The sequence below is a fragment of the Lissotriton vulgaris genome, chromosome 4_1 (genome assembly GCF_964263255.1).
Source record: "Lissotriton vulgaris chromosome 4_1, aLisVul1.2, whole genome shotgun sequence".
NCBI lineage: Eukaryota > Metazoa > Chordata > Amphibia > Caudata > Salamandridae > Lissotriton > Lissotriton vulgaris.
The window spans coordinates 1,779,025,770-1,779,169,948 of record NC_141691.1 but is presented as its reverse complement, the minus strand read 5'-3'; positions in this window follow the sequence as shown (position 1 = coordinate 1,779,169,948).

Sequence of the window (144,179 nt, the reverse complement as noted above, 5' to 3'; positions counted from 1 at the left end):
AGTTCCTGTGTCTAGGAGCTTCTTTCTCCTCATCTGCTTCTCTGATCGGTCTAAGACCTTTAATACACACAAGAGGCATGTGAACTAGCATAGAAGCTGCGCTCTTTGTACCTGCCCGCACACTAGTGGTGTGCACCGTTTTCCCGCCCTCACCCACTATGATGGACAACTCTATCAAGGGACCCAGGCGCTGGGCAGGTGTGCTTTCTCCCCATATCTACTGCCGAAAATTAGCTGTGATGCTGGATAGAGGCCTCTGCATCCTTCACTTTCACGAGCGCAATCCCCGATCAGTTCCTGTGTCCAGGAGCTTGTTTCTCCTCATCTGCTGCTCTGATCATACACACAAGAAGCATGTGAACTTTCATAGAAGTCCCGCCCGTCTGGTCCCTCCCACACACTAGCGGTGTGCACTGTCTTCCCGCCATTTACCCACTATGATGGACTGCTCACTCAAGAGACCCCTGCACCCTTTGGCGCGATGGCATAGTAACACACACACGGTCTTTGGAGACAACTCTTCTGGCCCTTTCGCAGCTGCAGTGTTGGAAAGGGCCTATACGTTTACCCAACGAGCTAGTACTTACTGTCAGCCCGTAGAAACACTAATTTGTGTAAATCCGCAAGTTCGCAGATTTTTTGCGAACTCGCAGATTTTTGGGGGAATTTCGTGCAAATTTGCGGACCGCATATCCTCAAAATTCGCCCATACTTAATTGAGCCATGGCTTAGCCACATCGCTGCTGTGGTTATTTTTCCCCTGTGCTGGAAATTGCCATTTTGCTGGTGTCATGACGAGCTCAGCTCGTCATCAGCACAGCTCAACTGTGCCTCATGACGAGCTGAGCTCGTCATGAGCATGGAAGGGGTTAAGAAAAGCTTTGTAGCCTGGTGGACATGCCAGCCCCAGCTCGACATCTGAGACAGGGTGTGTCCATGTTTCTATCAAAAATACTACATCCAAGATGTACAACTTTAACAGTAGATATATCTCCTGGTGATGTTTCACCAGGGATCTGACATAAATTAGACCACATTTAAGGTTATCTACTTCTCTTTTCTCAGGGACTATTCTCACTTCTCTGTGTTGTATACTTAGGAGCCACACTCCCCTCACTCATCTATCGACAGGAGCTGTTCCCACGTATATCGGTAGTTGGTTTTCCTTGTAGTATAGAGTCCCAAACTGGCAGCAAGGCTGGTACTGTGTGCAGCCGGTGCGTAGACGGCTTGCCTTTGGCTTAGATAACAAGCACTCCCACAGGAAAGATGAGATAGAACCGATACCTGGATTCTCAGCACTTGCTAGGGATGGTCAACAAAACGTGAATGTGTTTTAACAACTTTAGATCCCAGAAGCAGGTTTTGGCTACTCGAGTCACCTGCTGCTCTAGAAATAACTTGCAGTCAGTTTAAATCCACATATTAAGTGCATGCTTGACTAGTGGAGGGGTTGGCCCATAATCTCTGGCCATGGCACGGAGTCCAGTTTGTGGTGTCATTTTTAGTAACTAGAAGTTTAGTTTTGACAAGGTCCAACTTTAAAACATTAGTTTACATCCACTACCATACTTCCTTAGGGAAATTGGCTAAATTGAGCAGTGAGACTAAGCCACACAAGCCAAATAACTTTTGCTGGTGCAGGTTACATATGAGCTACATATTATCAGTATACATAAATATTTGCACTTTAAATCCACCAAATATCTCTTCCAACCATGAAAAGTAGATGTCCAAAAGAAACTGCAATAAAATAGGTCCATTGGAATTCCCTAAGAGAGTAGCCTTAGGTTCCACCATGAAGGGGGGCATGCATTTAGCTTGGGCTTGTCCAGAAAGAAAGGAATGGAATCATTGTCATCAGGGATGTCCTAAAGTATTTCTAGCAAGATATCCTGCGAGAGGCACGTCATGAGCCAGACCCATTAGGAAGTTCCTGAAGTGCCCGGCTACCACCAGCACATGGCTGCACCGGGCTCAGCAAAATTAGGCTCTCTATTAAGCAAATCATCTTCCCAGTAAATGAAATGATCCTTGGACCCGAGACCTGCTGCCTGGTCTGCGGCCTGTTGCCGCATACCAATGAGAGAAGGGCACTCCTTCTGCACCTTGCAGAACTCCTCCCTGGAGGGGCCACCCTCTTGCTGCCAATGGGTCAGCTCAGGCAGTTCCCCCAGTACGGCCACTTGTTCCCCAGTAGGCTCCAAGGCATCCCCCTCAGGTTCTGTTTCCTCCTGGGCCATGGGAACCGCGGGGCGGGTTTCCCGTGCACCCTTCCTCCTTTGTTCTTGGCAGATCTCTGGGCCACTGTTTCAGGCTCCAGTTATGCTGAATCATCCCTATTGGCTGCCATAGCAGTCATGGTCAAACGGATCCATGCACGCAAACCATACCTCTCCAGATTGGTTCGGTGCTCTACATCCTTCCATGGAGAACTCTCCACGTCATTCCCTAGCAGACAATCTACAGGCAAGGCATCATTGACAACAACTTCCAAGAGACCAGAGACTCCTCCCTACTCAAAGGGAACACGCGCCACGTTGCAGACATACACTGAGCTATCAGCTGCAACTACTTGGCGGAGTACATTGGGGATACACTGCTCTTCAGTCACCCACTGACACCTCACGGATGTCACAATGGCTCCTGTGTCTCTCAAAGCCTCTATCTCCCTCCCATTGATGATCACCTTCTGCCTATATTTTTTAGTGTTAGGGGGCAGTAAGGTTTCTTGGACCCCCTCTCGGTCTCCTAAAGAGACAAGGGTCATAACTGCTAGCTTCCCTTCCCCACTGGAAATCAAATCCCCTCCCAAAGCTTCACTTGCTAACCCTTGGAAGGGAGCACCAGTGGGTGCTGGGTTTTTCTTGGGACACCTGGATGAAAAGTGGCTCACCTCGTTGCAGTGATAGCATGCAGGGGGACATTGGTTATCCCTTCTGCCCCTAGGGGGCCATGGCTGTCTAGGTCTGGGGGGTTGGGGCTCCTTTCCCTGGGTACTATTTTGGGGCCCTTGAGAGAACTCCTTTTGGTTACCCTTGTGCCCCCCACTCTTCTACTGGGGACCCTGCCCACCTTTGGTTGTGGTACCCACAATTCCTCTGTGGACCCTGGTACTGGTCCAGCGGTCCACCTCCTTAGCAAGATCAATGGGGTCTGTCAGCTTGCTGTTTAAAGATGCTGCTGCAGCTCTGGAACACAAATACTACTCAAGTGCTCCCAACTGATTAAATGCAATAACCCCTTAAAACCAGTTACCTTGCTGCCCTTCATCCAACCTTCCAGTGCACTGGAGTACAAATTCACACATTCCATCCAAGTCTCAGACTCTCTCTTCTTGGGGTTTCTAAACTACAGTCTGTACTGCTCTGGAGTAAGTCCATACCTGAGACATAGTGCCTCCTTCATATTGGGGTAGGTCATGGCTCCGGCTAACTCTAAGGGTTCTAGAGCACTCCTCCCAGAAGCCTCAATATGTTTCCACAGGCCCTCCCCCTAATGCTGTTCAGGCACACAATTCATTCTTAATGCAATTTCATAAGAAGTAAACCAGGCATAAATATCCTCACTCTTGTTATAATTCTGTACCAGGTCCTTGGGAATATAAACTTTACCCCCCTGCACTGGCTGTACACTGCCACCATTTGAACTGGAATCCACCTGCTTGGCCTTGATATCCAGTTCTCTCATGCTCAACTCATAACCCAAAAGCAATTTCTTTTACTCCAGGGCATGGGCCTTTTTACTCTCCTCCACCGCCCTGTCTCTCTCCGCTCTTTCTCTTTCTTTTTCTATTTCCATTTTTAATTTCAGGACCTCCAAGTCATGATCCCTTGCTCTCTGATATTCTTGTAACTCTTCTGGGGTGAGGCCCCTACTGGAATGGTTGCTGCCAGGCCTTGAGCCTGTTCTGCTCACAGGCAGATCTGTGGGTTGAAAACCATTCCCTCCATTTACATTGTTTCCCTCTTGGGCCTCCCAATGGGCCTTCAAGATTTTCTGCAACACCTCCTTCCGGTAGCCGCTCTTGAAGGGGCACTCAAATTGGTCGCAGAATTGCCTAAGCTGTGCAACTTTGTAGGAATACAAATCTTCAATGCAAAACTCCAATTCTGCCTCCTCCACACTGGGTGCCTTCCTACTCACAGACATGATGCTTTGAAGAGTTACTCAAAAATAGAATCAAAATTCAAAATGTAGTATGCGGTAGCGTAGTGGTCTGCACTCACTAGTAATGTACACCAATCACTGTGGGTCTAGTACAAATACAAGTTCAAAATCATACCGCTGACCAACAATGTTAGAACTGGGGGTCTCTAGTTGGCAGAGGTACTGTCCAAATAGGGACCCTTGCTTCTAGTCAGGATACGGAGGAACCACTCTCTAGATAACCTCTGCTCACCCCCTTGATAGCTTGGCACAAGCAGTCAGGCTTATCCAAAGGCAATGCGTAAAGTATTTGTACCAACACTCACAGTAACACAGAGAAAACACCACAAACTGACTCCACAACAGTTTAGAAAAATAAAGGTATTTAATCTAAACTACACAAGACCAAAATGACAAAAATCCAACATACACAGTTCAAGAATATGGTTGTAAAAGAGTTCTTAAAGTTGCGATAAAAATAATCCACAGTTGCGTGAAAAGTTCACAGTTGCGTCACGTTTTGCCAACAGTACCTTTTAAATGTGACAAAGTTCCAAAGCAGAAGCTGGTGCGGTGGAAAACAAGCGATGCGTTGCTCCTGGGACCATGGGGAGGCGTTGGCGACAGCCCCGCTGCAGCAGCGGGTGTGTTGCACCCAATCCGGTCTGTATGGGGAGGAAGGCAATGACTTGTATGGATTCCGGTGCGTAGGTTCAGTAGGATGTTGATTCTTGCAAAGGCACAATGCGATGATCCGTAGGGGCTGCGACGATCTCCAGGGCAACGATGCGGGATCTCGCAGCTCCTTGATGGGATGGCTCTGCGACAATGTACGCAGCGACGTGATGCGGTCCGCAAGCAAGCGGTGTGGCGATCTCACCCAGCGATGACAGGCTCTGCGACTATACTCGCAGCGATGGTGATCTTCCCGCAAACGAAGGATGCAACGTCTCTGGCAGCGTCAACAGGCGCTGTGACGATCTCGCCCTTCGTAGCGGCGGGAATTTCCTTGAGCTGTCAGGAATACGCCCCATAAGCGAGCAATGCAATAATTTTTCTGTAGCAAAGTCTCTCAAATCTTGGTTTCCAGCTTCCCACACAAGCCCCAAGCACTCTAGGAAGGACAGAGCTCTCTCAGCAGAGCTCAGGGATTCTGGGGGTGAAGTCCTTTTGTTCCTGGGACTTCAAAATAGGGAGCCAGCTCACAACAGGCCCTTGGAGATTCCTTCAAGTACCGACCGGTATTTGAAGATGGAGATGTAGGGGCATGTTAAAATACAGATTCAGTAATTTTACAGAATCGGTAATTTTACCAATTCTGTAAAATACAGAATCGGTAAAATTACTGATTCTGTATTTTGACATGTAGGTAGCACTGCAATCAGTGCTACAGGGTTTTAAGAATTCGCTATTTACCACCAACTAGAAGTTGGTGGTAAATAATGAAAACCCTTTAAAACAGTGCCATATTGCAGACATACATGCCCTAAGGGCATGTATATCTGCAACATGTGCACCTAAGCACAATTGAGGGGTGCAACAGGGTGTCAAAGTGACACCCTGTCACCCTTCAATGTTTCCCCCAATTACCAAATCGGTATTTACCGATTCAGTAATTGCCATTCCTATGGGCATTCCTATGGGCATTCCTATGGGCATTCCTATGGGCCTCCAGGCCCATAGGACTGAATGGCAATTACCGAATCGGTAAATACCGATTCAGTAATTACCGAATCATACCGATTCGGTAATGAAATCGGTAAAATTACCTAAATCCCGATTGCCAGTTCTTAAATACCGAATCGGTATGATTCGGTATTTAAGTATCGGTAATCTGGGATTACCTACATCTGGCCTTTAGGGCCAGATGTAGGTAAATCTTATTTACCGACTCTAAAATACCGAATTTTACCGATTCGGTATTTTAGATTTGGTAAATAAGATGTAGGTAATTTTTCGGTAATTTTTACCAAATCTGAATGATTCGGTAATTACACAATCGGTATTTACCGATTTGGCAATTGCCATTGATTCCTATGGCAGTTACCGAATCGGTAAATACCGATTCGGTAAAATTACCGAATTGACAAGGGGGACAGGGTGTCACTTTGACACCCTGTTGCAACCCTGATTCAGGCTTGTGTTGCATGTGACACACATACATGCCCTTGGGGCATGTCTGTGTACACATGGCACAGGTGTACATGCACAGATGTGCATGTGCACAGGAATTCGTTATTTACCTCCCTTTCTGTGCTAAGATCATAGAAAAGGTGGCCAATCTCCAACTCATGGAGTTTTTGGAGAAAGAATCTCTCCTCCACCCTTCCCAATCAGGGTTTAGAGCAGGCCATTCAACGGAATCAGCCGTTCTGTTCTCCACCGAACAGATTCGAAAACTGGTGGATGAGGGAGAGACAGCAGCGTTGGTCCTATTGGACTTAAGTGCAGCATTTGACACCGTGCTGCACAGCACGCTGCTGTCTCGGCTCTCAGACATGGGAGTTAAAGACTCTGCTCTCAATTGGTTCAAATCATACCTCTCTGATAGAACTTTCCAACTTCACTGCCCACCCTTCAAGTCATCACCTCGCAATGTTAGCCATGGGGTTCCACAGGGCTCAAGCCTGAGCCCTACCTTATTTAACATCTACATGGAACCCCTGGCACACATTGTAGAGGAATTTGGGGTGGGCATTGTCAGCTATGCTGACGACACCCAGTTGGTGTTCAAAATAACGCCAGACAGTAGAGACCTAGCCTCCAACTTCTCAAACTGTATGCTATAGATAGCGTCATGGATGAACGCCAACTGCCTCCGTTTAAACGGAGATAAAACAGAGGTACTGATTGTAGGGAAGAATCCCTCCGTCTGGTCACACGCCTGGTGGCCTAGCGAATTGGGAGAACTACCTGTCCCTGCAGAGAAGGTGAAGAACCTCGGAGTCATGCTTGACCCAGACCTCTCGAGTAGAGCCCAGGTAAACAAAGTGACAGGTAAATGCTACAGCACCCTTAAAGTGCTGCGCAAAGTACTTGACCTGCTGCCAATTGAAGCAAGAAAAACCATAGTCCATGCCCTAATATCTCCCCATCTGGACTATGGTAATGTTCTTTTACTGGGTCTCAATCAAAAGAGCCTGCACCAGTTACAATGCATACAAAATTCTGCAGCGCGACTGGTGCTCGGTCTCCCTCGCAGAGCATCGACAAAAAATGCGCTTGCCAAGCTTCACTGGCTCCCTGTCAAAGAAAGAATAATATTTAAAACTCTCTGCTACACACATCGCATTGCCCAAAATAAAGGCCCTAGCTATCTAAGAGGCCTCATGACCATCCACAGGCCGATCAAAAATCTCAGATCAGCAGGCACGATGCTGTTTCAAATCCCTCGCATCATCAAAGCTAAGATGGGAGGAAAATCCTTCCGTTATTTAGCCACTAAGTTCTGGAATGCCTTGCCAATTCAGCTACGTATGGAGCCATCTGAAACAAGATTCAGAGCCAGACTCAAAACCCACCTATTTCCCTAAAAATAATCCCCGTTCGCCTGATCTCTTCCTCTAGATGGTTTGCATTTGCAGTCAGCGCGGGGACACACAGTTTTGTTCAGCCAGGCGCTTAATAAATGCTTATTATTATTATTATTATTCATCCAATAGTATTACATGGTAAATGACGAATTCTTAGGTGCCTGTGGCACTGTTTGCAGTGCCACCTACATATAGATTTACCGATTCGGTAAAGTTACCGAATCAGTATTTTACAGAATCGGTAAATTTACTGTAAAATCTGCAAATCTGTAAAATCTGTAAATCTGTAAAATTTAGGCCCCCTACATCTCAATCACCAAATACCGGTCGGTAACGGATGAAATCGGCCGTTACCGACCGGTATTTAGTGACCTATATCTGGCCCAAAGTCCTTCCCCTCTCCTAGGCGGCAAAGCAACTGCAGGTCAGTCCAGCATCACACAGCAGGGCAGTCCTTCGTCTTCAGTCTTCCAGCTTTCTCCTTGGCAGAGGTTCCTTCTTGTTTCCAGGATGATCTACTTTTCTGTAGTCAGGGGTCCTGTACTTATACCCCTAAAAGTCCTTGATCCCTTTGTGTAGGAGGGCTCTGAGCCTGGTCTGAACCAGTTCTGGGTGTTCCTTGAGCACTTTGTTTTCCTGGCCTCTCCTTTCCTTTCAGAGAGAGGGGCAGGGTCGCTAGCCGCCCAGCAGGCGGTGGAGCCAGCATTGTGAAAGGCAGGCACAGCCCTATTCAGGCCCAGGTGCTACCCCCTCCCACCACTCTAGATGCAGATGGAGCTATTCAGCCAAGGGATGGCCCACTCAGACTCTGGGAGCCACCCATCCCCTGTCACTCACCAACCAGATTGTCAATTCACAAACAGTCCAAGGTAAACAGAAGGGTCAGACAAGAGAACAGCAGCTTTCTAAAAGTGCTGTTCTCAAACACAGGATTTAAAAACAACCTTTCCTAAAAGATGTGTTAATAAATTCTGATTTCAGTGATACCAGACTTGTATGTCCCATCTTGCTCCTATGGGAAGATATGCTGGTAGCCACTGTAGCCAGCATTCCCCATGATAGCCTATGGGGCAAGATAGCCTTACAATAGTGAAAAACTAAAAATTCTGTAATTCACTACCAGAGCATGTCACCTGCACAAGCACATGATCTACCTTTCACATACAGTGCACCCTGCCCAAGGGGTTACCTTCCACCTTCCATAGGGGTGATCAATGTGTACAGCAAGGGAAGGGTTAGGCCTGGCCAGTGGGGACATTGACCAGGAGGACATGGCAGTTCACAGACTGCACATAGGCACTGCGGTGGCAGGCCTGAGACACTATTTTAGGGCTACTCATGTGGGTGACACAATCATTGCTGCAGGCCCACTAGTAGCATTTGTTATCATCAGCCCTGGCACACTCAGTGCACTTTACTAGGGACTTCTTGGTGACACAAATATGTCAATCATGTATAACCAATCATAATTCTTCTGTACCTGAGCATAGGGATGGTACTTGTCACTGACACTCACCATCGCGCAGGGACACGCCGGTGTGCGTAACCAGGTGCTCTATAAGCTTCCATATTATTATTATTAATATTATTAATAACAATATACACAGGGAACACTTGCACTTTGACACTGAACAGCAGTGGCAAAGTGCCCAAAGCATCTAAACCAGCAAAGACAAAATCCAGCACAGCATCAAAAATACAGGAGGTAGAGGCAAAAAGATAGGGGGAAACCACGCCAAAGATGCCAGGTCTAACAGCTACCAACAATAAGTGACCTCCATTCCCATTGTCCAGAAGATCTATGAATAATAGTGGGTGATTTTAACGCCAACCTAATAAAATCCGATCTAAATTACTCTCTGTTGGCTCTAGACAACTCCAACTGGTCTATTCCAGATATAAGCTGCCAGTACCAACAAAAAGACAATCATGGTCTCTAATTGTCACATTTCTTTAATCACCTGTGCCTCTGAATCCTGAAGATCAGCCGCTGACTCTCCAGCATTTTACACTCATTCCTCAAACTTTAGACAGGCTACACTGGATTATATCTGGATTTCGATTTGCCTATTTTCATGCAACTCAAGTCTTTGTAGTAATATCAACTGTGGAAAGTGATCATGCAATCATCGCCTGCGATATCATATCTCCACAATGCCACCAGCCAAAAATCAAACCGATCGATGAGGAGGAAAAATTGCAGCCAATAAATAAAGATGTGAGGCAACAGAATATCAAGGCAAAATTAATACAGAAGTCGAAGCTCGCTTGAATAAAGTAACCCAGGATAATGGCGAATTATCCACAATAAAATCTTGGTAAATCCTCTTAGAAGAAATAAGAGAAAAATTAACCACTGAGATAAAGCCAAGACTGAACCAATCTTCCCCCAAAAATGATCACCTCACAAAACAAAAACAACTAATAGTGACAATAAAGCGCAAATTAAATATTATCATGTGCAAAACCACCTGCGACATACCTTAATATAGATCTTTATAGGCAAAGGTCACAGTATTCCTCTTGGAATACAGGAAAGCAAGATTCTCCCACACGAGAATGATTGAAGAAAACTATTGAGGTAAAACACACAAAATAATATAGCATGGGAAAACCACATAGAAGCCCTCTATGTGGAGACATCCAGTGGTAATGTCACAAACCCTAATATGAGGGACAGTGACAATGCGATAAGAATCAGGGAGCCACAAAATCGCAAAGAGATAACACCTGATGAAATTATGCACCTCCTCAAAAGAATACGACCTGGAGGGGCACCTGGGCCCAATGGAATCCCACCTATGGTGTATAAAGGGACGGCACGGAAATGGGCAATAATCATGGTGCCTTTTTTCTGGGAGTACAGGTTGAGAAGAAGCATCCATGAGTCATGGAGGGGATCCCGTCTCGTCCCAATACACAAAAAATCTTTTTGATCGCAGTACTTTACATCGCGGATTTTACAATGCAAGTCGTTAGAACGACTTGCGTTGGAGGGCGCGGATTGAGGATTATTATAATTTTCTATTCTAACACCAGTCCATGTAACAGTAGGGAAGGTGTTGGAATAGAAAATTACAATATTCCTTAGCCAACAGCGCCATCCAGTGCAAGTCATAGTAACGGCTTGCGTTGTAATGGCAGCGTGGTAAAGGTTGTGCGTTGTAAACACTGCGTTGTAAACGACGTTTCCAAAAAAAGGTAGGGCTCTCTATCTTGCATACATTGACTTCCAAACTGACTTCAATAGTGTGTCCCGCCTGAGATTGTGGATGAAATTAAAAATTTGGGGTATTGACAACACTCTTTTAAAAACATTGGTTGCTCTATATTCTGAAACCTGGGTCAAGATTAGAGTCACTTCTGTCTGGTCTACCACCAAAAAAATTCAAATCAACAAAGGTTTGAAGCAAGGATGCATATTGGCCCCAATGCTTTTTAATCTGTACATGGCAGAATTACCAGACTGTTTGGAGTAATACCAGGCTTTCCCTCCCAAACGAGCCGGAAGTAAAATCTAATCTCTACAATATGCGGATGATACAATATTGCTCGACTAAACTCCGATCGGATTACAGAGGCTACTAACTGCATTATCCCTAAACTAAACAGTAAACAACTTAAAAATAAACACGGTAAAAACAAAGGCAATGGTAATTTCCAGACAAATAAAGAGGGGAGTTTCATAGTACATTGAAGGTAAACCTATTGAGATAGTCACTGCATACAAGTATTTAGGAGTGTTGATCAATCCCAGAGTACGACAGTCCGCTCATATCACTGCAATGCAAGGTACGGCACAATTGTTAGAAGGGGCTTTTATAGAGCAAGGAAAGCCATAAGCTCACCAGATGTCACTCCCTTATTCAGAGTAATGGGGGCAAAATATCTACAGTCAGTAGCCCATGGTACAATAGCTTTCAAAGATAAAATGACAACATGGTTGGATTTAGCTCAGTCAGCTTGTTTCTGCAGAGTTTTTTTTTACCGACTTCTACCTCCCACGTGCAAATGCATAGGGAATGTAATCTGTCATCACAAAAGTGGATCCTAAAAGCCAGGTTCATAGCCTATTGCCTGAAAGCCAAACAAGCTCGGGACAACACGCTAAAGAAACACATCTGGTCAATGATAAACCACCAAGGGTGTGAATTTTTTGCACACTGTGCTGAAGTATTGGAAGTTCAGGAGTTATGGTCTGCCCCTATACCACCACCTCTTAAGACTCTTAACAAAACAAGCGCAGATAAAGTCAGCCAATAGTGTTGCACAATTTCTAAAAAATCTAAGTCATGGAAGCTGGGCATCAAAACTTTACAACAGTGGGGCCTTGCCACATTACCTGTCCTTTCCCTTAAAACCAATAATGAAGTGTCAACTAATGAAATTACGTTTCGGCTTGATTCCACTTTTGGTTTGAAAGTATGGACGAGGGTACAAAGAGACTGCAGCCACTCAGTGTGGAGCATGTGGGGAAGAAGAGGAATCACTCAGTCACATATTGTGCACCTGTGAGAAACTACATACTTTGAGAATAGACTGGCTTTGCCACATCTGGCATATTTTAAATATTCGGACATGTCAAACTGCCCTGGTAGAGTGCCTGAATGGTGAATCAGTGTGCAGCTGGTGGTCCACAGTAAAAGCTGTCCTGGATTTTGATACAGAACTATAATCCATTGTGCAGTGCCAATTGTTTTAATCCCAATGTTTAAAGTTGCCTAAATGGTGTCTACATTATTTTAATCTTGAGAACAACAGGGTTATAAACTTTCACATTTTCTTTTATTACACTGGACTTTACACACTTCATATTGATTTTTATATGGCTTGATTACATTTACTTTAATTAATTGTGCAATAAAAATTATCTATCCAGCTGAGCGGAGATGTATGGTGGGTTTCTGGAAGTGGGTTCTATTGTTCAGATATGAGGTATGCTGGACCTTTGTTGTATAGCGCTATAAAGGTGTGCATAAGAAGTTTGAACAAAGCTTGTTTGTTTATGGGAAGCCAATAGAGTTCCCTGAGATGAGGGGCGATGTGTGCATGGCAAGGTAGGTTAAGTGTGTTCTGTATGGCATGGAGTTGTCTGGTCTGTTGCATGTTGATTCCAGCATAAAGGGTGTTCCCATAACCCATTTATCTGGTGGTGAGGTCTTGGGTGATGGGTCTTCAGGTTCTGTTGGCAGTCAGGGAGAAGGCATATACTTCAGTGGCCATGCAAAGTTTCTTTTCAATTATTATCCCGGGGTTCTTGGCATGGGTGGTGAAGGTGGGTGGGCGTGTGAGTTCCTCTGGCCACCAGGGGGAGTTCCATGGTAAGGACTGTTTGCTGAAGATCACGACTTATGTCTTGTTGATGTTTTATTGAACTATAGGCATCCAGGTTATACATTCGGAGCCACATGCTTTCCGTTTGAGTTCCTTATGCTTATTAGAGTACTACGGATTGGCTCTCTGGGCAAAAAATACCTGTTTTTCGTCTATTTTTATGTAATGGAAAAATCTTATCCACTGTTTTCATTAGTTTAGAGTTAAAAGCCCTAAAAAAAAATAGCACTGGGCTTAACCTCTCCTTAGGGGCAGACTCCTCCTGCACCCACTCTCACCCCCTATTACACACACTTTCTGTAGTGTCTTGTGCAGAGATGAACAGTGACTCCTGAACATTCATCAAAAAGACTGACAATTCTCTAATAGTGTTGGGGGCATATTACCAAGCAATAGCGATAATTATCGCTATTGCTTGGTTAGCGGGAAAAAAATATCGCCGAGCACCGAGGATTTTTACCGCTGAGATACCCTGATATTATCAAGGTTTATCTCAAAAGCGGTAAAAATCCTGCAAAATGCATGAATATTGCTGAAAAATCTGCGATATTCATACATTATCCTGACAATGCTCTTAGCCATGTTATCCACCTTCCATTGGATAACATGGCTAAGAACTGCTTTTAGCAGGCGTTAGCTTTTGGAGATATTCGCGCTTAGCGCGAATATTTCCAAAAGTTGTTAATAGGAGTTAGAGATGTTAGCGACTGTTTTCAGTCGCTAACATCTTGGCACGCCCACTTTGCATGTCATTAGCGATAATTATCACTGACATGCAAAGTGGGCCCCTAAATGCCCGCTATCGCCTACAAGCTGTCGCTAACTGGTGTTTGCGACAGTTTGGTAATAGGGCGATAAAATAATCGCCTCATTAGCGGGAAAAAGTCCCGCTAATGGTCTTTCTGAATCTTGGAGTGGAGTTGATGCTTTAGAAATTGCTGGCTGTGTATGCCAGTAATGAACTGAACGTACATGGAGGGAATTAGTTTGTTCAGCTATTTTTGTTTCTGTCAAACACATACTATGACAATACTATGACACATACTATGACTAATGACAATTGAACTGATGCACAGCGAACCAAGACATTAATGAAGATATTTTCAGTTCCGAGATGAGTCATAAATAGTTGTTCATGCAGAACAACATCGATGGCTTCTTGACAAGTGTGGGTTTGCAAAGTGCTACATATTTGCATATTTGGATTTGGAGTTAGCGTGTAACTGATTCAGAATCTTTAAAATAAATATAAATACGCATAGGGAGTGCACATTATTTATTAGATAAAGCTCAGTGTTACATTTTGTGTATTCTCATAGACATATGCCGCATCGCTTATTTGCCTGATCTGTGGACACACAAGTCAATGACCTGGGGCACAAGTGCTTGGTTCGAAAAACTTACTTGAAGTCTCAGCACTCAGCCATACTTGCTGTGACAGATGGGTGGAGGCCGTGTATGCTGTAGTGTAGTTCCTAGTTTCCCACTAGGCCCTGCGCATTGGAATAACATAAACAGTAGTATCGACGTGGAACTGCGGATATTCCAGGCCTCCACTGACTATGCTAAACTTAATTGGGTGTGTTACCAACTAGCTCAGAGGTCACTGGAAACTTTCTTCTCTGCATAGGAGGTGATCAGCTTCCTTGGCACAGACAAAAGGGGATTCAGTTTTCCAACAACCGTGCAACATGACAACTTTGCTCCTCAGATCAAGAGTCAATCTCTAGGGTCGTGTGAAACAATAGACATGTATTTCACTCAGTCAGTCTAGTGCAGTTTACTTTCACGAGATGTAGAGAATAGAGAGACGGGCGTTTGTCAATAAAGGGTTAACATTTATTGAACAGTCTTTCTTCTCGTACAAGAGAAATGTATTGCCACAATTGCAAGACTTGTTATTATAAAAAGTACGTACAGTAAGATAAGGATTGCGAAATAGAACTGTAAAAGCATTGATATGGTTTCTTAGCCATACAATGGTTTAAAAGTAATAAAACATATATACAGTCATATATACATTAGGCTAAAATACTCAACTGGTGCTTCTAACTAAGCCTACCCCAGTGTGCCTGACCTAAGCCTAACACGTGGAAGGGGAGTAAGTAAGTAGCTTTAAGTTAAGTTGGTTTTGCCAAGGTTTGCTCCAAGAATTCTCGTCTAAGGGTTTAGTCAACATTGGTCGCAAAGGAAGTGGCAGAGAGTTATGCTGGAATGTGGCTCTGTTCGTGTGAGGCCAGAGATGACATTTCTGAAAATCGCACTTGAACGGTTATGCCAATATAGGGAATAAATGGATTTATAGCTGAATAGGGGCATAAGGTCACAGTATCGATCAGGAACCTAGATAAACACATAACACCCACTCCACGTATTCATGTCCATCAAAATTACTAAAACTAAAGCAATTAGATGCATGTGTAACATTGCCCACCCCAAAATACATAAATGCATTCGAAATAGGCGTATTTGTCATACGTGAAATTTAGGTACTGTACGTTTTTTGAAGCATCGAAATCATTCAAAAAATTATTGCATATGAAATCAATGAACGATTATGCAAAAGAATTACACATGAAGTATCTCTGACAGAAGAAAGGCAAGATAAATCATCACATATAAATGCATTGCAATAACATGTGCTAGAGGCTGATGTAATGTTGTTATGTCTCTAGATGTGTTTAGAAATAGAAGTGTGAAGCTTCTGTTCTCTAAGAATAGTTTTTACGTTAAGCAAAGAATTGTTCGTGCCAAAAAAAAGGGTGAATATTAAAAATGTCCAATTCAAAAGAATTAATGCTTGAACGGGGAAATAGAGTTCCAAAGCTTTTTGCAGTTTTTGTTGATCAAAACTGAAGGCCGAATTCAGAGTTCATGGGAACGCTGTGTGTCGGAAAGCTTCTCCAAAAGTTATTGTTTCTGTATGGGTGAAAACATCATATTAGATAGGCTCTCAAAGAATTGGTCTACAAAATCAGGTGATAGTTCAACCAAATTAGATAGCGCTGTAACTTGGCAGGTGTGAGAATGATTGCTGTCATCATAGTCGGGAGCAGCAATGCTCACAGAACGTTGTACCTGGATGATGTTGCTTTTGTCACTCGCTCCACTGTTACCACTTGGCTGTAGCACAGGAGTCTCCACGAATGCTGTCATCAGGATTGGTAGTCGCTGGGGACAACACAATGCGTGAGCCGTTATTGAACTGAGCAAAGTATCGACATCCATTGGTACTGCTGATGGAAGTGAAAGACAGATGTCCAACACGCATTCATCGCCGCAAAGCATACACCGTAGCACAGGTAAAATGCAATTTTGCCATATAGGTCTGAATGAAAGGAACCAGGCCATGTTTAGATCTCTCAGCCTGGCCAATCCAAGGACGTTAGTTATCCTGTCCCGGTAGCGCATTGCTAGGATTGTCTCTTCCATTCCCATGGGAGCTATGTCTGAGTTTCGGCTTGCCATAACGAAGCAGGAGGGTCAAAAATAAAATCCCTGCTACAAGTCCCAAAAATAATGGTATCCCGCCAAAAACAGAGTGTACAAAATTAGGAACGATTCCCAAAATTGCCTGGAAGGGTGTTAGCAGTCCCGTAAAGACTGTCTTAAATATGCCTGGGATGCTTGTTGCACTAGACATGTTAAGGAGTTGGCTCAACATTTCTACGAAATGCACGGGGCAATTTATTGATAAAAGGTCATGAACTTCAGTAGCTGTTCTTGCAACTAGAAGATCATACGTCTCTTTTGATGACGTTATAGGCACTGTTGTCTGTAAAAGTACAGATTTCCCATTTTGCTTAAAGTATCAATTCGTGTAGAATAGAGATTCAGACGAGGCCAGATGGGAGTAACTGTGTCTGCAGGCCCACTCGGAAACAATGCTTGCATACAGCATTTGACCATGGATGTTACTTTCACTAGATAACTTTTCCCTGGCACGAGGCCACAGCATCTGTGATCCGTTCTAAGAATGTAACTCCCGTTCGAAAGTTGCATAAAGAAGGGCTCTATCTGAGTTGCAGGTGTGACTAGCTGGTGGCATGAAAGGTTGTTTGAATTTCCATCACATGCTCCGTGTAAATTAATACCCTGACACAAAAGTATACCGCTTAGTGAATGTTTACAGTTCTCACCACTAAGAAATACATTTTTGTCGCTGTCACTATAGCAAGAATGAGTGTATGGTAATTTCCATTCAGATTTTACATATCCTTTACCCAATTGTTCATACTGGCCAGTAGGTATGTATTCAAGGCACTTTTTAAATCGGAAAGTTGTTATCGGAATTGTGATAATTCCGTGTATTATCCATTCAATGACAGGACTCTCTGACATTGTCAATGGTAATCTCTCGAGTTTTTCGATGCTCAGGATTGTATAGTCTGCTCCTTTCTGTGCCAAACTGATCTGTTTATCAGTAAGGTTAAAAATGGAAAATAATGACGTTGTGTTGATTAAACGCCAAGGCACATAGCCTGAACGAAGATTTTGCAGCGTCCAGCCTAATTCTATAATAGAACGCAATTGCGACTGGCCATGTTGTAACATTAGCAAGTCTATGTCTATCACATCAAAGGCAGAGGATACAATATTGTCCAACGAATATATTCTGGAAGACAGAGTCATTAACCCATTGTCTACTACAGAAAGTGATTTCTCCAAATTAATACGATCAATTTCTCGTATTTTTTCAGCAGTTTCAATTTGTTTGACTTTCCAAGCCTCGTTGTAAGCAGCATAGATACTGGTCGCTATGAAACGCTTTTGACGCTGTTTGCGTGGTCCAAGAATGAAATCGCGCAAATCAGCACCATCTTTTAGTAAAGACAAGTGTTGCTTAATTTCAGCCAGTGTGGATGTTGTTAGCAATTCAAGGCAGAGTTTCCCTACACTGTATGTTGTTATTATCCCTGGATGTTGTCTCTGGGAGTATCTCGAGTCTAATCTGGTCATTTTTAACCCCTGTGTTTTATTCAGGAATCTATCTTGACAGCTGTTTGTGTCTGTAGGCCAGATTAACCACTTTTTCCAAACAGGATGTGTTCTGTTCAAATGTAGAATTTGTGACACGTCTAACTCAATATCTGCAGTTGCATTTTCAGGTATTGGCTTTGGTATAGACGGTGTTTTAAGGTCTTTGATCTTAGCTAGGCCAAGACAAGATGTTTGGTGTATTGTGTCATTTAAAAACAACATTTGTTCTGGTATCATGCAGGTTCTAAATAGTGCTTCAATGCCTTGCACCTGCCAATCTTTTGTACCCCAAATTGTTTCCGTTTCAATATTATTTTTCCAATAATCAAAACCAAATGTCATCATTTTATCATAAAATGCTTCTGAATATATCAATTTAGAATTTGTCAGCATTGTTTTCATTCCTGTTTTATCTAACAGTTTGTAATAAAACGTTTCTGCATTGCTGGTGTTAAACCCTGAGAAGTATTTGAATTTCTCAAAAAATGCTTTAGAACTGCTTTTAGGTGGTGTAGAACAATGTTCCCATTGATTATACATAAAAACATTTCTAGGCTGTGCAGATTTATGCAAGTAATGATCCCCATAGTGGGTGTAACAGAATAACTGCTCATAACTAGATGAACCTTGTAAATAATCATGATCTGTGAATCTAGCTGACATTACTAAATCAGACATCATGTCATTAATACTGTTAAAGTCCCAATCATCAGAGAATGTACTATGTTTTACAAAGTCACTTAAGGAAACCTTCAGTTGATGAGGATACTTCAGGATTTCGACCGGACCATAGATCTCATAGTCTGTTTTCTCCCATACTACCCCACCAGGTATCGTAATTGCTGTGACATTTACTGTTGACAGTTCTCTTTTCTTCACGTGGGATGATCTGTGTGGTTTCAGGACTAGGTTGATGTTCTGACTTGCTGTGTCCATTGTAATATTTTTTCCCTCAATGAATCTTCCCAAACACAGTACCATGATGAGCCAAAGCAGGTGGAAAAATACACCTAGACCGAACCAGAACTCTAGCCAAGGGGAAACAAGGTAGATTTCTTTTAGTTGATGAAAGAGTTCTGTTGCTTTTTCTTTAAAAGTCTTTTTTGTTTCTGGCATCACTTCGGGGTCGTTTTGATCTTCAGAGAAGTTGTCGAAGTTGATGAAATAACCAGAGGCAGTTCTGTCAATTGATGGCATTGTTCTTTCAATCTGTCTCTCGGTAGCATTTTCTGATGCCACATTATTGTAGACTGGTGTTGTTTCTTGATGAACTGTTTCAATCTGTGTTTCAAGAGGCACGAGTTCCATGGCATTATTGCATAGTCCTTCATTGTGCACTGCAGGCTGATCGAATGTGATTAGTCTTTCAGTTTGAACCTCTTGGATTGTTGCAAGTTTGGGTATTCTGTTGTTTCTTCGGAGTCCACTGGGCCTACTGTTGATTATAGGCCACATGCTTGTGTTTTTACCAGATCGATAGACACGACTCTGTTCTCCTTTTTACCAGCAAGGGGCGGTAGCACAACTGATCTTGTTCCGGTGACTGCCAAGACAGGTACTGCTTTTCTGTAAGAAGGCCCAAATTCCTTCTTTACCGCGATCTTTTCTCTGACTAGATCCCCAATCTTCGGAATCCAGACAGGCCGTGCTGGGGCTGTTGCGGGTGGTGCCTCGTCAGTGGTACTCGGCTGTTGCTTTAACTTTATGTTGCGTAAGGATTTTCTTGTTTCATTCAGTTCCTGTAAAACAGCCAAACGATCTTTGATGTCAAAGTTTGTTGTTTTTTCTTGTACCACTGACATCTGACTATCGAGGTCCTGAATACGCATTCTAATTCCGAACAATAGTTCGTATGGGCTGAAACCTTTTAGAGAATTTCTTGGCATGTTGTTAAGACTAGTCTGGACACTTATTAAATGTTTGACCCACCCAGCGCCTGAACCTAATACCTTCGCTGTTATAGATTGCTTTATGTCCCGGTTTTTTCTTTCTACCACACTGTTCCCTTCGGGGTGCGACGGACAAGAATACCGCAACCCAATTCCCATGCTAGCCATGGCCTCCTTATAGGCTCGAGAGCTGAAAGCAGGACCCTGGTCAAATGGAACGTGTATAATTGCGTATGTGCCGATATGGACTCGCAAATCTTTTATAACCATTCTAGCGTCAGCCGAGCACTGGAGGCCTCATTTTTTAAGTGTGTTTAGCCTTAACTGTTAATAGGACGCAGGATTGGGTGTAGGCAGCGTTACGCTCTTTCTGATCGGTAGCCGGTAGCATGGTTCACTACTGCGATCCCTATTGCAGTTTTCACAGTTGTTTGCATATATTTGGTGTTCTACACTCATTCCCGGCCACCAGTATACTGATTGTAATTCAGTCAGAGAGTCCCTGATTGTTTGGTGTCTCAGACCCAATCCCATGTGTGCGTCTGCTATTAAAAATATTCTCCTGTTCATGTTTGGAATTACTCTGTCCCCCACTCCAGGGATTCGAGCAAAAGGAACGGAGTTTGCATCTATTATGTATGCATAATTGAGTGGATAGTTTACGGGTAGTGCTGCACAGTCGCCTTTTACGGTCATTTTTACTGCCAGCATGGTTTCCCCGTCTATGTATTTATCTGTACGCTTTTTTGTGGCTACGGAAGCCGGTTTAGTTGCTTCCGCTGTGGCTGTATTAGCCAATGAATTCCCTGCAACGTGAACGCCATCACGTCGAAGACTCTGTGCGTGAATCACGTGAGTCTTTTGTAGTTCTTTGTGTAAAAGAGCTACTTGTTTCCAGAGCATTTTATGCTTTATTGTGGCACCTGTGTCATCTTTGTAGTCATTTTCGATCCAACTCTGCAGTTTATTGTTGTAAGAGTTGACGCAAAAATGAGAATCGCACACTATAAGTGTCGGGAATTCACGTTCTGCATTTTCGAGCGCCATCTTTAAACATCTGATTTCAGTTCTCTGAACCGAACAGTTTCTTACAGATTCAGTTTTTTTTACTTTCGGTCTGAATTTACCGCACAGCCAACGACCTTTAATGATCGCACATGCTGCATCGTAGGAATTTCTCTCTACGTTGAAATACTGTACAAAGCTATCTGTATAGATTATACATGCGTATTGTGGGAGAGGCAGAATTTCGATTGGCAGAGGATATTCTTCTTCATATTCTAAATCATTCAGTTCTTCGAATTGCGGGACGAAATAGTATTTCACATCTTCCGCTCCTAGAGAATCTATGCACTGTATCCATTTCGGATCCAGTGCCACTGTAGGCAGGTTTACTGGGCTGAATAGCGCTTCGAAGGCGGATTCCGCTGTAAGGATATTAATCCGTTTGCCGTGTGCTAGTTCTCGTTCATTTGCTAATGCGATTTGTACTGCTTTCACAGTTCTTTCTGTGTGACTGAATGTTCTCTCTGCTTGTGTGTACAAGTGAGATTTAATTGAAATTGGTACCTTTTCTCCCTCATTAGAGGTTAGGTATGTAAATCTGCATCTTCCTGGGATGACTCGGATTACAAGATCACGTGTGTTGTCACGTGTATCTAAATTTGTTTTTGCTAACATGTCTGTTTGCAGTGATCTCAAAATTTCTGTGTGTTTTTGAGTCCAGTTGATTTGTTTAAAATCAGGTTTAATTAGTTCGTAGAGAGGTTTAACCCTCTCTGCGTAATTTAGTATGTAAGTTCTTCCGAAATTCAGAAAACCTAGTATGGATTGTAAATTCTTCAGCGTTTTTGGAGCTTGGAGTACAGCGCACTTCTCTAAGAAGTTGTCCGCTAGGCTTTTCCCTTCACTTGATAATTCGTACCCTAAGAATAGTACTGTCAGATGGGCAATTCGAGACTTTTTAAAGTTGAATTTGTAACCCTCTGCTGCGAACCCAAGTATAATGGTGTTCACTCTTTTCAAGTGAGTATCCAAGTCGTCGTCTGTGAGATAGATATCATCCATGTAAGATAATGCCTCATCATCATAGATTTGTAGTAACTCTGTTACCCTAGCTGAGAATAGTCCTGGGCTGTTCTTGAACCCCTGTGGGAGTCGACAGAATTTTTTCTGCGACCCAAATGCGGAGAAAGCGGTCAAATATCTGCTTTCCGGTGCAATGTTTTGACAAAAGAAACCATTAGATATGTCTAATGTCATTTTATATTTTTTCCTAACTATGTTATTCATTAGGGCTGCACTATGCGAGTTTTGTACTGCAAAAGTTTTGCAACATGTATTAAGGTGTCTGTAGTCCAAAACTAGACGATATGAATTGTCTGGCTTGGAGACAGGAAACAAAGGATTGTTCATTTGAGAGGTGCATGTTTCAATCACCCCCTGGTACTCAAGTTGCTCTAAGATCTCCCTGACCTGTTTTTTAGCTTCTTGCTTTATGGGATACTGCCGTTGGGCAGTTGGTTCACTTTTTAATTGGATTTTGTGAGGAGGAGAATCCTCATCCCATCCTACATGATTTTTATACAATGCTGGAGCCTGGGCTACTGCCCATTTCCTTGCATATGTATATTTTTTGTGAATCGGAATGTGATTCGAGAAGGCAGGCATAATCACTTCTTCGCCACGAGGGCACTCCCTGACAAACTCTGGGGGCCAATCTTTTTCAGCTAACAGAATATCATAGCCTTTTGAGAGCTTATCCCAAAATAGACCCTTAATTTTCCTAGTCTTATCACCCTCTATACGCAATGTTATTTCGTATATTTTATGGGGCTCGCTAAGTCTGGCGTCGGCAGTTTCAACCTGAATGTATTCATTCGTGTCCACTGTCTCCAGATGACTCATCAAGATCTTGCGCGCTATACTGATTTCTGCTGCACTGTCCAACATTGTCAATGCCCACTCCCCGTTTTTCAACTGTGTCCTCAGTATCCTCGGTATGGTTGATTACTCTAATACTGGCTACCTTCTTTTTCTGAAATTGAGATTTTTTATTCTGAGCAGGTTCCTTGTCTTTGGACTTGGTGTGCTCTCCTGGGTCTGACCGTCCTCTTCTTTCCGAATTCTGTGGAAGAGATCGAGAGGGACGTGTATCAATACTTTGATATCTATCAGGTTTTTTCAGATTATCTCTATTTCTAAGGTTATATCTTTTCTCAGAGGGCTCCCTCTGGGGAGACTGGCGTTCTCGAGTCGGAGTTCTTTCCCTCCGTCGAGGAGACCTTCCTCTGGACTGGAAAACTTTTTCCTTGGGTGTGGATTGTTTATTTCCATCCCAGCTCTTTTTAGGAGTGTTTAAATTATTTTTAATAAATAATTTTTCTGGATTTTCGAGCAGTTGGGGCTTTACCGGTTTCCCACCCAAGCTGTCTCTACCTAATTCTTCATAGCACTTTTCTATGATTTTTGCAAGCTCAACAGGATCTTTTATATCTGTTTCCTTCAACTTCTGGCGGATCGCCACAGATGCTGCTTCTCCTTTTATGTTGGCTAATAATATAGCTGAGACCTGCTTGAAGTCTTTCAGTAATTTCATACCTAGATTTAAAGCTGGCTCTGGACCAAATTCATTTTGAATCTGTTTTAGCACTTCTGGTACTACCGCCATAGACGGAACACCGTGTGTTTTTGTGTAAATGGAAGCAAAGACTGTACCCCAAGTGTCGCAGTCCTCCACGTGTGGTGCGATTCCCATAGGAAGGCAGATGGTCAAGATTCTGTGTTTCTCAATAGGGGTAGTATCAGGAAATACTGCCTCTATTTGAGTGATTTTCTGTGCTAAACAGAAAGGAATTTGTTCCCGTTTTACGGGTGTTTTACGAAGACATGACTGTATGTTCTGTGGTATAATTTTATTAGTGTTCCCCTGATGAGGGGTCAGCTGTGGTACATTAACAGCTGGCTGGACTGTTGCAGTCCACATTACATATTGGACTAATTGCCTATGTATTTTTATTAATGTGTTTAGCTGTACTAACAGCTCCTCTCTTGACATTTTTACGATGTCAGGATGTGGTGTGTAGCTGGCTAGAACCGGCCACGTGGCTCCTGGTCTACCTAGTGGACCGAGCCTAGTTATGTGATCATTGTGTTTTAGGGCGCCATTAAACCAGAGCAGGTGCTCTTGAAATTTAAGTGGAATTTCAATCTCCTCGAAAGGAGCGTACTCTTCCGGAGGTTTCTCTATTTTGTAATAGTGAAACTCTTTTGTTATAGCGTTTACCGCTGGAAAGTTTATCCATGAGTAGAATACCTCTGTCTGCCGATACTCGTGAGCCTCTATCACGAAAATTACTGTACCACCTTGTGGTGTCAGTCCGTTCTCTATAAGTTTTAAAGTTATAGATCTTCTTAAGTGGACCGGGATGATTATAGCATCCGGGTCTGTGTGTTCGGGACCTTGCTGAGTCGGATCTGCTGCGGCCCCAGTGGTTCCCTTATTTTCTGGCATTGTTAAAATGCAAGGTTTGCAGAGTAGGTCTCCAAGGAGACAAAGATTAGGTGCACAATATTTTGGAACACTGTATCCTTCAACGTTGAATAAACCGGAGCTTTACATAGGAATCTCTTCCTACTAAGGTCGGGCGGATTTTAACCTTTCACCCACTCCAGACGTCTATTGGAGTATTTACGGGAGAAAGAGGTCTGTGTGAAATATGCACGACTGAGTTACTCTAACTGTCTTGCGTTAGTTTATCGCCTTGCCAAACGTTGGGCGCCATGTAGTGTAGTTCCTAGTTTCCCACTAGGCCCTGCGCATTGGAATAACATAAACAGTAGTATCGACGTGGAACTGCGGATATTCCAAGCCTCCACTGACTATGCTAAACTTAATTGGGTGTGTTACCAACTAGCTCAGATGTCACTGGAAACTTTCTTCTCTGCATAGGAGGTGATCAGCTTCCTTGGCACAGACAAGAAGGGATTCAGTTTTCCAACAACCGTGCAACATGACAACTTTGCTCCTCAGATCAAGAGTCAATCTCTAGGGTCGTGTGAAACAATAGACATGTATTTCACTCAGTCAGTCTAGTGCAGTTTACTTTCATGAGATGTAGAGAATAGAGAGACGGGTGTTTGTCAATAAAGGGTTAACATTTATTGAACAGTCTTTCTTCTCGTACAAGAGAAATGTATTGCCACAATTGCAAGACTTGTTATTATAAAAAGTATGTACAGTAAGATAAGGATTGCGAAATAGAACTGTAAAAGCATTGATATGGTTTCTTAGCCATACAATGGTTTAAAAGTAATAAAACATATATACAGTCATATATACATTAGGCTACACCATACCTCTGAATAGAATGATGGAGGATTGGTATCTCCTTCAGGGGTCACTCTCAATATCCCAGTCACCCGCAAGGGTAGACCGGAAACGCTGGAGCTGGATTTCTCTGCACGAGAAAGGCAGCGGCTCTCTTCAGCGCGTCGAGGAAGGAGGGGGGACAGCGTCCGCGGGCAGCTGGAATCTGCTGGATGTCTTCGCAGAGGGACGGCTGTTCAGCTCCTAAGCGTACTGCACCATCGTTTGCGCTTTAGCAGAGATAATGGTATCAGCAGCTTCACCACCACAGGGACAGCAGGCTGCAGCGACAGGGTGCTAGCATCACCAACACGGGGTCTTGCAGGCAGCTAGTATCAGCAACAGTAGCTCATTGCTTAAGGCAACGTTGGTAATATTTATACCTGACAGGTGCCGGGTTTGACGCAAGTTTGCTGGACATAAGACGTCAATTAAAGATGTCACTAGGAAGTGATAGTTATCAGTTGCTCATTAGAGTTCCATTACTAATCAAAACACAGCAAGCGGGGATTTCCAGGTTTGCTGAGTTTTTATCTTGTTGAAGAACTCGGAGTGTTAATCTAGGAATATCAGATAGTGACTTCTGCTCTGTCATTGCACTAATTGGTCGCAAAGGAAGTGGCAGAGAGTTATGCTGGAATGTGGCTCTGTTCGTGTGAGGCCAGAGATGACATTGACATGAAAATCGCACTTGAACGGTTATGCCAATATAGGGAATAAATGGATTTATAGCCGAATAGGGGCATAAGGTCACAGTATCGATCAGGAACCTAGATAAACACATAACAATGTTGCTCTTTGGCTGGGGTAAGATGCTGAAAGGGTGAGGCTGAGGAGGTCTGCTTCACTCACAGCCTCAGGAAGTTTAATTTGCTGTCCCACACTGAAAGGTCTGTGTCACTTAATTTGTCGGGTGGGTTCTGATATGAGTGCACTATAGGGTGTTTGAAAAGCTGTTCTCTGAGTGTTTCTGAGTTCTGCCTGCTACTCAGAATTACTCTGCTGCCAAATCATGCACCAGACGGCCTGGGACAAGGCCCATGCCTAATTTGTAAACAGAAAAACAAATCAATATAAAATACATGCAGATGCCCAAATGCATGACTGCTGCCAATGTAATCACTCATTAGGACATGCGAAGTAGGGCTGCATGCCCACCTTCTCGTTTAAAAAAAAGAAAGCACAGGTGGATTGGGTTGCCGGGGCCTATAGTTGCACTTTGGGAGGGCAGTGTATGCGCCATTTATATGTAACTTTTGGTCCCTGATGATAGGGTCCCCTGGATCAGGCCCATGGAAGGGGACTATGAGCACCCTCCCCTTAATTTAAAACAAAGGCCCTGGGGCTGGGCTTCCCAGAGCCCTAATTGACTCAGGGGGAGGGGCTGTGTGCTCTCCTCCCATTGAAGAAAAATAAACCTCCTAAGGGGTTCAATGACATACCTGGTTCTCTTAAACCAACAAAGAAGAGATTGGCTAAGAAGATGTAATATAAAGAAAACAGGTTTATTAACTGGGAGCTCCGGGTAGCTCACCCAGTCGACCCCAGCCGACTGGCTCTGTTCGAACCTTGGGAGCCCTGGGCGTGGGAGCTCCGGTGGGTCTGCCCAGTCGACCCCAGACGGGTGGTGATGACCTGTGTCTGTGAGCTCCGGGCAGCCCATCCAGTTGACCCCAGCTCAATGCCCCTGACCTTTGTTTGGGAGCTCCGGTTACCCCCCCAGTCGACCCCAACTAAGGTTTTTTCCTTCCCCTTCCTTCGAGGAATTTTGTAAGGTGGCACATACAGTGTCCTCGGGGTCCCCGCTCGACCCACTGCCCCCAAATTCTGGAAGGCTTTCCATGCAGATCTTTTTTTGCCTTTGTTCTCGATCTGTCTCCAATCTTTGGAGTCGGCATCGGTGCCAGATTGCTGGAAATTAGCAGTAGTGTCACCTCTGCTTAAAAAGCCCACTTTGGACCCTGCCTGTCTCTCCAACTACAGGCCCATATCCTTGCTCCCTTTTCCAATCAAGATTCTGGAAAAATGGGTGACTCGTTCACTCTCAGGTTTCCTGGAAAACATCGGCTGGTTCGATGAGGACCAGTTTGGCTTCCGCCCCGGTCACGGGACGGAGTCCGCGCTGGTGACCGCGTTGGACAATCTTCGTTTGCGTGTCGACAGTGGTCGGGCAGCCTTTTTAGTGCTGCTCGACATGTCGGCCGCGTTCGACACGGTCTGCCATCGGACCCTTGTCAGGAGATTGGAGGAGTGCGGGGTCACTGAGGGGGCAAGAGACTGGCTGACATCCTATATTGATGGCAGGCAACAGTTGGTTTCACTTCCACCATTCACCTCTGAGCAAGGAGTGTAGGACAGGGGGTCCCACAGGGCTCGGCCATCAGCCCTATACTTTTTAATTTGTACCTCCGTCCCTTAGTCCAGCTAATAAAATCTTTTGGTGTCTCGGCATTCAATTATGCCGATGACACCCAGCTGGTCTTTTCACTGGAAGGGAATAAAGCGGTCTCGCTGGATACCTTCCATCGCTGCATGGCAGCCACAGCAGACTGGTTATGAGCTAACTCTCTACAATTTAATAGCTCCAAGACGGAGGTACTCCATTGTTCCATCGACAGGATTCCGCGGGCACTCCCAGACAACTTTTGGCCTAGTACCTTTCTTGAGCCAGTACTGGCGGCGGAATCAGCCCGTAATCTGGGGGTGATTTTTGGCCCTAACCTACAGCTTGACATACACGTCAATAATACCACTTCTACGTGTATGATGCTGCTGCGCATGTTGCGCAAGGTTTTGCCCCTTCTCCCCGCTCAAGCAAGGCCGGAAGTAGTTCGTGGGACCATATTAAGTCGCCTCGACTACTGCAATGGGCTTCTTCTGGAGGCCCCAAAAAATCTGACCGGTAAGCTACAGCGGGTGCAAAACATAGCCGCCAAGCTGGCTCTCTCCCGCCCTAGGTCCAGTTCCTCCACTCTTGCCTTAAGAGACCTACACTGGCTCCCGGTTCATCTGCGGGTACAATACAAAGCTGCGTGCCTTGTGTTTAAAGCTGTTCACCAACAGGGCCCCATCCCCTTGCAAAAGATGTTTGCATGGTACTCTGCATCGCGACCCCTCCGCTCTTCCGGCGCATCTTCTTGTAGTTCCGAGGTTTCACAGAGTGAGGATGGGTGGCCACTCCTTTAGTGTTGCAGCGGCCAAACTTTGGAACTCTCTCTGAGAAGCCACAAGTACTACCTTCCCTTTAGGAAAGCGCTAAAAACCCACCTATTTCCATAAATGGCCTGAGCTGTTAAGTCTATGGTTCTTGATCAAAGCGCCAGGATGCCCTTTGCGTGACAGGTTTTGCACTCTACAAATACACTAAATATAAAATAAAAATAAAAAAAATAAAAAAATTAACCTCAGATGAGGGAGACTCTGTCACACAGTACCCTCCGGTCACTGTAGGAGGCATTCTAAGGAGTACAGAGAACAGGGGCCTTATATATGCATAGGTTACATAGTCAGCATAAAACCAAGGGGAGGTCCTGGCACATACCAGCATGCTTACTGACTAATATGGCTATACAAAATTTGCATGCTCAACAAAGTGGGAGGAGAGACATTTCTCCTTACATCAACAAGATAGTTCTACACTAGGAGCAGGTGTATTCTAATAGTTAGGCCTTTCTGAGCATGTGCAATGCTCTGGAAGAGGGAAAAAGCACATGGCAAGCACATGGCTAACTAAGATGGCTGCCAAGTGCAAAATGGCTTTAAGATCATGCTAACAGCGATCCCTGTAATCTTTAACAGATGGTCCTTTTAGCATGAGCTAAACACATTCCTATGATCTAGTAGGAACAAAGAAAATATTTTGCACATTTATTTTCATATATTTATCAGTATCCTAATTTATTGCTAGGTGGACGTTTTTCATTCTAAACATTTCATTAAGCGGGTATATATAAGATATAAGCAGGAGTACAAAGGGAACAAAGCATTGGGTCATAATTAACATACAGATAGCAGGAGAGAGTAATGACTATTATTACAAACATAATTATAAATTTCTTCCGGCCCTAAGTAAAAAGCAAATCCTAGAATCATCTAGTCCAATTCTACGTAAAGAACATTTTCAGGGCTCCTATCATTTCAGTGACCATCCATTTCAATTTCAGACAGCACATATCTAATCAAAACATTTTCAATTGACTTTTGCAGTGTTCCTTTTCTGAGAATAGAGTATAAATTAATATATTCAAAAATAATCCTTGCTCCAGGGAACCAGGTGGACTACACAGGGTCATAGGAATTAGGATGAGGAGCCCCAAAGGGCGCTCCTCCTCAAAAATGGGATGTCCAAAAGGGTACATTACTAACAAAAAAGAAGTTCTTGGGGAAATTGAAGCCTCAGTACAACCAGCCAGAGGGGAGTCTTCTCCCTTTGTCTGTTTGAGCCTCACAGGCAGGCTCTTGTTGTTTCCACGGTGGAGCTGCACAACTTGCAAATCAGGAATCACGGCCCAGTTTAAGAAGGAAAAGAAGTCTTTCAACGATCCTGTCCAGTGTCAGTGCACAAGTTTTCTTCACTTCAATCTAACAGGCACCAAGGGCACAGCACCTGTACCCTAACTCAAATCCTTCCCTAACTCCTATATATCTCTGCTGGCGCACTGCTCTTTTGTTGGGCCCACACATTTTCCAGTGTGCCCAGGTATCTCTTGATCAACAAACAAAGGTGCAAATTTGCATTTACATTTGTGGCCAGGATTCAGAGGCCTGATGCTAGGATCTCTGAAGCAACCCTTGTTTCAAAAGGGGTCACCTCAAGCAAAAAAAAACTCCTCGCCGTTCTGGTTGGTCTCTGACTCTCAGCTGGGCATCAAAAACTTGATCCAGGATTTCTCCTTTCTGATTTGTGACCCCGTCTTTCGCCCAAGACAGTGGCAGGGTTACACACTTCACATCCCAGTGCTTCTGCCTTCACTGAGGTCCTAGTTGCCAGCAACGCCTGTACTGGTTACCATCACCTTGGCTTCATGCTGGACTGGTGCTGACTCCCCAGGCTGGATCTGATGTCCGGGCCCCTCTGACAATGGTTGTAAGGCAGCAAATATCTATTGGTGGACAGAACAAAAGGTCTTTAGACAAAGCACAGAAATAATCTATCAACGTGGAGGATAGTCTCTGAAGATTTCCTAGTCTTGGGACGCCCCTTATACTAGCAAGGCATCCAAGAACCACTTCATCTATCTGAGAGTAAAAAACCCTGGACCCATTACTCTATTTGAAGCAACTAAGGAAGTCTGTGTTCATTTACTAAATTCTGAGAAAAAGAGAAAAATAAATAATGCAGACATACCCTAAATCCTTACATCTGTGTATTCCTATATATCACTAATCTGAAGACCCTCAAGAAAAAAGGAAACGTTCTACACTTTTACTCAAAGACTTTGCATTACTTGTACAGGACTGCAGACACTTCTAAAATGATTGCTCTTAATAAAAATACCTACATTGTATGCTTAGGACCATGCTCTCATGTTATCGGTGCAGCAGGAAAATCTAAAACTGCTAATTTGACAGGGATTTGTATTACATAAATAACTAAAAAAAAGTCAACATAGTGGATATAGAAATGTCTCTGGTAGAACATGTTGTGACAAACAAACTCCTATAAAACAATATTTTCTTCAAAAATGTTTGCTAAGGATCACATGGGCGTCTTTCCTGCATTCTACTTTTTTATGATCCAAACTATGCAACATCAGCACTAATAAGGACTGTCAGTTTATTTACATAGACTAGCTAATAATAATGGTGTTATCACCTGAGAATTGTAGAACAAAAAATACCCACATCTAGTTCCCCTTAAAGGTCGAATAAGGGAACAGCAATCTAGACTACTTATCCTTTCATAAATTCATCAGACAGGATGGGCAGTAAAATAGCATATATATTTTATTCATTTTATTAATGCTAACAATTTTTAAAACAGTATTACTGAATAGTCAATCAAATGTCTCATGGCTGTTTCCTGGGCAGTTTAGACAGGCTAAAATAAAAGTGAGAAAAAGAGAGAGAAAACATAAATGTGCCTACCATTAATTTGTAGAGGAGCTAACCACCTTCCCCCATTTCGACAATAGGAAAATCTGAAACAGGTTGTACTTCTGTCCACACTATCCACTTCTATTTGTGGCAGCTGGCCACAAATACACTTGTAGGACGTAAATAGCACATGTAGCTAGCTAGAAAACATTAATAGCCAACCACCAATCTCTGTAGCAAGTATACTAGTTGTAATATGAGGGTGAATGAATTCAAACTAAATCCCACTGCCTTATTATCTCAGCCATTGCACAGTAATCTTCAAACTGAAAGCATTAATGATATATACTTGGCAGAGCTATCTCTTAATCAGAGCCCACATATACCATTATATGTCCTTCTGTTCATATGAGTGCACAAATCCTTGCTTTTGTCAAAAATAATAAGCAAAACTTTTCTTTCTCTCCCTGTGCTGTATAAAAAAAGTTTCAAATGTCGAAGTGTCAAAGCAAACCTTGCTCTGAGCCCTGCTAGGCTTCTAAATGCAGAACTCGACCTTTAACGCTTACCAGCTGTCCTATTTGTGTGCAAGGCTTTCCATGCGGCTTTCAGATTTCAAAGTGACCCTGGAGACTGATAGCTGAAAAGTAGTCCTATTCCATTCCTGTTTGCCAGTAATTTAGAGGTAAGAAAATGACTTCTGCTGGGATTTTATTTATTTACATTTGTAAGCAGTGTGTGGTGTGCTTTTCTAGCAATATAGAGGTCAGCTATTTGTGTTATACTCAAATGTGTGCATTTACTGAAGCCTAAGAGCAGTTTTCAAACTGCTTTGAGTGGCAGAACTTCTTTTAAACAGTGAATTTTGCCCATTTTCGACTTTGGTGTTTGGGGCACTTAAAAATGAATATGCTACAATGTTTTGGCGTATTAGTCATCCCCAGAATGTCCTCTACATATCCCAGAGATGGGAGATCAGAAATGTATAAGGTACACCCTTATAAAAATGAGTTTTGCACACCTGGGTGAAGTGATATTTCCCATTTTAGTTCCCACCATTGCGGTACAACGCTGCTTAAATTCAACTTTAATGCTAGGAGTTCACAGTATGATTATTAGGCATTATAAAGATTAATAAACGAATTTTATGCACTTATTTTTAATACATTTATTATATAATCAAAATTCCCCTTTTTTATTTTTATTTTTTAAATAACACCAACCCTTTTGATGGTTGCACATATAAAAAGCAAACTTCATTCCTTTCCTATCACATTTAAATGCATTCATTTATAACCCTAAGCACAGAAGCCTTACATAAAACATGAACATTTTGCACCACTTTTTAAAGGACAGTTATTATTTAAAATCAGAACCACGGGTGTGCTTAAGTAAAAAGGCATTAAGATAGGAAATCCCTTCTAATCTTTTCTCTGTTATCCAAAATATTGAAACTGTCTTTTGTAACTTTTTAAAAGCAACAGTCCTGTAATGCAGGCTTTTATATCAGGTTTACACTAACTTAAAATCTAGTTGACTCAGCAGTTTTATTGTGGCTTGCGGTCAGGAATAGCCATGTGCTATTGACGCAGCTGTTGCTTAACCTGCAGGCGTCGAATTCTGCACCTTCCTCAGGAGAAAAAACTCCTGTTTCTTTATTTGTAATGCCTTGACAGAGTTTAATCCCCATTTGTTGTGTCAGACAGCTTCTTCTCAGTGAAACAGTTTAAACACAGCTGTTGGAAAGCTTTTTTTTTCTCTGGTGCTGAAAGTAAGCACGTCACAGTCTATTTAAAAACTGAGGCATTTCAAGGCGGTCAAAATCTACTGTTCTATTATGTTGTGTTTAGTTCAGCATCTACCAATTTACTCAGATGATGTTATTGCCTTTTAATATCTAATACAGCGTATCTAAGGAAAATGCTGTAACATTTTGTATTTTAGTCATCAGAAACCCACCACGCACCACCGCACCCAACAGATGCCTCACTGCTGCAGGAGCAAAGTCACCGAAGACCAGCTAACCACCACCATCGCCCAGAGCCCACCCGCCGACCATACCTACCCCGACACTGCAGCCCGCAACCTCAGACAGTGGATCAACGACTGCGCCAACACCCTCACCCCGGTCAAGAAACCCTCCAACAATCACACCAACAAGAAAGCCAGCTGGTTCACTGAAGACCTCCGAGCCTACAAGCAAACCTGCCGAAAGCTGGAGAAGATCTGGTTCCATGAACGAACACCGGACAGCCACGCCGCCCACAAGAATGCCACCCGCAGACACCATCACTAGACCTGCCAAAAGGGCCTCCTTCAAAGATCGCCTAGAAAACAACGCGCACAACAGCAAACATCTCCTCAACATCGTGAAGGAACTCTCCAACCCCAGTTCTAACACCAACGACGTCCCACCCTCGCAAGACCTGTGCGACTCACTGGCCACCATCTTCAACCGCAATATCACAGACTTCCACGATAGTTTTAACACCTCTACCGCCCCGACAACCACTGAGACCTCCACCACCACGACCACCATCCACACCAACCACCTGCTCTACTGGACCAACATCAACGATAATGACACCATCAAGATCATGAACACCATCCACTCCGGATCTCCGTCAGATCCATGCCCATACCACATCTTCAACAAAGCCAGCACATCCATTGCACTCCATCTCGGGAAAGTCATCAACACCTCCTTCGAGACAGCAACCTTCCCGGAGAGCTGGAAACATGCCCAGATCAACGCCTTACTCAAGAAACCCAAGGCGGACCCCAAGGACCTCAAGACCCATCTCCCTGCTCCCGTTCCCGGCAAAAGGTCATCAAGAAGACCGTCAACGAACAACTGACCCGCTACCTCGAGGAGAACAACATCCTGGACCGTTCCCAGTCTGGGTTTCGCAGCAACCACAGCACCGAGACTGCCCTCATTGCCACCACCGATGACATCAAGTCCTGGCTGGACAATGGAAAAACGGCGGCCCTCATCCTCCTGGACCTGTCAGCCGCCTTCGACACGGTCTGTCACCACACACTATGAACACGCCTCCACAACGCTGGGATCAAAGAGAAAGCCCTGGACTGGACCACCTCCTTCCTCTCTGGCAGAACACAGAGCGTCCGCCTTCCCCCCTTTTGCTCCGAAGCCACCAAGATCATCTGCGGCGTACCCCAGGGCTCATCCCTCAGCCCAACTCTGTTTAAGATCTACATGGCACCGCTCGCCCAAGTCGCCCGTCGGCATGACCTCAACATCCTCTCCTACGCCGATGACACCCAGCTGATATTCTCCCTCACTAAGGACCCCCACACCGCCAAAACCAACCTTCACGAAGGAATGAAGGCCGTTGCTGAATGGATGAGGAACAGCCAACTGAAGCTGAACTCGGACAAGATGGAGGTCCTCACCCTCGGATCCAACCCTTTGGCCTGGGATGACTCCTGGTGGCCGACCGCACTGGGAACCGCTCCAACACCCACCAACTACGCATGCAATCTAGAGATCATCCTCGACTCCACCCTCTCCATGACTAAACAGGTCAAAGCTGTCTCCTCCTCCAGCTTCAACACCCTCCACATGCTCCGAAGGATCTACAAGTGGATCCCCACTGAAACAAGAAGAACAGTCACCTAGGCCCCTGTCAGCAGCCGGTTGGACTATGGAAACGCCCTCTACGCAGGAGCCTCGGCAAAACTCCTGACACGGCTCCAACGCATTCAGAACACCTCTGAACGCCTGATCCTCGACAACCCTCGCCGCAGCCACATTACACCCCACCTGAGAGACCTGCACTGGCTCCCGGTCAACAAGAGGATAACCTTCAAGCTCCTCACCCACACACACAAGGCACTCCACACCACCGGACCAACGTACCTCAATAGACGACTCAGCTTCTACACCCCCACCCACCAGCTCGGCTCCGTTGACCTCACCCTCGCTACAGTCCTCTGCTTCCGAAGAGCGACCTCAGGCGGCAGATCTTTCTCCCACCTCGCCGCCAAGACATGGAACACCCTCCCCATCCACCTACGGCAGACACAAGACCTGCTGACCTTCAGAAAACTCCTCAAGACCTGGCTTTTCGAGCAGTAGCAGCATTCCCCACCACAGCGCCTTGAGACCCTCATGGGTGAGTAGTGTGCTTTACAAATGATATGATTGATTGATTGATTGATTTATTACAAAGTAAACAATTTCGTTTTTGAGGCCTATTTTATTCCTATTGAATGTGCATTCTAATTTTATCTTTAGCATTGTGGCAATTTGCACACATGTATACTGTCTTACTCTGTCAATTTAATAGTAACACGCAGCTATTTAGCATATGTTATATAATTCATTTCAGAATTTTTTATTTAATATGGAATTAATTAAATGACATTTTGCATAACAGCATGATGACAAAAAACACATTGAGCTCATTCCAGACATTTACAGAAGGAGGGTCATACACTCAGAACACACAATAGAGCGCGCATAAGGCTATCCATTCTTCCACACAGAGCGCAATCTCTGTTTACTCACACAATTACCACCGATGTCAAATCACAAACCACATAGACATTTAAACACACATTTATCACACAAATCAACACTTAGGACACAAACAAAAGACAGCCCACAGACTGTACTTAAACCAAACAGTTTGTAAATACAAATTGTAAGTCATATTTACAAGAAAAGATTCTCAAAAGTAGTTAAAAAAAACTGCACCAAAACAGCCCAAAGACTGTTCCATTTTCACAAAGCCAAAATACATGAAATTTGCCAGTTTTGCCTGGCAGAACACTCAGAAAGCGCTCTGCATATCACTACTTATTAAAGTGAAACTGCACAAATCAGGATCCTTTTTTTAATGTAGATATTTTAATTCCATGGGGTACTGATTCACCAAGGAAGAAATATGTTTTTTATACCGCAACCTATTTAGGTATCCCCTCTAGGGGAGCTGGCTGAGTCCGTTCAAATCCCATTACGGTACTTCCAAAAAAAGCAACTCATTCTTCGATGTGCGCTTGAAACAGGCATGCAAAAAATATTGCGGCATATACAATATTATACAGCAGTGGCACTTAACACCATATGTGCTGTGCATTACCTGCCTACACAAACTGAAATTTATATATTTCTAAATTCCAAATATTTACCAATTTCCTTACAATTCCAAAAACAAAAAAGCGTCCCAACAAACAACCTTACCAAGCACAAATTTCCAACCTCTCACTGCTTCAAGTTCTGAGTGACCTAACGGTCGTTTTAGAATACTCACTCCCAAAGGGTTCAAAGTCAGGAGTGGTAAACATTTGAAGGATCAAATTAGAAAGACCAGAAATATACTGGGCTGCAGAGACAGAGAATCTCAGTGCGCAGGCTACCTCCTTAGTAGAGTCCTATCCTGTTCTCAGTAGATTCCTGTCTCCTGTCAAGACCACTCCCTTAGATAGCCGCTTCTCTGATGAGGTCCACGTTGCGTGCCATTTGAAGAAATATAAAACTCCTAAGGGGTTTACTGATACACCTGGTTCTCTTAAACCAACAAAGAAGAGATTGGCACAGAAGCTGTAATATAATTCAAACATATTTATTAACCTCAGATGAGGGACACTACGTCACACAGTACCCTCAGTCACTGTAGGAGGCATTCTAAGGAGTACAAAGAACAGGGGCCTTATATATGCATACGTTACATAGTCAGCATAAAACCAAAGAGAGGTCCTGGCACATACCAGCATGCTTTCTGACTAATATAGCTATACAAAATTTGCCTGCTCAACAAAGTGGGAGGAGAGACATTTCTCCTTACATCAGTAAGAATAGCCTGGCAGTTCTACACTAGGAGCAGGTGCATTCTAATAGCCAGTCCTTTCTGAGCATGCGCCATGCTCTGGAAGAGGGAAAAAGCACATGGCAAGCACATGGCTGACTAAGAAGGCTGCCTAGTACAAAATGGCTTTCAGCTCATGCTAACAGCGATCCCTGCAATCTTTAACACCATCAATAAAGAAACAATGGCCCCAGGGGATGGGGTCCCCAGAGACCCAAGAGGCTTAGGGAGGGCAATGAGTCAGACAAAGGTCCTACACACAGACCAGCCCCTGCAACCAATCCCAAGCTGCACATTTTCACGGCGTGGGTTTGACTGCCTATAGGGGTGTGGGCTGCAGGTATGGAGATGTGCTGAGATTGTCAACTGGCTGATAAGGTTTGGCCTGAAACATCTATCTAACCTTTCCTGTAACATTAAAAAAGAAGAACCATCACATGCACATTGATTTACGATAGTGTGATTTACGATAATCTCATGTCTTACCTCACACTGCCCCATGCTCCATTAAAGAGCGAACTACAGGACCCGAGGGAGTTCAGAGAGAAAAGCTCCACTAACAGGGCAATCAGGCAGTGGACACCTGCTGACTTTGAGAAAGAACCTGTTGATAATGTCATGTAGCTGACAAAAGCCCTATTAATTTGGTACATGATGTGACAAGATTCTCTTGGGGGAGCTGGGATGGAGTGTTCACCCTTAGCATTTGTTATGCTCCCTGTGCTGGTTAAACCAGCCTGACCCGGCTGAAAGAAGCAACCTTAAGTCCCTTCTAAGTGAAAGAATAGACTGCAACAGACAACCTCAGCGTGTATCTGGTGACATCAATTACTTTGATGCTGTAAAAAGTAAAAAAAACAATCTAGAGGCAAAAAGAAAGATGGCCACCCTATCCGTGATGACATTCTACCTAGTACAAATGTCAGCAGGAAGATGAGTCCACATTGGGCTTAGTCAAGCCCAACGGGACAGTCTAGAATTTAGTTACAGTGACAGAGAGAGTGTGCTGTGAAATAAGAGAGCTTTATAATGTTGCCAAGGCAGGCAGGGGGCAGTACGGGTATATCTGTCCCTAGTGGCCGTTGTCTGCCACTGACATTTGAAACTGACTGTACTAATAAGAAATATGTTTATTCCTTAGACCTAGCAAGTAAAACATGAACACTTTGTCATGAAACCAACATTTACTGAAAAACTTTATAAAAACTGAAGACACTTTGGATAGTCAAAGAGAGTTTTCTGTTGTGTGGTCCCACAACGAGGATGTTAAATACAGTATTGCAAGCTAATGTGTGCCTTTTTGTTTTATTGTTGGGAGCGCGTCATATACTTTGTGTATGACTATAACTAGGTCAGAAAAATGTAGCAGTGCTTGGTTGTGTTTGGATGTGGATGTTTTAAAGAGTGTATATAGGTACCGATATTTCTATAGGACAAGCCCACTTGAGTTGCAAGAGAGTGCTATACATTAATAATGGGATGTGCAAGCAAATGATAAAAGATTGTGTTCATCTATCGGATTTATATGCTGTTTTAAGTGCAGGCACGTTAAATGTGTTTCTCAGAAACACACATTTTTAGTCAAATTCCATAGTCTGGATTGGATGCAAGGTCTTTTCACCTTACCCCAGAAGCCAGACTTAGGGGCATATTCACAAGAACGTGTGCTAAACATCATCAAAAATGCTAACGCCCCTTTACACTTCGCAGGCCATTGCAGGAAAATAACCCTGTGTTAACGTGGAATTTATAACAAGGCAGTAGCAAGCAATAGTCTGCTGAAACCGCGGCCAATGTCCGCAATACAACCCCTGCGACGGAGATAAAAACACAAACCACAGCTCGTAAAAAGACACGATGTGCCCAAACGCGATAAGAAAACAGTGACAACCAGTGAGAGACCAGCAATACCCATGTGAAATGTGGGGAAAATCACAAGAACAGCAGTCGGAAAATGCCTAAAAAAAATAAATCAACTGCGGAGTACCACGGATGCACCCTGACCCACTGCAGAGGACAACATGAATCCCACAATCCCCACGGAGTAACACCCAGGAATTCAGGGCCCTTGGAAGGCCAATGAGAAGAGGAAGATGGGGTACAGTCACCAGGAAAACCAGATCAATACAACGGATGAGCCAGAACACCACAACCAACTGTACGTCACCTCCAACGTGTCATTGGCAACACTGAGGTAAAGATGGCACACCACCACTGAACATGTGAATGCCGTCGCATGGCAGAGAGGAGGACAATGGAAGAGCACAAGATGCCCTGGACTGATGTGAATGGCAAAACCAAGAAGAAACTTGCTGCCAACACGGAACCAGCTACGCACCCCGGAGGAGGAGGGTCATCAGAAAACCAGGAGCTGAATGACATGGAGAAGATGATGGCCACAGTCACCATGTGGGAGACGGTGACAGGAGTCGGGGATCCGGACACTGTCCAACATAACCCGACACCACATCAACAGTGTGTGCACCGACCAGTGAGTGGGAAGGCAAGGGGAGACGGGCCCAATGGCACACATGCAAATTAAGCAAAGCACACTGCACACCCACAATGACTCACAATCTTGTCCCTGATCCCACAGGAACACCTCAGCACACACAGAAACACCAAGTAGTCCCATGTGTACCATGTGCCCAAAGGGGCCACCACACAACACTTCAACAAGAACACAACCAACACATGCACATGTGCGAAACACAGCAAGCATGCATATACATTAGCCATAATGACCATGCAAGAGACACCACATGACGAGTAGCATGGCTGCTGTCCAATCACCATCACAATGTACACGGGTCGACACTGAGGTGGCTGAGTGCGAACCACAACCGGAATGGAGTAGGTCACACTCGGACACAACCACCTGCACAAACAACCCTTGACGCCAACAACACATCTGTGGACAAACTATGCCCAAGAGTCACAACTTGACAAAGACCACAAGTCTTCCATATCTCAGCACCGTGGAAGCACAGAACTGACAGGCCCACCGCATTAAAGAGACCAGTGGCAGATAAATCAGAGCGCAGGAGCAAATCACCCAATGTGCAGAATACGCACATAAGACGGAGTGCACCTCGACATTGACAACATCCCAGTACAAACAGCAACACCTCCACGACAGTACACAGGACACTACTGGTGCAGCAAATGTTCACAACATGGCAAATCACATCTGGCACATCAGGAAACTATGACATCACAATGTACAAGTACAACCTGCAACCGGCAAATATATTTTTTCACACCTGCTGTGTTTTTGGACATTTTGTACTGTCCCATGATTGCCAGGGACGTCCACAACGTCACATGCTCAGGAGAAGTAATTGTCAAAGATGGCGTTCCTAAGGGCAATTCATGCCGCAGCTGCAGTGGGATGTGGGCCACCTGCCCCATCGTCCCCATCATCGTCCTTTACTTCTGGAACTGGGATCCATAGTGCATTGGTGCATACACAGATGTTATGCAACACACAACATGCAACATTCATCTTGCACACGATCTCCTGGCTGTACAGGAGCTTTCCACCTGTGCCGTGCACTTGAAATGTGACTTCAGCACACCAAATGTGCATTCAACGATACACCTTATGCTTATGTCGGCCGCATTATACTGCCTCTGGGGGGGGGTGTTTGGGTCTCGGAGTGGTGTCATCATCCAAGAAGTGCATATCCTTGATCACCTCTGACAGAGCGGGGAGAAAAGAGTAAATTCTTGGTTCGGCACAATGTGATGGCAGGCCCACTAACCCAGTGATGCCTCTGCTGGCTGTGTGAGGGGTAGTGTAAGCCAGCTCTCAGGGAGTAGCTGGTGCGGGCAACAACTCCAATAGTCATCAGGCACTCAGACAAGCGATGTCAGAAAAACAAAGGGGGATGACTTGATTCACACAGGGTTAATGGCCCTGGATGCACAGCGGCCAACAAGGGCCCACTGCCACAGGACGCGGACCTGCCGGAAACTGTGGTAGGGTCACGAGTGTGGAGCAGGTTTAAGTAGATGTACGAGGAGCATGTCGCGGAGTGTTGTGTAGTGTCTCGGAGGACAGTGGAAGGTGTATCCCCCAGGACATGATGCAGAGGACACATGCCATCTGTGTCTGGCAACATCAAAAATATGTATGCCACAGACTCATGCCAGATGCCAAGTCCATACCTGCCCGTCGCTGATGACAACGCCCAGACCACAGGCTCAGACACCAACGATTTTCCGCCAGAGGCTGACGGTCACTCATGGCACACAGGGTTAGTGGCATCACATAACGATGGCTTGCATTGCACAGGGTTAGTGGCACCACGTGATGATGGCTTGCATTGCACAGGGTTAGTGGCATCACATGACGACAGCTTGCATTGCCCAGGGTTAGTGGTAACATGTGATGGTGGCCTGCCATATGGAATTATGCCCCATTGATCGAAGTGTGTCTTCCGCTGTGGCCGCTGCCACGGACCTGGGGTCACTGCCATTCAGGACTCAGGACACTGTTCCATATGTGGGACCTACTGTGACGAAGTGGACACCGGTGGGGTATGTCAATTCAGAAAGGAGTAATGTGGCCCAACGTTGTGGGGTCAGCGATGGTCTGCGGAGGCTGCAGTGCTTGCAGGACTGGGGGTTGGAGCTTGCACCGGCATGTGGTGGGCCCTCTTTGACACACAACAGTGTTGGCAGGTGAGCAGTGCGGCCTTGGGGCGCTGGGGCGGGCAGGCCTTGTCGGGGTATCAGTGTCCTAGGGTGCAGGTGACGCACAGGGTCGCAGGCCCGCTGCTCATGGTGTCAGCCTCGTAGAGGACTGCGAGGCACCGCCCTGTCAGTGACGTTGGCCTTTCTGGGAGAGAACCACTCTCTGTGCCACGGGGTATTTGTCCACACCCCTGCACAGCCCTGGCGTACTCAGGGCCAAGCCACTACGCTCACGCACACAGGGGTGGAGGCAGCGAGCAACATTTCCGCTGTCTGAGACACGGCCTGTTGTGTGGCTGTGGTGCCATGACATGCTGTACTGTGTGCAGGGGTAGACCAGGATCACCATGGAGTGGTGTTGTCGAGTCTGGTATGTGGTTCGGTCATGGGTGCATTCCAACAGTTGTGCGTTGTGTGATGGTGGCTTTGAGGTGTTTGGTTTGTTGATATGGCACTTACCAATGAGCAGACCAGTTCCATATGTGCCATCCTGGAAGCGCTGGTTGACGATGGACTGTCGGAACATGTATGAATCATGCACACTGCCGGGGTAGTTTGCGACGACATTGGTGAAGAGTCCCCGGTGGACCACTATTGCCTGCACATTGATGGAATCTGTGTGGTTTTTGTTGTGGTAGTGGTGTGCTGTTCCGCTGGGTGCACAAGTGGGACATGTGTGCAGTCTATTGCCCCCAACACTGCCGGAAATCCAGCTATGGCATAGAAGCCTTGCTTGATCTCCTGCTGTTCCTGTGCAGTGTGGGGGAAGTGAAGGTACTGGGGTATGAAGCTGAGGATGGCATCCAGGACTCGTGTGAGGAACTTTGATAGGGCTGGCTGTGAGACCCCTCTGACTCTGGCAATTGTTGGTTGGAAGGTACCAGAGGCCAACAGGTGCAATACAGCCAGCAGCATTGTCTACGGAGGGATGTTGGTTCTCTGCTGTGTTGGGAATGATGTGTTTTATCTAGGAACTCAATTCAATATTGTGACTTTATGCCCCTATACGGCTATAATCAATAATATCCCTATTATTGATTATAATAATAATAATTCCACCTATTGGAGGTATGTCAAGCTTTATGTTAGCGCTGGGACGCCCAATCGGTAGCTACGCGCTTTAGAAATCCTAAAATCAAATCAAATCAAATCATAATGGCGTAATAATCAGAGCCATATTTCAGTAAATCGCCCCTGCAGTCCAAGACACGGCAGAAGCTACTTCCTTAGATTCCTAGAGAGCACACCGAGTTCTTTTGACACACCAAACCTCCAGCAACCTGGGAAAGCCCCGCTTGCTTTGTTTTGATTTGTAATAGAACTCCTGCGAGCACTGTAAGAACGGCCAGTTCTTAGTGACATCTTTATTGACGTCTTATGTACAAACCTTACGTCAAACTCGGCACCTTTAAGGTATAAATATACTAACGTTGCCTTAAGCAAACACACGGTGGTGATTCTGGAGCAGAGCAGCTAATCTACTTTCCGAGAGCCCAGCAGAAGCGAGAAGCCCACGGACGCTGCCCCTCCTCTTTGACGCGCTGAGAAAGACGCTGTCTTTTCTCCTGCAGAGAAAATCCAGCTCCGGCGTTTCCAGCCTACCCTTGTGGGTGACTGGAATATCGGGTCCTGAGAGGGAGATACCAGACCTCCTACCTACTTAACTTAAACTGCTACTTACTTACTCCTTCCCACGTATCAGGCTTAGGTCAGGTACACCGGGGTAGGCGTATTTTAGAAGCACCAGTTGAGCACATTAGCCTTTGTATATATGTATATATGTTTTATCCATTTTAAAGTGTCTTATGGCTAAGAAACCATATCAATGCTTTTAAAGTATTATTTCATAATACTCCTTTTACTGTACGTACTTTACTTTATAACAAGTATTGCAATTGTGGCAATTCATTTCTCTTGCATGAGAAGGAAGACTGCTCAATAAATAATACCTTTTATTGTAAACGCCCATCTCTCTATTCTCTGCACCCTGGTGAAATTAAATATGCAAAACTGACTGAGTAAAATAGCTGTATATTGTTTCACACGACTCTAGAGATTCACTCTTATTCTGAGGGAGCAAAGTTGTCATGTTTATGCGGTTGTCGGAAGCTGAATCCCTTCCTATTCAGTCAAGAAAGTTTCCAGTGACCTCTGAGCTAGCTAGCGCAAACCTAAATTAAGTCTAACATAGTCAGTAGAGACCTAGAAGACCTCAGTCCTACGTCTAAACTGCTGTTTATGTTATTCCAATGCGCAGGGCCTATAGGGAAAATAGGAACTACACTACATGGCGCCCAAGGTTTGGTAAGGCGATAAAACTAACGCAAGATGTTAGACTAACTCAGTCGTGCTTTTTCACACAGACCCTTTCTCCCGTAAATACTCCAATAGACGCCTGGAGTGGGTGAAAGATTAAAATCCGCCGGAACTTAGTAGGAAGAGATTCCTATGTAGAGTTTCTGGTTTAGTCAACGTTGAAGGATACAGTGTTCCAAAATATTCTGCACCTAATCTTTTGTTTCCTTGGAAACCTGCTCTGCAAGCTTCATTAAAACAATGTCAGAAAACGGCGACAACAACCAAACCGATGAAGCCGCAGTAGATGCGAATCAATGGGGTTTCGATGTTACAGGGTTTAATGAAAATGAACCGGGTGCAATTATCATCCCCACAAACATATGAAAAACTATAACTATAAAACTTATAGAAAACGGACTGTCATCACGAGGTGGTACAGTCATTTTCGTGATAGAGGCACACGAATATCGGCAGACAGAGGTATTCTATTCATGGATAAACTTTCCAGCGGAAAATGCTACAACACACGAATTACACTATTACAGAATAGAGGAACCACCGGAAGAATATACACCTTTCGAGGATATTGAAATACCACTAAATTACCAAGAGCACCTGCTCTGGTTTAAAGGCGCCCTAAAACATAATGATCACATCACCAGGCTTGGTCCACTAGGTAGACCAGGAGCAACGTGGCCGGTTCTAGCCAGCTACACACCACATCCAGACATTGAAAAAATGTCAAGAGATGAACTTTTAGCACAGCTATATGGACGGGATGCCCGCCACCCCCTCCCAACACCACTTCCCAATGGGAGAAGACAGACACAGGTTTAAACTTTTGGAAGGCGGGGGGGAGTTACCCCCCGGACGTATTTATTAAAATATGAAACAAAATTTAAAACATTAAATAAAAGTTTCATGAATTATGTACAATTTTACATTTATTACATTTTGATGAAGACATGTTCTTTGGCTAACCTTAACAGATCTCTAATACAAAGGTTTCTTAGCCGAGTCTAGCATCCTGAAAATGCATACATTCTAAATTAAAATTGTACATCCTAGCATTGAGGGCCAACGGCAAGGTCTTAACCGGTGTCAGATCCCTACTACCAAAATCCCGCCCTCACATACACGTTGGGTGAGTTACCTTTGCGGTATTGGTTTGGGGATACAAAGTTATTTAACAGTCAAACCCTCTGTTGAATAGATAACAGACCCTAAAATTGTGGACCTCTATATATAAATGGGCCCCCTATATATATATTTTTTACAATTTTTATTCTTGCATCCTGGCAAGTTTTTGAATTATTCATTTTGGTTGACACTGGGAATCACCTTCTGGACTCTATTGAAATCATACAGTGATACTTAGCCCCTTTGTACATTTATCATTACAGGTGCCTAATTCATTTTAATTGACGTGCACTCTGAGAGACTCCCCTTATCACACCGTCCTAATGAAGACCCGTTATTGAGGACTCAAACAACCCGTTGTATGGTTGGGTCGAAACGTCGACGACATTCCCCCCCCTTGGAGCCTGTACCTATTGACCCGTGTCCCTTGTTCCCCCCCCCCCTCTTCCTGACAATCCTGTTGCAAATTGGTGCAAATTAAGGACTAAGGAATTGTACATAGAATTAGGCTAGTAAAAAAGAAGTATTTTTTACAAGCATTACCTAGGACAGGCTCTTGTGTCTTTGTATATGAATGACCTACACTAACTTTCTGATCTTCTTGATCATTCACTTGAGCACTTACTTTATCTCTTTCTCTGTGCACGTTCTCTCTTTTTTAAAAAAAGTGTATTTTGGTTTATGATTTATGTAAATATATGTACATAGACTCATTGATTTTCAATTGTTGTTATATTGTATATTAAATTGACTGTCCTGATTGGACTTTTTCTTGGTTTTATTGGCTTATTGGCACCTATTGGGTGATTTTTTGTTCATGTGGGCTAGTATCATTAGTGTAATTAAGACTACAGATTCAGTCGTGTTGTGGAATGAATCAAACTGATAAAATGTTATGATCCTTTTCAATGGTAAGAATTATGTCAAGGACCAATTGTTGTCTGTACTACTGAATACCCAGGTCCTTGGACTAAATTGGGTCAACCCCTGTTTTATAACAGCTCACGGTGTGAGTGGCGTATGCGCAGAGGACTTTACCCTCATTGTCAACTGTAACTTCCCTTGTCGTGGGGGCCCCCTTTTCACTCGACGCCATCTTAAAGGTCGTCCGAGTTCCCGTGTGAGGTATCTGTAGGAAGGACAGCGTGGACTCCCCCCCATCCCCACACTCTCTATCCGCCGTCGGGGATATCCGGCCCCCGGGAAATTCGTAGGAGGGGCATCTAGCCGCCTCCCCCCTGGGAGGGGCCTATGGCCGTCTCCCCCTAGGCGACCCATCCTTAGTGGGTGCCGCCTCCCCGTGGAAGGGGCCAATGGCCGCCTCCCCCCGGGCGCTCCCATCCATTCTGGGTGGCGCCCCCCTCTAGGGACCTTGAAATTACTGCTCACCGATCATGACCTTACCGCCCGACCAAAAAATAAATACGACAGTTGTTTTATCTACTAAGGAAGAAAAAAGTCTGCCATAGTCTTGACGAGTCATCACTTTACCTTTCTACAAAGGGAAAAAATGTCCTAAAAGCAGAAGCAACATCATTATATGAAACATTCTTTTACTTCTCTACAAAGGAAAAAAGGCCTATATACTTCTTTTTATTCCACAACTTTATTCACACAAACATTGCAATAGGGGCTGGTGGGTGGGTCAAAATTGCCGCTTGTTCCGTCGAGGGCTCATGAGCGATGAGTGGTGCAGCCTTCAGAGCGCAGGAACAAGAGGACGCTTCTTCGGATTCCCGCTCTATTTATCCGTCTGCGGGAGGGCGGGGACCCTCCTCAGGTACGCCTACTGGGCGTGGTCTTCCGTGCGGGTGTCTAGGACAACCCCTCCTGGGCGGGAAAGGGCACGCCCCGGCTACGCCACTTTGGGCATACCAGCCGAGCCACGCCTCCCGCCCAAAATGGTTTCCCGGTGGGAACGGGGCACCCAACCATACGTTCGGGGGGACCGAGTGGTCGCCACTTTCCATATGGCCGGGATGCCCGCCACCCCCTCCCAACACCACTTCCCAATGGGAGAAGACAGACACAGGTTTAAACTTTTGGAAGGCGGGGGGGAGTTACCCCCCCGGCCGTATTTATTAAAATATGAAACAAAATTTAAAACATTGAATAAAAGTTTCATGAATTATGTACAATTTTACATTTATTACATTTTGATAAAGACATGTTCTTTGGCTAACCTTAACAGATCTCTAATACAAAGGTTTCCTAGCCGAGTCTAGCATCCTGAAAATGCATACATTCTAAATTAAAATTGTACATCCTAGCATTAAGGGCCAACGGCAAGGTCTTAACCGGTGTCAGATCCCTACTACCAAAATCCCGCCCTCACGGTGTGAGTGGCGCATGCGCAGAGGACTTTACCCCCATTGCCAACTGTAACTTCCCTTGTCGTGGGGGCCCCCTTTTCACTCGACGCCATCTTAAAGGTCGTCCGAGTTCCCGTGTGAGGTATCTGTAGGAAGGACAGCGTGGACTCCCCCCCATCCCCACACTCTCTATCCGCCGTCGCGGATATCCGGCTCCCGGGAAATTCATAGGAGGGGCATCTAGCCGCCTCCCCCCTGGGAGGGGCCTATGGCCGTCTCCCCCTAGGCGACCCATCCTTAGTGGGTGCCGCCTCCCCGTGGAAGGGGCCAATGGCCGCCTCCCCCCGGGCGCTCCCATCCATTCTGGGTGGCGCCCCCCTCTAGGGACCTTGAAATTACTGCTCACCGATCATGACCTTACTGCCACAGGCCGGATAGTTGACCGACTATCCGGCCCCCCCTATTCTTCCTAAAGGTCATGCTTCGTCAAACCCCTTAGCCATGCTATGAAGTCTCCTATGAGTAAATCATTCCCCTCCCTGGACAGGTGAACCCCATCATTCAAATACATGTGATCACCCCGAATACACCCGTGCGGAATGCTATGTAACTGCGCGGAGCGAAACAATTTCCCAATTTTATTGTTGACCCTCTTCACTGAGTGATTCAACGCTGACACTGAAAGACCCCCCGCCAAATCTTCCTGGGGATCATGTGGGACCAGGCAATCGTGCACCCCAGGAGTTTCTTAGCCAACCAGCTAACTGCCGACAGGATGTGTTTTAATAATACTCGTCTTCCCAGCTTCACTAAGTCATTGCCCCCCAGGTGTACTATGACTACAGATGGCGGTGACCTTTGCTGCCCTAAAAGACCCTCCACAAACGATTGAAATTGGTCAAAACAGAGCCCGCCCTTCCCATGGAAGGTCACTCTGTACCCGTATTCCCCAGATGCGTGAGTCGCGTCACCTGTCTTGAATACGTCCCCGGCGCGCCTCACATATGAGTGGCCCACGACCCATACCACTCTCTCTCAAGTCGGTGATCCTTGCTCGCTGGTCTCCTGATGTTGGGTCGGCTTCCAATTCCGCCCCGCGTGACAGGCTCGCGAAACTGTAATTCAAACAAAAGACAAGAAGCGTGAGTGCATGTCAATTGACTTTTACAACATGTGCAATCGCACATACCTTTTGAAGCAATTCGAGGACCAACGGCCCAGCTGTTTTACTTCCTCCGCACTTTGACCCCGGGCCGTAGCCTCAGTAGCAGCCCCTATCCTAAACGAGTGGGTCCCAAAATCGCATGGGTCCATGCCCGCGGTAGCGATTGACAGTGCTAGCACCCTCTGAAACTGAAATCTCATCAGTGGGGTGCCTTCATTGTGCCTAAGCAGGCTCCCCACCCCCATGTAGCCGTCCTCAGTGCCAAGTATTCCTCTACACACTTTATCGGACAAGTGGGGGACCCTCGTGCGCGCTGCATGACAACACTATCTCCCATTGCTTCCTGGTCTGTCTTGGACCTGGCTATCGAGATTACCATTGAATCACCCCTTATTTGTAAGTGATCCCTGCACAAGCCTCCCTCCATATCCTTCTTGTTTCTTGCTACGAGTTCGCTTATCCGCATAGCCCCATGGAATGCCAAGGCGAAAGCTGCCCGGAACAGAACTGCTTCAAAAGGGGAGGAGCACGTCTCATCCAGCTTTGCTAAAAGCAGAGACAATCTGTCTAAGCCAATCGGGCGCCTTGTATCCTGCTTGCAAACCCTCGAGGCGTTGCCAGCCGCGGAGTGCCTTCCTAACCAGAAAGGAACCCGTCGGGTCACTTATGCCATGCAGCTGTGCCATGAACGAAATGGCCGCCCTATGTCTATTGGCCGTTGCCGCTGATCGGCCTTCTCTGTGCAGCGCTACCAGGAACCCCAGGAAAGATTCCTCCTGACCCCAGCTCTGTCTCCCTGTCGGACCCAAAAATGTGCAGTAGGAACAAAACGCTCCTTTGTAAGCCTTCCTTGTCCTGGGAGCTAAGCTGGTCTTGTAATCGGGGGCACCGATTAGCCATAGCGCTTCGGGGAACGGTGCCGCCACTAGGTCCGCTGTGGGTAGATAGCCCCTGAAAGCCTGCATGTGTGAACGAGAGAGTGCATCAGCTGCATAATTCAGTACGCCCGGCACATGTTTTGCCCTGAACTGTACATTCAATTTCATGCAACGTAAAACAATTTCATTCAACAATCTCACGATCCACTTGCAGCGAGCTGCCTGCTGATTAATGCACTCAACCACAGTCATATTGTCAGACCAAAACACCACCGAGCAGTCCCTAAAGTCGTCTGGCCATGCCATCAGAGCAACCCAAATGGGAAATAGCTCCAAGAACCCAATGTTACCTGCCAGACCGCTGAAGTGCCACCACGTCGGCCATACTTGCGCCGACCATCGGTTACCAAAGATGGCGCCAAATCCCACTCTCCCAGCTGAATCAGTCCACAAACCTAGTTCATCCGATGATGCTGGTGGTTTGTTCCACACAACTCGACCGTTGAAGTCCGCCAGAAATGCCAACCAAATGCGCATATCCTGGCGAACCTCTGCCGACAGTCTCGTACGGTGGTGTCCCTCCTTGAGGCCAACCATAGCTTGTGCAATAGAGCGTGAGAAGGGGTGAGCCATTGGTATCACCCTTAAGGCAAAGTTACGCTGACCCACTGTTTGCTGTAACTGGTGCAGGGTCATTTTCTCTTTGCCCAGGCATTGCGTCAAGGAAGCCCTAAACTTGGCCACCTTTTCCATTGGTAAACGGAAACATCCTTCCACAGAATCGAGCTCAATTCCCAGACACTCTAGTGAAGTAGATGGTCCAACCGTCTTACCTGGTGCCAATGGGACTCAGAACTCCCGCATGAGGATGCAGAAGTCCTCCAGGGCCTGCGCACAATTCGTATTGCCGGCCGCTCCCAAGAACAGGAAGTCATCTAGATAGTGCATAACATGCCTATGCCCTGTGGCCTCGGTGAATGCCCATTCTAAAAAACAGCTGAACATTTCAAAATAGGCACAGGAAATGGAGCAACCCATAGGCATGCATTTATCCATGTAATAACTCCCTTGAAACGCAAAACCTAGCAAGCGCTGGTCTCGCGGGTAAACTGGGAGCAACCTGAACGCCGATTCGATGTCCGACTTCGCCATCAGCGCTCCCGGGCCCAGGTGATTTAATATGGCAACGGCATCGTCGAACGATGCGTACCGAACTGAACAAATATCCGGGTCAATGGCTTCGTTCACCGAGGAACCCCTTGGGGCAGACAAGTTGTGAATGAGTCTAAACTCCCCCGGGTCCTTCTTCGGAACCACCCCTAGCGGGGAACACACAAAATCTGCCACCGGCGGGCAATGAAAAGGCCCCGCCACCCTCCCCAAGCTGACTTCTTTGGAAATTTTCTTTGCTGCTACGCTTGGGTTATGTTGGACAGATAACTGATTTTTACAAAAAGAGTCCCCCTGAAAATCCCCCGCCGGGATGTTGAAGCCATATAGGAATCCATTCCTCAACACCCCGGCGGATACATGATCAGGGTATTTGTTCAACCAAGGAGTCAGAGCCATGATATCGACAGGTGTAGGCAATCGGTCCCTAAGAATCACCTCACTCTTGCTTAGACCCCCTTTTCCTCCCGTTCTGCTGTTCTTAGATCTACAGCTACTCTCCGGGTGTGAGGAGTTCCCACAGCCCGCACACGCATGCCTGAACCTACATGTTCCCTGGGGCCTGCTACAGTTGCCTCTATTGAAGCCCCAACAAACCCCCGCTTGCCGCCATTTCCGCCGGTCTTGGGCTGAAATTCCCCACCGGCGCCTGCTCGGAAGGGCACCGCAGGCTTTTGGCAAACTGTCCCCGACCCGCTCCCGCCCGGCGAGGATGTACCCGCCGCACCAGGCAAGAGCTGCTTTTGCAATGACACCGAGTCGAGGCAGTCCCAGGTCAAAGTTGCATCAAACTCTTTCGCTTTTCGAAATTTCATGTCACATCCTTTCCACTCGTCCCCCTCATACATAGTATAAAAATCCATAATCCTATTCTGGTAACAGGACAACTCGGTCAGTACTTCCGGCTTTCGTTCACCCATGACTGCCGTAAATATGGAAAAGGCCTTTACCCAATTCGCTACGGTCTCATCGACCCTAAATTCCGCCATCTTGGCCCGCCATACACTGGGGTGCCATAAATCTTTCTGGGATTTCGCATATTCCATCTCGCGATGGTCAGTCAACAATGAAAACATATTCACATATTTTTCCCCCCATATCAACTCCTTTGTGGCCGCAGGGATGTGCTGGGCCACCCTTTCGCGCCTTGAAGGTAAGAACCTTCCCATGCCATTGGCAATGGGTTCTTACCGAGTTCAACCGTCGTGTCTGCCGCCTTTTCCCGGCTAACCGTAGGTACTCCTGGCGCCACCTGTGGGGGAACAAGAGGAACATTTGCCGTCCCGGCTTCTCTCGACTGCCGTAACTGCTCGATTATTAGCCTATCCTCCTCGGCCGGGTCCCCGCGGCCACTGCCCCCCCGCTTTCTTCTTGAGCCAGGGTAATACGGCCGCTAACTGGATGGCCAGTTCCGGGGGCATCTCCTCATCATTAACAGGGGTAATTACAACCGGGATTGGTAAACCTATATCTGGACTTGGTATCGGGCTGTCCGCCGGTGTGATGGGGGCAACTGGGGGCACCTCAGGAACCGGATCCTCCCCGGAAACCGCCCTCCTCTTAATACGCTTCCCCCTACCCTCAGGGACAACTCCCGGCAAGGCTGGGCCTCTTACCTTCTTAGGACGGCCTGAGGGGCTGTTCTGGGCTGCTAACTGTTTTTTAACTTCGACCAAACCTCGACCGATCGAGTCAACTTTACTGAGTTTTCGGTCCATGATCGCCATCCGGTTCGACAAGGTGCGCAGTACCTTCTCCAGCTCGGAGCTCTTTCCCGCTTTTTTGCCGGCCATAGCTTTGTGTACTCTGCTCTAGTCGATCAACGAGGTCCCAAATCCTTCGGACTCCAAATAACTGAAAGAGAAACAACAAGATTACAAGTTCTCAAAATTGCCGCTTGTTCCGTCGAGGGCTCAGGAGCGACGAGTGGTGCAGCCTTCAGCGCGCAGGAACAAGAGGACGCTACTTCGGATTCCCGCTATATTTATCCGTCTGCGGGAGGGCGGGGACCCTCCTCAGGTACGCCTACTGGGCGTGGTCTTCCGTGCGGGTGTCTAGGACAACCCCTCCTGGGCGGGAAAGGGCGCGCCCGGCTACGCCACTTTGGGCATACCAGCCGAGCCACGCCTCCCGCCCAAAATGGTTTCCCGGGGGGATCGGGGCACCCAACCATACGTTCGGGGGGACCGAGTGGTCGCCCCTTTCCAAAATTACTAATTAAAATTCACAGACAGTTAGTCCAATATGTAATGCGGACTACAACAGTCCAACCAGCTGTTAATATTCCACAGCTGACCTCTCATCAGGGGAACACAAATTAAATTACACCACAGAACATACAATCATGTCTGGGAAAAACACCCGCAAAACGGGAACAAATTCCATTCTGGCTGGCACAGAAAATAACTCAAATAGAGGCAGTATTCCTGAATAGTACCCCTATTGAGAACCACAGAATTCTGACTATCTGCCTTCCAATGGGGGTTGCACCACATGTGGAGGACTGTGACACTTGGGGCACAGTCTTTGCTTCCATTTACACAAAAACACATGGTGTTCCGTCTCTGGTGGTAATACCAGATGACAAAAAACACTACGGTGGGGGAGGACCTCGGGGAAGTTTATAGACCAAGCTCTGGGTACAGTCCCCTTAGAACCTGAAACATAACAAAAGGTACCAGAGGGTCTAAGGCCAGGCACAGCTCAGAGGTATATGATAGTCATCTAATTCACCACAGTGCCCTGATCACCCAGAGTTAAACATTGATTCGGCACAAAAGGCTCTCAAGGGATGAGGAAAATACCCATCAGTCACCATACGGATCCGCCCTTCATCATTTGGGATTTTAACCGGACCACCCGTCTGAGAAGATTAGTGCCGCAATCAAAGGATGACCTGGTGGTAAGGAGGTCCCTTTAGTGGTTGTAGGCTACAGTGTGGTCTACCACTCGATCTTAAGGAGTGGGAAGAAAAATGGGACTGTGGTGTGCAGTGCAAGTAAATGTGAGTGCAGGTTATGTAGACTGCGTGAGGTAAAACCAATTTTACCTCAGGCAGTCTACATAACCTGATTGCCTAAGGTCATATACATTTTTTAATCTTGGTATTGAGAGCACACACAGAATAAATATCATTCCGTGCTCTTCTAACCAATTTTAACACACTTTTCTGTCTTGGTTTTTTCTTTATTGCACTCACATTTACTTGCACTGCACACCACAGTCCCATTTTTCTTCCCACTCCTTAAGATCGAGTGGTAGACCACACTGTAGCCTACAACCACTAAAGGGACCTCCTTACCACCAGGTCATCCTTTGATTGCGGCACTAATCTTCTCAGACGGGTGGTCCGGTTAAAATCCCAAATGATGAAGGGCGGATCCGTATGGTGACTGATGGGTATTTTCCTCATCCCTTGAGAGCCTTTTGTGCCGAATCAATGTTTAACTCTGGGTGATCAGGGCACTGTGGTGAATTAGATGACTATCATATACCTCTGAGCTGTGTCTGGCCTTAGACCCTCTGGTACCTTTTGTTGTGTTTCAGGTAATACCAGATGTGCTAAAACAAATTCAGAATGAATACGGTCCAGAACCTGCTTTAGCTCTTGTTATGAAATTACTGAAAGACTTCAAGCAGGTCTCGGCTATATTATTAGCCAACATAAAAGGAGAAGCAGCATCTGTGGCGATCCGCCAAAAATTGAAAGAAACAGATATAACAGATCAACTTGCCAGAATCATAGAAAAATGCTATGAAGAACTAGGTAGAGATAGTTTGGGTGGGAAACCGGTAAAACCCCAACTACTTGAAAATCCTGAAAAGATATTTATTAAAAATAATCTAAACACTCCTAAAAAGAGCTGGGATGGAAATAAACAACCCACTCCCAAAGAAAAAGGTTTCCAGTCCAGAGGAAGGTCTCCTCTGTGGAGAGAAAGAACTCCAAATCGAGAACACCAGTCTCCCCAAAGGGAGCCCTCTGAAAAAAGATACAACCTTAGAAATAGGGATAATTTGAAAAAGCCTGATAGATATCAAGATATTGATACACGTCCCTCTCGATCTTTTTCGCAGAAATCGGAAAGAAGAGGACGGTCAGAACACAGGGAAGAGCACGCCAAGTCCAAAGACAAGGAACCTTCTCAAAGTAAAAAATTACAATTTCCAAAAAAGAAGGTAGCCAGTATTAAAATAATCAAACATGCCAAGGATACTGAGGACACAGCTGAAAAACGGAGAGTGGGCACAGACAATGTTAGACAGCGCAGCAGAAATCAGCATAGCTCGCAAGATACTGATGAATCATCTGGAGACAGTGGACACAAATGAATACATTCAAGTGGAAACTACAGATACCAGAGTTAGCGAACCTCATAAAATATATGAAATAACATTGCATATAGAGGGAGATAAGACTAGGAAAATAAGGGGTCTGTTTTGGGATAACCTCTCAAAAGGCTATGACATCCTGTTAGCTGAGAAAGATTTGCCCCCATAGTTTGTCAGGGAGTGCCCTCATGGCGAAGAAATGATTATGCCTGCCTTCTCAAATCATATTCCAATTCACAGAAAATATATATATGCAAGAAAATGGGCAGTAGCTCAAGCACCTGCATTATATAAGAATCATGTAGGATGGGATGAGGACTCTCCTCCTCACAAAATCCAGTTAAAATGTCAACCTACTGCACAAAGGCAGAACCCGATTAAGCAAGAAGCTAAAAAACAAGTCAGGGAGATTTTAGATCAACTTGAATACCAAGGGGTGATTGAAACATGCACCTCTCAAATGAACAATCCTTTGTTTCCTGTCTCCAAACCAGACGATTCGTATCGTCTAGTCTTGGACTACAGACACCTTAACTCATGTTGCAAAACATTTGCGGTACAAAATTCGCACAGTGCGGCACTAATGAATAACATAGTTTGCAAAAAATACAAAACAACATTAGACATCTCTAATGTTTTTTTTTTGTCGAAATATTGCACCGGAAAGCAGATACTTGACAGCTTTCTCCATAATGGGGTCACAGAAAAATTTCTGTCGACTCTCACAGGGATTTAAGAATAGCCCAGGATTATTCTCAGACAGAGTAACAGAGTTACTACAAATGTATGATGATGAGGCATTATCTTATGTCGATGACATCTATCTCACAGACGACGACTTGGATACTCACTTGAAAAGAGTGAACACCATAATACTTGGGTTCGCAGCAGAGGGTTACAAATTCAACTTTAAAAAGTCACGAATTGCCAATCTAACGGTCCTATTTTTAGGATACGAATTATCAAGTGAAGGCAAAAGCCTAGCAGACAACTTCTTAGAGAAGTGCGCTGTATTCCAAGCACCAAAAACGCTGAAAAATTTACAATCGATTCTAGGCTTCCTGAATTTCGGAAGAAATGATATTCTAAATTATGCAGAGAGGGTTAACCCTCTCTATGTATTAATAAAACCTGATTTTAAACCCATCAACTGGACTCAAAAACACACAGAAATTTTGAGATCACTGCAAACGAGCCCAAGCACAAGGAAAAGGAATAACTGTTTTACAGCAGAATCAGCCTTCGAGGCGCTATTCAGCCCAGTAAATCTAAAAACCGTGGCACTAGATCCAAAATGGATACAGTGGGAAAATTCTCTTGATACAGAAAAAGTGACATACTATTATGTCCCGAACATGAAAAAACTGAAGATTTAAAATATGAAGAAGAATATCCTCTGCCAATCGAAATTTTGCCTCTCCAACAATACTCTTGTATAATCTATACAGACAGATTTGTACAGCATTACAATGTAGATGATAAACCCTACAATGCAGCTTGCGTGATTGTTAAAGGTCGCTGGCTCTGCGGTAAATTCAGACCGAAAATAACAAAAACTGAATCACTGAGAAACTGTTCGGCTCAGCGAGCTGAAATCAGATCTTTAAAGATGGCGCTTGAAAATGCAGAATGTAAATTCCCGACACTAATAGTGTGCGATTCGCATTTCTGCGTCAAATCTTACAATAATGAGTTGCAGAACTGGGTTCAAAATGATTACAAAGACGACACAGGTGCCACAATCAAGCATAAAATGCTTTGGAAACAGGTAGTTCTTTTACAGAAAGAACTACAAAAGACTCATGTGATACACACTCTGAGTCATCAACGTGATGGCGTTCACATTGCAGGGCATTCATTGGCTGATACAGCCACAGCGGAAGCAACTAAACCGGCTTCCGTAACCACAAAAAAGCGTTCAGAAAAATGCATAGACGGGGACACCATGCTGGCGGTAAAAACGTCTACAAAAGGCAACTGTGCAGCACTACCCGTGAAATATCCACTCATTTATACATACACAATTGACGCAAACTCCGTTCCTTTTGCTCGAATCCCTGGAGTGGGGGATAGGGTCATTCCAAACACGAACCGGAGAGTCTTATTAATAGCAGACGCACACATGGGTGAAGGTCCAAGGCACAAACAGATGAAGGAATCTCTGACAGAATTACAATCAGAATACTGGTGGCCGGGGATGAGCTTGCAACATTATAAATTTGCGAAGAGCTGTCCAGACTGCAACAGAGACCGCAGTAACGAGCCAACCGGAGTATTGTCATGGCCATTTCTGTAGTTAGCATAAGGCGATCTATACATAAAATCCAGCATCCTATTAATTCTTTTTAAGACTAAAATCACTTAAGAATGTGGCCCCAGCGCTCGGCTGACGCCAGAACTGTTATAAAAGATTTGCGAGTCTTTATCGGCACATACGCAATTGCCATGCTTCATTCTGACCAGGGTCCTGCTTTTAGCTCTAAAGCTTATAAGGAGGCCATTACCAGGATGGGCATTGGATTGCGGTACTCTTGTCCCTTCCATCCTGAGGGAAATGGGGTTGTGGAAAGAAAAAACCGAGACATAAAGCAATCTATAACGGCAAAGGTATTAGGTTCGGGTGATGGGTGGGTCCAGCATTTAACAAGTGCCCAACGTAGTCTTAATAATCTGCCAAGAAATTCTCTAAAAGGTTTCAGTCCGTACGAACTATTGTTCGGAACTAGAATGTATGTTCAGGACTTAGATAGTCATGCTTCAGTGGTAGAAGATAAGAAAAAATGCTTTGACATCAAAGATCGTTTGGCTGTTTTACAGGACTTAAATAAAACAAGAAAAGCCCTGAGCAACACAAAGTTAAAACAGCAGCCAACAACCACTGAAGACACACCACCTGTCCCAGCAAGACCTGTCTGGATTCCAAAGATTGTGGATCTGGTCAGAGAGAAAATAGCAGTGATGAAGGAATTTGGGCCTTCTTACAGAAAAGCACTACCTGTCTTAGCAATCAACGGAACAAGATAAGTTGTACTACCGCCCCTTGCTGGTAAAAAGGAGAACAAAGTTGTATCCATCAACCTGGCAAAAAACCACAGTCATGTGGCCAATAATAAGTAGTAGGCCCAGTGGACTCCCAAGATATAGCAGAATACCAACATTTGCTACAATCCAAGAGGTTCAAACTGAGAGACTAATCACATTTGATAAACCTGCAGTGAATAAAAAAGGACTATGCAGAAATGCCATGGAACTTGTGCCTCTTGAAACCCAAATTGCAACAGTTCGTCAAGAAACAGCAGTCTACAATGATGTAGCATCAGAATGTGATAATGTAAGGCAAATTGAAAAAACAATTCCACCAATTGACAGAAATGCATCTAGCTACTTCATCAATTTCGATAACTTTTCTGAAGATCAAAGCGAGCCTGAAGTAACGCCAACAACAGAGACTTTTAAAGACAAAGCAATAGTACTCTTTCATCAACTCAAAGAAGCATATCTAAATGCACCGTTGATTGAATATTGGATTGTATCAGGGGTACTAATACTCCTACTCTGCCTAATTTTAGTTTTAATTTTAGGAACATTTATTACAGTACAATGGACACAGCAAGTAAGAACATCAACTTAGTTCTGAAGCCACACAAGTCATCTCACATCGAGAAAAGAGAACTAGCATCAGTGAATGTCACAGCCATTCCAATACCCGGAGGGTAGTTTGGGGCAAAACAGATTACGAAATATATGGACCGGTCGAACTCTTGAAATATCCTCATTAGTTTAAGGTTTCATTAAGTGACTTGTAAAACCAAGTACATTCTCTGATGATTGGGACTTTGAAAGCATAAATAATATGATGTCAGATTTAGTTATGTCAGCAAAATTTACAGAACATGATTTTTTGCAAGGTTCATCGAATTATGAACAGATCTATTGCTATACCCATTATGCCGACCACTATTTGCATAAATCTGCTCAACCTCAAAATGTTTTTAAATATATTCAATGGGAACATTGTGCAACTTCACCTAAAAGCAGTTCAAAAACATTCTATGAGAAATTCCAATACTTCTCAGGGTTTAACACAAGTGATGCAGAAACATTTTATTATAAACTGTTAGATAAAACAGGGACAAAAACCATGCTGACAAATACAAAATTGATCTATTCGGAAACATTTTATGAAAAAATGATTACATTTGGTTTTGATTTCTGGAAAAACAACATTGAAACAAAAACCTCTGGGGTACAAAAGAATGGCAGGTACAAGGCCTAGAAGCATTGTTTCGAGCCTGCATGATACCAGAATAAATAATGTTCTTGAATGACACCATTCAACAAACTACCTGTTTTGGCCTAGCCAAAATCAAAGACTTAAACAAACCGTCTATTCAAAAGCCAATACCTGATAACACAACCACAGATATTGAGATAGACGTATCCAAAAGTTTACATCAAAGTAGAACACATCCTGATTGGAAAAAGTGGTTAATCTGGCCAACAGACACAAATAAATGTCAAGATAGATTCCTGAACAAAATACAGGGGTTAAAAATGACCAGACCAGACCCTAGATACTCCCAGAAACAACATCCAGGGATAGTAACAACATACAGTGTAGGGAAACTATGCCTTGAATTGCTACAAACATCCACACTGGCACAAATTAAGCAACACTTGTCTTTACTTAAAGATGGTGCTGACTTGCGCGATTTCATAATGGGACCACCCAAACAGCGTCAAAAACGTTTCATAGCGGCAAGTATATACGCTGCTTACAACGAGGCATGGAAAGTGACTCAAATTGGGACAGCAGAGAAAATACGAGAAATTGATCTTATTAATTTGGAAAAATCAATTTCTGTTGTGGACAACGGGGTAATGACTCTGTCCTCCAGAATATATTCACTGGACAGTATTGTATCATCTGCTATAGATATAATAGATCAGGACTTGCTAATGTTACAACATGGTCAGTCCCAATTACGTTCTATTGTACAGCTAGCCTGGACGTTGCAAAACCTGCGTTCAGGCTATGTGCCTTGGCGTTTAATCAACACAACGTCATTGTTCTCTATCTTTAACCTTACTGATAAACAAATCATTTTGGCACAGAATGGAGCAGACTATACGATTCTGAGCATTGAAAAACTTGAGAGATTACCATTGACAATGTCAGAAAGACCTGTCATTGAATGGATAATACACAGGATTATCACAATTCCGATAACGACTTTCCAATTTAAAAAATGCCAAGAGTATATACCAGCAGGCCAGTATGAAAGGTTGGGTAAAGGGTACATTGAGTCATCTTGGAAATTACCTTATACACACACATGTTATAGTGTCAAAAACCAGAATGTATTTCTTAGTGGTAATAATTGTAAACAATCACTAAGCGGTATACTTCTCTGCCAAGGTATTAATTTACATGGGGCCTGTGAGGGGACTTCATAAAACCTTTCATGCCACCAGCACGGCACACCTGCAACACAGATAGAGCCATTCTTTAGACAACTTTCTATCGGGAGTTACGTTCTAATAACGGACCACAGCTGTTGTGGCATGGTGCCAGGGAAAGTATATCTCATAAGCGCTAGTTCCATGGTCACTTGCTGTATGCAAGCATTGTATCCAAACGGCCCTGGAGACTCAGAGGCGACGATTTGGCCTCTGTTGAATATCTCTTCTATACGAATTGATACTTTAAGCAGAATGAAGTCTGTGCTTTTACAGACAACAGTACACATCACATCATCAAAAGAAACGTATGATTTTCAAGTTGCAAGGACAACGGCAGCGATACATACACTTTTATCAACTAGTTGCCCAGTACATTTCGCAGAAATGCTAAGCCAAATTCTAAATATGTCAGATGCCAGTGGTATCTCGAATGTATTTAAGACAATTTTTTTCGGGACTGTTAACACCCTTCGAAGGAGTCCTGGGCATCTTTCCCAATTTTGTCCATTCGGTTTTTGGTGGCCTACCACTAGTTTTGGGACTCGTAGCAGGAATCTTATTTTTGACTCTTCTGCTCCCAAAACGCAGACATAACTCCGGCAACGATGGAAGAAACAATCCTAGCAATACGCTACCGGGACCGCATAACTAAAGTCCTTGGATTAGCCCGGCTAAGAGATATGAATATGACCTGGTTTCTTTCATTCAGACCTATATGGCAGAACTGCATCTTACCTGTGCTTCGATGTATGCTATGCGGAGAAGAATGCGTGTTAGACACCTGTCTTACACTACAATCAGCAGTACCAATGGATGTCAATACTTTGCTAAGTCCAGTAACGGCTCATGCATCGTGTTGTCCCCAGCAGTTACCAATCCTGATGACGGCATTCGTTGAGACTTCTGCACTACGATTAGGTGGTGGCAGTGAAGCAAGAAATGAGAGCAACATCACCCAGGTACAACCTTCTGTGAGCATTGCTGATCCCGAAATCGATGATAGCAATCATTCTCACGACTGCCCGGTTACAGCATTATCATCCTTGGTCGAACTTTCACCTGAAGCTGTAGACTGTTTTTTTGCACATCTATCTGAAGTCATGTTCTCCCGTGAACCAAAAGAATAACTTTTAAGCCAACCGGCACACAGCGTTCCCCTGAACTCTGAATTCGGTCTTCAGCTTTGAAAAACAAAAGCTACTGAAAACATTTGGAACTATTTTTTCCCTGAAACGAAATTATTTTTTTCCAAAATATTTACCTTTTTTTTGGCACGTGTACTCTGTTTACCGTAAAATCTATTCATAAAGAACAGAGCTTCTATTTTTAACTAATCTAGAGACAATATGTTACCACAGCCTCTAGCACACTCACAAGCAATTTCATTTATACATGATGAAATAGTCTCGACCTTCTTTTCTGTAATTAAGAGACATTTCATGTGTAATTTTCGCAAATCGTTCAACTGAATATATATGCAATTTTTGAATGATTACACTGCTTAAAAACGTACAGTACCTATTACGTTCCGTGTATTTTGCATACACCATTTCAAATGCAAAATGTATTTTGGGGTGGGTTGGAATACACATGCATCTTTTTGCTTAGTTTTTAGTAATTGATGGACATAAAACCGTGGAGTGGGTGATGTGTTTTATCTAGGAAGCGCTATTTGCTTATTTTAAACAGCCCGTTTTTTTTAATTTAATTGTAATTTTATTTTGTGATTTTCCCTTGTTTTTAGCGACCCTGTTTCTGCCCCTTACTTGCACCATAATTTCTCGGAAGCCCCAGTGCTGCTTTGCTGGTCCGGTTCCGGGGAGGCTGTGGGCGGGGAGCACCATCTTGGAGCAGGAAGGGAACTGTGGCCGCCATCTTGGAGTGTCCCTGCACTCGTGGACTGTGAGAGCAGGCTACTTAAGGCGCGGTCAGTGAGGGGGAAGCCTGGTGAAGTTGACCTGTGGTCAGAGTGTGCTTCAGCGCCTCGCTGCTGGTCGCGCGCGCTCAGAGCGCTATTTGTTTATTTTAAACAGCCCGTTTTTTCTATTTATTTTTAATTTTATTTTGTGATTTTCCCTTGTTTTTAGCGACCCTGTTTCTGCCCCTTACTTGCACCATCATTTCTTGGAAGCCCCACCGCTGCTTTGCGGGTCCGGTTCTGGGGAGGCTGTGGGCGGGGAGCACCATCTTGGAGCAGGAAGGGAACTGTGGGCGCCATCTTGGAGCGTCCCTGCGATCGTGGACTGTGAGAGCAGGCTACTTAAGGCGCGGTCATTGAGGGGGCAGCCTGATGAAGTTGACCTGTGGTCAGAGTGTGCTTCAGCGCATCGCTGCTGGTCGCGCCCGCTCAGAGCGCTATTTGCTTATTTTAAACAGCCCGTTTTTTCTATTTAATTTTAATTTTATTTTGTGATTTTCCCTTGTTTTTAGCGACCCTGTTTCTGCCCCTTACTTGGATCATAATTTCTCGGAAGCCCCACCGCTGCTTTGCGGGTCCGGTTCCGAGGAGGCTATGGGCGGGGAGCACCATCTTGGAGCAGGAAGGGAACTGTGGCCGCCATCTTGGAGCGTCCCTGCGCTTGTGGACTGTGAGAGCAGGCTACTTAAGGCACGGTCAGTGAGGGGGCAGCCTGGTGAAGATGACCTGTGGTCAGAGTGTGCTTCAGCGCCTCGCTGCTGGTCGCACGCGCTCAGAGCGCTATTTGCTTATTGTAAACAGCCCGTTTTTCTATTTAATTTTAATTTTATTTTGTGATTTTCCCTTGTTTTTAGCGACCCTGTTTCTGCCACTTACTTGCACCATAATTTCTCGGAAGCCCCACCGCTGCTTTGCGGGTCCGGTTCCGGGGAGGCTGTGGGCGGGGAGCACCATCTTGGAGCAGGAAGGGAACTGTGGCCGCCATCTTGGAGCGTCCCTGCGCTTGTGGACTGTGAGAGCAGGCTACTTAAGGCGCGGTCAGTGAGGGGGCAGCCTGGTGAAGATGACCTGTGGTCAGAGTGTGCTTCAGCGCCTCGCTGCTGGTCGCACGCGCTCAGAGCGCTATTTGCTTATTGTAAACAGCCCGTTTTTCTATTTAATTTTAATTTTATTTTGTGATTTTCCCTTGTTTTTAGCGACCCTGTTTCTGCCCCTTACTTGCACCATAATTTCTCGGAAGCCCCACCGCTGCGTTGCGGGTCCGGTTCCGGGGAGGCTGTGGGCGGGGAGCACCATCTTGGAGCAGGAAGGGAACTGTGGCCGCCATCTTGGAGCGTCCCTGCGCTCGTTGACTGTGAGAGCAGGCTACCTAAGGCGCGGTCAGTGAGGGGGCAGCCTGGTGAAGTTGATCTGTGGTCAGAGTGTGCTTCAGCGCCTCGCTGCTGGTCGCGCGCGCTCAGAGCGCTATTTGCTTATTTTAAACAGCCCGTTTTTTCTATTTAATTTTAATTTTATTTTGTGATTTTCCCTTGTTTTTAGCGACCGTGTTTCTGCCCCTTACTTGCACCATAATTTCTCGGAAGCCCCACCGCTGCTTTGCGGGTCCGGTTCCGGGGAGGCTGTGGGCAGGGAGCACCATCTTGGAGCAGGAAGGGAACTGTGGCCTCCATCTTGGAGCGTCCCTGCGCTCGTAGACTGTGAGAGCAGGCTACTTAAAGAACACCTTCTGGCGCGCAGCGGTGACGCACAGTGGGAGCGCCTTCCCTGTGCCTGAGTCGTGCCAGAGTCCTGCCCGTCTGCGCTCTTCAGCGTCTTGGAGGCGGACGAGGTAGGCCTGCTTGCCTTCTCCTTTCTTTTTCCTTATTTTGGGGCATGTGTGCATCTATTGTCCTTATGCTCTCCTATTCTTCCACGGAGCTACTTGCGCTGCGAGGACATACTACTACTTGCCATCATGTCTTCCCTGGTGGTCGACCTGTTAGGAAGGGCTGTTCGCGCTGCGGCTGGCGCTTTCCTGGTCAGGAGGGAATCCTGCTCCAATCACCACTCATGTATAACCAATGCTTTCTCCTCAACACCAGATCTCTCAGTAGATACTCCATTGACATCTGGAACCTATTGTCGGACTCTAAAACACTGTGTCTGTTTCTCACTGAAACCTGGTTGGGAGAGTGCTCTGGTCCTGATCTGGTGACTGCAATTCCTCCCGATTATACTATCTTTAGGAGGGATAGAGTGGAAGGCAGGGGTGGGGGTGTGGCACTAATCGTGGACAAGCGCTTCCCTTGCACAACTTTTCCCGTTGATAATATCACGGGTTGTGAAGCCTTAGGTTTTACCCTCAGGCTATCTCCCAGTCAAACATGCACTGGGATCCTCATCTATAGAGCACGGGGCCCCTTGGCTCCTTTTTTGATGAACTACAGGCTGCGCTCTCCGTGCCCTGCCTTAGATCTGAGCACTGCATTCTATTGGGAGATTTGAATATTCACATGGATAATACAGCGGACCCAGATACTATTAAGCTGCAGGACATTGCCTCCTCTTTAGGGCTGGTTCCTTACATCACTAGTCCCACCCATATCAAAGGCCATACTATTGACCAGATATTTTCGACTAGCCCGATTGATGTGTCCCCGCCGCTTCCAGTTCTATGGTCAGATCACTTTTTAATTGATTTCTGTATTCCTTCCTCTGCCGTGACTTGTACAAGATCGCTGAAAGATGTCAGAGGGGTGGCCCGGCCTTTCCATCAGGTTACGGCAGAAATGCTGTCTGATGCTCTCCGCCGTCATCCCTGTCAGCTATCTGGTAATCTGGAGCAAAATCTTGACTTGGTCCAGAAGTGGCTTACAGCCAGATTTGAGGAGTTGGCCCCTGGAAAGCCAGCTAAGTCTGTGGGTAGGCACGCCTCAGCCCCTTGGTTTACTCCCTTTCTTGGTAAGATGTGCCAAGACTGTAAGAAGGTTGAAAGAGCTTGGCGGCGCACGTATGACCCTGACGATAAAGTAAAATATAGGGATGCTATTAGACTTTATCACAAACATATTCTGGATGGGAAAAAAGTATACTTTGAGCGTAGAATCGAGGAAGCTGAAAACACGAGTAAAGAAATCTTTAGGATAGTAAAATAGTTAATCTCCCCTTCCTTGGGTACGCCCACCCATTCTCATACCGAAGCTTGGATTAGCCAGCTTGGTGATTTTTTTATAAATAAAATTAAATCCATTCAGGACTCTTTCCCTGATGCTGGCCCTATTTCAGCTGCCAGCCATCTGACCACTTTACCCTTACCACTGGAAAAGAAAGGTCCTTTTCTCTCCATTTTTCTTCCCATGCCTTTTGCTACCTCTCTTGATCTCCTGTCTCGGCTTCAATCCGGCTCGCCACTTGATCCTTGTCCAGCGAAATGCCTGGGGAGAGTAGCGCCTGCAGTTAACACCTTGCTTAATCCGCTGCTTAATTCCTCTCTGATCACGGGAGAGGTACCTCTAGCTTGGAAACATGCCTTGATTCTGCTGCTGCTTAAGAAGCCCACTTTAGATCCCCTTATCCACGCCAACTATAGACCAATCTCCCTCCTCCCTTCTCTGGCAAAGGTGATTGAGAAGCATGTGCATCTCTCCATTTCCAGCTTTATCGAGAGAAATAACATCTTGCATGACTCTCAATCGGGTTTCCGTGCTAATTTTAGCACGGAGACAGCTCTTCTCGAGATCACTGATGCCATAAGAGAGACTCTTGACTCAGGGGGTAAGGCCATCCTGGTTATGTTGGATCTGTCGGCGGCTTTCGACACCGTTCCCCACGACGGTCTCCTTTTAAGACTCTGGGAGATCGGCTTTCGTGGGACGGTGTGGAACTGGTTTAAGTCATTTCTGACCTGCCACCGACAAGTGGTCTGGGCACCTCCGTTTTCTGCCGAAATGCTGCAGCTGGAGGTGGGGGTTTCTCAGGGGTCTATCCTGAGCCCCACCCTTTTTAACATGTATATGGCCCCTCTGGCGGCGGAATCTTTTGGTGCCCGGTTCATATCCTATGCTGATGACAACCAGCTCCTTTTTACGTGCAATAAGGGTGAGGCCTTCGACGGCAGTTGGATCAAAGAATGCCTGGGCGCTGTTTTTGACTGGTTTCAGCTTTACAGTCTGAAATGCAACTCCGATAAATCGGAGTTGCTTTTTTTCGGATGTCTGCCTGATCCCAGTTGAAAGACATGGTGGCCTCAAGATATGTTTCCGCCTGATGTTGCCTCTTCAAAAGCCAAAAATCTTGGTGTTCTGTGCGATGATGATCTTTCTTTCAGACCCCAGATCATTGGGCTGACAGGGAAATGCTTCGGCATCTTGAAAATGTTGCGGAAGTTTCTTCCATTGTTGTCTCTGCAACATAAAAAAATCATTGTTCAGGCTTTGATAGGCCCGTAGGACTATGCGAATGCCCTTTACCTCGGCCTTCCCAAATATCTTCTGGCACGTCTGCAGATCATGCAGAATTCTGCTGCCAGAGCCATTTTTGGCCTTAAGCGCAGGGCAAAAGCCTCGGAGTTGCTCAAGAGACTGCACTGGCTTCCTGTCTCTAAGAGAATCACTTTCAAGGTTTTGACCCTTGCCTTTAAGGCCCTTCACTCCATTGGCCCAAAATATATTGGGAAGCGTATGGCTTTTTACGCTTCTAGGAGGACTCTAAGGTCGGCCTTGCTGGCCAAAGCCGTCCTTCCCTCCATCATACGTGCTCGCATTGGAGGTCGCTCCTTTCAACACTTGGCACCTCGTTGCTGGAATGAGCTTCCCGTTTCCCTAAGAAAAGCCAACAGTCTGTTCTCTTTCAGAAAGGAATTGAAGACCTGGCTCTCCTCCCAATAATATTCTTTCGGCCCTTGGTGGGTTGCTGTGTTGTGTACTTTTCTCCAGTTCTCTTTGCCAAAGCGCCGGGACACTCCTTAGAGTAGCCGTGCACTATAAAAGAGACCCTATAACATAACATAACATAACATAACATAACATAACATAACATAACATAACATAACATATTGTGACTTTATGCCCCTATACGGCTATAATCAATACTATCCCTATAATGGCATAATAATCAGAGCCATATTTCTGTAAATCGCCCCTGCAGTCCAAGACACGGCAGAAGCTACTTCCTTAGATTCCTAGAGAGAGATTCCTAGAGAGCACACCGAGTTCTTTCGGCACACCAAACCTCCAGCAACCTGGGAAAGCCCCGCTTGCTTTGTTTTGATTTGTAATAGAACTTCTGCGAGCACTGTAAGAACGGACAGTTATTAGTGACATCTTTATTGACGTCTTATGCCCAAACCTTACGTCAAACTCGGCACCTTTCAGGTATAAATATACCAACGTTGCCTTAAGCAAACACACGGTGGTGATTCTGGAGCAGAGCAGCTAATCTACTTTCCGAGAGCCCAGCAGAAGCGAGAAGCCCACGGACGCTGCCCCTCCTCTTTGACGCACTGAGAAAGACACTGTCTTTACTCCTGCAGAGAAAATCCACCTCCGGCGTTTCCAGCCTACCCTTGCGGGTGACTGGGATATCGGGTCCTGAGAGGGAGATACCAGACCTCCTACCTTCTATTCCCAAGGTACAGTGCTGACTAAACCCTTAGAGAGAATTCTTGAACAGATCCTTGGCAACAAACCTACTTAACTTAAACTGCTACTTACTTACTCCTTCCCACGTATTAGGCTTAGGTCAGGTACACCGGGGTAGGTGTATTTTAGAAGCACCAGTTGAGCACATTAGCCTTTGTATATATGTATATATGTTTTATCCATTTTAAAGTTTCTTATGGCTAAGAAACCATATCAATGCTTTTACAGTATTATTTCATAATACTCCTTTTAGTGTACGTACTTTACTTTATAACAAGTATTGCAATTGTGGCAATTCATTTCTCTTGCATGAGAAGGAAGACTGCTCAATAAATAATACCTTTTATTGGAAATGCCCGTCTCTCTATTCTCTGCACCCTGGTGAAATTAAATATGCACAACTGACTGAGTGAAATAGCTGTCTATTGTTTCACACGACTCTAGAGATTGACTCTTATTCTGAGGGAGAAAAGTTGTCATGTTTATGCGGTTTTCGGAAGCTGAATCCCTTCTTTTCTGAGCCAGGGAAGCTGATCACTTCCTATTCAGTCAAGAAAGTTTCCAGTGACCTCTGAGCTTGCTGGCGCAAACCTAAATTAAGTCTTACATAGTCAGTAGAGACCTAGAAGACCTCAGTCCTACGTCTAAACCGCTGTTTATGTTATTCCAATGCGCAGGGCCTATAGGGAAAATAGGAACTACACTACAGGAACATCAACCTGTGGGCGATATGAGTCATGATGCAGATGATGGTTGTCCTTTTGAGCCTGTAGTGAGCAATTACTTACTCAGGTGTTAGGTCTGTGAGACTGGTGCGTTTTTAGTAGGTCCACTGTCTTACTCTGCGCTGCCTCTGTGATGGTCTGGGGGGGGGGCGGTTCTGGGTCCTGGGGTAGTGGTGGTCCAGGGGGTGGTGGCAGTGGGTGTTGTGGTCCTGTTGGGGCTCCGAGCTACATGATGAGTAGCTCCATGGTGTGTTTTGTTCTTCGGGTGTGGCTGTGTGTGGGGCTCCATTGCCTACTGCAAGTTGCCATCCGGCTAAACACCTGATGGAGACAGGAGGTTAATACCTGCTGCTACTGTGGCTTATCGCGTGTTTTTTTTTCACATCGCAGATCTGGCATTTCATTGTGAAAGTGGTGGTGTGTTTTTTCGTGTGTTTTTGCATGGGAACGCCTACTCTGCATCTCATTAGGGTTAGTTGGTGGTGTTCACCGTGAAGATACATTTTTGGGGTAGTTATCGTGGGAATACAGTAGACCTGGGAGGAAAATTCCGTTCCGCTCGTGGAATTTGCGGAATTTGGGTAATTTCACGTTTTGCGGAGAATGCGGAATTGCCTGAAATTCTGCATTGCGCAACTTCGCAAAATGTATTGCTTGTTCGTTCTCAAAATTAGTGTTTGCAAGATATATCCCCCCAATCACGCAAACAGCAATTGCAAACAGGAAAAAAGCATCGCGAACAAGCAATTCCGCGTGTTTGTGGAATTTCTGCGTGTCCGCAGAGATTTTTTACGTTTCACGGAGATTTGCGTAACACGATTACGCAAATTCCGCCCACCCATAGAATACAGGCGATGTCTGCAGTTAGCACCAGCTTGTGCATGGGGTGTTAAATCCATCCCTACTTTTAATGCGTTACGGTAGGGATAATTGAGCCCTTGTGAATATCCCCCCTAGTCACATCCTGAGTAGATGTGGCCCAGAGTCACCTCTGGAATAGATGCTTTGCATAGTTCTGGTGAGTATGTTTTTACATTCTGTATGAAGGCACATTTATAGAGTAGAGGTGGTGCAGACATTGGTCTTTGCCACTTTTTAAGTACCTGATGGTTTCTAGAGTGAAGAAGATTTATTGTGGTCACTCTATTTCATGCCGTAGACATGTAATTGATTGTTTTCTGTAAAATGTGTGATTCGTTTTTTGTGCTTTGTGTGTTGTGTACTTAAGTCTGTGCTGAGGTTCTTGTAAGATATCAATGAGTGTTCCAAGTAAGGGCTGTGAGTGTCAGTTGTCTGAGGAGGCTGCAAAGGCAGCCTTCTGCTTGTGGTGAGATTGTATGCATTATTTAACTGCTTTATAAGCAAATTAAATTAGGAACAACTTTCATGGATACACTGTATCCTAGTTTCCTCTTTATTGTGTGATTAAAAATGATTTGTGTTTTCTCTATTCTGTAGGATGCTGCACCATGAATCACAGAGCGTTAGTTAGACTGACTTAATCAGTATGAGCCATCAGCCATTTCTCATTATACATAGTGATCACTAATTAAATTATTTCTCTCTCTTTAAAATAGATCGCATTAAACTCATTCTATTCTGACTCATGGTCTTGCACCTATTGGTATTCCACCAGAATATCATCAACAAAATATCGTGGGGCCCAAAATATCGAGGCCTGAACATCAAGAAGCAAAGTTCAGTGAAGGTAAGTTTAAGAAATTGGATTATTGATTGAAAGAGTTGAGTACCCCTTCAAATAAGAATCTGAGTCCTTGTAGGGTGAACAACTAAAGTCATTAAATAAACCTGCCTTAACCCTCTGGTAACTTGGCAGAAAAGCAGTCAGGATTAATTTAGAGGCAAGTTGTACAGCTTTGTATGCAACACTCAAACAATATTAAAAATAAAAGCACAACACAATAAAAATACAAAACCTGTTTAACAGGTTACATTAATAACTAAAATCAGTAAAACCGGAGTTATACGTTTTAAAGTTTTAGGTAAAAATAGTTTCAGAGGGGGTGACGCACCAATTGCAGGTACAGGACCGGGACAAATTCACAAGTTCAGGTGACTGCGATGGAGTGCGGACCAGATACAGGGCCAGGTATGTATCGCTCGACATTTTGCCTTCTGACTTTGATGCAAGGATGGCAAGGCGGTGCTCTGCTGGATGCATAGCTCCACGTTTGATCCCGTGAGGCTTTCAGTGGGTGGCCGTGAAGCTTTGTGGTAATCTGCACAGTTGTTTCATGACCTTCATGGCAAGGTTCTGCAAGGCTCTACGTTGCTTGGCATTAGATCCAGTGACTCCTTTGGTTAGGGGCTGCACAGGGCGACTCTCTGGGGCTCTGAGTCACGCTGCATCCGATCCAGTGAAACCTTCAGGTAAGTGGGGAGAATTACCCTCAGACTAGAGTCAGGGGTCGAGGACCTCGAGGACAGAGCCTGGGGGTCAGGACTCACACCACAGAGGCCAGCAGAGGGAAATAGGTCAGGTACAGTTGAACATGGTCATCCGGATAGTAGGAAAGGCATCTGAAAGCTTGTTGTGCCACTGTAACTCAAACAGGAGGTCAGCCAACTCACCCTTTGTGTCTCATCAAGGTTTCTGGGTTTAAGGCAAGCATGTTTAGTTTTCCATAAGGCTTTACACAGCAGGACTGTCCTTCTTCTAAGTACTCACACGCCCAGGGCAATTTTGATTTCAGGTTCTGGGGATGCCACTTTGTCTAACCATAAACTAGGTAAGGTCTTCCCTTTTCACCTGAGTTTGGCTCCAGCCCAGCTATTTAAAGATAGGGCAGGCATTTGCCAGCGACAGTGTTGTCTTCTTCTGAAGTCAGAAAGGCCTGGGTACAGACCCCAGACTACCCTTTCAAGTTAATCAGGGTAGGGGCACGCTCCTCCCCAGCCATCCTGCTTGGAAGACCCTCACCTCTCCACACACTTGCACTTTCTCCCACCGGAGAAGAATACACATCACACCACATAAGAGCTATTAACAGCCAGGTAACCCTGGACTCTGGCAGAAAGGCACATTTGGCCTAGGCAGAAAAAGGTTAAAAGACACCTTTGCCTTACATGACGGTTGTGCATAGTATAATGTGAAGAAGGATTGGCATTTCTGCTGAGACCTCTGTCTTGGATGTACATAGCTGCGTATGGGGAGGGACTGGCCTCGAAACTGAGATCTCTCTCTTGGATGAGAGATTTGCAGAGGAAGGTTTGGAGAGGGACAGGCCTCTTCACTGAGAGTTCTATCTTAGATGACCTGTATGTGTAGTAGAGTGTGGGGAGGGACTGGTCTCTCTGATGAGACTAATCCACAGGGTGACAGATCAATCAATCAATCAATGAAATTTGTAAAGCGCGCTACTCACCCGCTAGGGTCTCAAGGCACTGGGAGGGTAGGGGAGTCTCTACTGCTCGAACATCCAGGTCTTGATATGTTTCCTGAAGGAGAGGTGGTCCTGGGTCAGCCGAAGGTGGGTGGGGAGGGAGTTCCATGTTTTGGCCGCCAGGTAGGAGAAGGATCTTCCTCTGGCGGTGGCTTTGAGAATTTGTGGGACGGAAGCGAGGGCGAGGCTGGCGGATCGGAGCTGGCGGGTGGGTGTGTAGAATGTGAGGCGGCTGTTGAGGTATTTAGGGCCCATGTCATGGAGAGCCTTGTGTGCGTGGGTGAGGAGTCTGAACGTGATCCTCTTGCTGACGGGGAGCCAGTGCAGGTCATTCAGATGGGCAGAGATGTGGCTGTGAGGGGAGATGTCCAGGATGAGTCGTGCCTAGGCGTTCTGTATGAGCTGGAGTCTTTTCTGGAGTTTTGCTGTGGTTTCAACGTAGAGGGTGTTCCCGTAGTCCAGACGGCTGGTGACGAGAGCCTGTGTGACCGTCTTCCCGGTTTCGGAGGGGATCCACCAGAAGATCTTTCGGAGCATGCGCAAGGTGTTGAAGCAGGATGATGAGACGGCGTTGGCTTGCTTGGTCATCATGAGGGAGGAGTCCAGGATGAAGCCCAGGTTGCGTACATGGTCCGTTGGCTTGGGGGAGGTGTCCGGGGCTGGGGGCCACCAGGACTCATCCCAGGCGGAGGGGGATGGTCCCAGGATGAGGACCTCCATCTTGTCTGAGTTCAGTTTCAGACGGCTGAGCTTCATCCATTCCGCGATGTCTTTCATTCCTTCCTGGAGGCTGGTTCTGGCGGCGGTGGGGTCGTTGGTGAGAGAGAGGATCAGCTGGGTGTCGTCAGTGTAGGAGATGATGTTGAGGTTGTGTTGGCGTGCGATGGCTGTGAGGGGGCTCATCTAGACGTTGAAGAGGTGGGGCTGAGCGAGGATCCTTGTGGAACGCCGCAGATGACTTCGGTGGCCATGGAGCGGAACGGGGGGAGGCGGACTCTCTGGGTTCTTCCGGCGAGGAACGAGATGATCCACTCCAAGGCCGATCCTTGGCTGCCGGTGTAGCTGAGGTGCTGTATCAGGGTGCGGTGGCATACGGTGTCGAAGGCTGCTGAGAGGTCCAGGAGGATGAGGGCAGCTGTTTCCCCGTTGTCGAGCAGGGGCCTGATGTCGTCGGTAGCTGCGATGAGTGCAGTCTCTGTGCTTTGGTTTGCTCGGAAACCGGACTGCGAGGGGTCGAGGGATCCATTTGTCTCGAGGAAGGCGGAGAGGTGTTTGTTGACGGTCTTCTCAATGACTTTGGAAGGAAAAGGGAGGAGCGAGATGGGGCGGAAGTTCTTGATGTCCGTGGGGTCCGCAGTGGGTTTCTTCAGGAGGGCGCTCAGCTCGGCATGTTTCCAGCTCTCCGGGAAGGTGGCGGATGCGAAGGAGCTGTTAATAATGTCCCGGAGTTGGGATGCGATGATGGAGTCGGCTTTGTTAAAGATGTGGTGTGGACAAGGGTCGGTTGGAGAGCCGGAGTGGGCCAGATGAGCATAGTAGGGTATAATGATGGAGTTTCCTCTACAATGAGACCCCTCCCTAGGGTGATACTATGCATAGTAGAGGCTAGTAAAAGATTGCGTACCCCCTTTCTAGCTTGTTGATCCTGCAACAGGTTTGCAGGCTCGCAAATTTTGTTGTTGTAAACTATTTACAATTTCCTCCATCATACTACTTATGCCTTACAGACCTTCTCCCAAGTAACAGGAGAACAGAATGCCTTTATTCTGCCCCCTTATATACCTATAATGTTCATTTTCACAACACCACTACTTTTTTACCATCTACAGGAATGACGGCAATTTCATTTATGCTCCTCCAACAGCCAGGTAATCAGAGCTCTCACTCTCACGGGGCTTGAAAGGCCTTTTGCTCCTGCAGGAGCAAAATAGCTGACAGGAAAAATGGACCTCTTAACCAATCAGATGGCTCTTTCTTTTTGATTTTGTACACCCTCATGACACTCGCAAGACTCTTACTAACCCAACCATCCAGATATGCAAATGTTTCTGTACCTTAATTTCTCAAAACTACTGAACGGATTTTAACCAAATCACAAACAGCACCCTTTGAAGATCTAGCTTCCTGCCAAAGTTGTTGTAATCCTGTTCAGCAACATTTTTGATATCGCTGTCCAAAACATTCTGTAGAAAATGCATCTGGATTTTGCAATTGAGAAACCACTGTTTTGGCCCCTAATTGGCCCCTAATTGATGATTCAGCTATAGAGTGGTTTTGATCTTTCCTCTCAGAGAGACATTTCAAGTGATCCCTCCGCCTTTTCTCTCTCGTGTCCATTCTATCGGACAGGGTGTGCCACAGGGCTCTGCTCTGAGTCCTATTCTGTTCAACCTGTATGTTCAACCTTTGGCTGTGGTGGCCAGGGATTGGGGTCTGTCCATCTTCTATGCTGACGACATGCAGTTGTGGTGGTCCTCTCCGACGACACTACATGCAATGCTCCCAAGTTAAAGAACAGTTTGGCTGTAGTTGCGGAGTGGATGACAGCCAACTGCCTCCAGCTCAACGCCAATAAATCTGAGGTGATGCTGGTGGGGAGAGACCCCGAGCTCTGGAGTGATCACTGGTGGCCGGATAGTCTTGGGTGCCCACCCACCCCCAAGTTGGTGGTAAAAAACTTGGGGGTATGGATGGACTCAACCCTCAGTTTTCAGGATCACACCAAGAAAGTGGCTGGTACGTGCTTTGGCATACTTCGGGGTTTGTAACATCTGCTGGGGTATTTTGAACCATCCACTCGACAAACGATTGTTCAAGTGGCTATCTTGTCAAGGCTAGACTATGCCAGTTCACTGTACTTGGGGGCTAATAAGGCTGAGGTCACACGTTTGCAAAGAGTCCAAAATGGGGCAGCCAGAGCCCTGCTTGGGCTCCCCAGAAGCTGCTCGACAACTGGCGCCATTTGATGAGTACACTGGCTACCTATGGCCAAGCGTATTGAGTTCAAGGCCCTCTGTTTGGCCTTTAAAATTCTGAAGACCTCCTACCCGGGGATTATGGCCAATCTGTTGGCAGTGCCTTATACCCCTGGGCGCCCCTTGCGCTCCACATAGCAATGCATGGTCACCGTCCCTCGGGTGAAATGTGTACATGCCGGTGGACGATCGTTTTGTAGCCTAGTGGCTAAACTTTGGAATTCCCTTCCTTCCCAGATTTGCTGTTTGGACAACTATTTGATGTTTAGGAAGGCTATCAAAACCTATCTCTTCCCCCCGGCTTAGGTCTTTGCCTATGTGTCTTGCTGCTCGCAGCGCAGGGACTCCTCTTTGCTGAGGCAGCTGTTGCGCTATATAAAATGGGTTAACATAACAAACCATAACATGGATCACCCCGAAATTTTTCCATGCACAAAGTAGACAGTTTATAGGAAAATGTTGTGACGAGTTGTCAAACTGCACTAAATGTTACTAGCAAAACAAAACTAATTTCTAATGGAAATGCTGACCTAATATATCTGAAAAGTTTCAGCACTCCGTCCATCATCTCCTTGTGTTTGCTTTGTGTGTGTGTGTGTGTGTGTGTGTGTGTGTGTGTGTGTGTGTATATATTGCTTCACTGTCACCTGAATGATTAAAAGGTCGAATAACGCTGCTGTGTGGTGCCTCACTTGTTGGTTAATGGCATATGGAAAATTGAGCGGCCCACTCGGGTCGCGAGGCAACCCCTCCGCGGATGTCCGGCCCTAGCGTGCTGCTGCAAGTACTTTAGTGGTATGCATAGGAACAGCGTGACCGTTCTTTGGGGCAAGATTGGCAGTGGACTCAACAACTTACCTGGCAGCAAATCTACTTCAGGACAATCTAATCTTAATGGAGGTATGGTGGCAGCTACTTTAGCTTTTACTACAATGACCAAGATGCAACTGAGCCACGCCCACGACAGCGGTAATTGATACAAAGCGCTAGGATGACGGCGCAAAATTATGCTTCCCTCCAGAGTAATCCAGTGAACAAGGGCGGTGTCAGCCTGAAACGCGTATGGACAAACATTGCTGCTGGGAGATGTTTGCTTCCCTGTCACCTGAATGATTAAAAGGTCGAATAACGCTGCTGTGTGGGGCCTCACTTGTTGGGTATCCATACAAGACACGCAAACAGATCTTCAACAGATGGGCATCGCATGTACTGGCGCCATAAGTAGTCAGTAAGTAAATAAGTAATATTTATTTGTATATGATTAATTAAAATCTAAAATATAAGACACCAATAGAGACATTAAAACCAATTTGTTGTTAGGATTAAAAAGAACAAAGTTTGCAGTGTTCAGATCAAGGTTATCCTCAGGTACTAATGAAGAACTTCAAACGATATCAAGTTTTTTTCTTAATGAGTCAAAGAACTTCACGACCTGGCAGTTAAATTTTGTATTCCTAGAGGTAAAGCATAATTTGACTGCCTGCCTGCAGGTCCGAACAGCATATGACTTAAAAGATGGAAGCAGAAGATTGCGCCTCAAGTCCCTCAGTCTAGGGCATATACAAATCACGTGGACAATGTCCTCTTTGCCGGACTTACACTGGCGACACTGTTGCGAGGCGGGTGTTCTCTCCCAAGGGGGCAGGTGCGGCAGTATCGGGATTACGCCAAGGCGTAATTTTAGAAACTTTTCTTTGACTTGTATTTTCATCCCGATGTTAAGGTATGCTTGTGGCTGTATTTTACCATAATCACCCAGGGTTGTCCATCTGTGAGCTCTGTTTGCTAAGTCTTTCTTATCTTCGATCGCTGAGATAATGCGTGCTGATTTTTTAGCCAGTTTTTTAAAGGACTGGAGATCTATAGACGTTTCCCAGGTGTCAGACAAACCTAGTACTTCAATTGATTCAAAAAGATAAACTCTAGGCAACGAGGTGCGGTGCCGTATTAACTCTTCCCATACGTTGGCATTTAGGGAGTCGGACTCTGCATTGCGGATTTTGCGCCAGCTTGCTACGTATGCACTCTGCCTTTCTAAAGTTTGTTTGACAATGCCGAATTCCAAACGAATCTGGGCAGGGGAGACGTATGTAGGAAGGTTAAAGATAGCCCTATAAAAGTTGGCTATGACTGTGTCAAGCAGTACGGCATCCTTCCCGTGAAGTGATTCACTCCCATACGTGAGTGTTGTCTGTAGTTTTGCACGCAGGATTTCAAGGAATGGTTTAAGTGTAAGATCGGGGAGTTTTGCCTTTAATGATTTTAATGCTAGATAAGTCATTGTGGCTTTCCCTCGGATGGATTGGAGTTGAGGCCTAGAGTTGTTGTTTGAGTCCAAGAGGATACTCAGATATTTGTATGAGGCTACCCTGTCCAGTTTTTCTCCATTCAGGTACCAACAAGGGTTCCTTTTTTTCTGTAATTAACCGTCATGGACTTTGACTTGTGAAGATTTATTTGGAGGGCGTTCTTTGCTGAAAAGGCGTAAGTTGCATTCAGGAGGTGCTGAAGGCCTATTTGAGAGCGGCTTATCAGCACTAGATCTTCCGGGTATAAAAGATTTGAAAGGGTAATTTTCCCTAACTTGGGTGCATGATTGCGGCATTTGTCAAGTTCTCCAGCCTGATCCGCTAGAAAAAGGTTAAATAAGATGGGCGCTAGTAGGCAACCCGGTTTTAATCCTTTTGTCGTCCTAATTAGCCTCGAGAGGTGTGTGCCTGCCCCAAGCTTGATTTTGATCCAGGTATTGGAGTGGAACAGTATTAGGACGTCTAGGAGGTGCTTCGGAATACCCCAATTGTATAGTTTCTGTCAAAGTTTGTTGCGATCGACATGATCGAAGGCAGCAGTATAATCAATGAACGTAAGGAATAAGGGTGACTTGGTTGCTTTTGCTGCACCCATCAGGAGGGACAGGGCCATGATGTTAGTTGTAGTCCCTTGGCCTTTACAGAAACCCATTTGGTTAAGAGGGATGCTGGCATTTTCGGGGGCCCATGATGATAATTCGTCCAGGATGAGACCTGCAAAGTATTTTGCTTTTACGTCTAGCAAAGCAATAAGACGGTATCTATTTGGATGACTCTTGTACCCATGTTTATAGATCGGACTTATGACGGACCCATGCCATGAATCAGGAAGCGTCAGAGTTAAACTTGTGTTGTTGAATATTGGTGCCAGAGTTGCACTCCAGAAATCTGCATCTGATTTGTACAGTATAGATGGTATTCCATTCAGCCCTGGCGCTCCATTGGGTCTCCCTTTTGTTATTTTCCGTCTGATGTCTGCTGGGGTAATTTTCGTTGGCCCTTGCTCGACGTCTTTTGCAGGTTTTTCTTCCTTTTTAGGATGGTCAGGTTTTGTTGGCCTTATTCCTAAACACTCCCATGTTTCTTGTATGCTTACAACCATGTGATGATTGAGTTGTTCCTCGTTTCCAGGCCTTAAGGTTTTTGTGCCAGGAGACATTATTACTGTGTCACCTGTGATTACATCATCGTTGAATTGTGATAATAGGTATTTTGGCCATACTTCCTCTGATATATGTGAGTTTTGCCCTAAATGGTCAGGGTGCTTGAACCTTTTTACCATTTGCCAGAACCTGGAGGTGTTTTTCTGCTTCCCCTCGTGGACAAGTTTTACCCAAAAATCGTCATTTCTTTGCTTTTGGCTTTCCCATTTCATCCGTTTGAGCTGTTTTTTCGCTTCCCGCAGAACTGTTTGCAAGCTGCGGTTTGCCTGGTCCTTTCGCATAAGTCTCATGGTTTGGTTTGTTATTCGTTTTTGTATTTTCATGTCCGGGGGTAAATGTTTCCAAACTGAAGTCCCCTTTGTTTGGCCAGAGTTTTTGCACACCGTACAGCTCATTTTCGCCATCATGGCATCGATGAAGTTTTGCCAGACATCCGACAGCTTGGTTGAAGACCCAGAGACTTGGGAAAAAAGGGTTTTCGCAGTGAGGCTGATGTAATAAATGTTACTGGAGTTACACCGTAGTCGCTTTAAATTTGAACTGACCTCTGTGTCTGGGCCAGTAAGGGGCTCAATTTCCAGTTTAGAGTTGGATCTTTTTTTCGGCCACTAGAGGCAAGTGATCAGTGAGGTCGCTCGCTTCTATTTTGAATGAAGAAACCCAACAAAACATATTCAGAGAAACGAACATGTAGTCGAGGTGCGAGGTTTGTGAGTTAGTGTGGAAGGTGGCTACTGGGGGGTCGTCTTCAGCGTAGCGGCCGTTTAAGGCCCTTAGATTGAGTTGTTCCAGGTGATGTAGGAATTTTTTCGAGTGTTTTGTTTGGAGGGCGCCTTGTGGCCGCACGCCCCACACTGTATTCAGTTCTTGAATAAGGTTGCTGTCTTGACCTTTGCTGATGAGAAGCATGTTGAAGTCACCAGCCAGGATGAATAGGTCAGGCACTCTTGCTTCCCTTATTTGTTCTAGAACTTTCGCCAGCTCTTCTACCACCTTATGTTTCCATAAGTAGTCCATTCCGACCATCATCCGCCTTTGTCCCGCTTATGCCCAAAGATTGTATTGATACTTTCAATGATGTTGTAACCAACGAACTAAAAATCCTTAACAAGAGAACCTTGAGTAAAAGCAAACATAAAAAATATTCTGAAATGCGTTATTTCAATCTTATGCACAAACTCAAGAAAGCAGACAACGTCATTATAAATAAAGCAGACAAAGGAGGGAACATTGTCTTATGGCCGAGAGGTATGTACATGGTGGAAGCTGAGCGTCACCTTTCGGATGCCGCTTGTTACACCAGAGTAACTCAGCAAACCATCACCAACACTAAAGAATTAGTACACAGATTTCTATCGCAGTGGAAGCGTGAAGGATTGCTTAGCAAATACGAGCACAAGTTTTTGAAAATTTACCATCCCATAACCCCGGTATTCAACCTCATTCCCAAAATCCACTAAAATGGGATTCTGTTGCCGACCCTGCGTGAAGTACCTCTCACCCGAGTGAGGAAGCCAGTGACCTTGCTGCAGCCGCTACCCCTCGCCGGACCCGCTGCGCGGGTCCCGCTTCGCGGCGTGCAGCACTTTCTTTCTTCAATCTGTGAAGGGGCATTGTTTCTGAGCAACCGGCAGGGCTGCGAGCACAGCGGTGGACTCCGAGGACCAGGAGTCCCCGCGAGCCCCTACTCCAGCTGGGCTGCTCTCCCTGCCGGCCACGCCCTCACCTTCAAACTCCTTAATTAGCCGCCCCACCTGGACCTCGGCGGATTCTGTTGCCGACCCTGCGTGAAGTACCTCTCACCCGAGTGAGGAAGCCAGTAACCTTGCTGCAGCCGCTACCCCTCGCCGGACCCGCTGCGCGGGTCCCGCTTCGCGGCGTGCAGCACTTTCTTTCTTCAATTAACTAGCTATATACTGGTAGTGAAATCCCGCAGTGCGGGAGCGCGCGGGAGGGCGCCGGGAGAAGCCCGGGACAAGGGCGGGTCCGTCTGTGGCCGTCCGGGGCCAAAGGAGGCCGGGCTGGGCCCACTCCCTAACTTTTTTCATCCCACATCCTACGCCACGGCATAGCCAAGGTACTGTTATTTATGAAAAGACACAATTGTAAGACTTCTGATATTCTGTGCCCCTGTACACTGTTGCCTGGTCCAACATCTATAGCGTTCCTCCATCCTTCTCCTTGTTGCCAGACGGGGGTCAGTGGGGTTTTTATGAGCACTCACTGAATCGCCCAGGTATAAGGTTTGGTAGGGGGGGTAAATGTTACATATTAGGACCAAAACCTAGAATACACGGTTTGTACTAGATGTTTTTGTTGCTGATCGATCTTGTTTTATAGGTGGCATATTAAGCACGCTTGGGACTGATCTTAATCTACCTCTAAGATTTCCACACATAGGAATTATAGTTTTTATTGTTTATAATAGACGCAGGTTCTGAGCTCATAACTGTATATGCTGTATGACACTATTTAAATTTTGTATTGTTTAGCTAGACCTGTAGCTGGTTTTTATCTTTTTCAGCATTTACCTGTGTATTCTGTGACTTTTGACCTGATAATAATGTCTAAAAAAACGTCCTCAGTCACCCCAGTACCACTTAAAACCCTTGACTCTTTTCTTGTACAAGTGGTTAAAAAAATTAACAATGACAGAAGGGAATCTTTGGGCCTGAGTCAATCACCAATCTTGCTCCCATTGAGCCCTGACCCAAGTACACAAATCTCTGATATCCCATTGCCCGACCCTTCTACCTCCATACCTGATGCTAACTTAATCAACCTGGAAGTAGATGGCGGAAACTCTGATTTGCTAGCTGATCAGTCAACAAATGTCGTGTTTGACTTAGAGCAGCAGCAAAACTCTGTTGCGGAGATCCCCTCATCTTCTTCCCCTGTTACACGTCCTGTAAGAAATTGTAGGAAGGCTCAAGCCAAAAAGGGAGGAAAACAGTCAGGAAAGAAGAAGGTTAATTCACCCCCTAGACATAAAGGGATAAATGTGGCGTGTGATGACGTGGTTGAGCTTAGACAAATTATTGATGATGACCTATTTAATAGGATTGCAGATATGATTGACATCAAAATCAGAACCATCATTAAGCCTCTCATTGGGAAGATCGATAAATTAACTTCTGAAATAAAAAAGATGGGAGGGATGCAAAATAAGCTGGCGAACGACTTGGAGAACTTGTCCAATGAAGTTTGTAAATCTGTAGTTGCCATAGAGGAAGAGCAGGGTGTCGTCCCAGGCACCACGGATATACAACAACAGCCCATCTTGGATGGCCAATCGTCACCATCTGTGCCCACCAATGATGCAACTAGTGAGGCTCCCATGTCGCAACCTATGGGACCTGCCCCTTTGCACTTAGGGGATGATTCTCCACAATTCATTTTGGAAGCCTCACCATTAGTCCTGGTTTTGGCAAATGTGCCTGTTTTATCTCAGGAGCAAAGGGAATCCGCCCAAGGCCTTAAGGACAAAGCTTTATATTGGCTTACCAACAATATGCGTATGAGAGACCAGGGGGCCGATCAGCTAGCCGGTGAAATTGTTATGGCAAGGAGAGTACCATGGATTGGAAACAAGATCAAGAAATTTAATGGGGACTGCGTTATATTAAATTTTGCTAGCGCAGAAGTACTCCCTAACATTCTTGCTAATATCCTCCCACCGCAACGCAGAACAGGATCCATAATTCCCCTTACCCTGAAATTCTTCTATACCGAGACCCAGATGGTGACTTCTTCCAATATTTCCAGACCTAGAAGAAACGATAGAATTGCTCACTGGGGTGGGGAAACTAGGGCCAGATTTAATAACAACCACTTCCATCCCCCGAGCAGTCGTGGGTTAGGGCAACACAACTTTCCGCATGGGCCATTGGCCAGAACACCAGGGCCACTTTGGCCGAATATAAATAGGTGGGGCCTACATACCCCAGGTTACGATAATAGAGGCCAAGGCTTTGGGTTTATGCCTAGGCAAGGGAATGAACACTTTCCAATGCGACCTAATACCCCCCAGCCTATGTGGAACCCTGCAGTAAACGGAAGGGGTCAGGTGCCCACTCCCTTTGACTGGGGGTTGGGAATGGGAAACAGATATGGGGTTTTGTCAGGCCTAAACGACTGTGACTGACATATAGAGGTAACAAATCAGGGTATAGATGTCTCAGCTCAACAATTGGACGTGGCACCAGCTCCATGCCTAGTACCTGAGACCTCTAGGGATTCCTGTAGGATATTGAGTTGGAATATTGCGGGGTTAAATGGTAAACGCGAGGATAAATCCTGGTCAAGCTTCGTCCTAGGCCATCAAATAATTGCCCTCCAAGAAACATGGGACACTTCTGATAATCTGTGGTGGGATGGGTTTACCAGTTTTACCAAAGCCGCTGTCCATAGTCGTATGGGGAGGGCCAAGGGAGGCCTTTTATTTTTGTTTTCACTAGATTTAAAGGGTAGTTGCAGGGAGATTGACACTGATTCACCAAATATCCTGTTGGTCGAAAGAGTGACCAAAAACACTAGTAGGACTATTTTCATTAATTTCTACAACTCAGGGAACAGTGAGCACAGAGGCCGTAATATTACGGATCTGGATAGGATTTTAAACACGGTCAGTCAGAACAAAATGCTTGATACAGATTATATTTTATTAGGCAATTTTAACATTCATCCGTGCAATTTAAATTGCAGGAGAAGTAGCCCTGATGGGGACGATGGGCCTGAGGAACCCCACTTTGAACATTCTATCGAGGGAGAGGAACTGGAGGATTTTCTTGCCAATTATGACCTCTATGAACCAGACGGTGGAATTAGACTACCAACCTTCACCGGTATCCCACATGGCACCATCATTGACTATATATTTGTATCCCTAAGCACTCTTACACGGGTTAATGCTTATCGCACCACACAATCACATTTCAGTGACCACAACCCTGTAGAGTTAGAAGCGGCTTGGGGAGGCAATATTGGACCATCCCTACTGGAAGTTACTACCCATCCATTAAGGACGACCGGACAAGGAAGACGCCTGAAATGGGCAAAGGTGGTCCCAGAAAAATTTTATGCCGAAACTTTTGCAAAGATTAAGGGGCAGGTTGAGGTCTGTAAAAATCCTTGCGCACAGGGCCAAGAAATCGTAGAGGCCTTTGAGGCCATATGTGTGCAGGTGTCACAGGACCTCCTGGTAAAGACTAAAAACGTAATTCCAGGTAACAAGCGCTGGTTTGACTCAGCATGCTCAAAAGCACATAGAGCATTACTGGTAGCTTTAAAAAGTACCCCCAGGGCAAATGATGAGATTACTAGACTCAGGAAAATCTATAAATTAGCAATAAAAAAACGAAAGGATACCATCAACAAGAAGCTTGGGAAGATCTCCTTTCGGCAGCAGTCCTGAAGAATAGCAAAAAGTTCTGGGAGATTGTTAAACAGCCTTTTTTCTCAGACGATGATAATGATATTATGGATTGCGTTATTCCTGATGAAAAATGGTTATCCCACTTTAAAAATGTCTATGGGGATACTGTTGACGTAACTACAGATGCCCTGCCGATAAGACCAGCCACCTGCCCCATTATTTTTAATCAAGATGAGGAGGAGAAAGCCATTATGTCCACCACAAAGCACAAAGCACCTGGCCCTGACGGTGTGCCGGCCGACTTCTTTATGTATTCCCCAAAACTGTGGGCTGAAGTCTTGACAAATGTGTTTAATGCAGTGAAAGCCAATCTCGTACCTGCATCATGGAACATTTCCACCATTGTTCCCATCTTTAAAAAAGGCCAACGGGACAACCCAGGCTGTTATAGGCCCATATCCCTCCTAGCTTCATCGGTAAAAATTTTAGGCAGAGTCCTCCTATCTAGGCTAAGGGAGGATGTTGAGGGTTGTGGTGGATTGTCCGAAATCCAATATGGATTTAGGGAAAAAAAGGGTACCATCGAGCAGTGCATTAATTTACATCTGCTCATCTTCTAATATACTATAGCCAAGGAGGGGTCTTTGTACCTTGCATTCATGGACCTCTCCTCGGCCTTTGACTTGGTCAATAGGACCAAGTTGTGGTCTATCCTGTTGGAGATGGGCATAGATGAAGCATTGGTCACCTTTATCTCATCCCTGCACCAAGAACTCTTCTCGAGTGTACGCGTGACTAATGAGGGTAGGTGTACCGCTCTCTTTAGATCCTTAAGGGGCGTGCGGCAGGGCTGCATTTTGGCCCCCCTATTGTTTACCATCTATATCAATGGCTTGGGGGCACACCTGGGGGGGCAGGAAGCCGACGTCCCGCGTGTAGGAGCAACAAAGATCCCGGCACTCCTATACGCGGATGACGCCGTGCTGATCGCCCGTACGGGAGTTGGCCTCCAGCGCCTATTGAATGCTTTTGGCACGTTTATGGACCAACTAGACCTTAAAACAAACGTAGCCAAGTCACATACCATGGTGGTGGGCTTAGGGTGCCGCAGGAAGAGGACCAAAACATTCACCTGTAGGGGGGACCTGGTCACCAGGGTATCCACATTTCCCTATTTAGGCATTCTGTTCGACCAGAAAGGGACCTGGGGACCACAGGTCAGAGCTAAGAGATTGGCCGTTACTCGATCATCCTCAGCAATCCTGAGTTTTGCTGCTAGGCTAGGAGCCAGGCCTATGGAAGCCATTTTAAAAATCTACAATAGTAAATCCGTGGCCATTGCACTATATGGCTCCGCACTGTGGGGTTACGCAAACGTGGAGCCGATCCAGAGAGCAGAGAATGGTTTCATCAGAGCCCTGCTCTCTGTACCTCAGTCCACCCCAACGTACTCCATACACAAAGAAGTTGGCCTTCAGTTTCTCTCGGATAAATTGTGCATGGCCCCTCTGATTCTATGGTTAAAAATATGGATGAATGAAGAACTCCCATTAAACCACAAGATCTTGACCGACGTCCTGTCCCTTGATAGATTTAACAAAATCCCATGGCTGGCCTACCTAGCAAAAGCTTTTTCCGACATAGGTCGCCCGGAGCTTTTTTCGTCTCCAGAGTCCATTAGGATTCAAGACCTTGATTCGGTCAAAAAGTCCTTTATAGGAAGGATGGAGATGTGCCGCGAAGAGAGTGAATTAGCAAAGCCGGCAGTGAGGGATCATTGCTTGCTGCTTACTTCACCTTCACTTGAACCTTATCTTGGATATGTTACACTTCCTTTTCACAGGTTTCTTTTAACAAAATTTAGATTTAATTTGTTGCATTATTATTTAGGTTCTTTTAATAATTGGCAGAAACCAGAATCAGCTCCGCCCTGCAGCTGTGACCAGTTCTCAGTGCAGGACACAATGCACTTCGTCATGTTTTGTGATTTATATATAGAGTCTAGGAAAAAATTCCTGTTGCCAATCCTCAAGGAGGCCGGCTTCACACAGGTGAGGCCGGCTTTACTCTATTTACAATTACTACCTAACCCTTACATTACTTACTACGTTGCTAAATTTTTGGTAGCCTCAAGGGCAAAAGCCGCCTGCCAGGATTAATTATTAATTATAAATGTTAAGCATATTTTTCTTCTTAAACTGTTTATTACAAATTTTATAATTGTTGTCAGATATCTGTATCATGTATATTATTTTAATTTTGTATGAAATGTATTTTACCGTTTACTTCTTTGTATGGTTTTTAATAAGCCGAATAAAGATAATTTGACTGACTGACACTAAAATGAGACTCTGGTTCCGGTACGCCCGATTATATTTGCTCAGAATAGCTTTCTCAAGGCGACCTCTAAATATGTGGATTTCTTTTTACAAAGTTTTGTGGAACAGTTACCATCATACATTAAGGACACCGGTCATTTCCTTACAAAATTGAAAACAGTGACTTGGGAAAAGAACTATTTATTGCTTGTGATGGACATTTATTCACTTTATACTAGCATGCAACACAAAGATGGTTAAACGACTGTTAAATATTTCCTTGATTCAAGAGGTATACAGTGCTACAAACACAATGCCATGATACTCAAAATGATTGAGTTATGTGTGTACAACAATCTCTTTCTATTCAATAAGGAGGTGTACCACCAGCTGCGCGGGGTGGCTATGGGGGCAAGCTTCTCCCCCAGCTATGTATGTTTACATGTTGGCTGATGGGAGGATCATGTCCTCAGGTGCACTCAGGGGCAGAGGTTTAGTGCCCACATTATTGAAGGTGGCGATTCATCGACGACATCTGATAATATGTGATGGGAATTTACAGTCTGCTGAGAACTTTGTGAACACCATTACCAATAATGGGTCCAATTTACAGTTCACAGCCCATATTAGTGATCAAAGGGTGCAATTTTTAGATGTGGAAATCTACATCAAGGATGATACAATTCATACGAAATTACACAGAAAGGCTACGGCAGGTAATTCCACCTTACATGCCCACAGTGCTCACCCACGGCATCTTATTAGGAGCATTCCGTACGGGGAATTTCTTAGGATCAATAGAATACACAGCACTGTATCAGACAGACAAATCTGCCAGACAGAGGCCTTTGATAGATTTTTACAACAGTGATCTAGTGGCAGCACTCACGAAGGCCAATTCCAATGAAAGGTCAGGGACTATGAAGACTATTTCTGAGTTAGAAACTACAATTATGAATCCAGCCGATTCCAATACTATAAGACTTATAACTACTTATAGTAATCAGCAACATCAAGTGAGGAACATTATCCTCAGGATCTGGCATATTGCCAAAACAGATCTGACTCTTTCACAGGTACTCCCTGACTCCCCCTCAATCACGTTCAGAAGGGCTCCTTCTATGTGGGACAGTCTGGTGAGAACTAGCCCGGAAGTTATGAAGGCACACACCACCTGGCTTTCCCTTAAAAACGGTTTCTACAAATGCAACAGTTGCAGGGCTTGCAAATTCGGTATAAATAAAACTGATTATACCAATGCATTTGATTCTACACCTATCCAGATTAAGGTTGTTTCTCATCCGCACTGATTTTTCGGTTTATATACTTGAATGTACCTGTCACCTCAAGTATATAGATAGTACAAAGCTCCAGGTGTTCAACTGCATCTTACAACATTTGCGCGCCATAGTGAACACAGATCACAATTATCCGGTGGCCCGCCATTTCAACTTAGTTCACAGCAATAACCTGAAAGATCTGACATACTTTGTTATTGATTCGGTTCCCAAATGTCCTAGAGGGGGTGATAGAGAAAAACAGCTACGCCAGTTAGAGTCTGAATACATCTTGAAACTAGACACAAAAATGCCAAAAGGATTGAATACAGGAGAAGATCTGCATAACTTTTTGTAACTGTATTCTCTATCACAGTATATTGCCCTGTAAATATATATAATGTATTTATGGTCAGTAGCCAGTGTGATTTTTTTATCTGTTTTTATGGTGTAGTCTAGATATTTGTCGGGTGTTTTTGCTATGTATTTGTACAGCTTTTTATGTATTTATGCCATGGAGTTTTCCACTATCCCATATTTATGACCATGTTTTCTACCCCCAATATTATACAGTTTTTAGCCACCATCAGTTGGTTCTTAACTGTAGTGATGAGTTTATTTTAGAGAACTGGGTTCTGTGTGTTATTGTGGACATTCTGCACTGGGGATTACATAACGAGCTGATTAATTTTTATCCTGATTTTCTTAGTAGATCAGTTACCCACATTAGCATAGCAATCCCCTGATAGATTATCCTGTCTACTAAAGACAGCAATATGGTTTTAACATGATTGACATTTTTGCTGCTACACTTTGGCACTTTAATGTTGGCTGTATTTTGCACGTTCTGAATGTAATGGATTTATCCATTAATAACCACAAGCTGCTCACATCATGTATATATGATCTTCCGAATCGTCAGACATAGTAATTTTTGAACACTCGTTCATTAGGTTGTTTCCACTGTGTGGTGTCCTTTGCACTGTTTGCACATTCTGAGTTTACAGAGACATCCACAGGTACTAGATTATTTTTTCAATCAAATACATACATCTGACTAGCCTTAGTCTGTTGTCAATTGTGGATTTCCCATTAAGATAATTTTTTGCTGATTTGTACATTTCTATGTCCTCATGGGGTTGATATCCTATGGGGGTGGTATTTGTACCCAGATATAATTCCAGCTTTGGTTAATACCAACGCTAGACTCCCTGTCAAACAATTGCATTACATGTGTCACAAAGTTCACTTTTAATGCACTTGCACTTTCCTCCATTCCTCACTTTTAAAGTATGCCAACTACAAAGGATACTCAACATTTCGGTACAGGGGTATATGTTTACATGACTTTTAGACACCTCACCCCAATAGTGGGCCACTTGGCCACACTGTACTGTCGTATTCTACATGACTAGTTTTATTTCATATTGGGTTGTTGTTTTTTTTTAAAGTATTTTTTATTTTTCCATTAACATCAGAATTACAGATTCATAATACATTGCCAGAGAAACAGAAACATAGAAAAAAAATTAATCCTACAATTCAGAACGCATTATCATCAAGTTTAAAACAAATAAAGCATGTTTTCCAAAAAAAAACACAAAGAGCTTTAGACTGGGTAAGGTAGGCTAAAAAATGGGAAAAAATTATCTCAGAAAGAATAGAAAGCCATCATTAAGAAATATCATATAATCTTAATTGCGTCTGACTTTCCCCCTAATTCATCTTAAATCTCTCCTAGTCTCCTTTTCCATTCAATTATTGGAGCCCATATCCTCCGTCCGGCCTCTTTTTTTTTCCTCCCTCTTTTTTCATATAGGGCCATTTCTAAGATATATATGGCCAGTAAACGTGGGATCCATTGCTGTAATGTTGTGATTTAGACCTATTACTTAATTATGCCAGGGTTAATCATTTTTTGCCTGCATAATTATCTGTACTGATTACTGTTGATAGTATGTTGTCTATATTTACTTAATTAGTAGGAGTGGCATCTTGTAAATCACAATTTATTGACAAGCCTGTTGCAAGCACGTCATGTGATCAAGACCGGGGTGACCCGGTCAAAATGCATCATGCTGTGGTGGTCAAACTGAAAATAGACGCACCTTATTCTTTAAGCTGCTGCCCCTTGAGGGCTATCGACGACAGGAGTAGTTCTGCATATAAATATATATATATATTTTTTTTCACACACGGAATGCGGTACTCCAGGATGGTTTTTCAAGCTTATTTATTAAGCGTTTTCACCCCACCATATGGATGGCAATGTGTATTTTAAACATTGGATTTTTAAAGTTAACACACAGCACAGTTTTGCACAATAATCACTTGGAGTATGTTCATCCAATCATATTGAATGTTAAATATGAAAAGAAAAAAGTGTAACCTACTTAAAGTACTGCCATTGGTAGAATTGCGTCATGTGAACAAGTCCCCCAAGTAGGGATGAAACGCGTAATGGCTCTCGTTTGTTTGTGAGAGATGTCTGAATAAACAAATCGGTATTAAACACGAATCCTGTGGTCCGTGCTCGCTCTGTTCCAGCTGTCAACCAGGAAAGGAGAGTATTTTTGGATATAACAAGACAGTTTTTGACTCCTTCTGTCTTTTACATGGACTCCTATGCTCAATGGGCTCACCTGCTGTAAAGGAACTTTAGCTTGGTGACGAGCGTTTAAACTGATTCCGGAAGGATTTCTAGCAAACGAGATCCCCCAACGGAATTCCAAAGAAGAAGAAGCATTGATCCGTCACCCGGAAGAAACACAGAGGTAAGCCGGGGATGTGTTGGAGGACGCGTCATATGCGGGACTGGTGTTTTCAAAGGGCTAGGATTAAGCTCGGTAGTAATTCGATTCCAAGTTGGGTGCGGAGTGATTCGAGCTGTGGGGAGTGCCGGCTAAACGACAGTGTGGTGTCAGGAAATTGTTCCGTATAGCCGCATAAACGCCAGCAACCAAGATCAGATATTCTTATACAGAGCAATAAAACACATACAACGGGATGGCAGCAGACACACTTAAAGAAAGGGAGGAAGCCTCGGCAGCAATGTTTAGTGATGAGAATGTCCCTGCAAAGGACTACAGTTCCCAAAAACCACCAGTGGGAGGTAAAAATACAGGAATAAAGGAAACATTTAAGCAGTTGGAGAAGCTTATGGGAACGGAGCAGAAACGTTGGTGGGAATTAAAATCACTACAACGCCATATAGACGTAGGGAGGATTCCCCGCGGTTTAAGAATACTCATTGTTCCGAGCTATGAAGCACCAGATCGCGAAATGATGCACGAGTAGGCTGAAACTAATTTGGATTCTTCAAGAAAACTGCTTTTTATTCTTGTGAAATACGTGGAGAAGGACTGTGTGAAATTAGCAGAGGACATAATAACAGTGACCAAGCTCGAAAAAATGGAGCAGCAAGAGGATATTGAAAAATTGAAAGCTGACATGAAAAAATGTTTAAAGAAAGAGGAAGATGTAATAAGGGAATGTAAAGTTTACAAGTTCCACAGAGACCAATGTGATTATGAATATGGTAGGACTTTTACATTTGCTCGCAAATTTGACACGCTAAAGGCTGATAACAAGTGACCAAAACAAGGAGCTTATAGTGGAAACCAACAACCAGAGTTGACATCAGCTTCCGAGGAGAGCTCGAATGTAGAGAGCGGGTCGGAGGCAGAGGTCGGCAGTTAAATGAAGACAGCAACGGCCCGAAGACATTCATTAACAGATGAAGTTGATTTTTTATGTATGGAGCGCCTCCAATCACTAAGGCCAAGGAAACAACAGGCCATCGACAATCAAGGGGGAGCAAAAGGCGGAGGGAGAGACGACAAGCAAATAGAAGAAAGAACCAACAAAAAACAACGAAAGAAATACCAGAGAAAACACTGGAACAAGTAAATGTCGGTAATCCACAAGATTTGAGTGAAACAACAGTGATCAATCTAACAGATATGACACTCAACCTGGCGGAAAAACAACTATTGGCGCTGGGACTTTCCTTCTGCCCAGAAAGTACATTCAACTACTCAAAGTCTAGGGTCGATATCTACAAGAGTGTAAGAAAATTAAAACTAATGAAATTTCATGTACAGTCAAATAAAGGAGGAAATGAACAATCCCTCAAATATGATGAAACTCCAATGCAAAAGAGCAATATGGATTCAATCACCAATGATGACTCACAAGCACTGGTAGATACCATATATGATCTAATTCAAGAGGAAAATCAGGCTAGTGGAACTTTCAATGAGAGTACAACAATGGATATTAATAAACCTTGCAATACTCCCTTTAAACCACCATCAACCTTTAACCCACTGATGTTAAAGGATACAATTGACATATTCCAAGACTAAGTCATCATTTATTTGAAAAACCTCAATAAGTCAGTGCACAGAGGAACAACTAAGGTCAAAAAGAACATTAAGGAATTACAATACCATCAGTTAATGACCAAAATCAAAAAAGATAAAGAAATTATAGTAAGAAATGTCGACAAAGGCGGGAATGTGGTTCTGTTGAAAAGAGATGATTATTTAAAGGAAACTATGAACCATTTAAACGACAAAACCTGCTATGGCAACAGCAATAAACCAACCTGAAATGCAGTTAATTCATCTTATCGGGTTAATCTGATGGCTTGGCGAGAAAAGGGCTTTTTGACAACTGAAGAATACAAGTATTTATGGACAACAAACCCTTCAATCTCCATGTGGTATTTTATACCAAAAGTACACAAAGACAAATTAAATCCACCGGGGAGACCGATATATATCGGCTAGAAACAGTATATTTGAAAACACTTCCAAAATATATGGATTTTTTTCTACAGGATCATGTTCAAAAATTGGCCTCCTACATAAAGGATACAGGGGACTTTTTAGTTAAGATGAAAGACTTTCAGTGGTAGGATGATTACCATTTAATCACTTTAGATGTAACATCACTCTATACATCTATTAGACATATTGATGGTCTTCGTGCGCTAAAATACTATTTGGCAAGGAGAGGACAATCATACACTGAACATAACAAAATGATCATCAACATGGTAGAATTGTGTTTAAACAATAACATCTTTATGTTTCAGAATGTGTTGTATCAACAACTGCGCGGGGTTACCATGGGAGCCAGCTTCTCCACCAGCTACGCATGTTTACACATGGGCTGGTGGGAGGAGCTGGTTCTCATGGCTAACTTTGCTGACACACTCACTAACTATGTAAAATGTTGGTGGAGATTAACCCTTTCCATGCTCATGACGGAACGGTTCCGTCATGAGCATCGGTTGAGCTGTGCTCATGACGGAACCGTTTCCGTTAGGGCTCAGCACCCGGCGGTAAATCGTACCACACGCAAGGTGTTAATTGACGATTTGTTCTTAGTTTGGCAGGGCACAGAAGTTGAGGCAAGAAAGTTTATTGATTCTCTCAATGACAACAAATTAAACCTCAACTTTACCACCAACATAAGTAAAACCAATATAGTGTTTTTGGACGTGGAGGTATTCATCAGTAATGATAAGGCTGAGACTAAATTGCATAGAAAGCCAACGGTGGGAAATGCAATCCTGCATGCTAATAGTTCACATCCTAATCACCTAGTACAAAGCATTCCTTACTGTGAACTACTGCGTATAAAGAGAATCTGTAGCAGTAGCGAAGGATTAAAACTAGCACAACAGGATTGTAGAAGTAGATTTAAAGCCAGAGGCTATAGTAATAAATGTTTGGAAAAGGCTCTAATCAAATGCAATCTAGTCGATAGGGAGAATTTAATGGACAAACAATCTAAACAGTCCATTACCCCCATTAATTCATGAAGTGATATTAGGTTCATACTGGATTTTAATCAACAGGAGATAGCAGTAAGTAACATCATTAACAGAAACTGGTATCTCATAAAGCAGGACCCTGTAATAGGGAATAAAGTCCCCCAAAAAACATCCATAACATACAGGAGGGGTGTATCTATGAAAGACACCTTGGTGGATAATGACCCCTGTGGCACACCACCAAAGGGCTCTTGGTTGTCACAAAGACAAGGCTTTTACAAATGTAAGGTTTGTAAAGCCTGCCAACATGGAATAACTACCACCAATTATTCCACACCCTTTGGAGGACCTAATAAGGAGATTACAAAATCCTTAAACTGCAAAACCGATCATGCGGTGTATGTGTTGGAGTGCCCATGCAAAATTAGATATATTGGAAGCACCATCTTACCAGGGCATAAACGGGTACTCCAACACATACGTGCAATTAAAAACCATGATCAGGCTTATCCAGTGGCACGCCACTTTCAAGAGACGCATGAGGGCGACCCTAAAGACCTTAGATATTTTATCAAAGACTCAGTCCCTAGAAACAAAAGAGGAGGGGATAGGGAAAACTCCTCAGATGATTAGAGATGCACTACATTCTTAATTTGGACAGTAAGCATCCTAATAGACTCAATAGCTTGGAGGACCTTCACGCAAGTCGATGAGTAATAATCCAGTAGCCCTGTATGAATTGGTCACTTGTTATCCTATGATTCACCAACCAATGATGTAAACCACCAGTCCTAAAAATCTAATGAAAATCAAATAATGAAAATATGAGAAGAATAAAAATAAAATTAAAATAAATAAAAACAAAGAAACTGGGAAATTTAGGATATATCATAGGATGGTTTACTAACAGTAACAGTAATAAAGGCCACTATAGATATCTGTTATTACATATTTGAAATGAATTCCCCCAACACATACACACACATATATATATATTATTTTAATAATGAACTTTTGGTAACCAGTAGTAAACCCTGGGCGCTCAGCAATTTCTGGGAAAGTAATAACTATAGTAGTAATACAGGGTGGTGCTCCAGGAGGTTGGAAAGAGGCTGGTTTCCACAACCCCAACTTAATCCAGCTAGTGGAAACAACAATACAAAGGACCCCTCCAAGCACACAAGGTCTTTATCAATGTCCACTCAAGTCTGTCTCCGTAGTACCTAGAGGTTCAGTCAGAACATTCTAATATATCACCACCATCCAGTTGGCACTCCCTCCAGTCTGTACATGTACATCAATAATATCTAATACATACTCCAAGTTCCACCAAGCTGCTAACTCCCATGTTCTCAATATCCTGTTAGAGCCACAAGTTCTTATATCATATTCAATTACACAACCACATATCAGTATCTTGCTCTCCTTCGTATATCCACTGTCAAACTCAGAAAGTTTGTAACCACACCGCCGGTTTAATATCCCAAGGCAATTCCTGCAAAAGATCAATCGCCCAGTATTGTAATTACCACAGTAAGCGACCACCCAACTCATACTTGTGTGGCTGCTAAACAAACACTCAGTGCTCACCTTGACGTAGTCCGTCACTCGAGGTCTAAAAAATCCCGATTATCCAATATTCGATACTTCCACAGTAACTATTTCACGAGTGCGCTTCTGCAAGTTAATAAGAAATAATAAGTCAATTCTGTCACTAGTACACACCTCTAATTATATAATAATATTCCTGAGCCCGGTAACTCACCACCAGTAAACGGCAGCTCTCCTGCAAGTGACGCTGGCGTGCTACACAGGCGCCATCTTGGAATGGTCTTAAGTACTACTCCTCCGTAAGCGCCATCTTGGACTAGTATAATCCTCGATATTTCAAAGGTTACCAAGATTATCCAACTATACTGTTACTAAGTAAATTAGTAAATGCCATATCAGCCAAGTCCTTTTTACCACAAGTACAATTTTCGCAAATATCAAGTATCAAATTCACTCGCGTAATATTGCGATACCCAATGTACTGAATCTTGTCCCGTAGTCTGGACGTCGCTCACTTAGTAGTTCTCCTGTAAATGTACCAATGCCATATACAGCTGTAAAGCAGAATCTGCATCCCATAACCTGGACATTATTACGTGAGTATTACTATTACCAAAATACCCAGATAGTCACGTATGTCCCTGTAAATAAAACAGTCTTTCTATTGCTGGATCGAAAACATTGAATATCTCAAATCCAACCTAAGTCATCCAAGAGAGCTCACATTCCAAAGGTTTCGAATCCTACTTAGGTGATAGCCTGGTAGAATGTGTTAGTGATCAATACTAGCTTCTGTAGTCTGTATTCATACCAATTAAAGTAAAAGAGAAAATAAATTGAAAAAATATAGGACAGAGTATTGCAAGAGAGAGATAAAGAAGAGAGAGGGTACCCGCCTGAGAGGGAGCAGGCGTGAAGCACCAGGCAGTAAAATATACTACTACGTAAGTCATAATTCCACCTTCCTATTTACATTGGTAATCAAACCAGTATTACTGAGAGTCTAAAAAGTTGTTAACATCATGATATTCTTGACTATATATACTACTATTTACATCTGCTTGTAATCAGCAATACTATTAATATGCAAAAACCTGTAACAAGTTCATATTCAAAGAATAATCATATTCACAACATAAAGTTTCCTTCCTAAGTTCAATTACATTCAACAGGATTTCACAGACGACATACACTTACAGATTACATTTAGTTATCATAGAACAGAACCAATTCAATAGGTATAACATTCGTACTAAGTACACTATATATGCCAAATGAAGAAATGGTTACACAGTGAAGTCTTAATCCTGCCCCAGGTAATATTGAAATTCATTATCTGTATTCATACCCAGTTCCACAGCCTTAAGTTTCATTAGCCAAAGAACTTCGCGTCTCCTCAATTTAAGTTGTCTATTGCCTCCCCGTGGATCTTTCTCCACATGTCCAATTCCATGAAAGCTAAACACATGTTCCTTCAAGTTCTCAAGATTACGTACAGCATGGCAAGCAATCGGTTATCTATTATTCCCATTTTTAAGGGCCCTGAAATGTTCCTTCATTCTGTCTCTTAGTCTCCTGATCGTGCTTCCCACATAAATCATCCGGCAGGAGCACACTATGACATAGATTACATATGTAGTATCGCACTTTATAAACATATTGATAATATGAGTGCCCGTATCATTGCAATTAAAAACAGTAACCTTATGTTTGGGCCATATACAAGAGCTACACCTCCCACACTTGTAGAAGCCCTTCAGGTTATTAGACAACCACGTCCCCTGTTCAAGTTGACTCAGGTAGCTTGGGCTAATTATGTTAGCCAATGTCATGCCCCTCCTGAACGTCAAACTTGGTTTCTCAGTAGTAAACAGTATATTTTTTTAAGCTACCATTGTCTTTCAATTTGGCACATTTTGCACTTTTTTCACATTGGTATTTGCACAACTTTCGCTATTTTTGCACAGAGAATATCCATTCTTAGCAAGAGTTTGGATTTATCCAACCATTGCAGGCACACCAGGGTGGCTTTTAAACTCTGTCTGACCATAGGTATGTGTATTGAGTCCATAGTTGTTTTCACATGATATTATTCAAATATTAATTTTATCTATATATTTATAATGACAATTTTAAATATGTTGAAATGTATAATGTTTACAGTACATATTTATGGGTGTAAATATAAGAATATATTAGTATTTGTATATATTTTTGTATAGATTTATATTTATTCGTACAAGTTAACCGATTTATATATATTCATGAACTCATGTGGTACACTTAATGGTGGGAAACACATACACATACCAAAATGAGATGCAAAGAAACAAATACCCACCCTGTATGGAAACAAAACCCTATATTTTTTTTGCTAGTCATGAAAAAGTATTTATACAGGTATGATGGATGTCTATGTGTATTTTAAACATTGGATTTTTAAAGTTAACACACAGCACAGTTTTGCACAATAATCACTTGGAGTATGTTCATCCAATCAAATTGAATGTTAAAAATAAAAAGGAAAAAAGTGTAACCTACTTAATGTACCGCCATTGGTAGAATTGTGCCATGTGATCAAGTCCCCCAAGTAGGGATGAAACGCGTAATGGATGCCGTTTGTTTGTGAGAGATGCCTGAATAAACAAAGCAGTATTAAACAAGAATCCTTTGGTCCGTGCTCGCTCTGTTCCAGCTGTCAACCAGGAAAGGAGATTATTTTTATATATATATATATATATATATATATATATATATATATATATATATATATATATATATATATATATATATATATATATATATATATATATATATATATATATATATATATATATATATATATATATATATATATATATATATATATACATATATATATATATATATATATATTCACTGAAAAAAAATCAGTTTCAGGCCTTATATAGTTAGGAATTAGCATTTAAAAAACCTTGCAAATTCACTTAAAACATAGGTTTCAGGCCTAAAAAGGTTAGGAATTAGCATTTAAAAAACCTTTGAAATTCACTGAATATTTAAATAACGAAGCAAACCACATTCACTGGATGTTGTCATCAGTGATGTAATTTGAGATGTCATCAGTGATGTCACTGACCATGTCATGAATGATGTAATATGTGACATCATCAGCAGTGGATTGCGGGTGCGCGAAATATAGTTAGTACAACTAACTATATAGGAGCAATTTCAATGGTTTTGTATGAGTGAATTGTCCAGCTAACTATGACACCCCTAAAACTTATAGTTTTTTGAGTAAATTCCAAAGGTTTTTAAATGCTAGTTCTTAACTATATAAGGTCTGAACCCTATGTTTTTTTTCAGTGAATTTCAAAGGTTTTTTAAATGCTAATTCCTAACTATATAAGGCCTGAAACCTATGGTTTTTTAAGTGCATTTGCAAGATTTCAGGCCTATATAAGGCCTGAAACTTATGTTTTTTTCAGTGAATTTTGAAGGTTTTTTAAATGACAATTTTTAAATGTATTAATTGTTATTTTTTTTATACTGATTTACTATATTTTTGCAGGCAGCTGTTCAGAAGGCACGCCCCCTTTTTACAACACTTTGCAGCGCAGCTACATTGCGCATACTGGAGATACCTGTTGGACTAGTTGCCTCTAGGGTACCTCTGGATTGAACAGGAATAGATTCCCCATTTTAAACTGTGCAAACGCGCCCTGTAGAGTGGGTGTGCCTACGGGGTCAGTATGTTTCTACCCTGCCCCCTTTTTGTGTTCTACATGTTTGTTTTAATGCTTTCTTGTGCCTCGGTCTACCAAGCACAAGATGGCTGCCAACACTTCCTGGTTTGAAGTGTTGAAAGCCAATGAGCATGCAGCTCGTGCTCTGAAAGTTTTAGAACTCCAAAAGGGGGCATTGTAGAAGCACCCTGACCACCTAGGGTTGCTCAGGGGGTCCCACAGGACCCCCAAGGCAAAAAAAAATAATATTTTTTTTTAGTGAAAAATCGCGGGGTGTGCGTACGGCGCGTACGGTACGCGTACCCCACGATTTAAAAAATATATATATTTTTTTTTTTCCTTGGGGGTCCTTTGGAACCCTAGGGGGTCAGGGTGCTTCTACCCTGCCCCCTTTTTGAGTTCTACACATTTGTTTTTCTGCTTTCTTCTGCCTCAGTCTACCGAGGGACAAGATGGCTGCTAACAATTTCTGTTTTGGAGTGTTGACAGACAGTGGCAGGCAATCAGCATGCAGCTCATGCACGGGAAGGTACGCGTACCGTACGCGTACGTGCGCACACAGGTGTGTGCACGGTGCACGCTTATAGATATATAAATGTTTACTCTTTTAATTTTCTCAGGAACTACTGGAGGGATTTACACCAATTAAGCAAAGTGGTGATCTGCGAATCAGACCATTTTGCAAAATTTGGTGTAATTCCATTTAGCAGTTTGGGCTGTAGCCATGTCTAAAGGTCCTACGGAAATAACATGGGGAAACCACGTTTTGGGACCCCCCTTTTTTCTCGGCCCCCACTTGACGAATCTACCCGAGACTTTCAGGGAAGAAGCGGTGCGGAACGACCCATCTTCTTTGAGAAATTTGCAAAGATTCAACAACCAGCGCCAAAGTTATTCCCAATAGAATGTTGCGGATTTCCTATGGAAAGTAGGTCCTAACTATATATACCTACTGGCGACCGCCAGTAGGTAATATATATATAGAGGTTGACCTATATGTGGATTTGGTAGAATTGAACAGAGAAGGTGGAACTTTGGAGGACACTGGGGTAGAACGACAGATGATAACTAATGCTCCAGGGGCTACAGGTTTTAAGCCTAAATCAACGTTCAACCCGGTGTCAACTTATGATAATATAGAGGTATTTAACAATCTGGTAATATCTGATTTGAAAGAACTGCATCAGGCATCCATGGCAAAAGATATAAAGAACAAAAAAAGTAACAATGCCTATGGTAGCCTGATGAAAAAACTGCAAGGTGATAACAAAGTGATTGTTAAGCAATCAGATAAGGGGGGCAACATTGTCCTGTGGCCGAAACAAATGTATATGGAGGAGGCTCTCCTACAATTGAATGAGAGAAGCTGTTATTGTAGGAGTGATTGGCAAACAGCTAGACAGGCTTGGGATGCTTTCCATACCAAATTGTATACTTGGAAGGGTATGGGATTACTAAGTGGGGATGAGCAGAAATTCCTTAAATCTAATTATCCAGTAATCCCTGTTTTCTATATGATCCCCAAAGTCCATAAGAATGTATCCAAACCACCGGGCAGGCCTATAATCTCTGCCAGGCAGGGCACATTTGAGAATGCCTCGAGATACATTGATCATTTCCTGCAGGAGCACGTGAGAGCTCTTCCCTCGTACATCAGGGACACTGGTGACTTTTTGGATAAGATTAGACCAATTATGTGGCAGGAAGATTACCTATTGTTAACGCTGGATGCAACTTCCTTATACACCAGTATAAATCATGATGATGGCTTGAGGGCAGTGAAACATTTCTTGCAGCGCAGGCCTGCCTGCATGCTACAACATAACAACATGATCAGTGAGATGAAAGAGATCTGCCTCAAAAGCAACTTCTTTTTGTTTCAAAAACAAATATTTCAACAAATAAGGGGAGTTGCGATGGGGGCCTGCTTCTCCCCAAGCTACGTGTGCCTGCACATGGGGCTTTGGGAGGAGCAGGTCCTTGGGAGAACCTATGAAAGTACCATGGCTAACAACATCATAGCATGGTACAGGTTCATTGATGACCTCTTCATTATTTGGAGGGGGTCAGAGGAGGAGGCATCTAGGTTCATATCAGATATTAACATAAACGACTTGAACTTAAGATTCACTGGTCAGATCAGTAGCACAAAAGTTACCTTTCTAGATGTGGAGGTGAGCATTGCCAATGGTAGAATGGTTACGGATCTACATCGTAAAGAAACGGCAGGCAATACGGTGCTGCACGCCACTAGCCATCACCCAGCCCACCTAGTTCGGAGCATTCCCTATGGGGAAATGCTAAGGATCAGGAGGATATGTAGCACAAGTGAAAGCTGTGCGAGAGCACAAAATGCTAGCAGGGAAAGATTCACTGAGAGAGGGTATTCTAGAGAAATGGTGGAGGGTGCCATGAGACGTGCTAATAAAACCTCTGAGCATAGTCTGACATTGGGTGCTGGACCAACACAAGCACTAGAGGATAAGGAGTCTGGTCAATCAAGATTAATAACAGCTTATAGCAGACAGCACAAAGAAATATACAACATTATTTTCAAGAACTGGCAGGTTTTTAAGGGAGATCCGGTGATTGGGGGGATCTCAGCTAATAGACCAGCCATAACTTACAGTCGGGCCAGATCTATGAGCGATATGTTGGTGAGGAGTAGTCCTGAAGTGGCTGATGACAACTGGCTAGGAAAGAGCAAGGGCTTCATCAAATGTGCTGTCTGCAAGGCGTGTAGGATAGGGAAGAGTCGCACTACCTACACAACGCCTTTTAGCAGTGAGGTGATAACAATTAAAAAGAAAATCACCTGTAGATCAGACTTTGTTGTATACGTGTTGGAATGCGCTTGTGGCCTGTGATACGTGGGCAGCACGAAGTTGCAGGTTCACAAGTGCATTTTACAGCACCTCAGTGCAGTCAGCAATAAGGATGAGGTGTACCCTGTTGCCAGACATGTGAATACATGCCATGGGGGTGATGTAGGGTGTTTGCAGTATTACGCCATAGATATGGTCCCGCCACTTCGAAGAGGTGGTGATAGAGAGGCCCAGTTGCGAGTATTGAAGACTCGGTACATTTTGGAGCTCAATTCTAAAACCCCCAACGGTCTGAATCAAACCAAAGATTTACACTCATGTTTATACTGAGGATATACAAACATAAAATCTTAGGGAGGTTTTTTCGCAACAACTAACTGCAACATTATAGGGGAGCGATAGTGAATTGTTAATCAATTAAACTAAGTCGAACATGAAGATAGCTTTTTTTAACTCAATTTGATGGTGATGGGTATAGTGTTATTTTAATCACTAGGTAATGGGTTTTGTTTATTAAAATTATGATTTTGTTAAAGCTGTTTAAAGTGCATTAGCTTTCAACTATTGTACAGCAGTGTGGACGCAGTGGTTCCAGGGAGTGTTATGCCCACTTGGGCGCAATTTTGAAAAGTGGTCCTCAACATGAGTTCCTCAGAAAGACAATGATGTTTTGTTTCCATTTGCGATATTTGCACAAAATAGAGCAAATTTGCACAGAATATATGAATTGAATATTTTTAATCATGATTTTAACATGAAATATACGGGTTAGTTTATTCTTTTAATTGATTGTACATTTTAATCAATTCAATCAATGGAAACCAACATGAGAGGGATATGAGGACAGAGAGTTTACTAGGTGGAAAGGAGCAATAATTTCCTTGAAAACGTTTATCTCTTTATACATGTTGTATTTTAAATTTTTACGGACCACATTTTATCAATTGTAATTTGACATCTGATATGTTATGAATTCACGGGACGTTGTGGAGCGACGGAGGTGGAGGACCTGTGTGGAAAACATATAAATATTTATATATATATATATATTTATATATATATATATATATATATATATGTATATATATATCCAACATGCAGGTTAGTCCCAAGAAAGAGTGAAGCCTCTCGGAAATTTGCATCGCACTTCATTTATTTGCATCCTGCAAGCAGGCAGCCTTTCGAGTACAAGCTTCCAATGTTAACATCAGTCAAACGCGTTTCAGGAAATCTTATCCCTTCTTCAGTGGCATGTTCAAGAGTCACTGAGACCACCGATTTGTAGCACATTTTATATTTTCAAAATTCCAGCCTCAGTGGGCGTGTCCATCACGTGGCACTCTGGGTATTGGAGTGCTGCAGGTTTACCCCATGTGGGGCGGCTTCTCAGAGTCTTGTATTATGATAATAATATCCCCAGTGGGTCGAAGTCTTTGTAATTGAATTCTGCCTGCCCTGCTTTGCCGATGCAGATTCCTGCGTAAGCCAGAATCACCCTGCTGTGACCCCGTAGCTTAAATCCTCTCATCTCTGCCAGCAACAAATGAAACCAGCAATGAGCCTGCCTGACAGCAGTGGGCCTCTCTCCACGGCCGGACCAAGCCGTAAATAATCCAACATACAGGTTAGTCCCAAGAAAGAGTGAAGCCTCTCGGAAATTTGCATTGCACTTCATTTATTTGCATCCTGCAAGCAGGCAGCCTTTCGAGTACAAGCTTCCAATGTTAACATCAGCCAACCGCGTTTCAGGAAATCTTATCCCTTCTTCAGTGGCATGGTCAAGAGTCACTGAGACCACCGATTTGTAGCACATTTTATATATTCAAATGTCAGCCTCAGTGGGCGTGTACATCACGTGGCTCTCTGGGTATTGTAGTGCTGCAGGTTTTCCCCATGTGGGGCGGCTTCTCAGAGTCTTGTATTATGATAATAATATCCCCAGTGGGTCGAAGTCTTTGCAATTGAATTCTGCCTGCCCTGCTTTGCCGATGCAGATTCCTGCTTAAGCCAGAATCACCCTGCTGTGGCCCCGTAGCTTAATTCCTCTCATCTCTGCCAGCAACAAATGATACCAGCAATGAGCCTTCCTGACAGCAGTGGGCCTCTCTCCATGGCCGGACCAAGCCGTAAATAATCCAACATGCAGGTTAGTCCCAAGAAAGAGTGAAGCCTCTCGGAAATTTGCATCGCACTTCATTTATTTGCATCCTGCAAGCAGGCAGCCTTTCGAGTACAAGCTTCCAATGTTAACATCAGCCAAACGCGTTTCAGGAAATCTTATCCCTTCTTCAGTGGCGTGGTCAAGAGTCACTGAGACCACCGATTTGTAGCACATTTTATATTTTCAAATGTCAGCCTCAGTGGGCGTGTCCATCACGTGGCACTCTGGGTATTGTAGTGCTGCAGGTTTACCCCATGTGGGGCGGCTTCTCAGAGTCTTGAATTATGATAATAATATCCCCAGTGGGTCGAAGTCTTTGTAATTGAATTCTGCCTGCCCTGCTTTGCCGATGCAGATTCCTGCGTAAGCCATAATCACCCTGCTGTGACCCCGTAGCTTAATTCCTCTCATCTCTGCCAGCAACAAATGAAACCAGCAATGAGCCTGCCTGACAGCAGTAGGCCTCTCTCCACTGCCGGACCAAGCCGTAAATAATCCAACATACAGGTTAGTCCCAAGAAAGAGTGAAGCCTCTCAGAAATTTGCATCGCACTTCATTTATTTGCATCTGCAAGCAGGCAGCCTTTCGAGTACAAGCTTCCAATGTTAACATCAGCCAAACGCGTTTCAGGAAATCTAATCCCTTCTTCAGTGGCGTGGTCAAGAGTCACTGAAACCACCGATTTGTAGCACATTTTATATTTTCAAATGTCAGCCTCTGGGTGTGTCCATCACGTGGCACTCTGGGTATTGTAGTGCTGCAGGTTTACCCCATGTGGGGCGGCTTCTCAGAGTCTTGAATTATGATAATAATATCCCCAGTGGGTCGAAGTCTTTGTAATTGAATTCTTCCTGCCCTGCTTTGCCGATGCAGATTCCTGCGTAAGCCAGAATCACCCTGCTGTGAGCCTGTAGCTTAATTCCTCTCATCTCTGCCAGCAACAAATGAAACCAGCAATGAGCCTGTCTGACAGCAGTGGGCCTCTCTCCACGGCCGGACCAAGCCTTAAATAATCCAACATACAGGTTAGTCCCAAAAAAGAGTGAAGCCTCTCGGAAATTTGCATCGCACTTCATTTATTTGCATCCTGCAAGCAGGCAGCCTTTCGCGTACAAGCTTCCAATGTTAACATCAGCCAAACGCGTTTCAGGAAATCTTATCCCTTCTTCAGTGTCGTGGTCAAGAGTCACTGAGACCACCGATTTGTAGCACATTTTATATTTTCAAATGTCAGCCTCAGTGGGCGTGTACATCACATGGCACTCTGGGTATTGTAGTGCTGCAGGTTTACCCCATGTGGGGCGGCTTCTCAGAGTCTTGTATTATGATAATAATATCCCCAGTGGGTCAAAGTCTTTGTAATTGAATTCTGCCTGCCCTGCTTTGCCGATGCAGATTCCTGCGTAAGCCAGAATCACTCTGCTGTGACCCAGTAGCTTAATTCCTCTCATCTCTGCCAGCAACAAATGAAACCAGCAATGAGCCTGCCTGACAGCAGTGGGCCTCTCTCCACGGCCGGACCAAGCCGTAAATAATCCAACATGCAGGTTAGTCCCAAGAAAGAGTGAAGCCTCTCGGAAATTTGCATTGCACTTCATTTATTTGCATCCTGCAAGCAGGCAGCCTTTCGAGTACAAGCTTCCAATGTTAACATCAGCCAAACGCGTTTCAGGAAATCTTATCCCTTCTTCCGTGGCGTGGTCAAGAGTCACTGAGACCACCGATTTGTAGCACATTTTATATTTTCAAATGTCAGCCTCAGTGGGCGTGTCCATCACGTGGCACTCTGGGTATTGTAGTGCTGCAGGTTTACCCCATGTGGGGCGGCTTCTCAGAGTCTTGTATTATGATAATAATATCCCCAGTTGGTCGAAGTCTTTGTAATTGAATTCTGCCTGCCCTGCTTTGCCGATGCAGATTCCTGCGTAAGCCAGAATCACTCTGCTGTGACCCTATAGCTTAATTCCTCTCATCTCTACCAGCAACAAATGAAACCAGCAATGAGCCCGCCTGGCAGCGGAGGGCCTCTTTCCACGGCAGGACAACGACGTAAATTATCCAACATGCAGGTCAGTCCAAAGAAAGAGTGAAGCCTCTCGGAAATTTGCATCGCACTTCATTTATTTGCATCGTGCAAGCAGGCAGCCTTTCAAGTGCAAGCTTCCCATTTTAAAATAAGCCAAACGCGTTTCAGGAAATCTAATCCCTTCTTCAGTGGCGTGGTCAAGAGTCACTGAGACCACCGTTTCTTAGCACAATTTATATTACAAATGTCAGCCTCAGTGGGCGTGTCCATCACGTGGCACTCTGGGTATTGTAGTGCTGCAGGTTTTCCCCATGTGGGGCGGCTTCTCAGAGTCTTAAATTGTGACAATAATAACCCCCAGTGGGTCGAAGTCTTTGTAATTGAATTCTGCCTGCCCCGCTTTGCCGATGCAGATTCCTGCGTAAGCCAGAATCACCCTGCTGTGACCCCATAGCTTAATTCCTCTCATCTCTGCCAGCAACAAATGAAACCAGCAATGAGCCCGCCTGTCTGCAGAGTGCCTCTCTCCACGGCAGCACCACGCCGTAAATTATCCAACATGCAGGTCAGTCCCGAGAAAGAGTGAAGCCTCTCAGACATTTGCATTGCACTTCATTTATTTGCATCGTGCAAGCAGGCAGCCTTTCGAGTACAAGCTTCCAATGTTAACATCAGCCAAACACGTTTCAGGAAATCTTATCCCTTCTTCAGTGGCGTGGTCAAGAGTCACTGAGACCACCGATTTGTAGCACATTTTATATTTACAAATGTCAGCCTCAGTGGGCGTGTCCATCACGTGGCACTCTGGGTATTGTAGTGCTGCAGATTTTACACATGTGGGGCGGCTTCTCAGAGTCCTGTATTATGATATTATTATCCCCAGTGGGTCGAAGTCTTTGTAATTGAATTCTGCCTTCCCTGCTTTGCCGATGCAGACCCCTGCATAAGCTAGAATCACCCTGCTGTGACCCCGTAGCTTAATTCCTCTCATCTCTGCCAGCAACAAATGAAACCAGCAATGAGCCTGCCTGACAGCAGTGGGCCTCTCTCCATGGCTGGACCAAGCCGTAAATAATCCAACATGCAGGTTAGTCCCAAGAAAGAGTGAAGCCTCTCCGAAATTTGCATTGCACTTCATTTATTTGCATCCTGCAAGCAGGCAGCCTTTCGAGTACAAGCTTCCAATGTTAACATCAGCCAAACGCGTTTCAGGAAATCTAATCCCTTCTTCAGTGGTGTGGTCAAGAGTCACTGAGACCACCGATTCTTTGCACAATTTATATTACAAATGTCAGCCTCAGTGGGCGTGTCCATCACGTGGCACTCTGGGTATTGTAGTGCTGCAGGTTTTCCCCATGTGGGGCGGCTTCTCAGAGTCTTAAATTGTGACAATAATAAACCCCTCTGGGTCGAAGTCTTTGTAATTGAATTCTGTCTGCCCCGCTTTGCCGATGCAGATTCCTGCGTAAGCCAGAATCACCCTGCTGTGACCCCATAGCTTAATTCCTCTCATCTCTGCCAGCAACAAATGAAACCAGCAATCAGCCCGCCTAGCAGCGGAGTGCCTCTCTCCACGGCAGCACCACGCCGTAAATTATCCAACATGTAGGTCAGTCCCAAGAAAGAGTGAAGCCTCTCGGAAATTTGCATTGCACTTCATTTATTTGCATCGTGCAAGCAGGCAGCCTTTCAATTGCAAGCTTCCCATTTTAAAATAAGCCAAACGCATTTCAGGAAATCTAATCCCTTCTTCAGTACCGTGGTCAAGAGTCACTGAGACCACAGATTTTTAGCACAATTTATATTTACAAATGTCAGCCTCAGTGGGCGTGTCCATCACGTGGCACTCTGGGTATTGTAGTGCTGCAGGTTTTCCACATGTGGGGCGGCTTCTCAGAGTCTTAAATTGTGACAATAATAACCCCCAGTGGGTCGAAGTCTTTGTAATTGAATTCTGCCTGCTCCGCTTTGCCGATGCAGATTCCTGCGTAAGCCAGAATCACCCTGCTGTGACCCCATAGCTTAATTCCTCTCATCTCTGCCAGCAACAAATGAAACCAGCAATGAGCCTGCCTGGCTCATTGGAAGCTTGTACTCGAAAGGCTGCCTGCTTGCAGGATGCAAATAAATGAAGTGCGATGCAAATTTCTGAGAGGCTTCACTCTTTCTTTTCTATTTACAGACTGTATAGAAATACCGTTATTTGAAAACAGGGGTATTTGATTTGTCAATATCATTATTGAATGATTATCAAGAGATCTGCAATAGCATTTTTATTTTTAGGTGTGTTTTCTTTCAAACCGTTGTAAATTTTGTGGCTTTTCTACATATATATTTCTTCTATGTCGATTACCCAGATGTCCGGTGTTAATCGTAATGAACACAGTATTTAAACACTCCCATTGGTAATTTGATGCCATGTGATCAAGGCTGTTGTGATACAGCTGAAACGCGTCATGCTGGTGGAGAGGAGAGAATAAAGACACTTTATTTCACTTATAATGGTGTTCGAGAGATCTGTACCTGGGGGAGAAGTACGGCATCGAGAGCTGAACTCACAGGACATTGCTTGCATATATATATTTCTACAGAAAGGAAACTGCTGGTAATTCCATCTTACATTATACCAGTTTCCATCCAAAACACCTTATTCGCAGCATCCCCTATGGGGAAATGTTGCGAATAAAAAGGATCTGCAGTAATCCCACCGATCTGAAGGTGGCTCAAAATGAATGCAGGAATAGATTCCTTGCCAGAGGATATCCCATGCATATCATTCAGACAGCCATTAATAAAACCACGGAACTGGATAGAACTCTCCTCCTTGTTCCTAAAACTATCAGAAAGCCACCTACACCTGAATCCATTGAATCACCAGAGTCTAGCTCAGTCAGACTAATTGTGCCCTATAGCACCCAAAGGGGTGCGATAAATAAAATCATTAATCAAAACTGGGCCCTTATTCGTTCTGATCCAGCAATAGGCCACACTATGCCAACCAAACCCAGTATTACCTACAAGAGAGCAACTTCTCTTCACAACAGCCTGGTATCCAACTGTCCAGAAGTCATTCCGTCCAAAGATTGGTTGAAAACCTCACGGGGGTTCACTAAATGTCACTCATGTAAAGCGTGTACTTATGGTATTAATAAAACCAGCTACCGTACAGCCTTCAGCAATAAGGAAATCAAAATTTCCAAATCCCTCCATTGCAAAACGGAGTACGCCATCTACATCTTGGAATGCACTTGTCCCTTACGGTACGTAGGAAGTACCAAGTTACCAGCCTATGAAAGGATATTACAACACATCAGGGCTATTACCAACTCTGACCCCACCTACCCAGTGGCGAGACATTTTCGGGAGGTCCACAATAATAACTTAAAGGATCTCAAATACTATGTTATCTACACTATTCCTAAAACTAAACAGGGAGGTGACCGAGAGCATAAAATGCGCATGTTGGAGACAAGGTACATACTGACTTTCAACAGCAAAAGCCCTGGAGGCCTAAATAATACTGAAGATTTGCACACCTGTTTATGACCATGCTTATCTCAATGAGCCCCCACGAAAGTGATCTTTTTTCCAGTCTCTCCCAGTACATTTTGGTAACCTGCCCCCTGTGTCCTTTTCCTTCCTGTTTTCAATGTAATTCATGTTTTACTAAACTAAAGCTTCCAGCTAGATCAATTTGTCAGATGGCATATATATACTTTCGAAACCGTATTCCTTGACGACTTGCCCAAAATAGCTGTCATTTGCTTCTCTCAAAATACAACCCTCATATTAGGATTGTTTCTTATTAATTTTCACTTTATTCACTTTTTGGCACCCCCAGGCACTTTAATCTATACTTTTTTTTAAAAACTCCAACTGTCTTAGACTATGGGTCATTTTGACTTTCTTGAGGGTTTTGTACAAATTATTGTACTTCAATACACCCAGACCTAGCATTCATGCTATGACTATGCCACGACCTAAATAGTATTAACCCCCGATGTGTAAATATATGAAATGTATATATAAAAAAAAAAATTCTTATCAAATGTATATGTTATAGTTATGCTATGACTTAAAAGTATCAAGCACCGATGTGTAAATATATGAAATGTATATATATATTTTCTTTACTAAATCTATTTTTGTAGGAAAAAGCGAAAAAACCATAGGTTATAGACCATATATAGTTAGGAATTTGCATTTACAAAACCTTGAAAATTCACTGAAAAAACCATAGGTTAGAGACCATATATAGTTAGCTGGACATTTTATTGACATAAAACCAATGAAATTCCATATATAGTTAGTTGCACTAACTATATATCGCGCACCCGCAATCCACTGCTGATGATGTCACATATTACATCATTCATGACATGGTCAGTGACATCACTGATGACATCACTGATGACATCTCAAATGACATCACTGATGACATCACTGATGACATCACTGATGACATCTCAAATGACATCATCTAGTGTCTGTGTGTTTTTGTAAAGTTTAAATATGTTTTACATATTGAAGAATGAGTGGATGTATGGAAGACTGAGTGTGTGTGTGGCTGGCTGGGAGGTGTGTGACTCTGTGCATATCAATGTGTACTTGTATCAGTGATTGTATAAGAGAGTAAGTATGTGTTAGTATATGTGTGAAAAGTATGGTGTTCTGTGTTTAACTGTATAGATGAGGAAATCTAAGTGTGATTGATTCTTCACAGGACTGACTAGGTGTATGAGTGCATATGATAGTGTTGTAATAATGAGTGACTGTATGTATGAGTGATTGTATGGGTGAATGAGTGAATGTGTGTGTAGACGTAGGAATCAGTGAGTGCGTATGTAGTAACTGGTATTGGTGTGTCATGATGTCATCAGTGATGTCATTTGAGATGTCATCAGTGATGTCATTTGAGATGTCATCAGTGATGTCATCAGTGATGTCATCAGTGATGTCACTGAAGTATGGTGTTCTGTGTTTAACTGTATAGATGAGGAAATGGAAGTGTGATTGATTCTTTACAGGACTGACTAGGTGTGTGAGTAACTCCATGGATGAGTGGCAGTGTGTGAGTGTCTGCATAGGTGTATGAGTGCATATGATAGTGTTGTAATAATGAGTGACTGTATGTATGAGTGATTGTATGGGTGAATGAGTGAATGTGTGTGTAGACGTAGGAATCAGTGAGTGCGTATGTAGTAACTGGTATTGGTGTGTCATGATGTCATCAGTGATGTCATTTGAGATGTCATCAGTGATGTCATCAGTGATGTCATTTGAGATGTCATCAGTGATGTCATCAGTGATGTCACTGACCATGTCATGAATGATGTAATATGTGACATCATCAGCAGTGGATTGCGGGTGCGCGATATATAGTTAGTGCAACTAACTATATGTGGAATTTCATTGGTTTTATGTCAATAAAATGTCCAGCTAACTATATATGGTCTCTAACCTATGGTTTTTTCAGTGAATTTTCAAGGTTTTGTAAATGCAAATTCCTAACTATATATGGTCTATAACCTATGGTTTTTTCAGTGAATATATATATATATATATATATATATATATATATATATATACATATATATATATATATTACCTACTGGCGATAGCCAGTAGGTATATATAGTTAGGATTTTTTCCCTATGGGATTTCTGAAAATTCTATGTCTAATAACTTTGGCGTTTGTGGACGGAATCAGCTGAAATTTTCAGGAAAATGGCACATTTTGTTTCTGAGCAGCTCCTGGAAATTTGGGGGGGGTTCGTCAAGGGGGGGCCGAGAAAAAAGGGGGGTCCCAAAACGCGTTTTTCCCATGTTAATTTCCATAGGGCGGTTGGACTCACTTTTAGCCCGAACGGCTAAATGGATTTCCACGAAACTTGGCAAAATTGTAGGGACTGTTAGCCCGATGTGCCTTTGCTAGGTCTCAATATATGTGCTTCAGTGGATTTTGAGAAATTAACGTTTAAAACAAGATATATATCTGTAACAGCGCTCCGGGCAGCGCTCCGGTTCGCGTACTTTTCGCGTATCGGAACTTTGCGAAGCGAAGCTGATTGGCTCTCCGGTGTCTGTCAACATTCTAAACAGTCCGGAGCGGCCGCCATCTTGTCTCTCGGTAGGATCGAGAGACAAGAGGAGGCCAAAACAAAGGGGGAAATGAAGGAAAGGGGGCGAGGTAGACCCCTTCTGACCCCCTAGGATTGATGAGGGGGATATTATAGAGTCACGTGGGGCCCAAAAAAAAAAAAAAAAATTCCGATTTTTTCGCCGTAGAGACGCGTCCCGGTACGCGAACCGGGCAGCTAACCGGGCAGCTAACCGGGAAGCTAACCGGCAGTGTAACGGGAGTCTGAGGAGTAGCTGATTGGCTGTCAACATTGTAAACAGTCCGGAGCGGCCGCCATCTTGTCTCTATATAGTTAGGATTTTTTCTCTATGGAACTTTTGAAAATTCTATGTCTAATAACTTTGGCGTTTGTGGACGGAATTGGCTGAAATTTTCAGGAAAATGGCACATTTTGTTTCTGAGCAGCCCCTGAAAATTTGGGGGGGGGTCGTCAAGGGGGGGCCAAGAAAAAAGGAGGGTCCCAAAACGCGTTTTTCTCATTCATTTTTCCATAGGGCGGTTGGCCTCACTTTTAGCTCAAACGGCTGAATGGATTTGCACGAAACTTGGCAAAATTGTAGGGACTGTTAGCCCGATGTGCCTTTGCTAGGTCTCAACATATGTGCTCCCGTGGATTTTGAGTAATTTAGGTTCAAAAAAAGATATATATCTGGGCGGAGCCTAACCACACATCTGATCTGATTGGCTGTCAGCACTTCATCCAAGAAGTGTTGGCAGCCATCTTGGGACCAATATACATGATAGCACCTCATTAAAAAGCATTGTAGTTAATAGAGGGTTTTAGGACTTTAGTTACATTATATAACGTTTGTGATATGTGCACGTGTGGATTTTGTCTCATTAAGGTTAAAAAAAAATATATATATCTTTAAGCGTGTTCTGGCGCGCTTACATTTTGGGTTTGGTTTGCGCTGCAGAGACGATACGTCACGGTTATGCGATGCATCATGAGGCGTCTCACGGGCTACGTGATACGTCACTTAATAAAGAATATATTTTACAGCTATAGATATTAGCTTTTAAAAAACCAATGAAATTCACAGAAAAAACCATAGGTTATAGACCATATATAGTTAGGAATTTGCATTTACAAAACCTTGAAAATTCACTGAAAAAACCATAGGTTATAGACCATATATAGTTAGAGATTAGCATTTAAAAAACCTTATTTTATTTGCACAAAACCATTGAAATTCCATATATAGTTAGTTGCACTAACTATATATCGCGGACCCGCAATCCACTGCTAATGATGTCACATATTACATCATTCATGACATGGTCAGTGACATCACTGATGACATCACTGATGACATCTCAAATGACATCACTGATGACATCACTGATGACAACACCCAGTGACTGTATGTTTCTGTAAAGTTAAAATATGTCTTACATATTGAAGAATGAGTGGATGTATAAGTGTCTGGATGAAGGATTTAGTAGGTGCATGACTGACTGTATGAGAGAATGATTAAATGTGTCTCACTGAGTGCATGGGTTAGTGATTAAAGTGTCTTAATTTGGCAATCATTATTTATGTTCTTCTGTAAACTGCTGCATGTTTAAATCAGTAGCTATATCAGTAACTATATGGGTTATTGAATGGTTGCCCAAGTATTTGTATGGGAGACTGAGTATGTGTGTGGGTGGCTGGGAGGTGTATAACTCTGTGCATAGATTTGTGAGCAGTTGATTCCCTAGGTGTATGGGTTCAAAAGTGCATGTAGAAACAGCTGTATGGACAGTTGACTGTGTGCATGAGTGTATTGGTGAGTGAATGGATATCTCAGTTCTACATGTCAAAGTAAGTACATATGTAAAACACACTCCATGTGAGAGTTGACATATATAAATAACTGAACATAAGAGCCAGTGAATGTGAGAGTGGCTGTATGAATCATTGTGAACTTGTATCAAGGATTGTATAAGAGAGTAAATATGTGTTAGTATATGTTTGAATAAGTAAGGTGTGTATAACTGTATAGTTGAGGAAATGGAGGTGTGATTGATTCTTTGCATGACTGACTAGGTGTGTGAGTAACTCCATGGATGTGTGACAGTCTGTGAGTGCCTGTTTACACTGAGTGTATCTAAGGTTATATTAGAGTCTGAAGATGTATTATCACATAAATGATATCATCAGTGATGTAATCAGTAATGTCAAATGAGATGTCAGTGATGTCATCAGTGATGTCATTTGAGATGTCATCAGTGATGTCATCAGTGATGTCATTTGAGATGTCATCAGTGATGTCATCAGTGATGTCACTGACCATGTCATGAATGATGTAATATGTGACATCATTAGCAGTGGATTGCGGGTCCGCGATATATAGTTAGTGCAACTAACTATATATGGAATTTCAATGGTTTTGTGCAAATAAAATAAGGTTTTTTAAATGCTAATCCCTAACTATATATGGTCTATAACCTATGGTTTTTTCAGTGAATATATATATATATATATATATATATATATATATATATATATATATATATATATATATATATATATATATATATATATATATATATATATATATATATATATATATCTGGAAACCCTCAAACCACTTCCTGAGTTCTCCCAGCGGCAGTCAGGCGAGGAAAGAGACGCAGACCTCCGGAGCTTTTCAAGTGGGCAATTTTTATTTAGTGACCCAACACAACGCGTTTCAAGCCCGTAGGCCCTTGATCACGTATATATATCATATATATATGTTATTCCGCTCGTTTCCTCTCAACTTGCGCCCACCATCTGGAACCACAGCAAAAGAAGAAACTGAAGACCCAGAGTGCAGGTGAGTTTTTAAATTTTCAGCACACCTCGTCAGCATAACGTTTCGGCCTACACAGAGGCCTTGGTCACATGACGCACCGAGAGAAGTGATCTAAATTTAAAGTGCTAGTGCATAATAAACCAGTACATTTGATTGGCCAATATAATGGGAGGGAGATGTCCTTAATGAACATAGAAAACATCTTGCGTAAAGTGCAGAAAGAAATAGAATCATTTCATTTTTTACTGATTACTGTTTGAATACAATATGGTCCGAAAACTTGCCAATACCTGTAGTCACATGTCACTATAAAATCCAATAGATAAATATTTCATATTTTTTACATTTTTGAAAAAGACTAACAAAATAGTATATACATATAATGTAATAAATTTCATTAGGATTGGCTTATCAGACCGAATGACACTGTGTTCAAATACACTGCCATATTATTTCTGCACTTAGAACCCGTGGTGTAAATAATGCTAATATAGTACAATAAAGACTATCACATATACAGATCAAATACCTAGGGTTTTATGCAATTCTTATCTGCTCACCTCATAGGCCATATTGCTAATACTGGTGTGATAAATGCCAAAATAAACTAATGTGTAAAGACAGAACCAAATGTGATAAAAACAAAAGATTTTGTAACTCAAATTTTGGTTAGATGCTGCCTAATGCAACTTCCAGCAGGAGTGTATCAGGTGTGATCATTACATAGGTATCATACTATACAACCTAGTTTGTTAACACATGTATAGTTGTAATAGTAGCCAGTACAGTAAATCAGATACTAAGCAATTGATATATATACCACCAGTACAGAGGGGGGTGACAAATAACCGCATGGCATTAAGAGATATTTATAGACACGTATAAAAATCCTCTGTGGAATTGAGGCCATGTGGGGTCTTACTGTCCATTTCCAAGATGTACCTGGTCTCTAATGCTCTTAAAATGCCTTCTCTATTGCCACCTCTCCTCAGGGGACCTACAGTATCTATGGCATAATATCTAAGGAGTCCACTGTTGTTATAGTGGTGTTCCCTAAAATGCCTTGCAACCGGATACGTGGCGTCGTTGGTATTGATGGCCCTTATGTGCTGGAGTACCCTCTTGTGGACCTGCAATTTGGTACTACCAATATATTGCAGGCCACAAGGGCACTCCAGCACATAGACCACGTACTCGTTTTTGCATGTCAATTGTTTGTTAATTTTACGGGGCACTGTGGAAAATGCCGCGAGGAACTCGGTTTTATTGAGTCCCTGTGAACATGCCTTGCAGTTCGAGCATTTTCTAAAGCCTCTGCTTGCTGCCAACCAGTTTTTAGGGGGAATCACCTCCGGACTAGATTTCACTACTGCATCCTGTAAGGAATATGCCTTTCTGAAGGTGATGGCTGGTTTACTGGGCATGTGTACACCAATCACTGGGTCGAGCTTGATCAAGTTCCAGTGTTTGTTGACTATCTTCCTGAGTGCCCAGTGTTGTCTATTGTAGGTCCATATGAGTCTGGTTGGCTGTGAAACACTGGGATCTGTGGACCTCTGGGCTTTCTTGGGGATCAGTGCATCGTTTTGGGACAGGGCATTTGCTTTGTTAATAGCTATATCTATTAAGTTCTCTGCATAGCCTCTTGCCAGAAACCTTTGTTTGCTTGCTGCCTGCGCTGCTTTACAATGAGTGTCTGTGCTGCAGATGCACCTAATTCTGAGCATCTCCCCATAGGGGATGCTCCTTATTAAGTGCGGGGGATGGTGACTGTCAGCATGCAGCACGGTGTTACCCGCAGTAGGCTTTCTGTAGAGTTTAGTCTCCAACCTGTCCTGACTGACCTCTATTGTTACATCCAGAAAATGTGCTTGTGTCTGACTGATGTGAGATGTAAAGGCCAAATTGTATGCATTGTTGTTAAGGGTTTCAATGAAACTTACAGCCTCCTCATGTGTCCCCCGCCAGATCATGAGAATATCATCGATGTACCTATACCATCGTATGATGTGGTGGGAGCAGATTTCAAGGTGATCGCCATGGAGGACCTGCCTCTCCCAGTATCCCATGTTCAAACAGGCATAACTGGGAGAGAAACAGGCCCCCATGGCGACACCTCTAACCTGCTGATAGTACTGGTTAAGGAACATGAAATGATTGTGGTTCAAACAGAAGCTGGTTATGGTGAGTAACAGTTTGTTGTGCTCAGCTAGTTCAATCGGACGTTTGCCCAGGTAGAATTGCACAGCCCTCATCCCATCTGCGTGCACTATGCTGGTATACAGCGATGAAACATCTAGTGTAATTAACCAATAATCTTTCTCCCATTGCACTTCTTTGATTTTCCTTAAGAGGTCACTTGAGTCCTGGATGTAAAAAGGAAGTGCCATAACATATTCTTGAAGGAATGAGTCAATATAGGTTGTGGCTTTCTCTAGTAACCCCCCACACGCCGAAATAATGGGTCTTCCAGGCGGTTTAACAGAGTTTTTGTGCACTTTAGGGATTAAGTATAGCACCGGGGTGATTGGGTGATCATTCTTTAGATATTTTAATTCATCCATGCTGATGAGCCCACTCAAGCGCCAGCCCATCAATAAGGAATGAAAGTCTGATTGTGCTTTTCTCAGTGCACCCACATCACAATGTTTGTAGCAGTTTGGGTCATTCAATTGAAAGTATGCCTCCTCCATATAGAGGTTCCTGGGCCAGAGCACGATGTTTCCACCTTTGTCAGATTGCCTGACTATCATGTTACCATCCATTTGTATTTTCTTCACCAGTCTCTGATATTCATTGTTGCACTTTTGATTGTATTGGTTAGATTTTAAAGTCTTTGCATGCAATGTCTTTACTTGTTTTATGATGGCATCATGGAAAATGTATATATATATATATGACGCTCAAGCTTTTCTCAATTGACAAGAAAAGAAGCAGCACTCAAGGAGAACGAGAATTTCACAGTGGTTTAATGTGGGAAAAAACAAAACACAGACGCGTTTCGGCGTGAGCCTTCGTCAGTGTGTCACTCGTTACATACAAACAGCATGTTAATAAAGTTATTTTACATTCATAGACAGTGACATAGGACTCAACCCGTGTGCACCACTGTGGGCGTCATCTTGGAGTGGTGTTATATCCCTTGTGCATCACTGTGGGCGTCATCTTAGAATGTTGTTATATCCATTGGAAGGGTATAATAGTTATACCATGTCATTAAATTATGACATTATAATAAAGCCTAGTATCCTATGTACAAAATGTCAAATCATAATTATTAAACTTATACTGAGAATAACAATGCAGTCAAGCAAAGGATATGTCAAAATATAGATCATCAAGATTGTCAAAAATTCTCACAATTATCGAAGTTATTTGAGATTCTCTGTCCCAGATTCTCTATATATACATATATATATACACATCATGAGCCCTGCAATCACTGCATAGATGGTAAATAAGTGCAGGGCACCAGAAAGAAAATTCTAAGCTAAGCAAAGAGAAATGCAAAGTTCATATATGGCAATCGTATAGTTCATAGTTCATAGAAGACAGCATGAGAACAGACCTTACCCCGGGAGTAGTTTAGTTGTTACCATATCATTTACCTAGGTGGAATGACAATTCCTCTCCGCTATTAAGTCCTTTTGGGTATATGGTGTAAAGATCTATAATATATTGTGATTCCAACCTACGAAGTCTTCTCAACCGATCGCCTCCTCTGACGTTGGGTGGGACAATATCCAACCCAAAGAATTGGAGTTTGCTGCGATCTTTGCCGTGTTGTTCGGCAAAATGCCGGGCAACCGGATATGCGGTGTCTACTTTTTCGATTGCCCGAAGGTGTTCCAATATCCTCAGTTTGAGTTCCTTAATTGTGCTGCCAATGTAGCGAAGGCCACACGGGCAGAGCAAGCAGTAGTAAACTACAAACTGGGAACTGCAAGTTATAAATTGCTTGATGGGCACTGTGTTACCTGTGTTGGGTATGGTGTACGATAGCACTCTTCTACTCCCGGCACAGGCCTTGCAGTGTCAACAAGGAAAAAAAAAAACATTTGTTTCAAGGTGTTTGTTCTTGGAGTTGGTTTCTCCAGATGACTGGAGACCAACATATCACCTAATGATCTGGCTCTACTGAACGTTATCAAAGGATGGGCTGGTAAGTCCTCCTTAAATATGCTGTCTGTCTGCAGTATGTGCCAATTTCTGCTAAGCATAGTTCTTAAAGCTTTGGCACCAGATGAAAATGGGGTGATCAGTCTGAACTTCCCTTCATTCATGGCCGCTTTCTTCTCTCGGCCTACGACTTGATTATCTGTATTCAAGAGTGTTGCCCTTTGTACCCCTCTAACCTTCTTTAGTGTGGTTTTCAGTAACGTTTCACCATATCCCCTAATGGAAAAGCGTGCTAGACACTCTGAGGCAGCCGCCTCAAAGTCAGAGTCCTTTGAGCAGTTCCTTCGGAGTTTTAATAATTCTCCATAGGGAATGCTATTTTTTAACTGGGGAGGATGGCTGCTGCTGGCAAAGAGTGTCGAGTTGCCAGCAGTTTCTTTCCTATAGAGGGTAGTGTGGAGATGGTCCCCTCGACGTACACTCTCAGATCCAAGTTATCCGCTACCACCGGACAAACTGAACCCGAGAAATGCAGGTTGATGTCATTGGTGTTTAATACTCTAATAAATTCCTCTGCTGTATTGGTCCCACCGTTCCAGACAATGAACAAATCGTCAATGTAACAATGCCAGCTTATAACTTCCCCTCTGTCTTGGCCCACTGTACAGCTCCTGGGCACCCGCTCCTCCCACCAGCCAACAAACAAGTTTGCATAGCTGGGGGTGAAGCAGGTTCCCATCGCTGTTCCAGATTTTTGGATATATACCTGATCCTCAAAGAGAAATATGTTGTGAGTTAGACAGAACTCTATGAACTCAATGATCATTTCATATACACACAAACACAGGGAGATGATGGACAGAGTGCTTAAACTTTCAGACACTCACCCCCAGTCACAGAACTGGGTTCAATCCATCATCATTCTTCGCCACCCCAGTTTGGACCCAGCCATATGCAAATCAGTCTTGACCATGTGCCTCATTGGAACAGGCCAAGCAGAACTGCCAGGCCAGGTCCTCCCTGTACCAGAAACAAGCATCCTGGGACCGGTTTCAGGGTAACACCTCTCATCAGCCAGGCTTGCTTGAATCCAGTGTCAGAGTGAGCAAGGGACCAAAGTCAGGGCATACACTGCCAAATTAGGGCAAACAAAGCAAACACAAGGAGATGATAGATGGAGTGCTGAAATTTTTCAGACACTCACCCCAGTCACAGATCTGGGTTAAATCCATCATCGTTCTTTATCTCACTTCTCCACCCCAGTTTACAACCACCCATATGCAAATCAGTCTTAACCCTGTGCCTAATGGGAATAGTCCAGCCCGAACTGCCAGGCTGGAGAGGGTCTGGATCTACACTGAGTCATTGTGGGGCAAACAGGCCAGCCTGCAAGCCCTGGTAGGTCCCTGTTTGACCTGGCACCATTGGAATGGGTATCACTTCCATTTTTTTGCTGCTGCCTCCTGTGTTTTTTCTATGTTGTTGCTGGTCTTGATGCTTTGGGCACTTTGCCTTGCTATTCAGTGCCAAAGTGCAAGTACTTCATATTGTAAATTGTTGTAATTGATTAGTGACTCCATTATTGGCTTATTTGATTTACTTGTCAGACCCTAGTACAGTGCACCATGTGTGCCCAGGGCCTGTAAATCAGCTCCTGCTGGTGGGCTTGTAGCACTGGTTGTGCCACCCACCGAAGCAGCTTACAAAATAAGTCTGGGACTGCCATTTGGACTTGGCGAGTGCACCCAATTGCCAGTCCCTAAACCATCTCTTTTCTGCATATTAGTCACCACTAAGGTAGGCCTAAGGATAGGGTGCATTGTATGTAAAAGGTAGGACATGCCCTGATGTGTGTGGCATGTCCTGATAGTGAATTACAGCCAATTTTGTTTTTTACTATTGCAAGGCTAGCTGTTCCCATATGCCAGAATCAGCAGTTTGATTACAACATCTTATAATCCTAACTGGCCCAGGGAACAAGGTAGAAAGTCGAGTTTAGAATGCCTGAACTCAGAATGTTAAAATACATCTTTTAGTGCGGGTGATATCTACATTCTGTGTTTGAAAATACCACTTTTAGAAAGTAGGTATTTTCTTGCTTAACCATCAAGCATGTCCCTGCTAGGTTTATGTATTCCATGTCTGGTTTCTGAGTGACAGGGGGCTGGAGAGGGCCTTGGCTCCAGCAGTCTGATGAGTCAGGGCTGGGCTGAATAGGACCTGCATTGAATAGAGAGTAGGGGGCGGAGATTTCCTTTCACTGACCTGAACCCTCATAGAATAGAGAGTAGGGGGAGGAGATTTCCTTTCCGCTACCTGGGCCAGGTCTACTCTCAAACAATGCTGTCTCCACCTCCTGCCAAAATGCTGCACCCAGGAGGCCAGAACTGGTTTTGGCTGGGCACAGACACCACAGATTTTGCAGTATAGATATTGGGGCCCAGTCCCCAGAACTTTAGATCACTTTTGGGAATCAAGATAAACCTTTGCTGAAGAGAGAAACCAAGGAAGCTGAAGGAGGAGGCTGCCCCTGTGCTGTTTGCTGTTTGGGGTTGGCCTTCAGTGGTTACTCATTGCCAAAGAAAGGAGAAAAGGAACTTTGTGTTTACTTTCACCATCTTGAGGAAGATCTCCAAGGGCTTGAAGCTGAGCTTGCCTCTTTTTCTGAAGTCTCAGGGACACAAAGACTTCACCACCAGCTCCCCCTGAATTCCCTTGCTGAGAATTCTGCCTGCAGTGAGGTGCCCGCTCTTGTTTTGGGCCCTATGGAGACTGCGTGTCGCTGGGAGCTGGAAGCGCAATGCAACAGGAAGAAGGGTGTTGCCACCGCAGCAGTTGCCATCGCATCACCAAAGAAGCGTGTCGCATCACTGGAGAAGCGTGTCGCCATCACAGAGGTTGCCGTCGCATCACTGGAGAAGCGTGTTGCAGGGACTGTCGCGGCTCCAGAGTCTACCGAGTCGCCGCACGGCCGTCGGGCGTGCACGCATCACATCCACGTTGTCGCTTAGCATCAAAAATGCAATTTTGTTGCATCGCACCGGATCATCGCATTGCGGCGCCATCTTGTCGCATCGTAACCGGAACGCAGTAAGAAATCAACGCATCACCTCCTCTCCTGAAAGAAACCAACGAATCACCTCCCCTGCACTGCAGTAAGGAACCGACGCATCACCTCCCCCAAAGCCAAGAACTGACACATCACCTTCTCTGCGACCCTTTTGTTTGTATTGCGTGACACATCCAAGGTACCTTGAGAGCTATTTCTACCATTTTACAGACTTATTTTTGATTACAGTATTGTGGATTTTTTTTGTTTATTCTTGTGTTAAGTCTAGTAAAGATTCCTTTTTTTTCTACACTGGTGTGGTGTCCATTTGTAATATTTTCACTCTATTACTGTATATGTTCACAAATGCTTTACACACTGCCTCTGAGACAAGCCTGCCTGCTCTTTCCAAGCTACCAAGGTGGTGAGCAGGGGTTATTTCAGAAGTGTAGCCCCTTACCCTGACTAGAAGCAAGGGTCCCTATTTGGCAAAGGTGCAAACCATTACCAACTGTAGACCCCCATTTCTAACAGTCCCAAACAGGAGGATTGCTGAAAGGACTTTGGAGGATACACCCCCTTTCTCCACCACTTTGAAAAAAATCACTTCCTGGTGCACTACTGATTGGGGGGTGTAGTCCCCTTGGCTACAGAGGGTCCTTGGGGGCCAACAAGCCCTCCTGTTGCCTCCAGTAAATCTCAAACAGTAGGGTTGCTGACAGGTCTTTGGAGGCTAACTCTCCTTCCTCCACCACTCTGCAAACACACTTCTTGCTGCACTTCTGGTTGAGGGATGAAGCCCCCCTTGACTACAGAGAGTCCTTGGGTCTAACTACCCCTCCTGTTACCTCCAGTAAGTCATAGGCAGAAAGATAGCTGAAAGCTTATCGGAGGCCTGTGCCCTTTCTCCGCCACTCTGTAAACGTGCCTCCTGGCATACCACTGGTTGGGGAATTAAGTCTCCTTGGATGCTAAGGCTCCTTGGGGGCCAACAAGACGTCCTGTTACCTCAAGTAAGACCCACACAGTGAAATTGCTTAGAGGTCTTCAGAGGCCGCGCCCCCTTTCTCCACCATTCTGCAAACATGCCTCCTGGCACCCTACTGGTTGGGGGTTGGGGATGATAGGCCCTTGTATGCTGAGGGTCCTTGGGGTCCAAGAACCCTTCCTGTTACCTCCACTTAGTCCCACACAGTGGATTGCTGTGAGCTGGTCAGAGGCCCCACCCACATTCTCCACCACTCTGCAAAGTTGCCTCTAGGTACACTGCTGGTTGGAGGTGAAGTACCCTTGAATGCTGAGGGTCTTTAGGGGCCAAAAGCCCCTCCTCTTACCTTCAGTAAGTCACAGCAGGATTAATGACAGCTGGTCAAAGGCCCCGCCCCCTTCCTCCACCAGGCTGCAAACAAGACTACTAATTAAAAAACATAGAAATTCACTTAAAAAACAAAACGTTACAGGGACAATATAGTTAGGAAAAAGCTTTAAAAAAACGGAGAAATTCTCTGAAAAAATAAAAGTTTACAGTGACAATATAGTTAGGAAATAGTATTAAAAAACCTTATAAATTCACTGAAAAAAAAGAAAGTTATAGGGATGTTATAGTTAGGCTCAGATTTCACTTGTGCAAAAACATAAATTGACTTGAGTTAACTGTAACTTATGCCACCACAATGTACTGCTTATGTGCCCTTTCTCCGCCACTCTGTAAACGTGCCTCCTGGCATACCACTGGTTGGGGAATGAAGTCTCCTTGGATGCTAAGGCTCCTTGGGGGCCAACAAGACGTCCTGTTACCTCAAGTAAGACCCACACAGTGAAATTGCTTAGAGGTCTTTAGAGGCTGCGCCCCCTTTCTCCACCATTCTGCAAACGTGCCTCCTGGCACCCTACTGGTTGGGGGATGATAGGCCCTTGTATGCTGAGGGTCCTTGGGGTCCAAGAACCCTTCCTGTTACCTCCACTTAGTCCCACACAGTGGATTGCTGTGAGCTGGTCAGAGGCCCCACCCACATTCTCCACCACTCTGCAAAGTTGCCTCTAGGTACACTGCTGGTTGGAGGTGAAGTACCCTTGAATGCTGAGGGTCTTTAGGGGCCAAAAGCCCCTCCTCTTACCTTCAGAAAGTCACAGCGGGATTAATGACAGCTGGTCAAAGGCCCCGCCCCCTTCCTCCACCAGGCTGCAAACAAGACTACTAATTAAAAAACATAGAAATTCACTTAAAAAACAAAACGTTACAAGGACAATATAGTTAGGAAAAAGCTTTAAAAAAACGGAGAAATTCTCTGAAAAAATTAAAGTTTACAGTGACAATATAGTTAGGAAATATGAATGAATGAATGAATGGCGTTTTTATACCGCGCAAAACTTAGCCCCAAGGGGCATCAAGGCGCAATACGAACAGACATAGAAAGTCCAAACTCCAGATAGGTAGACCAAAGGCCATTTGGGAGAGCAAGAATCTAATATGCTTGAGAGAAAAGCCAGGTTTTGAGAAGTTTTTTGAAAATTGTCAAGGAGGATTGACTGGTGAGCTCAAGGGGAAGGGAGTTCCACAGTTTGGGAGCCAAGGTGGAAAAGGCTCTACCTCCCCATCTAACCTTAGCAAACCTAGGGACTACCAGCCTATTCTTTGAAGATGAACGGAGCGTTCTAGTGGGGGTGTAGGCACACAGAAGAGATCTAATGCTTTCAGATCCTGAGCCATGGATAGCACCATGGGCCAGACAGAGAATTTTGAAAGAGATCCTAGATGGAATCGGAAGCCAGTGAAGGTCCCTTCTGGCCATTGTTGCAGATGTCCTCCTAGGGAGGCTTAGAACCAATCTGGCTGCAGCATTTTGCACCATTTGGAGGCGATGGATAGAGCCTTTATTGATGCCACCATAAAGGGCATTACAATAATCTAGCCTCGATAGTACTAGGCCAGCTGTTGCTTGTTTCCGGGCTGCCAAGGACAGGTAAGGGACAATTTTCTTTAAGATTCTGATGGTGCCACAGCAAGTAGACACTGTCCTATTTACCTGGGGGTTGAAGGAAAGGGCGGGATCAATTTGTACTCCAAGGTTCTTAGCAATAGGGGTGGGAGTCGGGCAATCTCCCAGGGATGGAGGCCACCAGTCCTTTGACCAGAGATCTTGGCTCCCTCCGAAGACCATAACTTCGGTTTTTTCACCGTTCAATTTTAAGAAAGAGCCCTGGGGAACCCCACATTGCACCTTTTGGGGATCGGAGAGGAAGTTACCCATTTTTACTCTCTGCTCCCTGTGATGGAGAAAGGAGGAGAGCAAGCTGAGGGCAGAGCCTCCTAGTCCGATATCCTTGAGCCTGGAGATAAGTATTGACGGGGACAGGGTGTCAAAAGCTGCTGTGAGATCTAACAACACAAGCAGAGAAGGATGTCCCTTGTCAACCTCAGATCGAATTTTGTTTGTCACAACAGTGAGGGCAGACTCAGTGCTGTGAACTGATCGAAAACCGTGCTGGGAGCTATCAAGCATGTTGGAATTTTCAATATAAGTGGACAGATGTTGATTTATGTGAGATTACAGAATCTTGGCTGGGGCCGGGAGTAAGGAAATAGGGCGGTAATTCTTCAAGATCCCTGGGTCTAAGGAGGGTTTTTTAAGCAGAGGCCTAACAATAGCGGTTTTCCAGGAAGAGGGAAAGATACCCTCTTGGATCGCCAAATTCATAACTTCCAGTAGCGGGGGAAGCACCGACCCTCTGCAAGTTTTTAAAACTTTTAGCGGGCAGGGGTCAAGAGGCGAGCAGGACTTTGTGGTATCAAGTAGAAGATTGAGATCTTCTATAGATAAAGAGGGAAAACATGTAAGTGAAGGTTTCAGCAAAACATCAGTCTTTTCGTTTATATTAGGAATGGAGAGGGAGGATTCTGGTGCCTTAGCATTAAGCTCTTGGTTTCTAATTTCGAGCACACTATAGATATCCGCAATCTTATCGTGGAAAAAACTCGCTAAGCTGTTACAGAGTTCCTGAGTTTCGATGGTAGGGTCAGCCGGTTTGGGTGCAGAGAGAGAGTCGATAATATTAAAAAGGTCTCTAGGGGATTTTAGGGATGTAGTCAGGTTAGTAAAATAGTGCCTTTTTTCTTCCATTATCGCTTTCTTATAATCTCTAAGAAGGGATTTATGCAGGGCTTTCCCCTGTAGATCAGGATGAGCAATCCAGGACCTTTCTTGTTGCCGGCATTTCTGACGCATGGTTTTTAAGCGGTCAGAAAACCAAGGTTGAGAGGGGCTCTTTCGGGCTGAGTAATGTTTTTGGCCGGGGCAAGGGAGTCCATAGCAATAGTTAGGGCATTAGAAAGATCAGAGGCAGCCCTATTTGGGTCCTCCAGAGAAGGACACCTAAGATTGTTCATAAAAGGTGCGAGAGTATTATCATTTATAGTTTTATAGTTCCTTCTGGTGGACCAAACATCAGTCTTTGGTTTATTGCCTGGGTTGGAGTATTAATAGTATTAATAAACCTTATAAATTCACTGAAAAAAAAGAAAGTTATAGGGAGGTTATAGTTAGGCTCAGATTTCACTTGTGCAAAACCATAAAATTGACTTGAGTTAACTGTAACTTATGCCACCACAATGTACTGCTTATGACCTCACAGATTACATCACTCATGACTAGGCCTGGGAGGTAAATTCTGTTCCACTTGTGGAATTTGGGTAATTTTTAGTTCCGCGGAGAACACAGAATTGCCAAAAATTCTGCTTCTTCGTGGAATTTTATGCTTGTTCGCACTTTCAAAATGCGTGTTTGTGAGACATTTCCCCCGAGCACGCAAACAGCATTCGCGAACAGGCAAAAACCATCTCAAATGGTTGGAACACGTAATTACGCGTATTCGCGGAACTTTTGCGTGCTCGCTGAGATTTTTTTTACAGTTTCGCGGAGCTTTGCGTAGCGTGATTATGCAAATTTCGCCCTCGCCTACTCATGACATGGTCAGTGACATCACTGATGTCATCTTAAATGACATTACTGATTAAATCATCTAGGGAGTGTAAGTGTTTTTAAGAGTTTATGGGTGCTAAACATAAATACTAGCCTACTACATATTTTGGGAGATAGTTTCAAAGAGGTGTTTATCATAAGCGGACATTTGAATAATAGTAAGCTGAAGAGCTCTATTGATATTAATCAAAATAGATTATTAAAGTATTTTCAACTTCAGCATCTGTTTTATTATTACTTTTGTTGATAGCAACTTTGGTTAAATATTGGCTGTATGTAATTTTGTCAGTGATAAATTATATGTACTATGTGTAAAGTAATGTGTAATGTAATAAATTCCGGTGTACTTCATGATAAAATAGCATTATTTCCCTAATCTACAAAAACAGACGGAAAGATGACACAAAATCCTACATACAAAATAGTCTAATAGCCATGAACTGCAAAATATTCTTGAAAGTGATCCTAAGGAAACTTGATGGCTGGGTCACCAGAGAAAATATCCTCTCTCTCATTCAAGGTTTAGAAAAGGCCTGTCAACCATTGATCAAATATTCACCTTTCTGCATATCGTGCACAAGTTTAGCACTGCCCCTCTATATACCTTTTCTAGACTTTACCTCAACTTTCGATCACACTCCAAGACAACGCCTCTGGCAAAAGCTAACTACTAATGGTGTTAATAAAGCCCCTTTGTCCTTATATAAATGGATAATACTTCACAAGGGAGACTAAACCAAAAAGGGCTAATCAGTAAAAACATTCCACATTAGAAATGGAGTAAAACAAGAGTGCCTGCTGGCCACTGTTTTTTCCTCTCAGTGCATCAAATGACCTTTATGAAGCTTGAAAAGCAGAGGCTTCGGCATATGCCATCGCAAAACGGGTTAGGAAACACAGTCACCAATTCTCGAACTACAATGATAAGGTCCTCTTAACAAACGTAGCAAGCCAAATTGCAGTGGTACAGAACTCCTTACTATGAATAAGAGTTCTAACCATTTTGAGAGAAAATTTGGGAAATCCCAACAAGATTTCCCACTGCTATCCTGGAATCAGATGTGGGTTACACCTCCATAGAAAATAAATGCCAGATGGCTCCCATGAAATAGAGTCTAAAATGAATAAAATCATGTCAAAACAACCTGGTGGACTGGGCTTGAACACTTCAAGCTAAATAGCAAGTCTTCTTTTGCAACTCTCTAGCTTAAAGACAGCACAAAACTTAATTTTGCACGAACTAGGGGTGGGCGGAGTTTGCAAAACTCGCTTTCGCGAACTATTGCGAAAATGTCAAAAATCTCCGCGATCATGCGGAAATATCGCGAAGACGCTGAAGTTTTTTCCTTCCCCGTTCGCGATATTTTCTGCATGATCGCGGCTCGCCAACTTACCCATGCGGACGCTCACGTGTGTGGCCATCTTTTTTCCACTTGTCCCGCCCTCCCGCGATGCTTACTTCCTATTCCGGGTCATGCAATGCATGCTCATGCCCGTTCGCGGCACGTATTTCCTGTTCAGGAAAGCTTTTACTTGTTCGCGCCGCTCTTTGCGTGCTCGGGGAGAAAATATCACGCGCACTTGCGCACGTGGTCGCAATGGGCACTGCCATCTTGTTTTTCAGTCTATTGCATGGTTCTGGGGCCTGATTTTGAATCCTCCCTGTATCTTGCAATCCTTTGTTTCCAGCCACTTTTTTTATCGTTTTTATTTATTATCTCTCTAACTATTTCACTGCTTCTATATTTTTGGTTTTTGTCTACTTTTTTTGAGTTTTTTAGCTACTTTTTTCACTCTTTTTCTATTCCCTGCTATTTCATTTACTTAATTTTTTAATTTTATTACCTTTTGTTTCCCGCCCCGTCTCTCTTTCACCAGAATGTTCCGATGTCGACCAGCCCAACACCGCAGGAGTGAAGAACGTCCCAATCCTCTACCCTCACCGTGACCCCCAACACCCACGACCAAAACGGATGGTGGAGAACACGACACCGGGAGAAGGTGGGTAACAAAACAAGGGAACCCAAGGTCTTGGGGAACACAATTCGTCTCCTCTGGTTTCTTGGCAGCTGACAGCTGGACACAGACGAGACCGGTATAAATGAAAAAAGGGACAAGATTAAACACACCCCTACTATTAATACCAGTGCCAAGTACACACACGAACTACCGATCTCCCTGCTTACCCCAGTTAACAAACGGGAGTGGCTTGATACGAAACAGGACTTCTTCAACTCCACTGTAATCGTATTGGTTGTTTCTTGTGTAACCCCAGACCAACCACGCCCCCTCAGGAAACACCGAGAATGTCAAAGGGGGTGGAATACACAATCATAAGACGAAAAAGGGACAGGGGAAAAAAGGCATCGAAGGAATTCGAAAGACACCCAAAAAAAACCTGGAATCTAAAAAAGAACACGAAGGTAGCACAAAAAACGGCCGTTATTCAACTCCTTCGTAAAACCACCCAAACACAACAGACAACAAGATGGTTTGGATACAAAAAAGGGTAAATAACGGGACGCCAGAACTCATAGGAAACGCAGCCGCGAATCCCAGAACGTCTCCGAAAACAGGTCCCCAAAAGGGTTCAGTAATGCCCAAAGGAAGGTGAAACAGGGTAACAGGGAAGAAGGGAATCAAAACCCAGCAGGGGAAAAGACCACTGGAACAGGACTCGAAGGAAAGGGAACAAGGCAGAACCACAGGAACAGGAAACGCACGGCAAGGGACCAATGAAGAAACCAAGCACCTGTTTCCTGTTGGCAGCCCCCTTATAAAGCGAGCCCTAGGGAGCATCCATAAATTCGCATATGCAGTTGGCACTTTAAGCTAAATCCGCTGAACGGGGAACTAGACAAAAGGCACCAGTCCCCCTTGAACCCCAACACAGAACCATGCCAAAGGGTAGGGCTCGCCGCAGCCAGAGCCGCGACCGGAAGGGGTGCAGGCACAGGCCTTATTTGGGGAGGAGGAGTTGGCTGCACTTATCTTCTTTGTGCAGCACCACTTCCCCTCTACCCTCGCAGCAGGTGGCAGGCCTGGGTCCGGGTACGGGCTCCGGGAGTGTCGACAGCCCTGGGGGAAGGTGTGCCAGGCAATGATCCGCTGCTCTGGGGTCCGGCACACCCAGGTGCAGTTGACGCACCGGTGGTCCGACATCCTGGACCATGAGCAGGACCTGCTGGACCTGCTAGGAGTGGAGGTCCCGGGTCTTGGTGAGTAACAATTTAATTATTACTACTTTGTGTCTGTTCTTCTGCTCTGTGTTACATATTGCGAATATCTTTTTTTCTTCCAGCCAGCTAGAATGTTGCTGCTTACATTCCAGGTTAAGTAGCTTTACAAGTCTTTTGTGATTGTTCTGACAGGTGCTCCTTTGCGCTACTACTAATATTACGTGTTTCCAACTTTGCATTTACGCTCGCTTAGCGTGATTATGTAAGAGTTTATTTTAGAGAAATTAAGTTACGTAATGCTATAGTGACTCTAGTCCTTACTTTGTCCTGTCACTAAGAGATAGGGGTGGATTGATACTTAGGTTTAGTTACCTTGTATGAGTTTGTAATTTTTTTTGTGGTATGCGTAATGCCCCCTCAGTTATGTCACATGCTGCTGGTACCCCAGTCTTTATTAGAACCTTTTCTAGTTTGTTCAATGAGTGGTGGTAGCAGAACATCAGGATCAATCAATCAACCCAAAATTTGGTGTATTCAAAAAATGTAGTCATGTATCCTCCATTTGACCATATGCATTGTTGAGGACTAAAAGAAGTGGAAATGCATACTTAATGTACAATTGGCATGCCTGGAATAGATGGGCTAGGTCGGGTAGTACATCGTACTTATGCTTAGTTAGTATTCTGGAATCAGAATGGAAGACTGGATTAGTGTTGATAAATAGGAAGTAGTCGATCCACGAATCTCCCGATACTATTTGTTGACCAGATGAGATCGGTCAATTTAGTTATTGCAATTATTGTTTACATAAGTGTTTTTTAACCGTTCTTTAAAAATATTGTATTTGTTTGACACCATCCATCAATGTTTGTCTCCCTTCTTATATCTTTCATGTTCAGCACCCAGGGGCAGGCAGACACAGACAGGGAGAGGGAGTCAGTCGGTGGGAGAACCACAACACCAGGACGACACCAACGAGGGCTCCTCTGCTGGCCCTAGTAAGTCTTTTTGTTTTTAATAATAATTCTTATTCCATAACTTTTACCGCTCCATATTTTTCCCAAACCTTTGTTTCAGTTTCCTAATGCTATTTTTTACCAACAATTATCCTTCGATCTGTACTGTTTCGAAAATCTTGTCATCCCTGCCTCTGCTATGATGACTCTCTTTTCTACCAATACTATTAGTCTGTCTGTACTGTAGTAGCTAAGCTTGCCCAGTTGGCCACCCTTTATTTAAAAGGTTGTAAATAAAACTCAGATTCACCAGTAGCTCTAGCCATTGAGTCCAGTCCTTTGGGTGGTCCTCTTGTACTACTTCCATTATTTCCATTGAACGTGACGCATTAGGGTCTTCAATATTTTTCCATTCCCTTATATATATAAATTCAACTATTCATATAGGTCACAGTGTCAAGTTTAAAAAGAAAAGAAACACCATGTCCACTACCATCTATAATCCCCACCTTTCATTCAATGAAAAAATGTGAGGAAAGAGAGAGAGTACCTCATGGTAGAACCGCCAACGGGGTTGCTGGCTAACAATTACCAGTTTACCCACTTATCATCATTGCTAACTCTCTCTCATTAGTGAAAAGGAGAAAAAGGAGAAAGAAGAAAGAGAAGGTGGAACCAGTACTTCTTCCCCTTAGAAAGAGATACGAATAGTAATGCTCACTCGTGCACAAGTCAACCAAAACCCCCCCAGCTAGAAATAATAAGTGTGATGCTCACCATTAAAATTGAAAAGCTTGCTGGCCACTCCAATTTTAATCTGGGCTGCAAGCCTTCCAAGCTAAAATTGGTTCCTGTTACACCAAACCTAATGTTTCATTGCCAACATGTTTTGTTTCTGTATTTTTATCGCAACTTCATCAGGGCTAACAGGGGTTCATCCTTTCACTCATTCACTTTGTGCTTAGATTCAACACCTGTAATGGTAGACAATGACATGTGGATAAAATAAGCCAGTTGTAAAAAACCTTGTCCCATGCCTGCATCCCAGGCATAGTGACTGCCAAGTACTGTGATGGCACTTAGATCATTTGAAACATAATTACCTGGAGGTTGCGAAGTTACAGCATACTCACAAACCTCCTTTACGGGTCATCCGTGTCAGCTGATCACGTGTCCCTGTGAAAACCATTCGTAATCTGGAATTCTGTAAGCGTGTATAAAAACAAAAGTTGTGTATCGCACCATGAAGACCAAATCTTTAAACATCAAGTCTGATACTTACTTCATCTTGTGTGTTTTTCACCCGGTGCTCTCACCTGTTCTCCAAAACAAGTCACAATCTTAAAATAGCATTCAAGATCAAAGTATCCCTCGTCAAGGTATAACTATCTACAAAGATGAGCACCCAACGTAATGCCTCAGCCCTGTCAACTTGCTCACGTCTATGAGCTGCCCCAAATTGAGCCAAAATATTACCAACCGGCATTCTATCCCTTACCGCCGCCGCGTCCCACTGGCGTTGTTTAGGAGCTCCGACTCCGAACGCCACACTCCATCTGATTTTAACTCCCCCTCTCATTCCGCCCAGCAGCCGCGTCATTCAACTCTCGAGACGCGAAGCGGCTGCAATTGCGGCGGCCATCTTAACATGTAGTGCAGCTTGGCTCCTTGTAGTGTGTGTGGGATGATTATTAACAATAAGGCTCGTATTATGTACCCATTGCATTTAGAGAACATTGCAGGCAATGAAACGAGTTTCATGTTATATATGTAGCCAGAACCTTATTCATTTCAGACAGTCTGGTGAAGTGCATTAGGGCACAAATATTTACCCCTGAACCATCGTTGATTTGTACCGCGGCCTCCAGTCCACCTTAACATTCCACTCGGGACCTTCCCAGTATTCACAGAAGTCTCGCTGCCTCTTCGTGTCGGCCATTTTTGTAAGGGATGACAATTTGAATAAAGTTTGCAACATTCAAGACATGCTGTCACCACATCCTACATTAAAACGCTGCAATTGCGGCAGCCATCTTAACATGTAGTGCAGCCGGGCTCCTTGTAGTGTGTGTGGGGGAAAACATTATTAACAATAAGTCTCATATTATGTACCCATTGGATTTAGAGAACATTGCAGGCAATTAAAAGGCGTTTCGTGTTATATATGTAGCCAGAACCTTATTCCTTTCAGACAATCTGGTAAAGTACATTAGGGCACAAACATTTACCATTGGACCCTCTGCGATTTTTACCGCGGCCTCTAGTCCACCTTTACATTCCACTCGGGGACCTTTCCAGTATTCACAGAAGTCTTGCTGCCTCTTTGTGTTGGCCACTTTTGTAAGGGATGACAATTTGAGTAAAGTTTGCAATATTCCAGACAGGCTGTCACCGCATCCTACATAAAAACAGACACCAGGGCAGCCATCAATCATGGCGTTATTCTGCTCCCTCCACATAAATCATCAAAGAGGGCAAGGCCCCAATGAATGGTTCCCACTTGTCGATCACACACAATCACACAAATCATTGAGGGTCTCCTTTGAAACATCTTAGACCCTAATTCAAGGGAAAGTCAATAACTTCACAGCTTTCACAAAACATCTTTCCAATACTCATCTTGCACAAAAAGTGCTGTTGCCCATTAAACGAGAGGAGTGGTATAAACTTGGGAAAAGGACTGTAAAATTGAACGGCCTGCAGAGGCCTACTCTAGTTGACATACACTTGAGCCCATCCCAAATCTTCTATGTGAATAATCCTCATCACATTATTAATCCACTTGGTAAACGTAATTATCCGTGAAAGTCAATATCTGCTGACCTTATTCCATTCGATAAAGTCATTTAGACCCTCCTTGTCTGCTTGTTCTGAGTAAATCCATCTAGCCTCCTTTATGGCCAATATATTTTCAATGTTGTGTGATTTTCCCAGCATTCTCTCTAAGACCACCCATTTAAGATCCCTTGGTTCATGTCCTTCTTCTTTAAAATGTTGTACAAGACGTGTGGAAAGTTTTTTAGCTTTGATTGTGCTGAGGTGCTCCTATATACGGACCCTCACCTTTCGTGATGTTAGCCCGATATAATGAAGACCTCAACTGCAGGTCAATCTATAAATTACATGAGACGTATTGCAGTTGCTAAATTTTTTGAGATACCAGGTCCTGCCATCTTTTAAGGTTACCTCCTTTGTTGCCTGGGTCAAAATACATACAGAGCAACTGGCACACGGATAATGTCCAGCTGGAAGGGAACTAGACACTGGGACATTGGGGTTGCGGGTATGAACCAACTTGTCCTTTAAATTTGGGGCTCTTTTAAAGGCAAACCGCAGAGGTGGCATTTTATCCGAAGCTGTATCGAGAATAGACCAGTGTTTCCTTACAATTTGTCTTGTCTGGGTAGACAATGGGTCAAAAGTAGTGACCACTGGTATGCAGTCTTGCTTCTCTTTTACATTCCTTTCAAGTAATGCTTCCCGGGGGGTATTGAGAGCTCTCTTTCGGGCTCTTTTTACTATCTTCATAGGGTAATCCCTCACTAACAGTTTATTTACCAACTCCTCAGATTGTTCCATAAAGGTTTCAGTGTAGGAGCAAAAACTGGCCCACAGGGAGATTATCCCTTAGAGCTTGAGGATGAAACGACCGGTAGTTGAGGAGGGAGTTCCTGTCCGTTACTTTGTGATGCACATTGGTGGCCAATCTCGGTCCTACTGCTGTGATGTCCACATCAAGGTACACGGCTGAGGTACTACTAATGGACCACGTAACTCGGAGGCAGTCGTCAGCTTGATTGAGCCATGTCAAGAAGCTTAAAAGATACAGAGGACATCTTCAATATACCTCCACCATAGGGAGATGTGTTCCCTATAAGAATTAGCAGGATGTTGGACCACATTCACTTCAAACTGGCCCACATAAATGCAGGCCAGACTTGGGGAAAATTTGGCTCTCATAGACGTCCCAGACACCTGTAAATACAGCTGGTTGTTGTATTCAAAGAAGTTTTTTGTCAGCGCTAGTTCTATACATTGCATGACAAAGGAACGAGGGGTATCATAGAACTACTCAAGGTCCCCCAGAGCACGCGCTGCTGCCACCAGCGTGGCATCGTAGGGGATGCTGGTGTAAAGTGATTCAATATCAATAGTCACCAGTAACTGGGACTCAGGATCAAACTCAACATCCTTCAAAATATTCAAGATGTCGGTCGTGTCTTGTACATAAGAGTCTTGAGTGATGACCGCCTCCTTCAAGAAAAAGTCTGCAAATTGGGAAAGGGGTTCAAATACTGATTGAATACCCAAAACTATTGGACTTCCTGGGGGTAGACGCTGAGGTTTGTGGATTTTTGGCAAGATGTAAAATGCTGGTATTAGTGATTTTTTGTTCACAATAAAATCAGCCTCTTTAGGTGTGATCACATCCAAGAGTTCAGGCTTGGGATCTCTCATAAGGGGGTGATAATTGGTGTATATCCCCAAAATCTCAACACTTCAGCCTCATAATCACATGTGTTTGAGAACAACTACCGCTCCGCCTTTATCGGCCTCTTTAATTGTCACCAGTTGGTTATCTTGCAGTGACCTTACAGCCGCCCAATCATCCTTACTCATATTGGACGTGTAGTGTTTTTTTTTGTCCTCATACGCCAAAAAAGATATTCTCAGAGTAACAGGTTTGTGCCACCCACTACGCAGCAAAGAGGCCCCACCTTAAACCCTGAAGATATTATTGGATGCTCTTTCTGCAGATACCCACAGGGTGCCAGACGGTACCAAGGAGAATATATTCAATTCAATTCATCTATCTTTCCGGGCCCTTGAACTGATTTTAGGGTAACTCATTCTGCAAAAAGGCATAATCATTGGACAAGATCGTTTACATCCTATCGAGCCATTCAGTACAGGGAATCCAAAAATGCTTCCTCCTCTTCCAACCTAACTTATCTAACTTAAGTGTGTGTTTAATTGCCTTGATCCAATCTAGGTATGAAGGTGCAATATCCTTAACCCAAAGTTTGCATATCTCTCTGCGTGCCAAAATAATTATATATAGAGATAATTTATTAATATTTTGAGTGCGTTCCTCATAATTAGGAAAAATTCCAAAAAAAAACAAGTGATATACTAACGTGTATATCAAAATTAAACAGCTTTTTCATACCTTCTTCTACCCTGGCCCAAAAATTTCTTAGAGCAGGACAAGTTAAAAACATGTGAAGGTCGTCAGATTTTCCCTGCTTACACTTTGGGCAACAGGGAGTGTGACCCTTAGAAAATGTTGCCAGCCTAGCAGGAGGCCAGTATACTATGTGAAGAGAAAAAAGATGATTACGCTTTAAATTGGCGGCAGAGACTGTAATATAAAGTAGATCAAAATATACTTGCCATAAAGCCTGCAAGTCAACATCCGGAACTTGGTCTCCCCATAGTTGAGCAGGCAGAGAAAAGTCCCCATCTTCTGCTTCCAATATAGTCCAGTACAGGATTGATGTTTTTATCCGCCTGGGACTCCTCAGTAAAAGTTCCTCCAACACTGTCTTAGCGCCAATTTCAACTGTGATGGTCTGACTCCAGCTTTTGATTTGTAGATATTTAAACTTGGATAAGTTATTGTCCTTGAGAATAGAGATCTCCTCCCAAGTTAACAACACCCCATCCGGCATTAGCTGGCCCCAAGATTTTAAATTGGCCACCAGGAGAGGGGTAATCAATGAATCTTTAGTCCACTCTGGAGAACCAGATGAGTCCCAAATTGGAGCCAAAGCAGAATAATATGGGATACTCAGCAATCTTCTTATCATGGCCCAGACGTATGCCATATCTCTCAACACCTTTAAACAAACCTTCTTAAAGAAACGCAGATCCCCGAACTTCAACAGGAAGCCCTGAGCACCTCCTTGAACCCCCGATAACATAGTCTGGAACATATTGCCTGTTTCTGTGCTCTCTGGAGTATCAAATAGCTTTACCCCGCCTTCATTAGCAAGGTCCAGGCATAACATTTCAAATCTGGAGCACAAAGCCCTCCTTTGCTTTTCTTCCATGCAATCCTTATACCCTTAGCGGCCCATACAAAGGAATTCCACTTAGCTTGGATTTTGTTTAACTTGACTTCTTTAAAGGCTAATGGAAATTTCTGGAATAGGAAAATTAATTTAGGGAGCAGCATCATCTTGATAATATTGACTCTCCCAATTAAAGTCAAGGGAAGAAGTGACCAACTTCTCAGAGATGCTGCGGACTTTCTCTCGATTTTCGCCAAATTTCTGTCGGCCAGTTGCTCTATATCCTGCGTAATTTGTACCCCCAGATATCCTTTTTCATATTTTATGATTGGAATTGGAGTAGGAGTGGTTATTTTCCAAGTCATACATTCAGATTTAGACTGATTAATCTGGTATGCAGATATTTGTCCAAACTGAATGGCAGCTCTATAAATAAGGGGGATTGCGTTAATTGGGTCTAAAGTATATAGCATCATGTCGTCGGCATGAAGAGACACTTTTTTCTCCCAACTTTTATATTTGAATGGTAGAAAACCCTGATCTAATCTAAGTTTTTCGGCCAATGATTCTATATATAAATCAAAAAGCAGGGGTGAGAGAGGACACCCCTGTCTTGTACCTCTGTTGATTTTTATGGGTGCTGAAAGACTTCCATTTATCAAAACTCTTGCTATTGGAGCATGATAAAATGCAGATATAGAATCGCAGAAATTCCTGCCCCGATTGCACCTTTCTAGTATCTCCAATTAACGCGATCAAATGCCTTAGTGGTATCTAGTGTTATGATCGCCAACGGAAGTTTGTAAAGGGAACCGAGATCAATTGCCCCCCCTAATGCTTGTGTTAGATCTTGAATGGACTGCCCTCTGACAAATCCCTTTTGATCAAGATGTAATAATCTACCAGCTACCCCATTTAATCTCTCTGCTAATATTTTTGCCAAAAATGTATAATCCAAATTAACCAGAGAGATAGGTCTGTAAGAATCACACTGGGAGGGAGATTTAAGAGGTTTGAGGGCAAGAAAAACCGTAGCTTCATTCCAAGAATAAGGGATTTTACATCCTTCCTCAAAAATGGATGTAAAAAGGATCTGGAGAACAGGGGAGATTACTGGAGCTAAAGCTTTATAAAACTCGGCCGGCAGCCCATCCTGACCCGGAACCTTACTTCTTTTAGCTGACTCTATTGCCCCAACTATTTCTTTCAAACTGATTCCTCTGTTTAAATTCTCAGATGCCTGATCATCAATTTGCCAAACAGCATATAGCGCAAGCCATGTCTGAATTAAGTTTTACTGTGGAGCTAAGTCTTCCTTATATACTTGGTCAAAGTGATTAAAGAAAGCTTCCTCTATATCAGCCCTGCTTTCTGAGATCACGCCCATGTTGGTCAGCTGAACTCCTTTAATTATATTCCTCTTCTGCTCCTTTTTAGCCTTCCAGGCTAGTAATTTACCACTAGCTTCCCCATATTCCAAATGAGCGAGAACTAGCCTGCCATCGCTTTCTAAGTCTGTCATCTAGAATCTCTTCGAGTTGTGATTTACAACTTAACAATTCTTTCCGAATATTTGCTCCTGACGCTGAAGTTAGTTCTAATAAGTCTCGTTCTAATGTAGTAATTTTTAATTCAATCTCAGAGATCTTTTCCCTATGTATTTTATGTCTGAAAGACTGAATAGCCAATACTATCCCTCTCAAAAAAGTTTTATACGAGTCCCAGACAACAGGAAGTGTAGCTGTCCCTAAGTTGTTCTCAAAAAAAGCTTTAGAATCTGACATCAGTTTCTCTATTATCTCTTCCTCCTACAAAATACTCCTATCCATAGTCCATCTTTTATTGCTCTGTTAGCCCGATAGTTTCAAAGCTAGAGAGACTGGCGAGTGATCTGAAATATGTGCTCTTAGATGTTTAACTTCATGTACGAGTTCACAAAGCTGATCTGAAATTAGAAAAAAATCTAATCTGGACTTATGCCGCAGCTTCTTATTGTGAAAAGTAAATTCTCTTTTTGTGCCTCATTTCTTCCTCCATGTATCCTTCCAGCCAAACTGATTGATTGCATTTACTAATAGTTATCTTGTTTTAGGGTTGTGCGAAGTCTTAAGTTTATATGATTTATCTATTTGTGGATCCAGGACTAGGTTAAAATAGCCAGCTAGTATTAGAGGATCATCAAAATCAAGGAGCTCAACCAACAGTTCTCTAAGAGGCAGCGGGTCATCTAAATTCGGCCCATAATATCCTGCTACCGTAAATTTATAAGAATGGAATTTTATCTTTGCTATGACCCATCTCCCTTTTTTATCGGCTCTTGATTCTAGTAGTGTTATAGCAGGGTATGATTTCATCAAAATTGCAACTCCCTTAATAGGACTTTGCTGTGAAGTAGTTATAACATGCTGAAACCATTTTTTATTACTAAAAATTTCCTTTAGCTTCTGCTCCATAGAATGCGTCTCTTGCACAATAAGAATATGCTCGGGACATCTTTAAAATATTGAAATATCTTCTCTCTTCTATATTTAACCCTTAAACCGTTTAAATTCCATGACTGAAACTTCATCTATCCCAGTGGGGCTACCCTATCCTATAACATATTTTCCTTGGTATGTGTAAACGATTGAGTATCCTATTTGGCAATTTGGACATTTTTTTCTTTTTTTTCTCACATGCTCCCCACCCAGTGCCCTCCCTCCCCTTCACTGTACAACCCTAGCCCTCCTGTACTCCCCTGGAGAACACCCTCCTTCTTCTTGGCCTCACTCAAGGCCTTGAGGCTCCTTTGTCAGATGTCCGGATGGTCTAAGTATTTAGTGGAACTACTAAAGATTAAAAAAAAGCAAGAAAAGAGGAAACACTCTAAGCAAGAAAACGAGAATTAAACTATTTACAAAAGCGATTCTTGGGAGGACATTCAGTCATTGAGTCAGCTTGTTAGCTTGTTAGTACGTTAGTCCCTTAGTCTCACTCCTGCTGGTCCCCTTTAACATCCACCGTTACTAGTTGGAGATACTCTTCTGCCTCCTCAACCCTTTTAAAAACTCTCATTTTGTTTTTATACATTATTTTTAGAGATGCAGGGAACTTTAATTGAGCAGTGGCGCCGAGTTTCCTAAAGGGATCTAATAATTTGCCAAGCTCCCACTGTCTGGATGCTGTGATCGAGGATACATCTGACCTGATCTGGAAAGTAATTTCTTCAGCTGAAAGAGAACTACTTTTAAGAGCCCTATTGAGTATCTCATCCTTAAAAGTATAGGTCAGGAAATGGACTAATATCTTCCTGGGTCTCAGTTTATTAGGGTTTTGTCTAAATGGATCCCTATGCATTCGTTGTATGTCCTTCATCAGATCCTGTTCTGAAAATTCGACTTCAGTTGCTTGCTTGATAAGTTTAGCCACAAACTCCTTAACCCTTTCGATGCTGATGACGAGCTCAGCTCGTCATCACCCACGGGTGTCGTGTGCTGATGACGAGCTGAGCTCGTCATGGTGCCACTAAAATGGCATTTTCCAGCACAGGGGGGAAAACGCCCAGCAGCCATGTGGTTAATGTAAGATGCTAGTCCCTTCTGTCCCTTCCGGGACCTTCAGGAGGTGCAGATTATTTCTCCTTTGCGCATTTTCTAGTGACTCCATCTTCTCCTGATACCCCCTTTCTCGCTGTCGAAGATTGTCTATTTTTCTGGTATGTTGGAGTGCAAGTATTTTTAGGTCAGAGACTGTGGACTCCAATTCGGTGGTTCTAGCCGCCAATGCATCAAATTTTTCTTCCAGCTTCTCACAATATAGTTTTATTACTTGCTGATTTTTCTGCAAGCTACAAACCCATTTTCTACCTCGTAGCTTAAAGACTGAAGCATAAGTAAAACAGATTGATCGCTAAGTGGAGTCTCAACAGTCGTAATTATACCACTCCTGACATAGCTGAGGGATCTATCCCAAGGTTGTGAGTAGGTGTTAATTCGTCAATACTGGAATTTTCTAAAATACTGTCATGGACCCTGGACACATTGTCAGCCATCCCTGAAATCTGCATTGTAGGAACCCTTAAAGGCTCTGGTTGCTCAGACCCTTGATCTTGTTCTAGCTGACCCAAAAGATGATACCTATTGGGCGTATGTAGATCCTCTGGGAACTCTAATGCGGAACCCCCATCTGAAGGAACTGTTTTAAAGTAAGCCTTTAATGAAGGTGGTGGTTTGACCTTAATAACAGGCTTCTGAGCTTTAGAAGTATTCTTTTTGCCCGTCTTCTTGGAAAATGTAGCCTCAGATTTAGCCAATGCCAGTGGTGCAATATCCATCCGTACGCCCCCACCACCTTGTTTCCCACCTTTGCTTCTAAGCGTGTAACCGGAAGCCTGGCTTCCCTGTGACTCACTGTCTGACATACAAGATACAGCTTCTCCAGCCACTTCTTTTTCGTTCGCAGTGTTCCCAGTATTAATCAAGTTATTTTGAAAGCCTGCCCCAGTGCATTGTGGGTTAGGTAGTTTTTGCAGAGTGGTACCAAAATCTCTACCAACGTAGGAGATCCTCGATGCTACTCTTCTCCCTCTCTTAACTTCAGAGGCCGCCTTTGCCCACCGTACAAGCCCCCTTTCAGCAATACTGATATTGTGTCCTCTCACCTTTATATTGCCACTTTGGAGATGCCTTATAAAGATAGTGGCGGCTCCCGCTGCGTCGGGGCTTTGTGTATTATCCAGGTCCGAGTCCAGCTAAGGGCTTATGCGAGATGAATATACCCTGACTTCAAAGGGTCCAATTCCGAACTGAGCATCGGCTCCGTGGACCAAAACTAAGCTAAAAAACCAAACGGCCTCTTCTTCCGACGCCCGCCGGGAGCTCTGAAGCCTGTCCCTCCTTTAAACACAGTCTCCGAGTTAGCGCGATCCAGCCGCGACCCAGCCGCTGCAGTGTTCGACACAGAAATCTCCCAAACACTGAAATTTACCAAAACTTCATCCTCTGAGAAAAGACAAGTTTTCCTCTATCCTCCGATGGTCCAAAAAGACGCTAATCTTGCGTTGCAACCGCCCGGAGCCTCCCGACTAGCCGACACTGCTAGCCGCCATGTTCTCTGGACGTGCGGTGTTGCTGTTAACGTCACATGTGCAAAAATAAAAGACACAAAGGTAAAAGGGTTGCATTGCTTGGGCTAACTAAGCAAAGGCGAGAATGGCCCTAGGGACCATATATAACTACTAGTGTCTACTCGACTACTACCTGATTTGTACAGGTGATGTATGTTATATATTATTAACTTATTTTTCAATCTTGCTACTGACCAATAGGTGGAGGTGTATATGATGCCTAAAAAGTGTGTAATGTTTTCTAGGCGCACTACCCACGACCACCATTTCCGGGTGCCAGCCAAGGCGACACGGAGGGAGAGGATGCGGCTCGTGCCGAGGATACCGATGGAGCGGTAGGGGGAGTGCCAGCACCAGTGGCGGGAGGTGGTAAGTTGGATTCATAATCCTTAACTATTGTTGACATTACACTCACTGCAAGGGTTGCCCCCGCCGGGCCGGCAGTAGTCACTGCCGACCCCGCAGGGGCAAATCTCCCGCCATCCCTGTAGAAAAGACCCCAACCATATTACAATGGCTGGGGGGGTCTGCGGGCGGATAGAAACCGTCCTCCGATTTTCCGCACATTTGACATGTCGACCGGGCGGAAAAGGTTTCAATATGGTGGCGGTGTCTGAACACACTGCCAGCCATATAATCTGCATTTTGGAATGCCTTACCGTGGTGGCATTGCCGCCATGGAAAGGCATGTGGAGTATGCTTGGGGTGTCTGTTGCGGGCCTCATCTATCTGTGATTTCTACTCCGCTTTGAAAATTTTATGGAGAAGACTAAAAGTCAGATCAGATCACCTGATGTTCAAATAAAAAGTGAAAGACGGATGGAAGGAACAACGGGCGAGATTCAATAAATGTTATGTACTGTGCTTTATAGTGCTACCATGCCACTATGTGTATAATTATAACTTGTCTTACTGTTTTTCTAAGAGTATATTTTACAATTGCCTTGTTTCTTTTTGATATACATCTACTCCTTCTAAGGTTGATAGGAAGGAGTTGGACGCCAAGGCATAGTGCCGGAAACTGGAGGCAATACAGCGAAAAAAACGGTGGCTGGTGGTCTTGGCAGAGGAGGAGGAGGAGACTGCTGCAACACTTGAAGCCTCCTCCAGTGCCCCGGGTCCCAGCCACCGCCCTCCAGTGGTACAGCACCACCGTCTGGCAGCCACCCTTGCCGCAACACCATCTCTGGTGCCCCCCACCACTGTTGCTCCTGCTGCTGCACTCTCAAGCGCCGTGTCCGCCATTTAAAGGATCAAATGCGTGTCGTCCTCCAATCCCACCGCCAGTCCCTGTCTTAGTTCTGCCCCTTTTTTAATTCTTGTTTGGGTGGGTGGGAATTTGGCGTTGGGGAGTGTAGGACATTTGGAATTCAGTTTCTTACGGACATTGGTTGGGGTTAGGGAGGGGGTTGGTCAGCTTTTGTGGGTTTCCGTTTTACATAGTTTATTTTTGTTAGGGTAAATTAAATCTATATTTATACTATACATGCAATGTTGTTAATGTTTTGTAGGTGGGGTTACTGTTTTACATCACACTGTTTCCTTGCTGGTGCAGGTCCGCCCATAGCCAGTGTTTGATTTAAATATTTGGCTGACTGTGTAAGACAAAAACAGATAGATGCAACACCCCTCACTGATTGAGTTGTCCAGTACTTTGTCTCTCTCTTCTAGACTATGCATTCTTTATCTAGACTCAAAGGGATGTGTGAATTCATTAAAAACATGTCCATTATTAATTATGCCTCCCCCAAACTTCTCTTATCTTTGCTTGATGTTTAACTTAGGCACAGCAATGGCTGCATGGTGAAGATGGTTTCCTTTTTCTATTCTAACATGCCATGATTGGGCTGGTGGTGGTAGTAGTAGTAGTAGTAGTAGAAGTAGACACTGGCAGGGCAGCAGCATTTGCAAACAAAGAAAATGAGACAGTCAGTCGCCTTTATGACACTGTTTGAGGAGTAGTAGAATGAAGTACAGTACAGAACTTACCAAGCAACAATATTATGCTAAATATTTTACAACAAAACCTAATGGTGGTGGGGATAGCCTACTAGACAGAGTTACAAAAACTATAGATGTGTCGAGTTACTTGACTAAGCCTATAGCGTAACAGTTAGTGC